Source organism: Argiope bruennichi, chromosome 3 (assembly GCF_947563725.1).
Source record: "Argiope bruennichi chromosome 3, qqArgBrue1.1, whole genome shotgun sequence".
NCBI classification, from domain to species: Eukaryota; Metazoa; Arthropoda; class Arachnida; order Araneae; family Araneidae; genus Argiope; species Argiope bruennichi.
The window spans coordinates 11664072-11771814 of NC_079153.1; the positions used below are offsets into that span (position 1 = coordinate 11664072).

The 107743-nt window shown below is 26.3% G+C and overlaps 5 protein-coding genes across 6 annotated transcripts in view; 2 read left to right on the top strand and 3 right to left on the bottom strand.

Moving 5' to 3' along the window:
• Nucleotides 1–5772, top strand: part of LOC129964072 (mitogen-activated protein kinase 15-like) — an 11114-nt gene extending 5342 nt beyond the window's left edge. The window contains exons 9-13 of the mRNA XM_056078747.1: nucleotides 1576–1678; nucleotides 1800–1869; nucleotides 1998–2062; nucleotides 2309–2470; nucleotides 2667–5772. Of these exons, the coding sequence (XP_055934722.1) occupies nucleotides 1576–1678; nucleotides 1800–1869; nucleotides 1998–2062; nucleotides 2309–2470; nucleotides 2667–2858 (592 nt within the window). The 3' untranslated portion in view covers nucleotides 2859–5772. The remainder of the gene's footprint in view (nucleotides 1–1575; nucleotides 1679–1799; nucleotides 1870–1997; nucleotides 2063–2308; nucleotides 2471–2666) is intronic.
• Nucleotides 5773–6372: 600 nt separating this feature from the next.
• On the bottom strand, nucleotides 6373–8738 carry LOC129963809 (uncharacterized). Its single transcript, XM_056078376.1, has 2 exons — nucleotides 6968–8738; nucleotides 6373–6787 (listed from the first exon to the last, which is right to left on the bottom strand). The coding sequence occupies exons 1-2, from the start codon at nucleotides 7045–7047 to the stop codon at nucleotides 6427–6429; spliced, it is 441 nt and encodes a 146-aa protein (XP_055934351.1). The 5' UTR covers nucleotides 7048–8738; the 3' UTR covers nucleotides 6373–6426.
• Nucleotides 8739–21144: 12406 nt separating this feature from the next.
• Nucleotides 21145–70983, bottom strand: LOC129964232 (synaptonemal complex protein 2-like). Its single transcript, XM_056078956.1, has 35 exons — nucleotides 70909–70983; nucleotides 68214–68238; nucleotides 67267–67349; nucleotides 66596–66681; nucleotides 65710–65744; nucleotides 63590–63738; nucleotides 63345–63394; nucleotides 62842–62887; nucleotides 62667–62750; nucleotides 62256–62334; nucleotides 61010–61209; nucleotides 59804–59875; nucleotides 58799–58852; nucleotides 58134–58223; nucleotides 53512–54213; nucleotides 52035–52562; nucleotides 51430–51484; nucleotides 49572–49644; nucleotides 49455–49494; nucleotides 48598–48653; nucleotides 48465–48516; nucleotides 46216–46334; nucleotides 41321–41491; nucleotides 40537–40579; nucleotides 37843–38707; nucleotides 37682–37743; nucleotides 35834–35879; nucleotides 35016–35182; nucleotides 33952–34052; nucleotides 27851–27935; nucleotides 22771–22862; nucleotides 21845–21982; nucleotides 21539–21617; nucleotides 21379–21444; nucleotides 21145–21291 (listed from the first exon to the last, which is right to left on the bottom strand). The coding sequence occupies exons 3-35, from the start codon at nucleotides 67315–67317 to the stop codon at nucleotides 21223–21225; spliced, it is 4605 nt and encodes a 1534-aa protein (XP_055934931.1). The 5' UTR covers nucleotides 67318–67349; nucleotides 68214–68238; nucleotides 70909–70983; the 3' UTR covers nucleotides 21145–21222.
• Nucleotides 70984–77214: 6231 nt separating this feature from the next.
• LOC129963275 (DNA-directed RNA polymerases I, II, and III subunit RPABC2-like) lies at nucleotides 77215–87720 on the top strand. 2 transcript variants are annotated; one of them, XM_056077529.1, is made up of 6 exons: nucleotides 77215–77368; nucleotides 81800–81833; nucleotides 84791–84857; nucleotides 86246–86373; nucleotides 87074–87145; nucleotides 87499–87720. In XM_056077529.1, exons 2-6 carry the CDS (start codon nucleotides 81808–81810, stop codon nucleotides 87587–87589), a joined length of 384 nt encoding a protein of 127 aa, XP_055933504.1. In that variant the 5' UTR covers nucleotides 77215–77368; nucleotides 81800–81807; the 3' UTR covers nucleotides 87590–87720. The 2 variants fall into 2 exon arrangements, with proteins under 2 accessions (XP_055933504.1, XP_055933503.1); XM_056077528.1 differs by lacking the exon at nucleotides 77215–77368 and adding an exon at nucleotides 81310–81346.
• A 257-nt stretch (nucleotides 87721–87977) lies between these two features.
• Nucleotides 87978–100876, bottom strand: LOC129964067 (elongator complex protein 3). The gene is made up of 16 exons (XM_056078739.1): nucleotides 100721–100876; nucleotides 100492–100594; nucleotides 99910–100000; nucleotides 99773–99820; nucleotides 99611–99681; nucleotides 99096–99159; nucleotides 98620–98688; nucleotides 97246–97481; nucleotides 95925–96005; nucleotides 94789–94915; nucleotides 94510–94703; nucleotides 92674–92830; nucleotides 91639–91811; nucleotides 90272–90326; nucleotides 90095–90176; nucleotides 87978–88133 (listed from the first exon to the last, which is right to left on the bottom strand). The coding sequence occupies exons 1-16, from the start codon at nucleotides 100740–100742 to the stop codon at nucleotides 88045–88047; spliced, it is 1662 nt and encodes a 553-aa protein (XP_055934714.1). The 5' UTR covers nucleotides 100743–100876; the 3' UTR covers nucleotides 87978–88044.
• Nucleotides 100877–107743: the final 6867 nt, after the last annotated feature.

The window sequence follows — 107743 nt, forward strand, 5'->3', positions numbered from 1 at the left end:
ATAGTTTATAGATATTGTTTATAAGTTTTATCTATTTGTGTGCTTTACTTAACATTTTAGCAATTCTTATGTTAATTTCTTTCCCATGGTATTATGTCAAAATGATCCTGTTTGATTTATTTGTATTTTTAAACTATTTTATGTGCTTTCTTGGTGACATCTCAAGAAATAATAAAAAATTCAATTATGAAAACTATTTATTATTATTACATGTATTTTCATTCAGATTTCATGTCATTCATTATAGCCATTCAAAGAATTAAAAGTGGTTTTTTTATTTTTTATTATTATTATACAAATACTGGTATAGTATATCATAGTATTGCTCGGAATGAAAATATTTTCATGTCTATATTTACAACACACAACATATTTTATATACAGCATTTATTATTAGAGCCAGTAATTAGAAATAATACTATTATGCCATTCATTTTATGTATTCATATTGCTTAGTCACAGAATTGAAATGACCTTTGACGTGTTTTTATTCATATAACTCTTTCAAGAAAATTTTAAACCCTTTCCCAGAAATAAACTCAGACAGAAAGATTGTCAAAGAGTTAGGCATGTTTTATTAAAATATGTAGCTGATCTTAATGTGTATAATTTAATGTTTGACAAAACATTCAGCAATCTTTATAAACAATACCTTTTACATATTTTTGCAAACAAAACAAATGGATTTACATATTTATTTTTGAAATGAAAGAAAAACAAATAAAACTAGAAGATTGGAGTCAAATATGCAGTGTCAACTTTTGTGGTCCATTTCTCAGTTGACTATATTAATGAGAATTTTGTAATTCCAAGGAAAAATTTTTGCAAACAAAACAAATCTAATCTGAGAAAGATTTTATCTAACTTGTTTGATGGTAGGTCAGTAAATTGTAAGTTCTTTGACTTATTAAATGATGAAATGCAGAAAAAAAATCCATCATTGTTAATAAATGTGAGTAGTTTGCATGTTATTATCCACATGAAATTAAGTTGTTTCCTCACGGGATGTTGATTTTTTTTTTTTTTTTTAAATCTAGCATACATTGTTTATTCAAAAGTTTGCTGCAGACCCTCAAAAATTTTTAGAGATTTAAATAATACTCTCCAGAAAATTATTTTTAGAACCATTAAATCATTTCCAGAAAATTATTTGTAATGGTTAGAGAATGCAATTGATACTAAATGAATAATCAAAATGTGGGACAAACTTGATATTTCCACTTAGTTACAAATGTTGTAAAGGATGTGTTAAAAATGTACGAGAGGGCAAATTTCCCATACCAAAATTTAAACCATATAAATATGTTGCAAAGTACAGCAAAGATCTGGCTGTACCTGTCCACCCGAGGTATTTTTCCCACATCATTGATTTAAATTAGCCAATCTTTTTTAATACTCTATTAGAAGCACTGTACACTTTTGAATCAGTTTTTAAAAAAGATAATCACTGACTGTTTGAACACTTTTAATGCCATGAAAAATGGTGTCTGTCATGTCACTTCTATTCACTATCTCGGAAGACCTCTTGTTAAATGCTTGCTTAAAATTTAGTTCTTTTTTTAAAATCGTGCTTAGGTATCATGGGCAAGAATCTCCAACAGAACTTGGGAAAGCAGTACCACCCTTATGTGATGACACAAAATTATCTGTAGATCAGTACAGAGATAAGCTGTATGAGGTAAAATATTAATTATTTTTAGCATTGTGTAAAACAGCAAATAATTGTTCATATAAATTAAAAATGCGTGAAATTTATTGATTCTTATTTGAAAATATTTATTTTTCATTGTTAATTTCAGATGATTGGAGAAAATGAAGAACGAAAACAAGTATCCCCAATGCCACCCATTCAAATTCCCTCACTTTCAGGTAAAAAATATGTTTTTTACTGAAAATCATGATTAAATAACAAAAAAAAAAAAAAAAAAAAAAAAAAAAATCTTTTTTAACTTTTCAATAAATTACTTTGCATAAAAACTTCAGTGTGGTGTTTTCAGAGAAGAAAAATGAAAAAAGGTTATTTGTTAAACAACGTACCTTTGATGAAATTCCTACCATAGATGTGAGTAGCCTGTTTCTAAATATTTTTCTTTTTGTCTTCTTTATAAAATGAATACCTACCTTTGTTTCTGAATATATTAAGCAAATGGCTAAAAAATATAAGATGTTATCTGTTTAAAACATTACTTCAAATTGGTACTAAGATTTTTAAATAAAATATATCTAAGAACCCATTGATACTATAGAAGTAGAAAAGTGCTTGATTTAGAAATATCATTTCTAATTAATACCTAAAATCCTTTGATAGGAACGTAAGGAAGCTCTTTTGCGAAATCAAATAGCAAAAAAGCAACCTATGGCACCCATGGCTAGGAAAACATTGACCCCACCTTTACTTGCAGAGAGGGGTAAATTTAGCTTGGGATTTCGTCATCCAGTTGTATTAAGAGGCCAGGAAACAAGTTCTGCAGTAAGTCATAGTTGAAATTAATTTTTAAATAAAACATTTTATTTTAGTGAGAAAGTAAAATTTTTATGGTGTAGTAATTGAATTATGTTCTGTATGCTGAAGAAGAGGAGTATAATGTTCAAATATCTTTTGAAAGAATATTTATGCAATCTTATTTTAAAGTTTATTTTGTATAAACATCTATCTTATTTTATAGTCTGCTTGTGCAATGGATTCATCTGCTGAGAAAAGAACTGAACGAAAATTTGGAAGACGTCAATTCGGAAATCTGGCAAATCAATCCTTGTCAAGTTCTGCTAAAGCCGAGTTACAAAGTTACAGCCAAGATTTAACTTATGGTACAATAACAGTAACTGGCCTGCAGGCTTTAAGAGAACGACGATGGTAAAATTCATAAGGCCTCCAGCATTTTAAAATTATTTCTAATGGTTCCTTTACACTATGAATTATTTTAAAATATTTATTTTTCATTTCGATTTTAACATCGTATTTTTGTTGATTCATGAAAATAGTGCAAGTCTTTGAACTGATGTTGCAAAAGATATTTTGGATTTGTTGCCAGTTTTTTTTCTGTGATAGCATTTAAGAACAGTTGAAATTTTAAGTATTTCATTTTTTAATCTGTTCATTTATGTACTGATGCTTGTTGTAATTTATACATTTCATGTTTTTGTTGGGAAAAAAATCTTTCAAATGTCCAGGTAATTTTTATAAACTATGGTAATGAAAGTTTTGCTTGAACAGGAAAGTATTAGTTGGGCAAAATTTGCTAGCTTTATAAAATCAATTTAAATGTTCAAATTATGTCATACAATTATTTATTTCAAGAAATTTTATAGGATTAATTACATTTCTAAAAATATTCTTGTTTTATGTTTAATAAAAATTAATATGCATTTCATTTTTTAAATTAAATCCTTACAACTTTATATAAAAAAAATATAATTATATCACTGTTAATGATCGTCAGTAATTATTTAAATAGTTAATAGACATAAAAAAAATCTAATGTATTACTTGAGATCAAAATATTTAAATTCTGTTAAATTAATACACATTTGAATATACCATGTAGCCTATACTTGATTTTATTTGTCAGTAATTGAAATTACTGATAAAAAAAGAAGCACCCAATGAATCAGAAAATATTTAACAAAGGTCATTATTTCATCTTGTTACATTAATTTATTTTGTTAAAAAAATTTTAAATGTTTGTTTTTGTTTTGAGCATAATGCTTTGAGTTGTTTCTATTGATCATCATGCATTATTTTAACTATCAAAATATATAATTTTTGTTATATATATTTTTTACCTCTGTTATAAATGACTAGGTATTCTGTATTAAACTCTTCTGATTAGACTAAATCAAAATATGAAATTTCTGATTAAATTGATGAATAGTTGTTGTATTTATTTGAGATATACTTTAAGAGATGATATATTCAGTTTTAAATGTAAACAACACAGAATTATTATTGTTATTATACAGCATGCATCAAGTATTCAAAGGAATTTTTGACATAATTTCTTTAGAATGTTTCTGCCAATAATGATATATCATTAAGCTACAAATTCCATTCGAAACTTGAATACATCACCCCTTTTTAGTATGCATATATCATGAATGCAACATGTTGCCACGGTAAAGCTTAGAAATCATTATCATACATATTGTATTAAAAAACTGGGTAATTACACTTTCTTTAGGAGACACTTGTTATTGCAACACTCAGAAATTTCTTATTTGCAATATTTTATTTTATGATCTAAGGAATAGTTTTTTCCCCCTTTTTTAATTTACACAAGTCAAAATTCCGGCCATTTTTAAAAAAAACTGAGTAAAAAAGGTAAAGGTACCTTTTTGCTCTGCTATGAACAAATAAAAACTAGTCATATGTGAGCACAGATAAGTTTTGTCCAATGTATTTTTGTATAGTGCCATGTATTTTTAAAGGGTTATAGTTCCAAGAAGGACAATTCTATTTAAATGTTTAATACTTCATAAGGCTATCTGAATTTTAAATGATAGCACTGGCACTGGAAATTATTGCACATGTAAGTGTCTATTTTTACTCTAGTCAATATATGTTTCTAAGATTTAAAAAAAAAATGTTATTTTCTGAAAAGTGAGAAATTCTTTCAAAATTAATCAATTCAGGATTTAAATTTTAATTCTTGGTGGTTAGCACTTATATATATATTATTATTATTATGGTAAATAAAATTTTTCTTTGAATAGCAAATAAAAAAAAAACAGATTAGTTTATTTGTATATTTAAATATTATTTTTTCTTTTTTAATCATATAACAAGCTTCTTCATGAAAACATTTTAATCAATGCAATGGTATTATTAAAAACATCCATTAAAAATTGAATTTTATCTCTATTAAGATTTAATCTATATTAATAAGGTATATAATTTAATCAAGCACAGAAATGTGTATATAAATAATAATTTCCATCCAAGTTAAAATTCTATGTGAGCAGCATTCCATCCAATTCAATTTGGCAGAATTGCAGATGAATAAAAATGTAACATAATGTATAAGATATGTAATATTTTTTTATTTATTGAAATCTAATTAATATATATATTTAAAGCGTAAATCCAGCTCAAACACTGCCTTTTGTAAAATTAGCTAAGAAATTCTGGATGCAGATGTATTTAGCTTTTGTTACTAACTAGATTTTTTCTTCAATATATTCTGTTTCATATATTATTGTTCCACTTATTTCAATATATTCATCTGTATAAACATAGGGTTTGGTTATTGGTTTTGTTACAGAATTAAAGCATCTGTATAAGTAGGAATTATTATGTTTTTCTGTTTATATCTTAAGGAATTATATCTACCATTAATTTTAATGATATGAAACTTTCATACGCTTATGCCATAAAATATGATTAAAATGTATGAATATGAAAAGTCTCAAATTGATTAATGTAGATATCTTCTAATTTATTTCAAATGACTTTTATTTCTTGATTAGTTTAAATCCATTTTCATGTTTTTCATTGCTTTTTTCTGATTTTAAATTCCATGTATTTATCTATAGGATTTGATCTAACAAAATAAATATATGTATAAGAGTTATTTTAATTCTGGAATATTAATTAACAATTTAATTAAATCTGATTGTCGTTTCCTAAGATGAAACACATATTTCTACAAATAAGGCATGCTTTGTTGTAAAGTTTTGTGCTATATTTTTTAATTATAATAAGGTGATACAGTTGTTGGGCTGTTTTATTTTTATATGATAAGTTTGATCTCAACTATATTTTAAGCATTCCTTTTATTTATATACGAATTTTTAGAATGTATTGTATTTATTTAAATAAAAATTATCCGCTGAATTAGTTTTTCTTCTTGCACACAGAGGTGGCGGCAGCTATTTCCCAAGGGGGGGGGGGCAAGTAACATTTCTAAAATTTAGCTTCCAGATATCACATAATAATCAATTTTACATTTTGAAAGTAATTAGCTTATATAATTAATAAAAAAGTAATTATAATAAGTAATTATTTGAACTGTTTATCAAATAATTGTATATATGCTTACAAATACTTTCAATATGTAAATTTAATAATAATATTTTTAACGGAAAGAAAAGAAATAATGGAAATGTAAATTAGTGCATATATATCACAACAAATAAGATATACCGCTTTGACACTGTAAATAAATTTGCACATTATTATTAAAATCTCATGACAAAATAAAATAATTGCTGGAACAATAGAAAATAATCGATTTATTATTACATGTATATACATATATATTAGTCATTAAAATATTTATCATTTTCATACTTTAATACAATTGTATCCTACTGTTAGGATATAATTCATCAAAAATTTTGATTATCTTATTCAAATCAAGATTTTTGGATCTTTTTTATAAACTCCTAATATCATTAGGCTTTTTAGAGTTTTTTCTAACATTGTAATTCTCAAGTAGTTTTTGACAAGATGCATAGTACTGAAATAAGAATAGTACAGGCAATTATTAATAAGCAATTGAGTTCAAAAAAGGCTTCGGCAACGGATGAAACGTATTTTTGGAATTCCAGCAAACTAGCAGGTTTGTTGGAATTCTTTCGCTTCATAACCTTTTCCATATTTTTCAATTCAATCAACAGATCATCAATATTTGCTCCATACAGCTGAGTGAAAGCAAAGATGTCCTCCTCCTCTAGGAAATTAGGAGATCCAGGAACGAGAGCCCTCACGCCTAATATGATAGACTTGCTGTTGTTGCTGAATCTGTGGTCTATTTCAGCCAAAATCTTATCTATGACAGTTATAATTGTCCTGTAAAAAATTATTAATATGTAATTATGCATCTATTTACAAATCAGCATTTGACCATATTTACAAAAGAAAAATACTAACTGTCGAGTTTGCAATCAATATTTCACTGTATATTTTTCAATTTAATGTTGTTGTTTTTTTATTATCTTATGCATAATATATAAGCAAAGCTAAACTTACCTGCAATATACACCATAATTGTTGACTTCTTCTTTCTCTGCAGGGGATTCTACTAGGTAGTTTTTTAGGTCCTTTTTCATCTTCTTCAAGCTCTATTTCTTGAAAAACCAGTGTTGCTTGGTCCCACATTTTTTTAATGATGATTTTTTTCTCATTTTAATTAAATCATCTTTTAAAGTGTACAAAAGAATTAAGGTTTCTGAATAATCTTGTTTAGGATCTTGAAGTAAATCAGAAGTTGTTTTTGATAATTGAAATATCGTCCTTAATGCGAAGATCAACTTAATGAAGGATGGTTTAAATTGATATATTAATCCTCGTGCATCCACTATTCTGTCCGAATTGTTAGAGCAACTATTACTTATTTTGTAAAGAAGTGCATAAATGCACTTCATTCTTTTGGAAACTATATTCAGCTTAGAGGCTTGACATGCCCATCTTGTTTCTGAAATGGACTTTAGTTCTATTATTTTCATTTTATTGATATTTTGAATTTCTATCCATTGTGGATGAATGGTGCTACAACTTATAAAAGAATATAATTTTTGTAATATCGATATGCAGTCTGTAACACATTGGATTGATTGCACTACATCTACTATTACTAAATTTAATTTGTGGTTAAAGCAATGAATATAATTTGCTAAAGGAGCAAAATCTCTTTTTATCCACTCCAGCATGTTTGCCAGAAACCACTGAAGCACCGTAATATGCTTGACCAATGCATTTTTCTAAGTTGATGTTGTTCATTTTAAAGACTTTAATTATTTTATCTGTTAAGAAATCAGCATTTAAGGAGCTTAATTCCTCCACAGAAAGAAATTCTTCATAAATGCTATCGTTATATAAATAACGCACAGCAATGGATAACTGCTCTCTTTTCCCCAAATCTTTACATTCGTCTGCAAAAATTGAAAAAAATTCTGCTTTTTTTACTTCATTTGAAATTTCCTTTTGCACCTCCTCTGCCATAATGCCCAACAGTGCTTTTTGTATAGAAAGGTGAGTATATTTGGAATTGGATGGCCCATTCCTGATTTTTCGCGCAATGATATCATCATGTTTTGCAACTAAAGCCAGCATACATAAAAAATTTCCACCATGTGGTCCATAATCAATGACATCCTTTTTTATAGTTACGTCTGACTGACGAAATTCATTAGATTCTCTAATGCCAATTTTTTGCTGTGCAATTCAAAGGAGAATTTCGCATAAAGTGTGCATATAATGCCTGTTTTCATTTACTATTGTTGCTTTCTCCTTACTTAATTGCATCAGTATATTCCCTTTATTTTGGGACTCCTTAAATAAGTTGCAGTTAACCACGGCTGTGCAATGGGAAGAACTTAATTGATGCTTGAGCAATCGGTTTTCTTTGTTATCCTTCCCGTAACATTTCTTCCAATGTCTAAAGCCATTGACTCGAATTGCATCATTGAATGGATCGTCAGCATTATCATGGAGAAAATGCTTGCAATAATAGCAAAATACTGCATCCTTGGATACAGAATATTCGAGCCATTCATATTCATAAAAGTTTTTTGTAAATGACAGGAAGAATTTTCCATCCTTGTGCAAGGGATATGATTCTAAATCTGGTCTTGTAGGCATGCCATTTCTAGTCCTTGAAATATCACTCTGTCCAGGTGGTAAGTATTTATTTTCTAGAACAGAAATTAAGTTCTATTTGGTTCCAAGAATCTCTATCTTCACATTGGGAATCATTTGCTTGGCTATTTTCTTCATCGTCACTAGCCATTGAATCAGTATCGACATCATGATCAGTAGATATATTTAAATTTCCATCAAAATCTAAAAAAAAAGTAGGAAAAACCTTAACAAAATTTTTTTTAAGTAACTCTCGTTGCATGTTCGTTAAAATAATGATATCTTTCGCTGTAAAAAAAAAAAAAAACTTATATTTAGAAACTGCAATTACTAAGCATTTGAATCCATCAGAATCTAGAGCATTCATTCGATTATGGTTCAATTTTAGAAAGTTTTTCATACATTTTTTTCCTTTATATTTTTTAGAAATTTTTTTCGAATTTGTATTTGAGTTTTGAATAAATGAATCTCGAAAGTTTTCAACAGCATTTTTCAAATCAAACTGATTTTTAAATATGGAGATTTTCTGCACTTCTTTTGGAATGTTTCATCTAGGGATTGCAATACCGGGATACCGAATACCGGTATTTTGAGCCATTTGTACAATTTTGTAATACCGGTATTCACAACTTTAAATAACGGTTTTTCGGTATTTACTAGAAATTTTTAAAATTGTCTCCACTATATATTCAGGGATCGCGAACATAGTAAAACAGTATACGTTTTTGTTTTTATGTCTCCCTAACGGGCGGAATTAATTAACTAATTAATGGCTTAATTAATTTCTTAAATCTAAATTAGCGAAACATGGATTATCCCTGAAAGAAAATATTGTATCCATAACGACTGAGGGAGCAAGAATTATGAAAAAAGTTGGAAAGTTGATTGGTGCAAATCGGCATTTGTGCTATGCACATGGAATTCAATTAAGAGTAATAGATGTATTACTCCTAAAAAAATAAAGAACAGAAGAATCCAAATACTGTGGATATAAAAACTTCGGATTCCAACTTTGAAGAGAGTAAGAGTTAGAGTGATTTTGACAATGAAGATAATGACAATGTAATTGTTGAAGAAGATATTGCTAATGAGGATGAAATATTAACCTATCAAGAATTGCTTCCTATAATTTATAAAGTTAAAAAATTGTTAAGATATTTAAACGTTTCCTTATAAAAAAGGATATATTACTAAAATATATACTAACTGAAAATAAAACAGAATATATGTTAATATTAGATTCTAAAGCACGTTGGAAGAGTTTACTCCTAATGATGGAACGATTTTTGAAACTGAGAAATCCAATCCAAAAAGCAATAATCGACTTAAACCTGTAAATTAATTTTTCAGATGGTGAATTCGACTTAATATCCAGAACTATATCAGCTCTACTTCCAATAAAACTGACTATTGAGGCATTATGTCGGACAGATTCTAATTTATTAACAGCTAATGCAACAATAAATATCATGTTGCAGTCACTGAAAGAACAGCACACATCACTATCTAAAGAATTATATATTACATTGAAAAATCGCACAGAAGAAAGGCATACCGAAATAGAAAATGTCTTATGGTATTTACATAATTATAACGATTTTAAAAATGAAAAAGAAGAAAAGAAAATAACCTATTCAAATCTGATTAAGTTTAGAGTAAATTTTCTTAAAATTCTTTACCCACAAACCTATCCACATTCAAAAGAATTCGGTTCAATTATCGAAGATTATGATGTCACTACTGTCAATAGTGAAAAGGAATTGTCTCTTGAACAAAAATTAGAATTAGTGATAAATAAAAAAAATTTCAACGAACCAAAATACAATACAGAAATCAGCTATATCCAAATCCATCCGACGAGAAATTGATTTATTTGAAGATGAGGGATTTAGAGGTAAATACGTGAAAAAAATATATCGCGCATTGCTAACAGTACCACCAGCTAGCGTAAATGTCGAAAGAGCGTCTTCGACAGATGGTAATTTTTACACAAAATTACTTTTCAGGTTTAATGACAGTACAATTGATGCATTATGTTTTTTAAGATCACATTTCAAAAAGTTGTAATAGTACCCCAGACTGAATAGTGATATTTACACTTTTTTGTGAATTAAATAAATAAGATGTTCTTTTACTTTTTTGTGATTTTATACTGTTATAATTTATGTTACAAATTATTTTTTGTGACATTTACACTCTCTAACAAAACTGGCAAATAAAACAAAGAAACAAATATGTTTTCTTTCTTTTTCTAAAATTTCTAATACCGGTATTAAGATTTAAAAAATACCGAATACCGGTATTGAAATTTTGGTCCGGTATTGCAATCCCTAGTTTCATCTGAATAGAAAATAGAACGGCAAATTCTTTAGATGTGAATGTGGTGTCTAATTATTGTAAAATAGCTATATGTAATCCGATGAGACCGCTTACAGCGGTACTTATCTCTAAATCTAGAAACATATCAGTTCTCCGAACTTGCTTTTTTATTGCCTCGAAAATATATGAATGTATCAAAAAGTATCTAACATACGATAATTTGTCATGTCTAAATATTTCATAAAAATAATTCAAAAAGTATAAATTTCGCAGAGTTTTCACGAAATAATAAAATGTTATGAATAATTACTTTGGTATTCAGAATCATTTTCATTTTTCTTTGTTGGGTTGTTTTCTCGGGTTTCACTGGTCGTTGAATCCGAAATCATTTCTTCTGATTCATAATTTTCGATTGTCATTTTTAAATTTTCATCCATATCTAGATGAAGAATAATATTTTAATTTAACAAAATCTAACAAGATAGAAAACGTGCAAACGAACTCTCATGAAATAAAGAAAATATATATAAAATGACTCGCCTGTTTCATATTAAATGTTCCTAAAAAGTTTCATAATTTAGTTAAAAATGATGACATCTCGATATTTGATGTATGATTCATCATTGCCTTTAATAAAGTAGTTCAACTATTAAAGTTAAGAGCATTTTTATATTTCATTTTTAAACGCTCCATGGAGTTTCATTTAAAATTTCGAGAGGTAAAAATCAAATTGATTAATATTAAAGGAAGTTTATTTCTTCCCCCTTTTACTCAATAAAATTCTTCATCAACTTAATTTTGATTTTTAATCAGATATTGATACTAATTTTTATCTCAGTGTTAAAAATTTTCTGGCCAGGATGTCTGAAATATTTTGGAAGAGTGGTTTCAATTTCTTCTATTACCCATTAGAAAATTATCAATATTTGAGACTATCCTATACGGAATGCTTAACATTTAATTACGCTGAGATCTAATTCTAGAAAAAATATTGTTATATTTCATTAGAGATTTTAATTATATCGATCGAAACACAAATTGTGAAAATAAATTTCCTTTAATTGCTTATTATGATCATGGAAATATTTGATCGGACTTTAAGGAATTCATATTTAACTTTTTTGAATTCAATACTAATTTGACAAAATTTTTAATCATCAGGGTCTCTTTTTAATCTTATAAACTACCTCATTATCAAGAAAATTAAATTAATCAAAAAGTGCTTTAATATATAAATATCTATTGTTGGATAATGATAAAATATCTAAAATAATATTTAATGAAATGAAATAATTCAATCTGAAAATATATAAAATATTTCCCGAAAAGTTACTTAGAATACATGATTTATGAATTTTCTTTTCTTTTTCAAAATATAATTATACGAAAAGAATGAATGCCCAAGAACAGTCGTAGCAAGAGGAAGCATAGAAAACGATAAATAATTTATTTACCTTTGACAGCGGCACCTTGAGCTTTTATCGCCTTCAAGCCGAGAAACTTTTGAGGATATAATTTCCCATGGACTTCTCCATTTCTTCATTCCCACTTCTAAGACGAGCTATCCGATTTTGTTGTTCTAGTTCAGGATGTTTCACACTCGTGTGTCTTTTAGCGTAATCATTGTCAAAGCGTTCTTTACACAGAACGCATTCAACTTTGTATCGATTGCGCCTGGCTAACATTTCTCGTTAAATGAATGAAATCTATACTGTTGTAATGCCGGCTAGCTATATAATATGAACATGGAAACAAAATTCAAACAGTATTGTAATAAAAAAAAAACTTTCAGAAATCCAGAATATTTAATATAAAAATATTAGATATTTTCAGTAAAAATCAATACATTCAGCCAATACCGGATTAAGTCCTTTTGTGGACCCAAAAGTAAATAAAAAATTATTTAAATAAATAATAATCTATTTAAATTATTAAATTCATTGTTACTAGGTTAAAATTATACAATAAATATAATTACTTAATTATTGACTTGCATATTGTTCAATAAAAGAGTTTTTTTTAAGCTAAAAAATATAACAAACCGAAATGTCCAAAATATTTTATTTTAAACTCAATAGGAAAATGATTTCAAAAATAATTTAATTACAAAACACATTCTTTAATTACAAAGAAAAAGCATTATTTTGAAAAATTATAAAACAATTCATATTTTGCATTTCAATTTATGATTTATTACATGCCATTTCATTATGTAACTTTCTTTAATTTTTTGGAGCAAATTCTGTTAAAATTTTTAGGAAGTTTACTGACCATAAAGCCAGAGAGTTCAGGTGATCTTGATTTCCTGATGGAAAACTTTACAGTTATCAATTCAGAAAAGATTAAAAATAAAGTAGAATAATTAAAATCAACTACCCAAATTACCAAAGAGAAACTAATAAAAAAGCGTCAACATATTTTTTTATTATATGTTTAATACTGAAAAATTTGTTAGATATATTTATAAATAAAGTAAAAGGCAGATATTTCAAGATAAGAAATTTAAAGTAAGAAATTAAAGCTATCTCATGCAAAATTTTAAATAATATAACTGAAAAACATAGCATTTCATTTAAGTTTATAATTATTATTTACATATTAACGATCTATTTTGTTTCGTTAACTAAGCTTTCTTTTTTAAAATAATCATTTTTAAAAGATTCACTGGAATTTGATATATTAGAAAAAGGAAGAACTGACGTAAATCAAATACATAATGTTAAAATTATATACAGTAGACTCCCGATTATCCGCGCTTGCCGCACAAAGTTTTTTTTTTTTTTTTTTTTTTTTTTTTTTGACTGATTTTTTCAAAAAGGTGCAGTTTTACAGTTATGCTTTTGTAATTACATAATACATTACAGTATTAAAACAGTACATATGTATTAATTTTTCTGTGTATCCTTGACGCCTCTCGTAAATACAAAGCACTTTTCTGTTTTCATTAACAAAATGCAATTTAGGTTAGTTTGGAGTGATATACTAAAATATTAAGCGTTAGTTAAACATCCTGCTATTTATTTTACGTTTTATTGTACATAAAACGATTTTTTCAAAGTTGGAATGACTGTTTTCTTTTTTGCTATACCCGTTTTTAGCTTTTTTCGGATTATCCGCGATTTTTGTTATCCGCGGCGGCAGCGCCACCCAATTCCGCGGATAATCGGGAGTGTACTGTATATATAAATTCAACCGAATTATTTTTAAATACAACAAATGTTTTATTTTAATAGGAACATTCACAAAGATTTATATTTGCAGAACTTTTTTAGATATATTTAAAAGATATCATGTTTCTATAAATTAATAATTAATACAAGATTAAAGTAAAATAATAAGTAGATTTTTCTTACCTCATACAACCCAGATTTAGTTCTTCTATACAAGTTGTAGTATTTTCAGCTCAGTCCTGTAACTGCTTCGATTGAAAGTAACTGTTTTGAAGAACGTTATCTCGAACCCTTAGTAACAGCTTGAGATATTTAGCCAATCGGAACTGAGGGGATAGAGTGATTTTACAACTGAATTTCCCTCGGCGATAAATTTATGAGGGTCAGGCTATTTTAGCCCCCTTTTTAACTGTGGGATATCATCAAGCTACAAGAGCCTTGTAAATGTTTCCAGTGTACAAAAAAGAAATTGTTCTATTTGCCTTATAGTAGTGTACACAAGAAGAAGCAGAAGCAATGCACTGTCAATTCTTCAGAACAAAGTTCTTAAAAATTTATTCTAGAAAGGCGCACATTTTACTGAGGAGGAAGAAAACTCAGTAAACTATATTTTTTTATGTTTATATTTTTCTATCGTTAAATATATACATTAAAGAGTATGGGCATATCTGAATTACAGAAGTATATATGTTTTTCTAACTTTGGGACACCAAAGAAGCATAAAAATTTGTCAGGTGATTGATTCTTGATTAAAAAATATACGTAGTTCTTCAAAAAGATATCTTATCTTCTTTTTTAAAGAAATAATTCTTACGAATCATGCAGAAGGCTTTTTAAAATTGTGATACTCACGAGAATCAAATTTGCATTTTTTTAAAAAGAAAAAAATCTAAACGAGCAACTAATTTTTTTCTCATAAACAAATAATTCGTATTCTTGCTATAGGAATATGACATTTATTAAATTTCATGAAAGAACACGTGATCTGAATAATGTTATTATTGAAATGTTTATATAACTTGTATCGATATAAAACGCGTATCTATATTTAAAAGAGCCAATACTATAAGAATGAAAATAATTCTTTGTTTAAATGTAATTCACCGAACTTAATTGCTCCATGAAGTTACATATCTCTTACAGGAAAAAGAAATGTAATAATTGAGATGGAAAGAATGAAAGAGTCTAATTCTTTTTTTTTTTTTTTTTAAGCAAGCAGAACAAAAGGTTACAATGTGCAAGTGTTAGGCTCCAATAATTTGTTTTTATATCTGTTCGTAGTTGTTTTTAAACTCATTTTTCAATTATTATTTACTTTTTAATTCTTTTGTTAGAATTATGTTACATTTTAAAAATAAGTTCTTGCAATATATAGAGAAAATGAATGAATTAATTCCCTTTAAGTCATTCAAAAATGAAAATTTTAAAAAAGTACATTCTTAATTTTAAAATTTTTATTTGTGTCGTCTATTCTACTCGACAAACGAAACTTGAAAACTGGCTATCTTCAAAAACTCGGTAAAATAAATTGCCAGTATCTTGAGAGAATTAAAAATATAATCTTAATGTAAATTCAGGTCACTGCAACTGTTTATATATGTTATAGATCTAAAGAACTGGCCCGAAATCAATCAAATCTTGTATATGTATTATTTGAGAAAAGGAGAGAATACCTGTTAACTTTTATAAGCATGGGAGTTAATTAAAGTTAATTAAATATTTAGTTAATTAAAATACACCAAAATATTATCGTTAGTCTACAGAAACTTCGGAGCAAATTATTCTACAAGAAATGCATTTATACCATCTTAAAATAATTATACCATATTATACTTATTAATTTATACCATCTTACTTCTTCCTTTTCAATGATGCAGTTTCATTTCCCTGCAACTTTTCTCTACTTTTCGCCAATTTTTTTCAAATTTCAGAAACAATTAAGTTAATACGGACGATTGTAAAATAAAGAATTTTATCGGCATTTTTTAAAAATAATCTGGTTTAATTGACATTAAGATTTTAATTTAAAAAATGAAAAGCTAAAAGTATTATGTATATTGTAATATTTTATAAAGAAAGATTTTTTTTTAACTATTAGTAACGAAGTATTTTGATTGCGAGCAACGTCGAATGTATAAACTAGTAGTTTAATAAATGAGGACAGACAAAAAAACGAAAATAAACAGAACATTGTCAACCCCTCTACATAAGGTCAAGGATATATATGTCTCTCCCTTTTGTCCTAGAAAGGAGTGTCGGAAACGAACATCCGCTTCAATGAGAGAAGTGGAACTATTCTTCAAATTACTGTTGCAATTTCCCCTCCCCCTTCTTTTATGATCGCAGGGTACTTTCTTTATAGAAGGAAATTGTTGAGTGTCAGCTAACTAAACACGAACAAGATCTCACTGCCCTGCAAGCACTCAAATCTGGGAACATAAAATAGGTTTTAATATTCTAAACGAATGTTGATTTTATTTAGAATATGTTCAAGTAGAAAGTCTCAACTGCACTACGAAAAAGCAAAATAAAAAAAATTCTTGGGTACCCCTGAAATTTTAAGGGGCCTTAGGCAGTAGCCTACTCTACCTATTCAATAATCTGCCCATGTAATCACCAAACTAAAAGAATTTTTAAATAAGGATTGTAATCAAACTATAGGCATTAAAATATCTTCCGAGCAAGTGCGCAGCAATTGAGTGTACGATATTTTTTGTCAGTCCGTCTTTAGCCAAGACAAATAAACGCGATGGTTTGCCCACGCGAGAACATGCCACGTATAATTGTCCGTGTGAAAAACATGGTGTGCCCAAATCTAAGCCGCAAACAGACATCTTTTGGCCTTGCAACTTATTGATTGTCATTGCGAATACCAATCTAATAGGAAATTGAATGCGTTTGAATTCAATTGGCACGTCTGTGAGAATCATTGGAATTCGTGGCAGCAAAACATTTTCGACTCGGAATTTGCCATTCAAAAAGGTGGCTTCGATAACATTTTTCATCAATTTTTTAATGACCAATCGCGTGCCATTGCACAGTCGTTGTGGGTTCAAATTCCGAAGTAAAATAACCGGAGATACAACTTTCAGTCGTAGAAGATGTGGTGACATCCTGGCAAATCCAATGAATTCAAAAACTCTGTTGGATAATTTACAGCTTCGTTAGCATCGCTAATTTATAATACCAAGTCACCTGGCAACGACTGCTGTATCTTGAAGTTTAAATCGTTGACGTCGACACTTTTTGCTGCCAAAATGGCTCTTTCCGCCAGCCAAGCATGATTCATGTATTGTGTGCGTACATCGGAAAATATGTGGTCAATGAGAGCATTTTACAAATCAATGATAGTGCAGAAATTAGTGGGAAATTTTATGCATCCAGTATTTTCATAGACAGCAACTTTACCATCGCTGATATCTAACAATTGGTCCGAGAATTGGTTGATCTAACAATTGCCAGCAGATGGATCTTGTAGCATTTGGACGCGCACGTTCATTTTTAGCTTGACTTTTTCCAACATTACGCCACAGTGGCGATGATTTCAAGCAAGCGTTGATCTCATCAGCGTGCGTTGAACGTTTAATGACGGGATAGGGACACCCTAATTACCTAGCGTTACGAATTATACTTTACAACCTATTCTCATACCTAATAAATATACATAAAAAACTTCATAAAAATTGGTCGAGCCGTTTCGACAACACAAATACCGTAACACGATATATATATATATATATATATATATATATATATATATATATATATATATGAGTGTGTGTGTGTGAGAGAGAGAGAGAAAGGGCATTTTCCTCCACATATATAAGTTCTTTTGTGAATTTTGTTGAAGATTCTCTATTCCGCCACATTTTTTTTTTTAAATTCAACTGAAGCCAAATAATTGCAACATATGTTTCCTCTTTTAAGTTTTTCTACCTCAATCTACAATTTTTTACATGATTTTTGACCTTTTCAACATTTTGATGAAAACTTGTCTATTCAATTTTTGGATACATCTAACTTCTCAAATTCTTCTGAATTTCAAGTATTATTCAATTTAATTAAAAGGGAATCCCATTCTTTCTCTTGTAATTACTTGCAATTACAAAAACAAAAAGAATTGCTTTCATCTTGTAACAGCAGGGTTTTGTTTGGCTATTAACCTAGGATCTAAACACTAACACTTCTGAAGAGATCTTACACAAAATTTTACGAAAGAATGTACCTACTAACTCCTGATATTCATGTTTCAAATTTGTTGGCTGTTTTTCTGAGCGGGGGGGGGGGTGATTAGTAAACCTTTTTAGAATTTTGTCTTTAAATAATCCAATATTAACTTTTCTGATATCGACATATCTTTACTTGAAAAATCAAAGAAATGCTATTTACAGTTTTAAGGCCTTCAAGACATTGAAAGTTTTTAAACAGCCAATGACTGTCATTTTCGTATCCTATGCTAAAATTGGCAAAAGTAAATAGTTTGTATAGAGAAAATGCAAAAAAAATCATAGGTTGATTTTTGTCAGTGATGGGAGAAACTTCTAACTAATAGATAGGATCTTTGTTGCATTTATTACCAATTTTATATGATTTAGATATTCGTGTTATAAATATGCCCTCTTCGACGTATAATACCAAATTGTTCCACATTGGCTCATTCAGTAGTAGCTGCATTCTCTAGACACTTGGTCCTTTAAAAATTCGCAGGAAATTTCCCATTCTGTAACAATTTCATAGATAACTTTTTCTCCTTGCTGACATATTTTTAAATAAAAATACACGTTAGATTTTAAAAAGATTCAGCGTATCTATTCTGTTCAAACTGAGGAAGATCTCTCAGAACCACGACGTTCACCTCCAATGGATCCCATCACACGTAAGCATTAGTGGTAATGAAGTCGCTAATAGATTGGCCAAAGAGGGTAGTGAGAATGAAACGACCACTGGCTCTTCGCTTACTTATCAAGAACTATACTCAAATGAAAGATCTAAACTCAATTTAATATGGTGTATTCCACCTGTGCACCATTGGTACATGGGAATATCTGCTGGAAATCAAATGCGGCCGTGGTCTTCAGGCTGCTCTGGCTAGACTAAAAAGTGACCACCTTAAGTTTCTTTCTTTTGAAAGTGGTAGAAGTCCATTCCACTTGTAAGAAATGCTGTGGTCATCCAGCTTCACCAGATTGCATTCTGGGTTACATCGGACTTTCTAAGGGAGGCTTAGCATCCGATCCCCTTATTATTATAGATTTTTTTTGGAAGTCAATAACCTACTGGAGCTGATCTGACACATGTCAGATCTTTTGAGGATAAGCAGCAACAAAAACATGACCCATTAGAGTTGAAGTCACATATCTAACTAAGTCACATGTCTATTGATCAATCTCTTTGATTTTCTCCCGCATTCCAAATCAGAAAGTGTGAATTCATTTACCTTGTTTCAAAAATTGCTTGAAGGTTCATCAAGTATTAGTCTTTATATATTATCAACCAGACTCTTAAATAAAACAACCTGAATGTATGGAACAATATTAAATATAAATGCATCCTTACAGTCATATGAATAATAATTCTCATCACAGTTTAAAGACCATTTCAGTTCTGTATTTGAGCATTAGTGAAGACACAATGAATGGCGCAATAATATTATCTCCAGCTGCTGGGCATATTAAAGAGTCCTTTCCTTCTGTGGCAAATCCTGCTTTCTGCACCCCTTTCCCCTTTTATCAAACTACACAGAGAGAAAAGATCAAAAATTAACAATTCTCCCATATCAAGACCCTTTTTCTGTTGGTGGAATTCTGAATGCAAAACCATTAATCCAATCTGATTGATAGGAAAAGTGTGAAAAACAAACATAATAGCCATTTTACTAGTTTAAATTGTTGAGTTTGCACTTGAAGACGAGCCTCGGTTTTCACCAGATGGGGTGGAAGGCGGAATATCAGTTATCGTGTTTAAATAAATAAATAAACATTAATTTCAGAGAGAAAAAATATAAATAAAAAAGTCATAGATATTAAAAAGACTTACACCACGAACTGTCGAAAGTTAAGATAGTTTAATTATATCTGGAATAAATTTTTAATAAGCTTAAATTTGAAAAAATATTTTTCGTACTTTGAGTGAAATTTTTGTAATTCCATTTTAAAATGTATTAAAAAGAAGGAAATGCATAGTAAAAATTTTAGATTAATACTACATTAATTTCTGAAAAATTCAATTTTGTCGAAAAGAATAGAGTTGTTAAAAAATGGCTTTAAAAACTTTTCTATCTGTCCGAATTCGTTGACCAAAACTCAATTTTAAAAAAACTGTTCTACAAATTTAGGTGATATAATAATAGCTGAGTGTCAGAAAAACATGTTGAAAACAAAAATTAAAGAAGAAAAAAATTCTTACTTAGAGGCGATTGATTTCCGAAAAACGTTAAATAGTAGGGTTCACGATTGTAACGGTTATAGAAAAATATGTTTTGACTTACTAATTGAAACAAAATGTGTAGAGCAGCATATTTAGAATAGAGCGTGTTTTTTTCTGTCCCGCGAAACGAAACGATCCTAGATATCGAAAAATCAAGAACTTTCCTGAGGTCCACGATATAGCAAAATAATTTTCAAGGACCATTGGAACCTTCATATCTGTTAATATAAAAGAAATTTTATTAAATTAAAAAACATCGTTAGAATTTTTTGAAAAACAAACTCTGTTCTTCAATTTTTGCCAAAATTGCTTTTATCCATGTTCAGAAATACATTTTTATGTAATTAACTAAATATAATTAAAGCAAACCTAAAGAAAAGACTGCTATAAAAAAATTTAAAGAAACTTAATTTTTATGTCTTTTTTTCTTTTTTGCAAATAATTTTAAGTTTGATCAATAAACTTATGTATGTTCGAAATTTAAAACATTTTTAAATGTTAAGGAGCATTAAAAAATATTGTTTTTACTTTGATTTTCTATGTGACATAATTGAAAGAATACATAAAAGAAAGCATGAGGAAAAGGTAGAAATAAAAATAATGTTCATTTTATTCACCAAAAGCTATTTAAATAACTTAAGGCAATTAAATATCTTAAATCTTTAATTCAAGTAAAACAAAAATAACAAATCAATATAAATGCATAAAATTACACATTTGTGCATTGTGCACTTAGAGGTTTTCTATTTTTTTCAAAATACTTTTAAGCAACACTTCTGTTTTTGCAGTAGCTCGGTCCTCCTAAAAAAAAAATTAAACAATTGCAAAAAAAATTATAATAATTTTATTGGTAAGCAAATTTAAAAAAAAATGTCTTTAAAAATTTACCAGTGCTTCCACAGCATATGTTCCAGCAAGTTTTATCCTTGCAACATATTTTTTAAGAGCTTTTTTCTACAAAAATTAAAAAGAAAAAATATAGAAAATACCTGCATTTAACAGCACATTATCATTAAAAAAAATTCCTCAGTAAAAAGTTGGTATTTACATGCAGCCGTTTCATTTTATGATCCAGCATCTTTTCAGCTTCAAAATATTCTTGTCCCACCAACAGAATTTTCTTTAGTCTAAAAGCAGAGAAAATAAATTATATCATGGTAAAGTATGCAAAAAAGATTTTTTTTTTAATTCATTGAATTTTTTAAAATTTAAAATAATATTAAGTTTAACATGTTAAAACGATTTTGAAAAACTGAATTGCTTTTAACAGTTCTATTTAATATTTCTCAAATTCTTAATTTAACATAGCTTAAAATGTATTTCTAAAACATTAATATATTTTGAAGATAATTACCTTTTTTCAGCTTGCATTCGGCTCACTTTGTATGTTTTTGCTATATTTTTTAGATCTTTGTGACTCCAGTCATTTTCTTTAGAAATCAAGGCATTTGCAGTTGAAAGAATCTTTTCACGAGAAGCAATAACTTTAGCACTTGAAATATAAAAGTGTTGTTTTATCAGAGAAACAAATCATTCACTTTAAATTATACATCATTACATCTGTGTGTAATTATATATGCATTGATGAATTATTTTTGTAATTCATGAAAATGAAATTACTGATTATTAGTTGAAAAACTGAAATAATTTTTAATACAATCCATGGTTATTAAGACATACATATCACAAGTAAATCACCCCCCCCCTTTTTTTTTCTTTGAAGAACATTTTTGCTCTTGGAAAAAAATATTATACATCAAATAATAAACAACCATTTATTGTACATTAAACAGTGTAAACAAAGTTATTTAAGTAATGGCTTTTTAAATATAGAAAAACAAGTAATCATCATATAAAACTTCGGTATGAACTATGTCTACAGCTTTAATGAATTTTCAAATTATTGTGTATGTAAGCTTTTAAGTTGCATATGATTTTTAATATTTTATCTTCAATGTCAAAAACAAATTATCTAATATTCCTTTTATATATAAAGCTATATTAATTATTTAGCCTAAAAATGATTTTTTTCCATTTTGTTTATATTTTGACATAAATACTACGCAAAAGGTAATTCCAACTTCACAAGTCATAATTAAATTACTCAAAATTTTAGAAAATTCCAAAAAAATTTCATAATGACTTACAATAATTTAAAATAGGAAAACTAAATATAGAAAACACATATAAACAGTTAAAAAAGTAGCAAAATTCCAGATGATACTTTTAAAAAAAGGGGGGGGACTAAAAATTATCAGAATCTAAAAATAAAATACTTACTTAAAATCGAGAAAGTGTTTTTGCAAAGTTTTTAAAAGTTTGTGGGTCATATTGTCCATTTCAGTGCCAAGAACATGAAGAATAGAAAGTTGCTAAAAATCATGAAACGAAAGAGAAAGATTGATATTAATTATAGCCAACAAATCCAAATTATGTAATCTTGGGCTTTATACTTTGATCATCACTTTAATTCTTAATAAACGAATTGCAATTAAAACATGGTGAATGAAGTGTATTTATAAATGAAAAAGTTCAACAGTAATTATTTGATGAAAAATCTGATGCCTCCTCTCGTCCTTGAAAACAGCCAGTTGTAGATATTTAAATTTTCTATATGCAACAAACAGGCACATCCCTTACAATAATGATTTTCATAGGCATGGTTTTCCTAAAAAAAACTCAGGGACAAATGTCATATTAAATTGAAGTGATGGGTTATTTTCTTAAAGTAAATGATTCGACAATGAAAAGGGGGACTACAAAGAATTGATTTTATTATGGACTGGTAATCACTGTTGCATTTAATAGGCAACAAACTCCATATATTGCAGCCATTATTATCTCACTTCCTTTATCTCCTAAATTACAAAAGAGACAAAACAACGAAAGAGTCCACACCTAAACGCGTAGGTAAACAGATGGTTTTTTTCCCTCACATTCTGAATGATGGGGTATCACAACCCAAGAAAAAAAAAATCTGATTATATGTGCATTATGTGAAAAAAGTAAAAAGGCGGTCATATTTTGTAAATGATACTTTGTATTTTGATTCCATCGATCTAAATTTCTTTTTTACATCGTTTAACTATTTTTCTTTTATTTTAAAAGAATAAATTTTACAAATCACTAAAAAAACTATAATGATTTTGAATGACTATAACACTATAAATGATTTTTGGTCTGTGAAAAAAGTAAAAGGATATGTACTAAAATAATTGTTTTGGAATATTTGTAAACCTTATAAGTGGTTGCTTCATTCTTTTTTACATTTTAAATCTTTAAATGAGTTTCAAAAAGGCCTAATTGTCATTTACAAAAATGACAGCAAAGATATGTAAGAGTTGCACCTTAGCTACATATCAATCCAAATACTATATATGGACGGAATTTCGAACATCATAAGAAATCCTATTAGTAAGGGAACCAAAATGAAGGCTGGTAGATCTGAAAAAATTGATGCAATGCAATGAAAGAAAAATTATTTGAAAACTAAAAAAGAGAAGTGTTGCCAAAGATCAAATTAATGCAGGCATTACACACATTTCAAGAATGTTAACAACAATATAAAAAGTTCCTATTCAAAAAAGGGGCGCATCACCTTAAGTGGACTGAAAGGCATATTGAACACCGACTGTAATGAGCTAACAAATTACATGTTCAATTCAGATCGGACATCTGTTATACACTATATACCAATAAGTAATTGGACACCTGCGATAAAAGAGATAAGCACAATTTATTCACAGTCCATATTTGGTAGAGCCTCCACCTGAGGCAATTACAGCCTTAACCATCCGGGGCATGCTTTCCACAAGTGTTTGGATGATACAGTGGAATTTTCTTCTACACGGTTTGGAGAACACGTGCAAGTTCTTTCACCGATTTTAAGTGGTTACTTCACCCCTTAATTCAGCGATCCAACTCGCCCCAGACTTTTTTTATAATTATTCAAACCTGGACTCTGGACAGGCCAGTCCAGTCGGTTCAACCCCATTGTCATCATATTAATCTATGATAGGCCTTGTAACTTGACAAAAAGGCCCTGTCATACTGGAAATAACAATGATTCAACGCGTAAAACTGCCACAGTGTAGGGAGCCCTTTGTTGTCTAGAATTGTGGAGTAGGAGTCGCCGTCGAGCTTACCATAAATTGGGATCAAGGGTCTCAGTCCATATCATGAGAAATATCCCCAGACCATAATTCTACCTCCGCCAGACTTTACTGTAGGCACAATGCATTCTGGTAAAGGGTGTTCTCCATGTACATGCCAAACCCAGACTCTGTCATCCGACTAGTAAAATTGAATCTCGATTCATCACTCCAGAGAAAGTGTTTCCACTCATCTACGGTCCAATTTCGACATGCTTTGCAGAACCTCAACCGAGCAACACGGTCGTAATTTGTAATCAAATACTTACGGGCGGCAGCACGATCATGGAAACCAAGCAAATGTGCTTTCTTGCAGATAGTATTAATCGAAGAAGCAGTCCAGGATGCTTGTAATATGTGAGTATCGGAATATCCTGGAGCATGTGGGCTATCGGTTTGATGCATTTTCTTCGAATTTCTTTCGGCAGCACTTCTCGGTCTCTATCTCTTAGTTTCGTGGGTCTGCAAGATCGAAAGCATTACAACAATCAACACTCATCTTCCACTTCTTAATCACAAAAGCTACAGTCGATTTTGAAATGTTCACCTCACTAGATACATCCCTTGAGGATCGGCCATTTCTATGATATTCAACAATTACACCATTATCGAAGTCAGAGAACTTTGAATTTCGTGCATGAAACAATGCCAATGCTGTTTCTTACACGATATTAAAGTACAAAAAGTGTAATGTAAATCAGGATCACAGATATCCTCATTTGCATGGGTTTCCAAATGCTTATTGGTTTATAGTGTATTTTCTGATGAGAAAAAAAGAATTAATTTAGACGGCCCATACCAGTACTATTGGAATTATCTTGGTAAGAAGAAAAAAACTTATTCTAAACGACAGACAGGAGGAGGGAGTTTAATGGTTTAATTCATAATCGGGTATGAAGGAAAAGAGGAATAGTGTTCCTGAGTGACAGACAAAAATGCAAACTATAACTATATTCATATCTCTTTCCTTATGGCATAAAACTGAAAAAAAAATGAAAAAATGAATAGAATTTTTAGCATAATTTAGAATTCATCCACACCGCTGATGAGGTTAAAAAATTGGTTTGCAGCAAATAATGTTTGGGTTTTGTCATGATCTGCTAAAATCGAAAGCCTCAACATTGTATAAAGCCTATAGGTAAGGATTGTTTGTTGTGTTACAGGGAAGAGAATCTTAGCTGAGCTTTGAACAGCTTTGGTTAATGTATGGGAAAATGTTTGCCAAATACAAATTTAAACTTTATATGATTCGATGCCAAACCAAATTTTTGAAATAATCAAAGACAATAGTAGAAGAATTCCTTGTTAATAAGCATTTTATTTGCACTTTTAGAAGTGTCTTACTTTTTTTTCACAGAGTATGATACAGTCAAAACTAATTTTTTACTGTCATTGAGTTGTATTTTCTTATCTGTTTATTTCAAGTTGTGCATATTATCTGCTTGTACTGTAAATATGTTTTTAAAGTATTTATCATAAAAAGGTTTTGAAAAAAATTCAATATTCTTCCTTTACCTAAAAAAAATTCTTGTATCTTTCTACTTTTTTCATGTACTGAACTATCAGCTTTTTAAAAAGAAAAGAAAAATGTCATTGTAAACATATACTGAACAGTAATTATTGCTGTTCACAGAAGGAGGAAATGCATGGAGTAAATAAAAATTTCATGGAGACCAAATAATTTCACTGTAATATAAATTTAGAGGAATAATAAGAAACATTTGAGCTAATCCCACAGAACACATGAATTCTAAATAGGAGAAAAATAAAATTCCAAAACCAAGGAGGAGTTGTAATAGGTAAGAAAATAATTGAAAGATTATTTTTATTCAAACTTTGCACTAGACGAATAAAAATGGTGTTAATATAGCCACTATGAACATGAAAATGATACTTGCTTTAAAATAAGAGATGTGAAATTCTTGAGCTTTATTTATTTCCCAGATTGACCAATGTGAACTAAATTTAAAAATATCCTTAAGGAATCGAAGAAAGTAATATCAGCAGCTTGCTGAAATAGGCCATCTAACAAGGTTACAAGATTAATTTCCTTTTCATTACATTGCAGAAAGACATGACAATCATATATCTACTATGCTTGATTGTTTGTGGCATCACTGGAAAGTACTAGGGCAACTACTGAAGTAAGGCTGCTGTATTAACAATATGGCTGTAGGGCAACTTACTGCATATGTAGACTTCTAGTGATACCAGAGTAATATAAGGTACAATAGCAAATTAATTATCAGGTGCCTGTTGCATTCATACCACTAATTCTAAATTAATGTAATTATTAAATCTTCAGTGAAGGAAGCTAGAACTCAATGAAGAGAAGAATGGAGATCAGTTGGGCTCTTAGATGAGAGCTATTTCTGTCTTAGTGCCAATGTTAGCTATATGTTAGATAAAGCACTTGAAAACAAGCTATTTATAGTACAGGCACACATTAGGAGTTATGGTTCTGAGGTGCAATTTCTTATAAAACCAGACAGACTCTCAATGTTATACCATATACCTAAATGATAGATATGTCAGGTTGGTTAATGAGCTGTTTGTACAGTCATTTTGATAACAATTCCATGAAGTGTTTAGTAACATGATGCTTGTCCTAATATTCTTGCTATCACTCAGCATGCTATACTGCATATCAATTTATTATTTTGGACTACAAGACCATCAGAATCTTTTGCCATGGAATAAATGTGAGGTATTATAAGACAACAAATTTAGCATCATCTATAAACAGCAAGAATTATTACTGATTTGACGAATTAAGTGCAATGGACTTGGTACTTTTTTGCCCCAAATGACTGTGGCATGTATATGCATTTGCATCAAAATCATGGTGACAATAGCAATTAATATGCATAATTTCACATTTAAAATAATTCTTATTGTGTGCACTTTTATCTGTGACTTTGATATTTTAATCAAATATCAAAGATAAATAAAGGCAAATATAAACTAATAAAGATAAATAAAAAACAAGGTAAATTAATAAATAAATACTTTACCGAAATTACAATACTTCTTGATATTGGAAATTTCATATTCCACCTGTGTGTGCATGTGCATATATTTACACATTATAATTTTACTTCCAAAATTTACAAAATAGTACTTTTTCAAAATAGTTATACTATACAATATTTCATTAAAAATGTAAAACTTGAAATTATTTGGATTTTTCTATAAAACCATATATTTACCATTGATGGTTTTCTTCCATTGATTTTAGTAATCGTTCCATTATTATTTTCTTCCATATTTTTATCAAAATATTCTTCTTGCAAACTATTATCCAATGAATTATAAAAAAAAATTATATAAAAAATTTTTACATATCTAAATAAATATCAACAAGTTAATTAATTGGATATTGATGGATAAATACATTGCAATGAATAATATTTTAGAATGAATAAATTTTAAATATATGCACATATTTCTGATGAAAGTTTATTCATTAGAGGAACATATAAAAGAAATGTTCTATAAATATAAGAAATCTATAAAAAAAAATTTCAAATGTTCTTTCCCTCTCTCTCTCTCTATCTATATATATATAGATAAAGATTTCAAAGAAATTTTTGTCTTTCAATGCTTCAAATTTTAGATACAAATATATCATGCTTGAATGCAGTCTAAAATGTATTATAAAAAATATAGCAACGATTAATTGTTTAATAGATGTAGTGCTTCTAGAAAAGAAAAAATATGGACAATTTGTGGAAAAGAATATATAAATTTTATTTAATATACAAACTTTTGAATGAACTTTTAAGCCTTTTAAGATAAAAATGGCATTTTGTATAGCCAAAGAAGTAACGTTTACTATAATAAAGTGATTATGCTGAATTTGTTGAGGTAAGTCATAGTGATCCAAGTGGCAAAATAAGGAAGTTGCAAAAAATAAAGGAGATTGGCCAAAAAGTCCAGTTAGAAAAATGTATTCTATATGATAATAAAAACAGAGGAAAAATTGAATTCTCTGTAAAATCAGCAGGGATATTTGCAATTTAAATTGTGAACTTTCAATGACTTGAAAAAGGGTTTATTTTGAAGTTGAGAAACATTTCTCAAGTATCCTTCCCCCTCAAGTGTGTTTTCCAGACTTTTTTTTAATTACAATTTTTGTTGACTTGTCCTTTTTGCATGTGTGTGTGTATTATATATGTTAAAAGCAATGCATGACATGATAGTATTCTACAGAATACCAAGGCATTTTATAAAATGGGTGGCTTTTTTAAGCAAAGTATGAAATAGAATTATTATGTACTTTCCCTAAACATTACATATATATATAATTTATGAAATGCTAGTATTTTATAAAATATCTAACATTTCATTGAATACCTGGCGTTTTTAGACAAAGCATGAAATATGAGAATTATGATGCATTTTCTCTGGGCATTGTATAGAATGACAAATGCAATTTAGGCATAATATGAAAAAAAGATCAAAATAAAGCTATTATTTAAAAGATGTTCGTTCCTCAGAAACAAAAACGTTGGTTTGAAAAATTAATGAAAGATTGCTATTTAAAAACTTATTCAAAATGTGTAAAAAAAAAAAAAAAAAATTAAATTGTGCAAAACAAAAATTTATGCCTTTTTTTTAAGGCAAACAAATTGGTTGGCACCTATTGGCTGCAATAAAGGAAAAAAAAAAAAAAAAACTGAAATATTTTTTTTAATTGCCTTAATTTTATTTCTTACTAGTTGCCTTTGTTGACCTATTAATTTGCTAAGATTAATAGTTACAAAATTTTTTAATTAAATATTAATCTTAATGACTTCCTTGGCAAATTGTTTTTAAGCTTCAAATTTAGATTGCTGTTATATTGTTGCAAATTTTGAATGCTGCCCTAGAATTCGAACATTAATCTGAAATGGAAGACTAAATTGCAATTAATATAAAAAATATTTTGTTGAAATCAAACATGTTTTATTTTAATATTCTTGGAGAAGTGAATATTTCAACAAAGACTAGAGAATAGTTCATCAAACGAAAAAGAACAGTTCATCAAACAAAAGTGAATAGTTCTTCACTGTAGTCTTACTATACTATAAAATAGTTTTCTATAATTTATATAATACTTCAAAATATTATTCTAAAAAAATTTCATTGATTTATCATTGATTCAGTTTTAGTTTTCAAAGGATTCAAATGGCATAAATATGATATTTTGTTTCAGTCAATAAAAGCACTGCTAAAAAATTTATGATGTCAACATTTTATATAGTTCTTTGATTCTATGAATCATATTTAATAAAATTTACACCCTTTCTCTTATTAGATTATATGTTTATAGTTTAAAAATTAACTGTCAGGCTCCAGTTAAGAGTTAATATTCTACATATATTAAAAATATATGTAGGTGTATCCAATATACAAGGTTAGCAAGAAATAAGTTGCCCACATCCGAGGGACTCTAAAATATGTTCTATTGATTCAAATAAGATCAAATTTGAACTACAGACTATAGAAACGATGCGCTTTACATTTAATAAATAAATAAAAAAATAGTACAAAAATTCACCGTTGTAAAACACAAATACCGATTAATATGGTTTATAATTATTAAATAAAGTAAAATTAAAATTGCTTAATATGCTCTAATCGGAGAGCCATATTTTCTATAGATGACCGGAGTGAGCCTGCAGGAATATTAAGAATATGACGTCGAATGTTGTCCTTCAGATCTGATAGAGATGATCAAATATCAAATTTTATTTAAAAATAGAAAAAAATAGTATAGTCATATATGCTAATAAAAAGATAATGTTTTAAATTTTAAGACGATGAAAATCCTTTTTATTTCTTATAATATTTAATGTTTAATCTTATAATATTTAATGTTTTTGAAAGTTATTGCCGAAAAAATGCCAAAATTTACTTAATTTTTAATTAAGATTTTAAAACTCTAACGAAGTAAACATTCTCAATCTCCAAAGTATATATGTGCCAAGTTTGATAGGTCTAAGTTAAATTATATACCTATAAAGTACCAAAGTACACACATACACACACTCTTTCTCTCTCACATACATACACACACTTATTTTTGTAATAAACAGAGATATAAACTATAAAAAAGGGTTACTGAAGATGTATTACATATTTGTCAGTTTGTCATTCCATAGAATGCTTATATATATATATTAACTCTAATTTCAATTTAATTCATTTCCAAAGTTTTATTTTTATTTAACACATAGCAAGTTCATTCTCTTATTTCTTGATTCAATTCCACTTTCTCTACTTAATTAATTCAAGAGAAGCTTTATAAAATTGCTGAATCGGCTAAATGCTGACACATTCTCACGTTCCGCTTGAAGGGATAGGAAAATGTCCAATTAGCACATTCTTTTTAAAAGATCCCTGTGTTTCCCATACTTGTGATTGGCATGCGTTCAGAAATCCCTGATTCAGAAAGACTCTTATAAATATATTAGCACTGTGAAGAAATATTTTCCCTATCAAAATCTCAGGTTATATAAGATGAGGGATAATTTATTTCGCGCTTCTTCCCCACTTCTGCTTTTGTGTCGTGCTGTGGCGGACGTGACTTGCCTACGTCTCTGCTTGTAAATAATTATGCTTTCCTGGAATGGATATTAAAATTAATTTAAAAATGTAAAATATCTCATCTATGTCTTCAAACCTGCCTTCTGCTTCAAAAAAAATGCTTATTTATAAATATATATTACAGTCAATTGTTTTTAGGTTAGCTGTGTGTTTTTGTAACTAAATTGTATTTATGTTAGTTATATATTTTTCGTATATGCTTATAGCTTAAAGTACATCGATTTTTAGGTTAGTTTTAGTTTTTTTGATTTGTTATTATTTGATAGTTTTTAGAAATGCTCAGAAAACGCAAATCTAGTTTTTCGAAGAGGAGTAATAAAGCTCGGGCTATGAAAGTAGCTAGAAGACCTATTTGCAATTTTAGTGAGCACTTGTGGACTTCAAACCCCCTCCAACTGTGGGATAAATACAAGGACACTTTATCAAAAGTTATCATGCATAGGCTGGATGGCACTCACAATAACCTAATCATTAACGGAGCTTTGGTATAGAATGAGGATAAAATGATTTCCACATCTGGAAAATGTCTCACTGATTTCGGCCCACCCCCACCGCAGCGAAAAGGGGGATTATCAAGCGAAGTTGTGAAGGAGCTAAACTACGACACCGCGGTTTCAGAAGCGCAGGTCAATGAAATGATATCACAATTACTTTCCGAGCAGCGTCAAGTCTACGAAACGATTCTGAACCGAGTAAATAGTGCGGAGGGTGGATTATTCTTTCTTGACACACCAGGGGGTATGAGTAAGACGTTTGTGCTGAATTTCCTGCTAGCCCAACTCCGCAAGGACCACAATATAGCTCTGGCTGTATCTTCCTCGGGCATTGTTGCAACTTCGCTTAACAGTGGCCAGATTCCGTTTCCAAATTGCAGCTTAATCTTGCAAGCGAACATACCCCAACATGCAACATCACCAAAAACAACGAACAGGGAGTCCTTTTGCAGAAGTACAAGTTAATAGTACGGGACGAGTGCACAATGTCGCACAAGCATGCATTAGAGGCGTTAAACCGCAGCCTGCAGGACATCCACGCCAATCAGGCGATGATGGGCGGCTTTGCCATTTTGCTCGCAGGCGATTTTATACGGACACTGCCGAATGTTGATCAGACAGTCAGTTCTCATACGTACACATCAAAATTTCCAAGCGAACGAAGTCGTGGGTAAAGGCTAGAATTTATTATAGGCTGCATGATATGCTTTTTGAGTAACATTTGCTGTTGAATCCATAAGTTTAAATTTGCAATCCATATCTCAGCATGTCAAACCCAAGATATATTTTGCAAGATTCTGCATCTTTGAACTGCTGAAAATACTGATTTCAGTTACAGAGTTTGAAATGACAAATTATGCTGGAGAGAATGTTTTGGACAGCAGTGGAGTGTCAGAAAATACACCGAAATATGCAGAGTTGACTGAAATACTTAAATTGTGACTATATGTATAGACATTATCACAGAAAATTTTCTTCATGTAAGAAATGCATAGTGACTTTATAATAATTTTTTTATATATACACAAGGTATTTGAGAGCTCAATGCAATTACATCAAATGTTGACAGAACACAGTTAGCACAAATCACCACCCAATATATGATCGAAATTAGAGCCACAAGGTATTTTTCAGCTATTATTATATCTTGTAGTATTTTATGAACATAATAATTAGTTCTCAAATTACCAAGATAATATGGGACAGATTGTTGAAAAGTACCTTTTAGTGCTTCATAAGATGAGTTCTGAGCATACATTATAAAATAATTTGCATTTATCGAGTTTTATTTTATTGCCTAATTCAACTATCCACGTATTTTGGAACTTTTTCTAAGCAAAAAAAAAAAAAAAAAAAATGTTAATGTAACAGATTGAGTTTATTTTAGATAAATAATGTTCAAAGACATTTCATATGCATATGAAATCAATTTAATTGTACAATTCATCGAACTTTTCAAGTATTATATTAACAAAACATACAGAAAATACAAAGCGCAGTCAAAAAGTACAAGGACTTTTGCAATTTCTCTTTCCAGGGTTTGGTGACACTGCTAGTATCCAGCCTCTGAATTAGTGAAATGAGCAACACTTCTCAGAAACGTATCAGTCATTCCAACATTAGTTGTTGGAGTGTAGTTGACTGTTAAATATGGTAGCTCCATTGTCAATCTACACCAAGAAGAAAATCAGAGCAGTGATTTGCTTCATATTGCGAACTAAATAAAAACCTGCAATCAGATCCAAGCGCAATGAAAAACTGTGAAAATGTGTTATCCTCCAGCAAGATAACGCTTGGCCCAACAGTTGGACGAAACAATAAAGGAGTTTGGATTTGAAATGTTGGAACACCCGCCATATAGTCCAGACCTGACTACAAGCGATTTGCATATGTTTGAATCCTTAAAGAAAGCTAGGAAAGAAGATGTGCAACTGATGAAAGAGTTATTGATGCTCTGCAAAATTGGTTACCAATACAACCAAAAAATTTTTTGGACAGGATCAAAAAACTTGTGAAATGCTAGGAAAAGATCATTGAAGTCCAGGGTAGTTATGTAGAAAAATAATGTATGTTTCAGTTTTCTATCATTAGTACAAATGCACTTTTTCTCAAATGTTCCTTTACATTTCGAACATCTTTCATTTTTGAATACATAATACAAAGAAATTTGTTTGTTTCTCTCTCTCTATTTATTTAAATAAATAATGACTAATATATATATATACCCAGAATTTGAATGATTTTCCAGTGATGAAAATTTCTGTAGATCCTTTTCAGAACTGGCTTTAAATTTATCACTGCAATCTTCAAAAGTTTTCAAACATGCCTTAATAAAATAGTAAGAATTAAATACAAGTTATGTATAAGAGTCAAATTACTTACATAATCAAATCCTATTACAATTACATTTTAAAAGATATTGTTACTAAACTAACACCATTATGTCATAAAATTTTTATACATTATATTTTTTAATAAATAGAAACTTTCTTGAAAATTTGTACATTTATTATGAGTCACAAATTTTATAATTTATCTAGGATGTATTTTAAAGAAGAGTAATTTTATTTAAAATAACTCTTATTTTAATGGCATACAAATTGCCATTCTGTCCCATAGAAAATGTACTGTAAAATAGTGTGCTTTGAAATTTCTCTAAAAAATGGAGGGAAAGCATTGTTGTTTATGTATCTAGAAATTTGGCATTTGTTTGAAATAAAAAAATAAATAAATAAATTCAATTATTTTTATATACTCTAAATTATAGAATTTTATTAATTTCATAATTTAGAGTATATAAGAGTATTTCTAAATTATACAAATTACTCTAAATATATAAAATTTTCCATAGAAAATGAAGAAAATGATAATGCATTTTGATATCTAGATTGTCCTTAACCTTAACTATTTTTAATACTGACTAAAGACTGCAAAAATAAATAAATATAATTTTAAACAAATTATCAAATGAAAATTATGAAAGTTATATTCTTAACATTAATTTGATTTTACTTTGAAATTATAATAATCTTTTTATTACCTTATTGATTTCCATGTAAAAATTAAACCTAATGATTGCATAGTATGTGTTTAATTAATAAATGATCTCATTACATATCTATCATTTAAACATTGCACTTCATCAAAGTTAAAAAGTATTACATTTCTGGCAATAATTTAGCCCTAAAAAAGTATCATTTAAAACATTTTATTATGGCACTTGAAAATTCACAGTTTCAAACCAATTTTAGTAACTAAAATCTGGAAAAAGGAAAAAAAATTGGCTTACTTTTTTCTTGCTCTCTATATACTTTTGGGTAGAAGCCAGTTCACAATTTTTAATTTCATTTGACAAATAATTTTTTGTAGCTATATACTTCAATAAATTATCAATTGTAGATGATTCATTAGACTTGCTTGTTTTCCTATTCACTGGAAAAGCTATATCAAAATTATCTGAAAAAGAAACATCAGAAAAGTAATTGGGGGAACATAACTTTTTAATTTGAAATATTTTCACAGATCTATTCTTGATAGTAAAACAAACAAAAAGTTAAAACTAAATTTGAAACCCTTTCATAAACCAATAAGCAGCTTTAAAAATCCAGCAATTTAACTCTTTAAAGGGTCATTTTTTTCTAGTCATATTATGTTAAAATATTTTTAGGCTTGAAATTAGAATAAGAAAAGGGATTCATTTAGCTTATTAGACAAATTTAATTTGATTAATTAATTAATTTGGTTAATTAATAATTAAGTGACAAACCAAGATGCATCATTTTGTGTGAGATAAAGAACTGAAGCATCTAAGTTTCTGTCTTTCTAAAAAAAATTTGTCAGAACTTATGCCAACCTACATAATTTCATACAAAGATTGATAAATTTGGTAGGAAGTATACTTCCCACGGCCTTAGAAAGGGTTTAAAAATTATATCTAATTAATTTTAAATATTATATAAAACTAAAATTACAAATAAAAGAACTTAATAAAAATATTATTAAAAGATTTATTCAATGTCTTTTTTAATTTTAAATAAATGATACAATTTTATATGTTCCTTCACAAGAATAATAAGCTAAAATTATTATTTGAAATAAAAATATTACCAGCACACTTATAACAATTTGGGCAGTAAGATTCACCAGATAAATCCTACATAGAAATAAAAAATAATAACTTAAAAACTAATAATTACAACAGATAAAAATTAAACTTTAAAAAAAATACTGAAAAGGAAAATTTTGAATTTTACAATACTTTATCTATTCCATACTTATATATAAAGCTCAATGTGTGCATGTGTGTGTTGGCGCTCTACAGAAAAGACCATTTGACCTACAGCTACCAGATTTGGTACGTGTATACCTTGGTGGTCGGGAATGTGCACCTGGGGTCCCTTTTTTGAAATTTTAATTAGAAATTTAATTATTAATTAAAAGCTAACTTTCCCACCAAAAAAATCCTTTCATTTTCCCCACCGCCAAATGAGTAAGGCTTCAGTTTTTTTTTTTACCAACAGCAATGAGGCTAGGGCTAACATTTTTCGGCATATTATTTCAAACGATTCTGTTTATTTTCTTAATGTTTGATACATTTAAACTTAAACATTGTTAATTAATCGATCTTTCAGATTCATTCTGAAGTACTTTTGAATTAAAATAAAACAGATTAAAGGAAATTAAAAATTTCTAATCTACATAGCGTTACTCCAACTGGCGTAGAAAAATTCGCGCATTTGCGTTACCGTAACTGGCGTTGAAAATTCACGCATGCGCATTGTATTCTGATTGCTTACATTTCAACGGAAGCGGATTCCATTTAAATTATTTTTAGGTTAGTTGTATGCTTTTGCAATTAAATTGTATTTATGTTAGTTTAAGTTCATCGTTTTTTAAGTAATTTTTTTAACCTGTTTTCGACTGATTATTTTAAACGATTCTGTTTATTTTCTTAGTGTTTGATGCATTTAAAATTAAACATTGTTAATAAATATACCTGCTCAAGATGAATCTGAAAAAATTTTGTTGACAAATTCTTGAGATATTATAAATTAAGAAAGATATTCTTTAGTGTCCATAAGGTTTAAATGCTCAGTGACTCTGTTATCAGTAATCATATTACAAAAAAAAAAAAAAAATGCTTTGTTTCAGTAAAAAATATTATTATATTAATTGCAGATTAATCATTTCCACTTTAATTTAAAGCATAAATTCTACGGGAGCTAACAGAAAATTGGAGAGATACAGATTACGTTATGACTGAAGGCCTTTATAATATTCTGAGTGAATTGAAATTTGAAGTTTTAAAATATTTTAATGAAGAAGCTATTAAAGTAGGAATTACATAAAATAGTTAATTATTAAAATTTTAACGAGCATTAAGATTGGCAAACCGGCTGGTTGCCAAAGGCGGCTAGTACTTAATAAAGAAGCTGTTCAAATTTTATTTTCAAATTTTACAGCATATAATATTTAAATATTGTTTTTCAAATTAATGCATTAATAAACAATTATTTTTAAGTAAACTGGCATGCATTCATTTATTTAAAAGTAATAATAGACAAAATCACTATCTACCTAAGAAATTCATACTTGAAAAAAAATTCTTGACTTCATTGCCTTTAAATATTGCAAGAAAAATCTTATTCTATATGAAAAAGGTTGCTGTCTTGTTTTATGAAAATCTGTTATCAAACCTATATACTACTGGATATAAAATTTGAACTGTTAAAAATGTTATCAGTATAAATTCATTTTCCAACTAAATTTCATTAAGATTATTATCTTAATACAATAACTGATTCCATGCCCATAGTTTCTCAAAATAAAACTAAAACAGTTTGAAACACATTTCAAATATAGAGATAAATAATTATGTAGAGTCGTTTCTAAGTGCTGGTATTGAGCAGATAATTGCAAAAATTATTTTTATCAAAATTCGATTTTGAAACTTACTTCAAAAAACCTTTGGATATGGAGATCTTTGCCTATAGCTTCATTATTCTCCACGGAGCTCACTATAACAAAATTAATATCAATTGTTTGGCTCATCATTTAAATAACAAATGGCTTTTATTCAAACTTACATCATATGAAAATTGAATAGATCTACTCACAGCTTTGTTCAGCAACATTTGGAGAAAGACAAGTAGAATGATGCTTTTCAGATGTTTTTTCTGTCATAGATGAAAAACTATTTTTTTCTTTTTCTGATGTATCAGGAGACTCTAGGATTCGTGTAACAAAAGCAGATGGAATGTTTTGTAAATTTTCATCATGCATAGTTAAATCTTGAGCATGAAAATCATTTGTATGAGTAACTATGTCCAAGTTGATACACTGTGCATTATTAATATCATTACTCTTTCTTTTAATTTGTTCTTTTGGTTTAGAAAGATTAGCTTGCTTTCTTTTCTTCACAGAGCTGGAGAGTGGTCGGTCATTAAATACAATTTTTTGTTGTAGATCAGAATTACTTGCATCATCTTTTTCTTTAAATACAGATTTTTCACTTCCTGAATGTCTCTCTTCTGATGATGATTGTTTTATTTTAAATGTGCTTGATTCATTGGCAATATGTGATTTCAAATCATTTCCACTAATGTTTGTTGGCTTTCTGTTTGAGATATTGAGGTTTTTATTTAAAACTGATTCATCTGTAGGAAGATCTCCATTATAATGAAATTCTGGGATATTATCACACATGTTTGATTTAATGTTAGATGTATTTGATACATTATCAAAATCTTGTTTATTTAAAATTTCTTCCATAGCAGCATTTATAGCTTTAGAGACAGTTTCAAAAGTAAAAGGCTTATGATTCAAATGTGAAGATTTGCAATTATCTTTTTTCTTTTCCACAACCAGTTCATAATTTTCCAAATCAGATAGTCCACTTTTAGATTTTATTTCAAAGCCATTCACAGGAAAATTTGAGTCCTGTTTCCTTTTACAATTAACTGAAGTAGATTTGTATGTCCTCTGAAAATAAAAATACAAGTAAAAAATTACATTTTACATTTATTATCCAAGCAAACATAATTTAAGAATATAATGGAAATTTTTACAAAATAAATTATTTTAGAATATTATATTTAACATTTTAACAAATAAACCTATATTCTAAATTTTTTTTTATATATAATCAATCAAAAAGAAAAATAATGTTTCATGAGTTAAATAAAGTTATAATAATAAAAAATAATAATGTTCATTCCCCCCTTAAGTTGATGAAAATAACCCAAGCATGAAGTATGCAATTTTCAGACTATAAATTAATATAAGCAACTACAAAAGATCTAACATTGTTTTAAAATGCAAATCAAATAAATACTCTTAAAAACTTGTTCTTTCAGTAAATTTAGAACTTGGACAAACTGAACATTGTTGCTGAATAGCAGAAATAAAGGTTATACTTTCCTACAGTAAAATTATAATCTTAATCTTTATATACAAGATATTATTTTCTAATTTTAGAAATTACTTTCTATTTACAAAAAGGAAGAAATATTTAAAATATAAAATATATATTAGAATATTAAATTAAATGCTTCACTTGAATTCACTGAAGTTGAATTATAATTATAGCTACTTGTTGCATAATGAAAGCATTCCTTTCTAAATAATTACAGTTCTGAATATTGTTATGTTAAAACATCAGAATTTTCATGAATAAGAATACTTTCCAACAATTCTCAAACACACTTACATGAAAATAATAAGTTTTTGCATACTGTGACTTTGAGTTGTTGGAAACTTATAATAAGCTGTCAAAAATTTATAGTATTAAAACCCAATCATTTGTAAGCTCTGATATAATGATATGTGAATCAATATATTTGTTTTCTTTTAGAAAGAATGTTATAAACTGTGACATCTGTCAAAACAAGTGGATTCAATTTTACTTTTTATTACTTTCAGAATTTTAAATTATTTTCTGTTAAAATTCCTCTTAATTTTCTTATTTATTTAAAGTCAAGGTTTTGACAAAGAAAAAAACAATTGCACATATAGGCTGAACATTCTAATAGCAAAACTAGTTTATTGATATATCAAATTATCAGTCTTATTTTTGTTCCAGTATCAAATAAATTATGGGGGGGGGATTTACAGAAACAGATTAGAATTCTTTTTTTAATGAAATCTTTATAAACTATATCATATACTGCATCAGTAACTATTATCTAATCATACCATATGATACCCTGATTCATCAATGGCTGTGAATGCATGAAAAAAATTACTGGAATATATTTCATTGGTTTGGAAGAAATAAATTCAATAACAAAAATTTTGAACATAAATTTAAAATTAGCCTAGTTACATTAAGTAGAAAAATCAAACATAATTTATGGGGTTATAAATTTTCAAACTAATGCATTGATAAGCAATGATTAACGTTCACACAAGCTTATTTTGAACTGTTTAATAAAGTATTATAGATCTGAATTACACTTTTAATTTAAATTCGTTTAAAAAAAGAGTCTGGTAGAATGAAGGAAATTTAGCAAAAACATCCCCTCTCTTCAACTTCGTGCTATGTATTTTTTTTTTACATATGTACACAAATTTCTTACAAGAAATTCTATATTTAGTTAATCTATGGTTAAAAAGTCAGTAATAACTGGCATTACAAGTGTATATTATTTGATAAATTCATTCCTAGCATTATGTCTATAATAACAAGTATGATTATACAAAAAATGATTGAATAAGTTACAAAAAATAAAATTTAAACAAAGAAAAATGCCAATTTCATAATGAAAAACAGAATAAAATTAAGATAACTTATGCAACAAAGAAAAAGTTACCTTTTTCGGACTCGCTCTTTTGGATGCCTGCTTATTTTTAATTCTATAATGAAAAATGTACATAAATAAATTTTGTTCAATAACAAGCATGTTGAATTAAATTTGTAAAAAATTGTCTAAGAAATAAAACTTATGACAATCAAATTCTTTAATAGAGTAGTGCAAACTACAATTTCTTCAAAAATGTTAAGTAAAGATAGCTTTATTTTATTTTTTATAATTCTTCATTTAATATATTCAGAGTATTTAAAACAAATTTACAATTAAAGCAAGCTTACATAATCATTAATTTTTTTTATATAATACAAAATAAATTACAAAAAGTTCTCACCTGAAGAATGTTTAATTATAAAATTTAAATATTCATCCACGTACCAAGCTATAAAAACTTTGTGTTAAATGAAAATAATACAATTCTTGCCACTGAAAATTCTGTAATTAATTATATGGAAAATTTAACCATGCCTATTTTATCTTCTCAATACAAAAACAATAAAATAAATATGCATGCATACTTATGAATATAAAGTTTAAAATGCATCCATTACCATATTGAGATTTTTTACTATTAAATTGTCCAATTTTATTAAGAAAAATAACAATACAATCAAAAGATCTTTAATTGTATCTAAAAATTTTCATTGTTTATCACTTTTACTTTTTCTTGATAAAAATCGCAAATTACTCCTTTACATCATATACAATTTAAGATACTCTTTTGATAATTGAGGTTTTCATTTTAATTATCAACAAAGTCAGAAATATTTCAAATAGATTGGTTTACCGTCTCGAAAACCGTTTTGGGGGTGTTTCAAACAAACAAGATTTTTTTCCTCCAATCCAACTCACATTACTACTGCCTGTTTCTGTATCAGTTAAGAAAACAGACTTTAATCTTCGTTTCTTTACTGGTTTTGTAGGAGGAGTACTGAAAGCTTCGTTATTTTCATTATCACTAAATAAAATGTGAAAAAAAAATGTTTTACTATAAAATTGATTAAGTTATTACAATACATAATGAACATTACTAGGATATTCATACAAATTTAACAAGCATTAACAAATTACTAACATTATTTTCATAGTAAAAATGATAAAATAAAATATAATTAACTTTAAAATCTTAAATACTTAAATCAGAGGAAGCATTTATATTCATGTACATTTACTATTCATTTGTGAAGACTCATTTTTCATCTGTTTCATTACTTTCATTCATTTATGCCCAGTTTTTACTTAAATAATAATAAGTGCAAAATTATGATTTATAATAAATGAATAAACAAAAATAAATTTTCACAAAATTATTAAAATAAAAAAGAATATTCTACCTAAAACGAAACATTTATATATTGATTAAATTAAAGAGTTTAGAAAAGTGTGACTAAATACATCCAGAGGTAATTGTGACTCCATATGAAAAATCCTGAAAATTAGCATGAAGGAAAAATCTGACATCATATTGAATAACTTAGAATATTAATGCATTGCACATACATACATAAAAAGTTTTTTTTTTTTTTTTTTTTAAGCAAGGAGAACAGTTTTGAAAAAGAATTATAAAAAGTAGCAAGCCTTTTACTAATGAGCATATTTTTTAATAATTTTGTGATGTCATATTTTCAAACAATTTCAAAATATAGCAAGTGCAATTATAAAAATAATTGATTCACAACATTACTTCACAATATTATTCAGCATTTTATTTTCTCAATGTTTTTTAAAAAGATAATTGCTCAATATAGATGACTTTTTTGGGAGGGACAGCAGTTCTCAGAATTAAAGTATTTACATTTTTATCAGCAAATAAATAAAAGTTCATTGCTCCATTAGCAACAAAAATATCTGTTAAAATACTAGTACTAACAGACATTGGAAAGGAACTGAAGCCAGGAACAAAAACGTTCATGAGAAATAAGGAAGAAAATAGGAATAAATAAGGAAATTTTGGATAAGAAATCATGGATGGAAGGTTTAATAAATTTTCCCCAAAATCTTGAAAAACAAGTATTATAGAATTTCCAACCCCCAAAATTAATATACATTTTTAAAATAATATTTTATAGTTTGTACTGCATATAGACTATCCATTCTCAAGAGTCCTTCATTTATCATAATATTCTCTAAATAATTAAATTAGCTTTTAAAAATAGAAGCTTGAAAACAAGGTAAAATGGATTTAACAATTTTGGCCAAGACTGGTGTTTCAACTTCACATCTTTCTAGCAGTCTGAATACTTTAACCAAAAGTTAACAAAATAAGTATTTTCAGTTCCTGTTTAAGATAAATAAACATTTCTTTGGTAGCTTTTAATTTCTTGATCAAACAAATTTCAGAAATTGAAATTATAGTCAATAAATTATCAACCAATTTCATCATTCATTTTATCAACCAATTCATCATATGGTAAGGTGACCATTTTTTTTTTAACCTGAAACCAGGACAACATGAATTTTGACCAGCCACGCCCAAATTTTATTAATTTTTATCAAAAATTCACCCAACGGCCAACCTGTATACCTAAGCAAATAAAAAACTATTAGATATCAAAAAATGTTGCATTTATTTAAACACAAGAAATGTGAAAACTAAAATATGATTTTACAGTATAAAAATAAAACATAATATAACATGATAAGCCATACCTAATGTAATAACATAATAAAACATAAGGAGTTATTTAATTTAGTTTGTTTTTTTATATTTTTCTGAGGAGTGAATTGCTTTTAACAAATTTTTGTTTTTCTGTATATTTTCATAGAATTCCATACAGGTTGCATTTAAATTATTTTTGACAATCAACAAGGATTTCAAACCTTCCACTTTCAATTGGGTTTTCTCGCTTGTCCAGATGTTGTTTAATAAAGAATAAACCCGTTCAGTTGGTGCATTAGTTCCTGGCATACGGAGGCAATACTCTATCAATTTACCAATATTATTGGACATGTCATTTTCTTTAAAGGCTTTAAAAATTTCAATCCACCTATCTGATACTGAAACACAATTTTGTTTCCAATGCCCAAGTTTCTCATCTGTGGTGTAGCGCTGAATGAAACAGATTTCATCAAAGAGCTCATCTTCAATTACATTTATTTCCGGACAATGTTGAATTAAATAGTCACTGCATACTTGAACCATTTGATGCATAGGTTTCATGTTTAATGTAATCCAATTAAACTTCTCGATTCCCCCAAAATGGCCTTCCCATTCTTCCAGATACTAAAAACATGTGCTGTAAAATTCCACCACTTTTTCTTTGAAAATATTCGATTTAACTAAGCCGTCTTCTTCTAGCCTTTTTAAATTTTGTCGAACTTGCAGGGGCAGAAACACACTTGCTATCCTGTCAGCAATTTTGGTTTATCCTGTCAGGTCCTTATAAATAATATTTGTTTCCAACATAGAAATATCCTGTCTTTCTATCTTTAATACCGTGTTATGAAACATTGACGACACATTATGGAGAAAGAAAAGCCAAGGTTCGGTTTCAGAATTCTCATAATAATTTTTAATAATTGTCGGAGTTTTTTCATTAGACGCAAAATACGATTTTGATGCAGGAAATATTTCCAACACGCGCTCAATAGCTGGTCGTAACGCTAACCACCGCATAGCACTGTAACCTAAAAGTTTTTAATATTCTATGTCTACAAAATTACAAAATTCTTTTAATTCACTGACGCGCACAGTATAAATAAGTAAGAGTAGATCTTGGTAATTAAAGTTTGTATATCAATTGGATGGCAGTCCGCCGCGGTTTGTATAGAATTGTTTAAAATATGCGCTGAGCAGCCAATTCCCACAAGCTCCCGTCCGCCCAAAGTAGCTTTTAGCTTGGTAAAAATAATATTTTTCCCGGCTCTTCGCATGCCTCCAAAGTTAGTGTTGTCGGCACAAAACCCTGATATCTTGCTTTCTAAATTATGTTTTTTTAAGACTTCTACAATATATTCGGTAACTATGTCAGACATTTCTCCTGGCAAATCCTTTACTTCAATAATTTTTACCTGTATTCCATTCTTGTATGAAAAATATCTGACAAGTAAAGGAATAAGTTTAATTTCTTTGTGATTTGAGGCGTCTGAATACACTGATATAAAAATTACGTTTCTCAAATCTTCATCCAATATTTGATTTGCATAAGGGACAAGTACATCGGTGATTATAGCTTTGCATTTGGTCCTAGAGCATGTGAATTTAGCATCGAAATATGCCTTAATAAGTTTACAGGTACAATCCATTGATCGAAAAGATTGATTATGCATAACTGTATGATATGCCCACAAATCTTCAGCTGCAGCTATTTTCTTCTCGGCAGTTTCAAATTCTTTTTTCTTAAAATATGATGTCATACTCGAACTTGCAATTGCTGCTGACACTGCTCGTTTGTGTTTAACTGTTTTTATGTGGTTTTCAATGTCACTTTTTCCACTATTTGCAATAGAAAACGTACTTCTACATTTTTCACAATATACTTCACTAGGATCAATATTATTACTTTCTTTAATAAATGTATATTTTAATTTTAAATCATCATTAAATATGCACTTTTGTCGTTTTGCCGCCATGATAATAATAAGGTAGGTACATCACAGTAGTTAGTACATCAGACCACCACTGGCTTGTATGACGTCGTGGCGGTCCTGCTCATGAGACACCTGACGATATCACATGGAATTATCAGGGTTGCCAGTTCTAATTTTATTACTTTTTTTGTTTTAATGTTTTCTAATCAAAAACCAGTACTTTTCGTGTACTGGTTTTGTTTAATGACTAACCAGGACTTATGCCCTGAAAACCAGTACTGTACTGGTAAAATCAGTACGAATGGTCACCTTATCATATGGAGGATGATTCAAGATACAAAAATTCAAACAGATATTTCTTTAGAGTAATCTTTTTCAACATGTAATCAGTTTTATTTAACACATGCCTTTTGAGGAATGTATTTAAATTATTTTTTGCTAGTAAATTGGATTGTCAACTTCCCAAATAAATATAAATTAAATAAAAATAAAATTTAATTTAATATATTTACCTTAAAAAATTTAAGAAAAACAATATTAGGAAAATAATTTTTGAAATATTGTACACTGATATATAGTATTAAACTTAAACCGAATTGATGAAATTGTCACTAAATAAACGCCATCTTGGATAGTGACAAAAAATTGAAGTTTTATGATAGAAGCAACCAATTTCCATTTTTATATGGTCTCAATTGAAATTATATGAATAGTGCATTTAATGAGTTATCGCTTAAAAATTCTAATTTGATGATTATAACAAAATCTTAATTGAACAAAATTAGAAAAACAGCACCATAAATAATTTTTAAAAAATTCAAATTTCAGAAAAGTAAGAAATCCAGAATTCCATATAAAAATGAAACAAGATCATCAGCACTGTTGACCATTTTACTAAATATAATGCCTCAAAGTGCATTAAATAGGACCTAAATGCTTAACTTCACCACTGAATGGAAAAATGTTTTTAAAAATGATGATCAAACATATCAATATTTTTGTGATATAGATCATTACATGCAATGAAATAACTTTCAAAACTTCCTATTAAAAAAATGAAATACAAAATATTGGTAGAATCAAAAACTATGATTCATAGCATAGCAAATGTTGCTTGCAATTTAAAAAAGTGAAACATAATCTTGCATTTACATAAGATTAGCATTGCTTGCTTTTTCATTATTAAGTCCTTCAGTAGAGCCACTTGATTCTTTTTGTTCCAACATAGTTTTGTTCAGTTCCCTTGCTTTTATAGCAGATTTGCGTTGTTTCTGAAAAAAATGCCAATTAAAAATTAAGAAAATCTAATAGATGAGATGTCAATTGAATATTAAGTACAATTAAAGATAGTGAGGCAAATGTAATAAAAATAAATATAAATTAATGAACTAATTCTTTTAATTCTTGTCTAAGAAGGCCATATAATAAAAAAGAGAAATGCTACTATTCTTAAAAATGCAATAATTAGCTGAAAAATATTGATTTAGTTTCTCCAAAAGCTCAAAAATAATCCACTATATAATTAAAGCAATTTTGAATTTCTAGAATGATTGGTAGTAATATTTTGAATATTATGATTGCAGTTGTTAATATTATTGTCCCTTATATTGAATAATTATTGGCAAAAAATTTTAAAAATTTCTCATTTTGAGATTTCCCCCCCCCCCCACTTTTTTAGGTAGTCTCTTAGCCTTATCAAAGCTATCTTCATTGTAATGTATAAAATAGAATGTACAGATCCAGAGAATAACTTAATATCTGTTTTGAAAATGATTAAGAGATTTCAACGCTCTAAATGATAATAGGATATTATATAGAACTTATACTTAAGTTAAAAATAGCACCTGTCATATCTAAACTGGACAGAGATTGAAAACAGTGCAAAAGTTAATTCTCAAGCATTGTAAATCAAATTTTAGTGTAAGAATACAAAAGAGTAGAAGGGAATTCTGTTGTTTATAAATTATCACACTCATCTGCACCACTACCGTTTAAATAAAATAACACATTGACATGATATGCACATTTCCATGTAGTGCATGTAAAATCTATTTCCGTGTATAATATCAATCTTGAATATTTTACCTGAAACTTACTCATTGAATTGGAGGGGTTTTTTTATACAAAAAAAAAAAAAAAAAAAAAAACCAATTTAAGAAAAAAAAGTCTGTATAGTCTGTATTGACTATAGCCCAAAACATAAACTGGACTCCAATTGCTTATTTATTATATTAAAAATAAATTGAAAAAATCTTAAATTTTAAAAGATGTTATTACCATTAATAAAATTTCAACTGATTTATTCTTTAAAAAAGAATGTTGTATAATTTTTTTTTAATGTCTCACAAAGTAACACTTATTAGTTTTGAAAAAAAAAATTATTATTTGATAATTTAATGAAAATAAAATAAATATCGTGTTTTAGCATGGGAATATAAGACAAATAAACTTTGATTCACCAATGAAACTGAAAATTTAAACCAAAGTTTAAATAAATTTTCCATTAAAAATCAGTCTTTAATTAGAAATTAATATAAATGTAAATAAAATATAAATGTAAATAAATTTTAATATAAATGTAAATAAATTTAGATAAATTGAACACAAAAAGGATGAATCAAATTTAAGATCGATAAAAAGTGTTTAAAATGTAACATACAAAAGATGTTTAACAATTTATATATTATTTATTAGTAATATTTTGTTATATTAGAATGCTTGATAAAAATTTTAAAAAAATTATTGTACTCATCAATATTTGGTGAGTTTGTCATAGGCATATAAATAAATAAATTTTAAAAAAAACCATTACACATCAGAGTATTTTAAAATAAATTTAAAATTTTATTGATTACAAACTTTAACATTATTTATTATAAACTTTTTACATTACTTTTCAGTTTTGTCTTATGCAAAAGTGTAAATTTTCTTTAAATACAATAAAAATATTAATTTTCTTTTTAATTTGAGACAAAAAAAATTACTAATTCTTTTCCTCCTAATGATATTTACAATATAAAATTCCTATGGCATATTTTACATAAAAGAATATTGGTAACACTCATTAAAAAGTGGCTATAATGAATGGTAATAATGACAGAAAATAGTTTTAAGTTTTCCTATAATTTAATAGAATAAATCTTTTAATTTTAAAACTTGCAACATCCTTATATTCTAGAATGTTTTATGTCTTGAAATTTTAAAAAGAACTAGTTACATTTTAGTGGTAACATTTTCATAATCAATTTAAAAAAATGATAACAGTCTATAATTATTTAACAAGAATGTAGAGTAATATTATAATGGACATTCAAAAATGTAAAGCAATTTTTGGTTTAAGCATTATCACTGTAAGTTAACAGAATTATAAATACAAAAAGGAAGAAATTTTAAATGAATACTTTAGCAGGAACTTCATCAAAAATGCCTCTTTCCTCCACATCATTGGGTTTCCTAAAAAATGAGACAGATAATTTATGAAGAAATTACTGCATATTTTCAACAAAACAAAACTTCTTTTACTAGAATTTTTACCTTTTCAATATGTTATTAGTCAATGATTTTCTTCTACCACTTACATCATTACCCTTCTGAAAAGCAAAATATTCTAAGATAATTTTAAAATATGAAATAATGTTTTTAAGTTACTTCAATAACTAAATAAATCAGATTAAAACTTTTTTTAAAAATCATTCTTATTCTGACACATGATAAATACAACTAATTAATTTCCTTTTGCAAAAACTAATTAGTTGAAATCTGAAATGTATAAGTATAATTTTGTTCTGTAATATGAATAAAGTATATAGTAAATAATCATAATAATATAATATATATAATAATCTGGGCATCAAAATGCACGATATGCTATACATTTAGAGACTTTCTTTATAATTAAAAGAGAGTATGAACGACAAGTTAAATACACAAAACTGTTGAAACAAAACTAAAAACAATTTGTGTGTGTGTGTATATATATATATATTTGCAGAAAGAGAAAATTGTAGCCAATGATGGTTCTTGCATAAAAAAATCCTCAAGTAAGTAAATGCAATATAACTTTAAAATAAACTATTAATTAAAATGTCATATATGGGTAAAGAGAGGAAAAAGTTCTTAGTTGCAAAGGAAAACGGGATAAGATGTCTCACTGAAATCTATTTCATAAATTCGTATCTTTAAAAATAATTACAATAACTGACTTAAAAACTTCAAGACCTTTGATGATAACCATATAAAAATGATTATTAGAAATTTCAGAAAAAATTATTAATCATCTTAAAATAATATTTCTTTTAATTTTAACTTTATGTTAAATCTAATAGCATACCCATAATTTAATTTTTAAAAATAAAATTAATTTAATAAAATTCATATATTTCCATACTTACCTTTAACTTCTTCCTTACTGGTTTCCTACATGCAGTATCCCTAAAAATCAAATTTTGTTGAAGATGAAACTATTTATTTAAGCAATAAATTTACACAATAGTTAAATTCAATCATACTTATCAGAAAGATGCAGCTCATTTCCACTTGTACTTTCCTGAAATGCTTTAACTTCTAGATCTTTTGTTTGATCTATCAAAATAAAAATACAAGGCTTTAATTTCAACTTCATAATGTGCCATAAAAATGTTTATCATAATATTAATATGGCAGAATATTTTCAAATTACATTATTTAAAAATTACATTATTATTACAAATTACATTATTTTCCTTCTTAAAATTATTTTTGAAGTATTTATTCAGCATACCTTTTTAAGAATTAAAATCTTAACAAGTCTTTTAAAAAAACAATTTAATTTTGCTATTTTCTTTCTTTTTTCAGTACAAGAGTTTCCACTTGTGCTGAAAAAAATAATTCAAACACAATTTAAAAATCTTTTTAACAAATTTCAAAGACTATGGCATTCCCATTTTAGATATAAAAGTGCAAAATATTTCTACCATTGATATTTAAATATGTCATTTCTTTTTGACTTACTACTTCTAAATGCACGAGATGCTTATCTTGTAGTTCAAAGTGGATTTCAAGAAGACAAAGCAAATGTTCTCAACATTAGCCACCACTTCGTTATTATTAAAATTTAGTAGCAACTGAAATTAGCATCTAGTAATTAGATGCTAATATCACAAAAACTACACTTGATTACTTCAAAAGAAAATTTACTCTTTCAGTGAAACAAAATTCATTAACAACAGAATCCCAAACCTTATTTTGACCAATGTGAGACAGAACGAAAGAATAATGCCAGAAACAGATAAAAATCAATAAACTTTATCTGCATTTAAACAAGTGAACTGCAAACAGTATAAAATTATTTCATATTTATAAGTTGCTTTGTTAGAACTTTAATGCTAAAATATTGATTCTACTACATATTAGAAATATCTATTCTCCCAATTCATGTCAATCAGTTTGTTCATAAACTGTAGTGCAGAAACCATCTCATCAATTTTAGTTTTTTTGAATTTTAAATCATTTAGTCAATAATATGTTTCATGTTCTTACTTTTTTCATTCATTTCAAGATTAAAATTTTGTCCATACATATTTTCAATGTATTTAAAGCATATATTTACTTTTGTGCTATAGAAACTCTTTACACTATTTTTATGATTTTTTTTTAACCATGAGCGAAAAAATTGCAAAATTAAAATGTCTTTGCTGTAGAACGTGTAAATAATAATAGTAATATAATTTTAGACAACAACAAGGACATTTGGTCATGATCTCAATTTAGCAGATACAATCCACTTTATAATAAATAAAGATGATTTACATGTTAGTGTAGGGAACACCTGTTTCTAAATTCTTAATATATAACAGAAAATTATCCTACTAATTCAGAAGTAGCTGTATTCTCTATAGTTACCTAATTTGCAAAAAGTTTAAGAAAGGTTCTCATAATCTGAAATTTATTAGTCCTCCCTCCCTGAAAAATCTTCAAATAAATAATAAACATAAGATAAAAAGAGGTTCAATATCCCATGTAGGTACTGTTTTGCTATGTTTAAAGAAATTGTTAACAATATCCTTGTTATAACTACAGGAAGTTTTTCACTTCCTCATTCACTTCAAATATCACTTTAAAGAAAATTTTCAATTCACTTATGCTGTTTTTATTGAAATATATAAACCCTTTCTCAAATCAAATTTTCTATATAATTGCAGATGATTCATAAAATATGTTTGGTTGTGTAATGGTCCATCTTTTTTTTTTATCAACTCTTTTATTCACTTTTTCTGTATGGCAAGATAATCTACTACATTTGATTACTACATGAGAGATAAATAATAATCAAACAAATTATTTAAAAACAACTAAAAATTATTCAAAGAAAAAAAAATGCTTATATACCATTTTCAAGAAAATTGTTTTCTGATAACTTGTCTTCATTTTTATCAAAATTTTCCTACAAAATTAATAAAAATATAAAACATTTATAAATATAATGGCTGCAATAAAACTAAATAAAAACTAAGAATATACATTTGCAGAATAAATGTGCCATATATATTTTTATTTCAGATAATTAATTTAACTGTGTCCTAAGATTTAACAAACACATATTTCTTTTCTAAGAGAGTTCAGCATTGTAGTGTTATCAGTTTCATGCAGAAATTTCACTTTTAAATCCTTCATATTTATTTCTAAAGCATTTTTTTAATTTTTGGCACTAAAGATTCCTATTAATATTCCTTTCCGCAATATAAATATTCAGAAATATGCTCTCAATTTGAAATTTTGCATGATACAAACTTTTTTTTATTAATAAAGAAAAAACAACATAAAATCTTAACTTTTTTAAAAACATCCTTAATATTTTAAATAAGTTACATTCAGATTAAGGAATATTTTAGTAATATTCTCACTCAAAAATTTATATTATCATTAAAAACATTATGCATGGAAAAGAGTGAAATATTTTCCAGAAAATAAATGAATGCAGAGCATAAACTTACACATAGGCTGTTGTTATTGATATTGTGTTTCTGTTTAGTTTCTAAAGAATCAGTTGATATCTTACAAAGTTTTGATTCACAAAAATCTTCGTCACTTAAATGCAGAGGACTTTGCATCAAACTCTTATTTTGTGTTTTGTGGGAAAAATCATTAAAAGGAAGGGGATTTTTCTGTATAGGGGTAGCATTTATTTTCTTCTGCTCAGAAGGAGGAACATCATAAACTGGATCACGATTTATATTATACAAACGTATTTTCTTTTGCCGATTATATGATGTATCATCCTTTTTATTTTTACTTTGTGGGGAATTTAAATTTTTAAAATTATCTTCTGCTTCTTCATCAAATCCAGTTTTATACGAGATATTTCTTTCATTTTCTCTAGCAACAGCATGATTTTCAAAATAATTCTGAGCTTCTGAGGAAGTGTTATCTTTTAGATCGCTCGGTGTTAGCATAGTAATTTTTCTGCCTTTCTGTTTATTAGCTGGTGTTGGAGAAATAACATATGCTTCATCTGAAAAAGACTGGAAAATAATGACTTAATTTCAAAAATTCTTTATTAAATCTATTATTATAGATCATTCTTTTCATTTTCATCATAAATCTAGAGATTCATAATATGATATATTTGTATTATTAAAGATATGCAGTATTATTGCTGCATCAAATTGCAAACTAAATTTTTTCATTCGATTAACATAAATACAAAACGAAAGAATAAAATAATTGTGAAAAATAATAGTGACAAACATTATTAATTTATATTTTTAAAAAACATTGTATTTTAAATGTAAAAATCAATATTCTTATTGAAATTTTCTTTACAAAAAATTATTTTCATAAGGTATTCATTATTAATTTCGTTAATAAGACTATTCTTAATCTAATTGTCAAAAGAAATGGAATTTCACTTTAAATTTCTTGACTATATTCCAAATTATAATTTATCCAGTGAAAGGTTAACTCATCAACGTAACAAAAAATTTAAATCATAATTAGTCTTGAGATACATAAATGAAATTGCTCTATTAAATCTAATACCTTTACAGAATGCTAACAACTTTTAATAAAAAATTGAAAAGAGTTTGAATCACTAAACTGAACCAACAAACAAAAAATATTACAAAATTGTACAACATTGTTAAATTACTAAATACTGTATAAATTATGAAAGTAACTTCCTTTCTTCATTCAGTCACATTGTCCATGTAGACTAATCTATAGGATTGCACAGATTTATATTAAATAAAAGTACTGTACTTATAACAGCTATTAATTAGCTTATATTTAATAAAAATTTATTAAACTTTTTTTTTTTTTTTTTTTTACTTTTACTAAATGCATTTAAATCTCCAGTTTTCATATATATTTCTATTAACTATCTATGTTGAATGCAATTTTATTTATATTATCAGCTTTTTATATGTATATATAAGTTTGAAAATTTACATTTAGAAATAAATCTATATTTACCTCAGATAATTTTGTTGAACTATTTTTTCTTACTTTCTTTTGAGAATTTTCTCTACCTTCTGAAAAGGTAGACTTCTTATCTTTTTGTGATAACTTTGCAAATTCATTAGAATTTTTTATTACATGAGAATCCTTAAATGATAAATTTGTTCCAGCTTTGTCAGGTTGCTGAGATAAACCACTAGGAATTGATTCTCCGAACTTTATATCTTGAACAAGTATCGGAGATTTCAACCTGCTAACTTTTTCAGTTAAATTTACATTTTTACTTTTGATAAAAGCCTCCGATACCGTTTGTAGATCATTTGAGTGCTTTTCATCTAAGAAACTTTCAGATATTTCTCCAAATCTTCCATCGCTATCACCAGTATCAATGATTAGAATATCTGATTCATCACTTCTAATGCCACATAAAGCATCTGAAGATTTTCTTTCTGATATAAAAATGCATGAATTGTCCTCTGTATTACAATTTTTATTTACATCTTTTAAACCTTTTTCATCTGTCAATTTTTCACTATTTCCAAAAAGCTTTTCTGATGAAGTAGTCCTCACAAACTTAAACCTTTTATGTTTATAATTGTCATTCCTTTGAAAGCTTCTTTCACTGTCAGATTCCTTTAAAAGTAAACTACTACAAGAGGCTTTCCTTTTTGGAGTGGAATCACGAGTTTTATGAACAGAATTTTCTATGTCAAGATCCTAAAAAAGATTAAAAATGGATTCAGAATAAAAATTACAAATACATTTTCACAATTGAGAAACCCTCTGCCTTTTGAATGTATAATCCATAAATATTTCTTTAAATACATAAAATTATATTTAAAGTTGAATTTTATTTAATTATATGAAACTTCATTTGCAACATCTATATAAAAGGGTGTCCATTTTATTTGAAACCCAATACATAATTTCTAAACCATTATTTCTAGAGATAAGCATAAACTTTCATATGAAAAGATTCTTTAAATGTAGCAACAAAATTTATGTTTTTCTATTCAATAAATGTAATATCAAAAGAAAAATCCAAATCTTCATATACTCCATTGATGATAAAATTTAGTAAAAAAAATTATTGATTCCTTAACATTATACAATAAAAAAAAAGTTCGAGTTTTATGATTAAACGAAGTAATAGCTTATAATGTTCCCGCTGAATTAAAAATGTCATTGCAATTTTTAATAGGTTTAACTATTCAACAAAAAAAATCTGAAACAGACAATCAACTTTATATAAAAGATAATAGAAAATAATAGAACTTATACATTAAAAATGCATAGTGAAAAAAAATTTAATCATCTCGCTACAAAATGAAATATTATTTAAAATATGATTATAATAAAGAATTTTATAAAATTTGAAGTAGAAGTAAATAAGCTTTATTTCAAAACTTTCTTGAAATGACTTTCTTCAACTGAAATACAGAAACACACCATGAAACAAATTCTACTTGCCCATTATGCATTTTACACTAATAGACTTAATAGACAGTTTAGTTTTTAAGTAACCTCAGAGGAAATAATCTTATGGACTTAAATATGGTCATTATGGAGGCAACTCATAAGCGTAAGGATTCTCATAAGGATAAGCAAATTTTTCTCAAAATATATCGATCCAGAAAATATGAAATTAACAAAAATTTGAAAGTTGAAACAATATTCTTGACAAATCCTATAATGAATTAGATTCCTTCAACTAATCAAGTATTGGCTCAAATAAAATAGTCACATATTCAATGACAGACATTAAAGCATTGTAGAAAAACAATGACTAATTATTACACTTTTCTATATTCTGCTTCAAATATTCCCACATCAGTGCATTTGGTGACTATTTCGTCAAATGCTAAAAAAAATTTCATGTGATTATTAATGAATATTGTTTGCCTTTAAAATTACAACTCAAAGATTTTTAAGTAAGAAAAAAAGTTGGCTTCTTTTTATTTGAAAATTAATAATCTTCAATGTTTTGAAATTTTAAATTCAATTTTAATTTCTGGAACTCAACAAATACTGTTCATGCAGTAGGCTTTTCTTCAATCTCAAGATCTTCCTACAAATGATTTTAAGCATTAATGAAAATCATTTTAAATATATCAAACATTTAAAAATCTCACTTTTCAATTTTTTTTTTAATTCTATATGAAATTGATGTGAATTGATACTACCTAAAATATTCATATTTAGAACTTCATAACTTGATCAGTTTTAACTATCGGAGATCATTTTGTTTCAATGAAGAATATTTTTCTAGAAATTGTGCCTTACTTTATTTTAAAAATTTAGTAATTTTTTTCCAGTATTACATTTAATCAATCAAACAATATAAAATATAATTCTTCAGAGCATTTAGAACATTTTACCAACCGAAAATATATACCTATTTAAGTTGATTTAAAATTTAGCTATTTGACTGTGATTAGAATGGGAATATTCTATATAAAGCAAGATGCTTATATTTGTGTTCTTAATACAAATCAACAGTTTCTGTCAAGTCTCGATTAAGTACATACTTGTTAAAACAAGATAATGGTCACAGTCAACTTTTTGAGGTTATATCTTTATAAACCTCAAACCTTTTATATCTTTATAAAAATTTCTGCTAATTAAAAATTAAACCAGAATTTGACATTTAGCAATATCTTCAGAGAAAAATTATTTAAAAAAATTATTTCTACATCATCTTCAATTTAAAAATTTTACTTTATTAAAGTATCTATTTCAATAGCATGCAGTCCTTTCCCCTAAATTTTAGCAATAGTTTAAAGATTGTTTTATGATTTGTAATATTACTTTTCATTGCTATTATAAAAATCAAGTATTTTCATTATTTCATTAAATATTTCAACTACATTATTATTTTCCCTTTTAACCTTATGAGCCCAGAATGCCCGATATTGCCCCGTTCAACAGGGGCATAACTCGGGCACTTCGGGGCGGTTAAATGAGGTTAAGGGTTGAAACGTATTTCTCCATGAGAGAAATCTCTCTCTTCTTTAAACTCATTTATCTGTCCCAAAGTGCCTGAGTCAGGCCCCTATCGAACGGGGCGATATTGGGTGGTCAGAGCTCATAGGGTTAAAGCTATGATTAGCATAGTTTGCTTTTTCCATAGATTAAATACAAAGCAAATTTTTACAAACTGCAGTTTGATGCTATATACATTTTAAATATATTTCTCAACTGAAGATAATTAAATGAAATGATTTTCATATCTTTTTATAAAATGTATTTAAAAAAAAATATTTTCTCATGCCAGCTTCTAATTGCTAGTTTTTATAAAGTAATGACAGATTTTTGCTTGGCTTTCCAGCCATTAGTTTCATTATAATTTCATAAATATTATAATTCAGAGTTCTTTTCTTCCCTAGATTTTGTGACAGAAAAAAAAAGAAAAACAATCCTTTCACAAAAGTTTATAATTTAGAAATTTTTTTTAAGCTGGATCCTTTTAAATACTTTTTCTTGATATTGTTTATGAAAATTTAATTTTTTTGTTTCAGACTATTTCATTTACCTAGTAAAGTAAAGTACTTTTTTTCCCAACAAATATGTATAATGAAAATGTATATGTTAATTTGCAACTTTTCCCACCTGTAAAATTTTACTATAAAAATTGGTCAATCATAGACATTTAACTCCAAAAACTTAAAATTAAAATTCTTCATTTCAAAAGCAAAAATAGAAAAAGGCAATAACTTTTTAAATAATTTTCAATTTCCATTGATATTTTTCCATCTTACCAAATAATAGTGGAATTTTAAATAATTATGCAGTCTGTGTTAACAGCCAGAAAATGATTGATGTGCAACAGCATTAATAAAAATTGATGCTGTGTTTAATAACATATTTACATTTCCAATTTTCCACAAATTTTTCATTAAAAAAAAAGGCAAGTAATGTTAGATTATTTGCTAGTTAGTTGTGAAACTAATGAAAAATATTTACAAGGATATTAAATTTAGCCAATGTGATTGAAAGCAAAAGTTAGAAAGAGGTAAAATCACTTATTATACCGAATCATGTTTGTATGTAGTATGCATGAATTATGTTTGTATGTAGTATGCATGAATTATGTTTGTATCTAGTATGTATGAATTATGTTTGTATCTAGTATGTATGAATTATGTTTGTATCTAGTATGTATGAATTATGTTTGTATGTAGAAATTTAAGTTTTTGATTTCAACAACTTCTAAATGAGCAGCATTTCTAATATGTAATTTACATAACAAAAGTTTTTGAAAGATAAAAATGTCTAAAAAAAATTTTTTTTTCTTCTTCTTCTTTTTCTTTCTAAAATCTAATAGGAGAAAAAAATTATCCATGAATAGAATTTTCAAGAAAAATAAATGTTGATTTGCAATTAAAAATTTTAACTTAAAAAAGTTTAACTTTAAAGATACAATCTCTAAATTTTCATTTTCATTTTATGAAAGATATAATCATCAAGGAGTCTTTGAAAAGATCATCTGTCTGAAATATTTCTTATTGTTCTTCATTTAAAATTAATTGCTACTTTATTTTTGGCAAACTTTCAAGATGAAATGAACATGGTGAAATCTATTATCATGACAATTTAAATAATCATTTTCTTTAATATATACCACTTTTGCAACTTACATTTTTATCATTATCATCAAACAAACTTATGAGTTCTAATGAATCAGAAATTCGCTTCACACTTTTTTCACAATTATCTTGTGCATGAATCTAAAAAAGTATATATACATAAAATTATAAAAACAAAGGTAAAAACTTGTACAGAAACGATGTTAAAACACAAATTTATTACTGCAAAAATCTCATATAAAAATTTATATCTATGTTTCTAGATAAACTGAAATACTTCATGGTTGCAATTAAAAAAAATAGATACCTTAAAATTAAACTATTTACAAATATTTTTCCAAAAAATTAAATCTGAAGTTTTCTTTGCTCATTTATTTTTCAAATAATTTAAACTATGTTAAACAATATCAGTATAATTTATACATATTCTTGTTTTTTTAATTGGATTATGTATGCTTACTTTTTACCTACAAAATGGAATCAGCATTTTTAAAAATAAATTTTCATATGCATACATCATTGAAGATCATATAATTTACATTAAAACATCCAGTACAAGTAAGTTTTCAAAACTATTTTAATCCAGAAATTCTGTTAAAAAATAAAAAATAAATTTGCAGAAACTAAAACAAGCAGTAAAATATAAAACAACATTAAATACTCAAAAAAGGGTTTAAAAAGTACTATTAAATTTAAAAAATAATTTTCAAACCAACCTCCACAACATCAGAAGCAGAAATTTTACGAGCCATTCCTGCAGAAACAATGTCCTACAGAGAAATTACAAAATTTACATCTTTCCAACTGCCATTCGTAAAGACATAAAAATACAAACAAATATGCAATTCCAACATTTCAACAATGCAAAGAAAAGAAAGTGAATAAAAGTTAGGAGAAACTAATAGAACTATTTAAATATAATCTTTAAAAAAATTGATAACATCCTAAAATTTCATGCCCAGCATTAAAAAAAAAATTAAAGAAAGGAAGAAATATAAGAATATATAATGAAAAAAAATTAAAGAATTTAAGTTCAAAAATAATTAGAACCATTGCAACATTTTTTATAAAATGATTTTTATTTATGATAGTTCAGACAAAAAGTTTAAAGCAATTAAAATAGTTTATTTAAAAATATATTGAAAAAATTTCAACTATAGTCCAAAATTACATTTAAAACATTCATATATGTTCATTTTGTGATTCATTTGTAAAGCTTCATAGTAAAATGAACTTACATAAGCAAAAAACAATTCTAGGAAATGAGTAAAAGTCTAAAATTTGAAATGTTGTATGTTGACTAGTAATCCCAAATTTTATGAATTTATATTCATATATATAAAATACTGACATTTATGCATCATGTCAAAATAATTAATATCTCAATAATATTACAATCATTCAAATAACATTACAAGAATTTATTACACGTAGATTCTTTAATAAACATGCATATATTTCTTTTTCATGATGATTTGATATAATTTTTGAAACATCTCACATTTAATATATCAGACAAAATAAAATTCTGAATGTGTACAATAATTTCAACTGTTTTCTTCGATTTAAGCTTAAGAACTTTAATTGTTTTTGCAGAAATAGTATACAAGATTTTAAAAAGCAATAATAATTGAAATTCTATTAACTCTATTTTATCTGTATGCCAATATGCAAATAAAGCATCACAGAAAAAGATTTATAACAAATTATTTTTTTCTTACATCTCGGTCCCGAACTCCAAATGCATCAACAGAAAGGGAAACTTTTCGAGGCTTTAGGGATCCTTGGCTTTTCTGTTAACAATAAAAATACAATACAAATCATTATCAGTTTGATTTTTTTAAACATCTGAGGAAAAAAGTTATTATAATTTGAAAACGTTTTATTGACACATTATCAGTCAAATATGTTACTAAAGAATGGTAAAAAAAATGAAAATATTTATAGCATGTTTGAAAAAAAAATAAGAACCAAAATTTGAAGCAGAAAAAAAAGAAATCAATGCCAATACTGTTTGATTGATATTTGATTTGAATATATATTTTAATATTAATGTTTATATTTGATATAAGGTGATAATTGGATTGTTTGAAACAAATATGTAGGGAATAGACATTTGATAAAATGCAGTAATTAAAATCTGACATAAACAAGAAGCAAATAATATTGTAGTATATTGCAATATGCCTTTGTTTTGCTATAAGACAAACTACTGAAATAGTTTAAATCATACTGCTGCAAAGAGTCAGAATTAAGTGATATGATTTCTTAATTATTTCTTCTGATATAATTTTTCTTAAAGCAGCTACCTTAGATTAAACAAGTAATCTGTGAGTAAATATTTACTATATAGGCTCAGATAACATTTGCATCATAAATAATAAACATTGCAATAAAAGATTGCATCAGATAAATTTGATAAAATTGATCAGATGATTGCATCAGAAAATGTGCAATAAAATCATTAAACATTTCAAAGTGTTTTGTGTGCCTCGCACTAAAACATATAATAAAGTCTAAGCTATTTTTGATACACTAAAAAGTTTAATTTACAAGATATTTGATTTTTAATTTCTGTAGAGACCAAGACAAAAAGTAATAAAATCCACAACAAATATAATATATGCACAGCAAATCTCATTAATGACATTATATTAAACAACTGGTTTTCTTGATATTTATATTCAACTATAGTTTAAATATAGCCTTCTCATTAATCAACTCCAATATTATATATTTATCATAAAAGAGGCTTAAATACTCAATTTTTAATATTTTCTGATTAAATTATTATAACTGAATATCTTCATAAAAAAATCATCTATGTATTGCTACATCAATTTTATATCAGAACAAAATACAAAAAGATGTAGAAATGTAATCAAAATAAAGTTGTTAAATTAGAAAAAAAGATTTTATAAAATTACTTGATTGCAGATAACATGGTCATTAGCCAAGGTTTCAGGTTCTCCAAATATCACTTTGAGATGAGAACTTATATCAACATAAATCCAAAAAATCATGCGAACTAAATTGGTTTCAAATAAAGGAACTTGTGATACCAAAAGATCTCTGCAAGGACAATTAAGCATGATTTCCAATTCAATGGATTTAATGTCTTCTTTTTCTAGAAAAATGCATTAAATGTAAATAAGCACAGTAAGCATAAAGTAATATAGAATGGATAATAAAGTTTATTTATATTTGAAAGAAGTGGCAAAAAAATAATATTATAAAGGTATTTTTTTTACATATTATTCTTTAAACAATAGTATAAAGGATTTTTATTCTACAATGGGAAGAAAGAAAAATAATTCTTTTGCAAATTTTTTATTTCTTGAGATTTTGATATTTTCAGAAATATTCAATTTAAATTTCATATTTTAAATCTAATTATGAGTTCCTTTCTTATTTCTCAGAAATGAAATATAAATATTTAATAATTTTCAAGGGAGATGCTAATCAATGAAAAATTAATGTATGGGAAATGTCATTTATAGAGGGAATAAAAGATACTTCTTGTTCTGAACATTGATTTATAAGTAACAAAAATAAGATATTGATAAAGTATTGATTTATTTTATTAACATCCAAAATGAAGAAGTATAAAAATATTATACTCAAAAACAAATATGAGTAACAAATTATAAAAACCGAAACTAAATTTCTTGAAAATAAAAAAAAGATAAGAAATTTTTCATAAGTAATTTTTAAGCCACTTTCTATGTTTTCAGTAACATATAAACATGGAAAGTGGCTTAAATTTTATTATTTAGATATATCATGTAAATGTGTATTGCTTATTATACAGTAAATTATAACCAGCTTTTATACTATATTGTATATAAAAAAAAACCTTTTCCATACATTTGCAAGCAGAAAAAGAAAAAAAAAAGAAGTTTATAATTTTTCCTCTATCATATAATGCACTACACTGCATAATTATGAAAATAATCACTAATTTAATGTTACAACTCCCTAAAAGATATGTATTTTCCATATTCTTTGAAGATGCTCACCATCTGTTAACATTTTTTTTATATAAATTTCAATTAATTTAATTCAGTTTCATAATTAAAATCTCATTTCTTAGTTCACTTTTACATCTGCAAAAACATTACTCATTCAATTCAAAGTCCAGAAGCTCCTATTTGTTACATATATAAAACTTACTTTGCACAGAATAGCTTTCAATGTTATCAGATGAAATAACAACAGTCTCCCAAGATTCAGAAATATCTTGATCTTCAATCTTCAAAAAGAAAGATTATTTCAAGTAATTACTCTAGTATTTAATGAAATGGGTATATTTAATTGCTTAAATATAAAGTTAAAACATTCCTAAAATAATGATTAAAATTTTTCATTAAAAAGACTAAAGGGATAAAAGTTTGAACTAGAATCATATAAATCATTTATTATTATTTCTAAAATACTTTAAAACAACTTAAAAGGGTTTAGAGCAAATTACTTACAAAAAGTATTGTTTTTATAAATGAAATATGGAAAAAATAATTTAACTGAAATTTGCTCATTTCAAAGTTAGAGTGTTACAGAAAAAGTATTATATAAGACAGTACTTACTTCAAAATCTTTACAAAAGAATGAAATGCTTTTAGAATCATAATTGAAGTCTATCCAAAATTCAAGGCCATTCAATTTTTTCAACTACAAATAAAATCAATAATATTATCTCATTTGTCTGCAACAAATGTTAATTTATATCTCGCATTTTAAAATAAATAAAAAAATAAATTACTTGCACATTTCCAAAGTAGACAGCAGTAGCAGCATAAGCATAAGTTCTGTAATAGAGAAGTTTAAATTGATTTTGCATGTAAGTTTTTTTTTAATAATGAATGAAAGATTAAAATATATCTTACAAAAATTTCCAAAATTATGAAGGAAACATACTTGAAGCAAATAAATGTATATGGACATAATGCAACTAAGAACTAACTATAATTTTTTTTAGATTTTGATTTATTCTCAACTGTATCAAAAAGAATACAGTTTTTTATTTAAAAAAAAAATAAAAAAATAAAAGTTTCAAATATTGTATAACGAACTAACTACAATACAGTAGTTCATTTTAGGACAATGCAATATTTGAATTTTGTTTGGTAATATTTCATAAATATAACAGAAGCATAATAGTACACCAAAACATTTACTTTGAAGTTAGTTCATAAAATCATATAAAAATAGGGAAAACTGAAATTAGAAACTTTTAAAAATAAATTAATAAAGTAAAAAACATACCTTGGATTCAGCTCACGTCTATTGATTTGATTTAAGATTTTTCTACTCTCCTAAAAAAGCATTTAAATATTATAAGTAATTTTTTTTAAAAAATGCATGCAACATAAAATTTTAAAACAGGTAAAAAATTAAATCCTATTAAAAAATAGAATAAACAAAAAAAACTTATTAAAAATCAAAGTAATATTAAATAAAAAAATTAAAACTAAAACTCAATAAAATTTTCAAACTCTTTCAGCTGTTACCACTTCAAAGTGCTGTAGATTCCAGTTTAAAAACATTGATCTTGTTTTCTCATCATCAGTAAACCAGGAATGAATCCATTTATGTTTGTCTTCATTATCATAAATAATATGACACAATGTTTCAAAAATGTAGGACTGACATTCAAAATCTATATCAGACAGGAAAAAAGGATTAATATAGAAATTTTCAAAAAAAAAAATGCAGATTATACTTATTTCAAAAATGCAAATTATGAAAATAAAGTTAAGTTAACATAATATATCAAATACAGTTAAAAAAAATTAAACATAAAGTATTATAAAACATTTAATATAACAAAATAATAGAGGCATCATTTTAAAGTTGTTAGGAAAAAAAATTTTTATCAAATAATTTTTTTTAATATTATGTAATTAAGCATTTAGGATATACAAAAGGGAGAATAAAAAGGAAAAATTAAACAACTTTCTTAAATGTTTCCTCAAGTAGATAAAATTTGCAGAAAAGAATAATATAAAGCATGTTATGAATACAGAATCAAGCAACTGGCAGTAACAATTTGCTGATTGTAAAATAAGAAATTGAATGACAAGTATAAAACTTTTTATGCCTAAAAGCAAAACTGTATTTTTCGTTATTTCTTTTGAAAACTCCCTTCAAAAAATTCTTTAAAATCTGATTATCATCTATATTTAACTACTTATATTTACTTTTTGTTAGACATTGCATATATTAAAGTTCTGTGGGCCTGTTTATTTAATTTCGATATACTTCTATGCCTCTTAGAATCAAACAATGTGTAACATTTATTTTCTTTGGAATAAGAAACAATAAATGAAATAAAACTCTTCGTCAAGAAATGAAGGAGGTAAATGAAATTTTCAACCATTTTAAAAGCAATAGAAATGAATACAATGGAATATAATTTGACTAATTTTTTTTTTAATTTTCTGAAACAGTTTGATTGAAAAATGAAGCAAAAATAACAATAATTTCTAATTTAAAAGGAACATTCTAATTAGCATTTAAGAATGAATATTGCACATTAATAAATAGAAGCAAAATCAGTTATCCTTTTTTTTTTTTTTTGCCATAAGAATAAAATCTGCTTAATAATACAATATTGCACCATTGACATATAAACATAACATTGATTGTTGTAATAACAGTGTATTGTTCTATGTTGCATAACACCAGTCCAAGTACAGAAACAGCATTTGTATGTGATACAAGATATGTCAAGATATCTACATCTTCTTCAAAATTATCTTGATTTTAATTTTTGCCCATGGAAACAATTATGCTACACTTCAATTAAAACTAACTCATTCATTTAAAATGAACTTTAATGTCATAAATAGTTCAACACATCTTAATAATGACAGGATTTAATGGAGTTTACATATGCAAGAAAAATGAAGTGAACACTTGACTTGGATGCATTTAATACAGTAAGCTATTTTTCCACATATCATCATAGTAATCACAAATCACTCCAACTGTTACTGCTAACAAATTGTTTGCCAATAGTTGCTTAATATACCATATGAATTGCTGCTAGGTCTTTTCGTAATCTTTCACAGAGTACTAAATTCAATAATCTAACGAATTTGGTATAGCAAGAGTATTTTGTCTAGTTTTCCAGAATCTAAACAAACGTCAACACTGAATTTTCCTAAATGCATTAAGAAGAAGCATATGTACAGTTTCAGAAGTATAATAGAATTATATTATTTAGAATATCTTCACATGACATATTTGAAATATTTTCACATATAAAATTAAAAATATTCAGATTTTATTTAATTGCATATGTTACAAGAAACTCTCAACTATTATTCATTAATTTTGGACAAAAAATGGTATAAGGATACAACATTTTACTAATTTTTTTTTCTTAAATAAATTTACATATAATGTGCAAAAGTTAAACTTTGTTCAGTATTATAAAAAGTACATTTTTACAATTCTCTTTGCACACATAAACAAAGTGAATTCAGCCCTTCATTTATTTTATGCTTGTCACTTCTGACACACTTTCTGATATTTGGGTATTACACATTGCGTAGTTACTTGAAACATGTAAACAGGGAATTGTTCAAATAAAAACCATTAAACAACAAAAAATTTTAGTTTTTACCTCCAACAAATGGTAATCTTCTTCCAAGAATCAGACTGTAGGAAAAAAAGAAAAATTAAATGAAGAAATGATACAGAAAATAAATATAATTGCATTATGCACTTAGAAGATAGTATCAAAATCAACAAATTTAAAAATATCACCAAACAAGCAATTTTATTCAAAATAACTTAAAACAAATATAAAATAAAAGCATAAAATTTTTAATTTATGGTGAATTTGAACTTGTGTGCACAATTGTAATTAGTATGTCCAGTTACTCAAAAATGGGCTTCTAGTAGAGGTTTGATATTTTCTTGGCATGTGTTGAACCAATAAAATCGATTTACTCAATTATTTGTTCATGTTATTTGCCATAAACTAAATATTATTATGCAAGATTAAAATGAGTTCAAAAAACAAACTGCTTTTCAAAAAAAAAAAAAAAAAAAGCACACATGCTTTGGTTATTGAATAATCTATAAATACCTACTTATTTATCACAGCTCAAATAGCATCAACAAAGGTGAAAAGTAATGATTTATTTATAAGATAGATTTAAAATCATTCTTGCTTGTAAGTATGAAGCTAGAACATGTAGCAGAAATAGCTGTTATTCTCTATTTTCAGATACAGACACAAAGTAAATTTATCAATAGACACACAATAATAATAATTTAAAAAATCACAACAAAAAAAGAAGTTTCAGTCCATTTACAGTTACTGTTGTTAACATTATTATTTTCAAAGTGGCAAAATAATTTGCCCCCATTTTCTATATTTCATTCATACAAATACTACGACAGAAAATTTTCATTACATAAAAGATTCCATACAATTTTGAAAAAAAAGAAAAAGAAAAATACATAAAATCCAGGAAACGTTACTATATAATGTATTTACTAACAGATAGCCTTCTAGAGATTCTTCATTTTTCAACCAATTCAAAACAGGTTCATTTTCATCAAGCAACAAGTTCAAATTATAAACAGCCTAAAGAAAATAGGAAAATTTCAAAATAATAAAGCCATAACAAAAAGTAAATAAGTATTCATATTAATTGCACTGATGTATTAGATCATAACTTTTTGTAACTAATTAAATTCAAACTACACAGGAAATTAAAATAATGAATCACAATCATTTTTATTGATATAAGAAGTCACAATTCAATTCTGACAAAATACATTTCTGCAAACGTATGTATCAGGAGAAAATAAAAAGTTTGAGGCTTATATAAGTATCTAATTACAGGTTTTATTTACATGTTGATGTTTATGATATTGATAACAATTATGCTAAAATTTAATTTTAATTGTTTAGATTTCAAATGATTTCAGAAGTCCATGTTTTTAATGTGATTTAGATCTGCTGTGATTGGGTTTCAATAAAAGAATATTTTCCAAATAACTATAAATTTAAATATTAAATATTTATCAGTTTTATATCAAATGGTATGTGCTTTCTTATAACACATATTTTAATCCTAATATCAGCATATATAATTATTCAGGCTTAGACTAAATTTCAAAATATATTTATTATTTATGTCAAATATAAAATCCAAAAATGCATTACACATTTCAAAATGTTTACAGGAACTACTTCTTCAGCACTAATCCTCAGCATGCATTCAGCTATAACCAAACTTTGCTCCCGATCTAAAAACAATAATAAATAATAAAACACAGAATGATTAAAAAAAGAAGAAGAAAGAACTCAACAGATAAAATTTATGATTTAATTTATTCAAATTTACTTTTAACCTATTTTAAATGTCTCTGTTGTCTCTGAAATAAGAAAAGAAAAACTAAGTAAAAAAAGAATGTTAACATTTAAACATTGCAGTATTATTTATACAAAATTTATAAACGTTACAAAGAATTCATAGATAAATAAATTAATAGCAAATCAATAGGAACTCTATGATAAATTTCAGCATGGAGCTGGTGGTTAATTGAGAAAGAAAAAAAAATATCTTCGCTATATCAAAGAGACATTTAAAAAAAGGAGATACTTAATTTCAAAAGTAATTACACTCCTTTTTTCAATTCCTACTATCAATCACATTCTCCCTATATATATATATATATATCTTGTTCAAATTTTCACTCATTAATAAAATATTTTTTATTCATCCACTCAAGTTCAAATACATTTTTTTAAACTTGTAGTGGATGACATTTGAAGTTAACACAGTTTTTTTCTTCAAATATTAATTAATTAATTAAATTTGTCCAGTAATTTCTATTTGATCGCCAAAATCACCAAATCTGTCGCCAAAACTGATGCAACACCCGATCATAAATAATGTAAGATAAATATAAATAATATACTAAAATAAGTAGGAATTGACTTTAAAAAATTATTTATATATTACTTGTTTATAATATTTTTGCTTTCTAACTCACAAAGAGAAAGTATAATTGTTCTGAAATAAAAGCATGAAACATCACAATGAAAACCAACTAAATAACTGGATCTATTTGTTTATATGTATTAATAAATTCAAAATGAATACTTACCATTTTTTAATATTGGAATAAAATCCTGAAAGAAAAATTCATATTTATTTATAGCTCAATAAAATATAATTTTATAAAAAAATAATCAACACAAAACAACTGCAAAACAATTGGACAAATGTTTAAGCACTAAAGTAATTAAGAATAAAAATTCACAAAATTATTTTATTTAATTACAAATTTCCTTTTATTTAAAAAAACATTAAAATAAAATTTATCTAAAAGTTACTGTATTCAAAGATTATTATGCAAAACCATAGGCAAATAAGAGAATTACAACTGTACTTTGATTTCAGTAGTATTTTTATTCATAGGTGCAATATTTCTTTTAATTTTATTTTAATAGAGAGAGAAGAGTCCCGGAAATTGCATCATCCCATAACTCAAAACATTCAGAATCAACAGAAAATTGTTGCTCAGTAATTGATTACTACTCTTAAATTAATATTTGAAAAAGAGATTGTGTTCATTTCTGTAATAATCCAAAACTGCATTTTTTGTACTTGCCGGTTGTAACTGCGACCAGAAAGTGCAGAGAAAAACTTTTGCCAATTTGGTGATTTCAATTGGCAGCATGTGATTGGTACATGATTTGATCTTTATTTATGCACATATTTATTATATTTATGCACTTGAGTACATTTTTATATTTGGCAAAATGTTTTCTTGTTACTTTTTGGTTCGCCATTAAAACTGACAAGTACGACATTTTTTATAACAGTTGCATTCATAATATAAATTCATAAAAATTGCAACATATAAATTCATAAATGTTAAAAAGTAAGAAAGGTAATTTTAAAATTTGCTTTAAGCCTCAACATAATATATCCAACAAAACATACCCTATTTCATTTCAAAAACTATAAATAGTAAAAAAACATGAATTAATTCCAAAAATTTAATTTTAAAAAAAACATTATCTAGACCCTAAATAAATATTATTTAATCCAACCAAACATTATCTAAGGAAAGGCAACATAATTTTACCCTTAATAGTACTTGAATAGTAACATCCCACTGATGCACAAAAAATATTTTCATAATATCCAATTTTGTCTCATTCGGCAGGACATACTTATTGTTCATGTACATGAGAAAAGTAATATCAATAATATTTTACATATTGTAATGAAAAATGCATGCCCTTAAAATAAAATCCTAAATCAATAATTATATAACTATCATTGCATTAGTATGTTTAACACTGAATTGGCGATATGTGCTAGTATTGCATATAATTTTTTAAGACAAATTCAAAAAATAATTTACTAACTTAAAAACATTTGAATTCTCAAAATATTGAAAATATCTGATATTCCTATCATGCATATACAAAGAACAATGCAAATCAAATAAACAAACTGAATAATTATTTGTATGTCTAACAACTGCACAAAAAGGAAAAAACAAAATTTAAAAAATCTAAAGTTGAATCATGCATGACAAAAAAATGATTCGTCTTTTCATTTTTTTTAAATTTATGTAACTAAATTAATATCAAACTTTCCAAAGCAAATACAAGGTAATCTGTCTAATTTTACATAAAAACAATAGTGCAATTAATCATAATTATTTCATAATTTTTATATAAGGTTGTTTATATAAAGGTTGCATATAAAGTAAAATGTTCATTGTTAAATATGCTTCAAACTTTTTGAAATTTATATTTATTTTTCTGGAATATATACTATTTTCTAAAACATAAAATTAACAATTACCATACTGTCAAATTTTAGACTTTTTCAAAATCTAACCTTGATCTGTAACTTATTTTCAATATGCACAAGCTTTCTGCAACATAATTAATTTTTAAATTTTATATGTAAAAGTATTCTGAATTTGAAAATAATTCAAGTGTTCATTCAGATGCATACCAGAGTTTCCGGACTTAAAGGAAAACCCAAATAAATAAACCTAACATCGCTTTACATTATTTGCCTAAAAAAGCTGTAAAACTTTGTTTTAAGATAGTATTAAAGATAACCATTTATTAATTTTCCTTGGCTTAAAAAAAAAATCTAATTATTTCAAAGAAAACTTTTAAGTAGATGATAGGTGGTGATATGGTGAAAAAAGGTGATAAATGAGCTTTTATTTTCAATGTATATCAGTAGTCATGAGAAGCGTAGCAATAAAGGATCCATAAATTCCTGCATTCATTTTATCATTTGGGTTGAAAATTCTTCATGCTCAATGTTGCTTCAAATTGACTCCAAGAAAAGAAATAACCCCAAACATCTGTCCGATTCCTCCTATTTGAAATGAATCTTCCCTACAGAAACCTGTTTCTATAATGCCCACCATTAAACGTAGACATTTGTCTGGAAGCGTTCTCTTGGTGGACACACAATAATTTATTTCCAGTCATCACTGTTTGGGCACATAATTTAATTCTCTTAGTTTTCAGAGAAAAGATTAATATAAAAATTTGTGTTTTTTTATCAAAAAATATCTTTTTTATAAATAAAATTTCTTACTAAAGACACCCACTTATAAGTTTTGGAGAGTGTAACTTTTCACTTCATTTGCTCCAGAAAATTCATGAAAAATCATACTCATAATTTTAGTTCAAGAATTTAAAATACACATACAGTAAAAAAATTCTTTAACACTTTCAAAGAAACATTGCTAGAATTTTACTTAAACCACAGTTCTCTGAAACAAATAAAAAAAATATTTCTTTACAAATACATACTGTAAGGATTTTTAAAATATTTTTTACTAATGCTTCATTTTCATCCAGAGAAACTAAGCATAAATTGAGAGTATCTGAAATTTATATAAAAAAATAGAATTATAAATATATAAATATACAAATTATGATTAATAAAAATATTTTTAAAGCTTATAACATTAAATGAAAGATAATTACAAGAAGAAAAAAATCTGATACACTGGAAGTCATTGAAAATCATAGTGCCTGAAATTACAAAGAAAACCAATTGTTTGGTTCAACTGTGAGGAAATCAGGAACTGTGAGGAACTTTTTTTTTCAGTATTTGCAAGCTATTTTAATTGCATGCTTTTATTTCATTATGAAGTTCTGAATTCAAAATTATTCAATCCCGTATTGCTCAAATTTTAACATTTTTCTTAGGATATTTTGTTTAATAATATATTTAAGATTAAATTAAATACCATTATTTTTGCAACAATTAGACAGAATTATTATTTTAATGTCTTCTGTCTATGAAAATTATTAAAAAAAAATACATGAAGGTAAGAATGAATTAATAGATAATATTTGTGACAAATAGCAAAAGAAATTTTCAGCAACTTATTATAAATTGCAATTATAAATTTAGCATTTTTAATTTTCAATTGCTTAATTTCTTACCTGGCCATAAAATAATTTGGTTATAATGATTTAGAATGTTCATATTATACTATTAGTAAAATTTATTCTAATTAAAGCAATTTTTGAAATTTAAAAAAAAAAAGCTCCTATGTTTGAAGAAAAAAGAGAGAGAGAGAGAATCTTTTTTAATAAAAAGCTAATAAAATAAAAATAATAGAAATATATTTTTAAATATTATAATCTATATTTTTAGTGCTGGGAAATTGTTTAATCTGATTATGTTTTAATTTTAATAATTTTTTAATTTTAATAAATAAAATGTTGTACTAAATTAAAAAATAAAAGGTGGTATTGATAACAATTAAAATAAATGAAAAAATATATATGAATAGTTACATTTATTTTTGTAAAAAATTTTAAATAAAAAATTTTTAATTACATGCAGGATTTTTTTTTTAAGTTTTAAAAATTTCCAAAATTTTTTTTACAGACATGTTTTCAGGTTCAGGAAATCTCTTAGAATTTGTTCACAAAATTATTTGAGTCGGCATTAATTATTTCATAAATGCTTCCGTCTAATACAATAAAATGAAAAAGTGCATCACCAGCAACAAACGTGTTGAATATTTAATAAATGCACTAATGAGATCAAATCACTCTATTTCCTCAAATCTTTATCTTTTGCTAATACAGCTGAGAATTTTAAGTAATCCTAGAAAATGTTTAAAAGTTTTCAAAAAAGTTGATAATGTGTTATAACTGTATCAGGGTTGCCACTCATGTCTGGAAAAAGAATTGATTTTTTTTTACCCTCTCTGTGCGTACATTCAAGAACATTGAAATGCGAAAATGGCGCTCATGTGCTAGTTATAATGTAATATTATTTCAAGATGTGAAAAAAGCAATGAAAGGAAGCAACAATTTAACATTATATGAAATAATAGCATATTAAAAGAATCGTGACATTTACCAAAAAAATAATTTCTCTTTATTTGTTATCTAGAATTTAACAAAACAAAATTTATGTATTAAGAGGGGGAGGGATATATTACATCTCATGTTCTTTATTTGTAAGTCACACAAAATTAAGGATTTGGTGAGATAAAACACAAAACATTTTTGTTATGATACAACTTATTTATCAATTACTAAAAAAAACCATTACAAAGCAAAATTATTTTTTTCATTTTTGCCAATTCATGTATTTGGGTATCAACTTCTGGAGATTTTTCAGCTATCAGTTTCATAAAACAACATTAACAAATAAGGTACAACATTTTTGTATGGCATAACATACATTTTTCAGCTATTTCACTTTCAGCGAACATATGTAAAAATATTTTCGATATATCAGAGTATGAATTAAAGAACGAATGTGATGAACAAGTTTTAATGCCCATAAAAATTCAACTTTGTTGTTGTTGTTCTTGAACTAAAATGTAAGAAGGTTTATTTTTGGACATTAAATTCGGCGTTTTCTGACTGGGCGTATCATCTTCTTCTCAATTCCTTTATATACAAAGTCTAGTATTACTTATGACTTTTTTGAACTGACATGTAATTTTATTTACCTTTTTGGTATGACTAATAAGTGTCTGTTTTCCAATATTACTTAGGCTTATTATTTTCTCACAAAGCGAGCAATACACAATAAAGGGATTTTGTGGGACTTCTCGAACCTTTTCAGCAAAATAAGGATTATTTTTTATCCATCCATTTTGTATTAAATACAGATTTTGAGGAGCTCGTTCGTTTAAAAAAAATTCTCTAATCAACTCTGAATAAGCTAACAATTTTCCAAATTAACAAAAATTTCAATAAATTTACATGTGACTGACTAAATACCACAGTGATGCGTCTACAGATTGAATGTTGCTATTCTGGCTAAAGAAATGTATTTTAATCTTTCACAGTTACAGAAGTCTTATGCATGCTCATTAGCTGCAATTTGGGAATCTTATAAGAAAAAAACAGTTGTCTCACAAATCGAAACGGGATTGAAAATTGGATCTAAAAAGAAAATAGGTGAAAAGAGTAGAAAGGATGCGAGTTTCAGCATTACAATTGCAAATATTATTGTTTCATTTTTGGAAGCAATGACTATGATCTTTTATTCTTGAAATCTTTAGAGATTGACATTTTTCAGATGGGAAAAAAATAGCTAAGAAACTAAAAATTCCCGGTATTTTCTCGGTTTTTATGAAAATTTTCAAATTTCCCTGCATTTGCCTTTTTTTTCAATCAATTTTAAAATTCCTTATGTTTTCCAGGTTTTCCCAGTGGTGTGGCAACCTTGTATATGTTGTATTAAAAAAGTAGTTATTTATTAATGTAGTTATTTCATCTGTAACTACAGAGTGCTTAAAAAGTTAATTTTTTAAAATCTAAAAATCTGATATTTTCTTTACATATAAAATCTTAAATTAATATTATCTAATAATCATTTTTAAGAAACAGAAGTCTGGAAATTTATGGGAGGAATTAAATTTTGAAAGTAGAAAAAATCTTAATATATTAATGAATTAGAAAATATTAAACAATAATAAAATTATTCTTTTTAGATATGGTCTTTCTAGTTCAAATAGAAATAAGAATTTTACTTATCTTTTGAGCAACTATTTCAAGAAGTGAATACTCAGATGCTCCATAAGGTAAATTTGTAATGGTCATGGAGTTGCCTTCCAAAAAGGCATTTTCTAATAAAGCATCAATCTGATCAAGCATTTTAATTTAGGGTTTCACTAAAGATAAATACATAAAAAAAATATAAATATTATAAAATACTTAGAAAAATAACTTTAAACAATAAAAGATGAAAGCTTTAAATAATGTAACTGATGTAAAAGAAATAAATAATATAAATACAGCATATGCAATATTTCTACCTAATATATGTTTTGATCATAATAACATAATTAATAACTATTATATACATTTCCATGTATTAGCCATGAATTTTTAGAACTTTGTCTAAAATAGGGGAGTTAATTTACATATGGATTCAGTAATCTCAAAAAAACACATATAGTATCCAAGTATAAGGGATAAATCATTAAATACTGGCAATATAGCACTTTTCTTTTCTGTATTATATTTTTCTGCAGCAAAAAATTAATTTTGAATGAAATTCATTATTCATTTTGAGAAAATGAGTTCCTTTATTTTTAAAACTTGGATAATTTTATAACCTCCATACTTTTGACTTACGAAATAACAGCATGGTCTTTAGAATGTTCAGCAAAGGCGATCATCTGTAGTTTGAAATTTATTGTGCAAGATTTTTTTTCCTCCATTTATCTTTCAGACAAAAAATAAAATGGCAGAAAAAATAAGACTAGTATGGGTACAATAGATTCATGTATACAAGATCACAAATAGATAGAGAAAATGTGTTAGTTTCAGACAGTGTATAATATAGGAGATATTGAAGTACAATATCCAGATGACACAAATTCAGTGTTGACAGAGGTTTCAAGCTGATGAAATCATTGAGATACTGAGCATTATTATTAAACTTTATAATTATTTCATTTACTATGCTCCATATTTTAACATATCAAGTTTAACAAAAGCTAAAACTATTGTTATTGATGTCACATTTTGATTTATAATAATTTGATCAAAACATATATTGCACCCATTTGGCTATGTTTTCACCTTTATGGCAACATGCTTGAATATCACAGGATTTTTGTTTGTTTGTTTGTATTTCAGCTAACATACAGTTTTTGAATTCTAGGAAATTTTTTAAGAAAAAATACATTTTTAGCTTAACTTACATTTCAGAAATATATGATAAAAATAATATACAGAAAGTGATAGTAAATAGATTAATGTTACCCATGACTTAATATAAATTATTTATAAATTTTCATTCATAAATTCAAATATTATGAATGAGCTTGGAAAAAGAATTCTTAAAAAATGGAAAACTGTTAAAAGGTTTAAGAAGAAAAAAAAGCATAAAATTAAAACTGATTAGTACAAATTTTAGGCTACAATTCATTCAAGATTCCATTTTAACTGACACTGTAATATTCAGAAATCCTAAATCAGAAAAAAAAATTCTTTGATTTTCACTATCATTAGGTAAATGTTTTGTATTTGTAAGGCAAAGAGTTCATATGGGCATACTACATCCAGAAGACATATATTCAAAGTTAATGGAGGCTGTAAACTGATCATTAAGTTACTCCACACGATTATTAATCTTTATCGTTGTAAATATTATTTTCTCCATAACAAGACAAGTTTAAATTTCCAACATTCTTTCACTCAGCAATGGTTTTCTTTTGATCTTTAAATATTAAATACGATCTCAAATTTTTTCTTAAGAAATTAATCTTTAATATGAATTCTAGAATAGAATCCAATTTTATTAGAATCCAATTTTATTTTTAAAAAATTAAGATTAATGAAGGTTGGCCAAAAAAAACTATTTTAAAACATTTAAAAGAAACATGTTTTTGAAATTTGAAAATATAATTTTAATGAAGCAGCAACTATGGAAATAAGTATGCAAGATTAATTTGATTCATTTTTTCAGTTTTCTTTAATTATGCAAATAACAAACAAAAAATATTTCAATATAATTTTAATGAAGCAGAAACTATGGAAATAAGTATGCAAGATTAATTTGATTCATTTTTTCAGTTTTCTTTAATTATGCAAATAACAAACAAAAAAATATTTCAGTGCATTGTGATAAATTATAATTTTTATTTCACTGAGAACTAAATCATTTTTGATAAAAACAAAATTTAATCTCCTCCTGGACATTTCTACTTTTAAAGAAATAAATTATTAAAGACAAATACAAAAATATATTTATGTAATAAAATAAACATTTTGCAAATTAATACTAGTATTCCCAAACTAACATTAGTCAACAGATAAAGTATGACATTGTCAGCTGACATTCATTTTAAAAAAAGCCTTGAATACCAAATATCATTGGTATGCATCCTATATTTTTCATTATTTGAAAATACGATTCTGAAAGGAAAACATAGTACTTGAAAACGTAATGGAATATTAAAAACTAGATCACTGATAAGTATTGATACATAATAGCTCAGTCTTATTTTAATTCCTAGAATTTCAGTAATTTTAGATTAAATATAACAGTCAAAATGAAGTATTAAGAATATTTTAATATTTCTCATGTAATAGATATAATGTACAAACATAGGAGAAAATTGTTATATTAACTTCAAACAAACGATAATTTTTTTTAATGGCAAACACCTACGCTTAGCTACGCAAAATCTTTTTGTAGACAAAATATTTATAGAAATTTAATCTTTCTAATTAAGAAAATTAACTTACCTCATTAAGTCATCTTCTTAATTCATTAATAATTCTTATTCGAAATGAAAACATACTATGAAAAAATAATTTCCGACCCAGAACAAAAACCGAAACAAATTAACTAATTCGAACAATAACACCACTTCAAAATAAAATCGAAATACGCGCTTCCTATTGTGGTATTGCAAAAATGAAAAGTAAATGTCATACTAGAACTATAGAGGGAAAACCGTATTATGTATTATGGTACATTTGTTAAAAATAGTGCTATTTTATCATTGATAGAAGAAATTTTACGTTTAGAAAAAGCACTTTTATTTTTAATAAGATAAAAGCATTAGTTTTTTTAAAGGAATGAAAGAAGAAAATATCAGATGCAAGAATAATATGAGGATCATTAGAAATAGAAACGACTTTGACGAATAATGGAAATGTATAGTGAATGTGGCAATATTCTTATTCTTAACATCACGCCGAAAAAATATTTGTAGAAATATACTTATTTTAATTATTTATTAATATTGAAAACTTACTACAGAATTTAAAAGTATGTTTATTTACATTTATTAGTTACTTATTTTATTTCTTTGGTGATGTTTTATTTTCATAGATGCCATATTTATTAAAGTTGTATCAAGGATATGTGTTTAGTCTTGTTAAATATATTTTAAATACGTTGCTTCTAATTTTATTAATTATTTTTGAATGTTTTTCATTTAAAATTCAAAGTTTGTATCATGATTTTCACATTTTGATCACATTCTATGATACTATGATTGTTTGAAATGTATTCGTGCTCTTCGGTTGCCTTATCTCAAACTATCCTTAATTGGGGAGGTGAAAATTTAAGACTTAACTGGGGAGTTGCGGTCGTGGAGACCGCATTTTCTTTACACTCAAATTAAATGTTCTAATGAAAGTTTTAGATGAAAATCTGCCTATATATTCTATAGATATTTTGATATATAAATATTTTTAGAATTTTTTCAAAATATATTATCTTTGAAAAAGGTAATTGCATTTGAACAAACATTTTACTTTTTTAATCACATTTATTTTTTCAGTATTTAAAGGTAGGTATATAGAAAACAATATAATGGAAAATTCAACAATTATATGAAGAAAAAAAAATGATATTGGGTAAAATTGAACCTTTTTTTTATTACTGGCATCATTTCTATGCAAAAACTTGTGAAATTTGTTGCATGGTTTTTGAAGGTATTTTAAACATACAAGTTAAGTACTAGTATAAAAATCAACTTGTAAATTCTATAGGCATTATTCTTAGTATATTAATATATTTTAGAAAATTTTCAAAATACATTTATCACTAGAAAAATTAGTTATATTTGAACATACATATCAGAATCTGTTGAATGAGAACTTTCATTAAAAAAATCTTCTGTGTAATTATCCTCATCACTAAAATCACTTTCTGCTTCATTTAAATGTCTCTGGAGCTCTGCTTCATAAGGGGATCAGTAGGTTGGATGATATTTCGAAGACCGAGTTTTAGAGCCATCTGCTAAACTTTGTATAATACTGGAACACTAAAAAAAGAGGCGCAGTCTTAACAAATGTTGCTGTAAAAAATTGCTGAAATATTTTTTTAAAGTATCCGCTGAAACTGATTGAAAAAGTGTGCAAGTATTGAAGGTCACAAAACAAGAAGCTATAGAGTCAATCCATTTGATTGAGCTAAAAATAGAAAAGGAGAGACTGAAAGTCCATCCTTGGAGATCTGAGATACTGCATCTCCCCAGTTAAGGGTTAATTTAAATATGAAATCAGGAATTGGAAAATAAAAATAGCTGTTAAATAAGGTTTTAAAATTAATAATTATCATAGATGAAACATAAAAACTTTTGAGTGGCAAATATTTTTGTTTTCAAAACTCTGAAAGGGCAGGAAGATAGATGTTCTAACTTTTATTGTGCATCATATCAGTGCAAGACCTGTCATTTTTAACCCAAGAAGGCAATACTTCAAAATTATTGAGTAAAGTAGGACCCCAAAAAAGTCATATCAATATTCATTAGTAAAATTAATTTACAAAATAGTTGGAAAAAATAATTTAAAGTAGAATGTAATCCTTGATATTCAGTTCACGAATAATTTTCTCATATTACAATTTTCATTTATATTCCTTTCAATAATGGATATAAAAACTATTTTAATGAATAAAATTGTTCTTAGTGGATTTGTCTGGCAATAAAGTATGTCAATAATTGTACAGAAGGTTTCAAATTTAAATTAATGGGTGTCATCGGTGATACACAGGCATATAAAGGTTTGTGCACATCTACCCACTTAGGTATCCAGCTGACTGATCTAATATTAATTAAAATTCCCAATAATTTTATTAACCCTTTAAAGGGCCAACTTTTTCTAGTCATGTTAAAATATTTTTAGGCTTGAAATTAGAATAAGAAAAGGGATTCGTTTAGCTTATTAGATAAATTTAATTTGGTTAATTAATAATTAAGTAACAAATCAAGGCACATCATTTTGTGTGAGATAAAGAACTGAAGCATCTCAGTTTCTGTCTTCTTGTCAGAACTTATGCCAACCTACATAATTTCATACAAATTTTGATAAATTTGGTGGGAAGCATACTTCCCACAGCCTTAGAAAGGGTTAAAGCTATATAACTCCAAAATAATTTCTGCCAAAAATTTCTAAACATAATAAACTGTTACTTCTGAAAAATGATAGAAAGTGAATTATTTTTTAATTTAAATTTTAAATAAGGATGCAACAACTTTGGATTATAAATTAAGTAAAATATTTGGGGAAAAAATTCAGATGATTTTTTTTAGCTGTATTTCAATTTGTATATCAGTTTTAACTGAAAAGTAGGGAAGTCATAATTAATGTTCACAGAATCATAAATGAATGCAGTTATTAACTGCTGCTTTTCAAATAATGATTTCAGCAACTTCCAATATTTTTAAATGAGTTATGATTCTATATAAGTGTCATAAAAATAAAAATAAAGGAATATTTTCAAGTAAAAATTTTAATGGTCTTAACAACACAAAGTATTTAAAAGACACTTTAAAGGCAGCAGACTTATTTATAAAAAAAATATTTATAGGAGTAAAAAAACTATTTTAATGCATACATTATTTGTTGCATTATATTTCTAATATTCTACTTTCATTTGTTGAAAGATTGGTTTTTCTATATAATATGAAACGTTTAAAAATTTGATAAAGTCCTTTAAAAAATAGAATATTATTAAGTTTAATAACAATGGAAGAATTACTTTCCACATTTAAAAATAAGCTAGAAGCTTTTTTTATGCATATGGTTCATTTAAAATGTTTTAAAATTATTTATAAAAATCGATAGTTATTTAAATTTAATTCATTACAAATTTAAAACCTAAAAAAAAATTCTTAACCTGATTTTTTTTTTTTTTTTTTCATTATTAATATTGTAACTCATGTGTCAGAAATAGAAGAAGAGGAAAGCTTCCTCTTCTCATCACTTCAATGACAAAACAAAATTTTGTAACCTTGTAATGAGAATGAAGTCCATTTTTTGAATTTTGCAAAGTTATGAACAATACTTTGTTTTGGAAAAAATTTTATAATTCAACAAAATATTCTACAGAAATTAATATCTTCAAAAAGATAAAATTTCATGCTTTAAAATTATATAAAAATCATTTTTATTTGAATATTTTGAAATAATAAACATATAAAAAGCTTCTGAAAGGTTTTGATGAGAAAGTAATTATAAAAGACATCATAATTTAATTTTTAAATAATTCAGATTTTTAAAAAAAATGGCTTCCAGGTACACACCTTGACCTTCTGAAATATAGCTGTGCAGTATAATTGCTCTATGTAAAAAATCTGTTTTGGAGATTACCTATTGATAAGCCTTCATCATTATTAATATAAGAGACATTTTAATTCTGTTAAAACATAATTTTATTCTTGTATTTTTCATAATATCACAAATTTGGATGTGCATGACTAATTACAAAAGCAAAATGAAATAAAATAACTAATTTTAATATATTTTTCAAATTAAAATATGATAAATTTGACCCTTTTTCTTTTTATTTATATATTTTTTCCTGTTTTGTACAGTAGAACCTTTTTTAATGAGCATAATGCAAAATACTCGTATAAAAAAAAATTTCTGTAGGAATGGCATTACATTGCAAAAAAAAAAAAACTTAAACAGATATATAATAATGTTACTTATTATGTAATTTTTTTTTTTTTATTTTTGACAAGAAAATTATCTAAAGACATTAGTCTTTTCTATGCTTCAAAATATGGCAAAAAGGTGACACACAATTACCTTTAAATGAACTTATAGTATGTATAACTACTGCCTTATCAGAACAATGCATTTCAACCAAAGATGCAATAATTTCCCATACTTTCAACATCTCCCTTATTTCATGGAAGGTTGTTACTCCGCTGTATTTATTATTTCTTCCTCTCCTTGCCAAATCTCTGCAGTTTTTTGCTGGAACACTAAATGCAACTCTGTAAGATCTTCGGTAATTCTAGCTATATTCTTCTTCCATATGCTCATCAGTGTTATTGCTATCTAGCTGTATAATCTTGCTTGGAGATGCAGTCTCATTAATTAAGGCTCCAAAGGCATTTGCTCAAACCCTTACAGTTGCATTTGACAGTGCAAATGTAATATAAGGATTCTCTTCAAACAAGCACTCAGTGTAGACTGATGTAGGCCAAATCAGCATATAATGTGACACCACTTGTTCTTTTAAACATTGTTCAAAAGCAAATCACTTTTTTTACATTTTGACTTGCTTGTTCAACAAGGCTTGACTATATTTTCATTTAAATTGATTTTTTTTTCTTCATATTTTAAAAATAACGGTTCTGTATATTTTTAAAATTACATTTATTCAATTTTTTAGATTTATTTAACATGTATGTTAGAAACTTATTTATTACATGATTTTGTTTCTTCTCTTTTTATTTAGATTTAGTCATGGCTGATATTGAAGAACCTACAGAGTAAGATTTTTAATTCTTTTATGTAGTTAACTATTATATTGTTTTATGGCATTATTGAACAGTACAATTCAAAATAAATGCAAAATTTATTATTATAAAATAAAACATTTTACAGTAATAAATAGAAGAATAGCACTCTAGCCGTGATAAAGAGAAAAATTTAGTCAACTACTAGCCGCCTGAAATATAGTATCATTAAGGTTTGTCTAAATTGTACTATATCTAATTGCTTGTGACTGTAGAGCATTAGATCCTAAATATATATTTTATTTGAAATAAACGGAATCTATCATTCTTAAATCCCTCAATCACATTATTACATGCAAAATATATACAAGCATGATTTCACATGTGACTCAATCAACTAATTAAAAACTGTTACCAACTTTTCCCAACTTAACATAGTTACAATTGCAGTGATATTTTACTTTGATATATCACAACTATTGTACATTCTCAAGTTTTTTTAAACTTTTCTTTTCCCTTATTCTTACTTGCTTAAAAATTATTTTTATTACTTGTGTACCATAATAAATTATTAAATTGGAATGTATTATAATAATTTTTCCCCTTCTTTTAAAATAAACTCAAATTCTGTCAGATAATCTTTTTTTTTTATTATTACATAAACTTGAAACATATTTTTTCAGTCTGTTTTTATTTAGTTTTTTATTTTTATAATGATCCTGCTGCTGTTAGTTAATACTTAATTTTTTGCTTAGGGTAGTACAACTTCTGCACTCAAAATTTTTTTTACCTTTGCTTACAGGCCATTGTAATTGTACCAGTGATGGATTGAGATTTTATTCTTCCATGAAAACTTTCCAGCGACTTCCTAATTTTCCTATAAAATCCCTTCCCTTTTGTGTACCTCACAGGATGAAGATATTTCAGTCAGCAGATGTTATAGACAGTGTTGACACTAATAAAATTTCGAGCATTTTTTTTTAGACTTTTTTTACCCCCTCCCCCTAAAAAAGCAGTCTTAGAATGCATGGAATGAATAAGATTAATTTCATTCACAAATTATGCACGAATGAATCAGGTAGCTTTTTTACTCTTTATTTTGTAATACTAATTTTCCTACATCAAGAATTGTATGCAGAAAAAAATTGTATGATGATATTTTTAGAGAAAAGATGGAAACCTTTCAGAAATAGTGTATATTACTTTTCAGTGAATATTATCACTGTTATAATATGATGCTGAAAAATCGTATTTATAAACAATAGTAATTAAAGTCTTATAAGCAATTGTTAATATCTGTATATCAAATTCCAAGTAAATCATAACTAATTTTACATCTACAATTCTAAATTGCATCTTGTTTAAATCCAAGGTCATTGAAAACAGTGCAGTATTAAAATGAATGGTTGAATTATTTCTTTATTCCCAAGCACAAATTTCCACTGCGTTTCAGAACGTACAAAAATTCAATTTGAAATTGTCCTATAAAAAAGTGAATTCAATCGAATTGTTCTAAAAAGTGAATTCTAAGAACAGCTTGATTCATTTAATGAAGAAATTCATTAAATAATTTGTATTTGATTGAATATTTTGTGTTCCAAAGAATTTTCTAATTTGGAGAATTCATATGGCAGTGTGACTGTGGAAAATAGGTTAGTATCAACAAAATATGCTTGTTGAAACTCTAAAAGAAAATTTTTTAATTTGTCTATGAACTGTGTTTGATGCCATAAACTTTTTAGGGAGGTCTTAAATATTCTGACTTCAAGAAATTTGCTGAAGTATACAAAACTAGTGCATCTGAATATTATGAAGCTTTAAAAGAACAAAAAAGTTTATTGGGGGAGGGGGGAATCTAACACATAAAACAACTTTACAAATTAAATTGTTGTAAAAAAAATGAAGCTAATGACTGAAGAATTTGTTGAAGTTGCAAAAATTAATGTTCAAACTGGGGATTAATGTTACTGGGGAAAAAAAACTTTGTAATACTTTTTGTTAAATAATCATTAAATATTTTGTATGGTGATACCAAGAATGATATTTTGTATTTTATTTTATCTGATTTCTTAATGTTGCATGACTTAAAATTAGAGGGCATGATGTAAGTGGTCAATATCTCCCATCTTAACATGTGAATTTGTTTTTCAAATTTCTTCGTAACAATAATTTTGTTTTTCTTTTCTTATATAAATATAAACATTCATTTAATAAAATATTGTTTTAGATAATGTTACTTACTTCTCTTTGTTTTTTCCATTCAGTAAAAACAAAGGGATGTATTGTTATTTGATTGTAATTAATACACAAGTGCTATTTCCGTATTTCTTCTCATACTGCATATACATATAGGGAAAACATGGATAATTTTTTCCTCTTGATTTCAGCAGCAGCGCTTTGCATATAAATATGCATTTCTAAAGTTAATATAATTTAATAACAAAATTAATAAAAAATTATTTATGAACTTTATTTTAGAATTTGTGCTTTCCTAAATGTGTAACAGTATATAAGTAGAACCAAGGAAGAATGGCACAAAAATCAGCAAAAATAAAAGCCACGCTTGTTTACTAATATATGAAGAATGCTTCAAATTTGTAACCATCAAAGTATATACTTTAAAATTTTGATGAATTTCAGAAATTTATAAATATGCCTATTAAAAATTTAATATCTGAAAAAACAAGTTATTTTCTTTAAGTTAAAAATCATTAAATCAATGTATTTAACTTGCTTTGACTGTTAATTTTTTTCCCAATTTTATATAATGTTTTTCATTGAAAAAATAATGTTTAATTATTGTTCTTATTTATATTAAAATCAAAACATACTATATTATATTTATGCCTTTTCCCTGTTTTTCAGATGTAGACTTTTCTTTGAATTTTATGACATAAATTTGAATAAATTAATCAAATGTTATTAACAATATTTCTTATATTTTTGCTGTTGTATAACAATTGAAATTAATCAATGTTCTTATTCTGCAGTATGGTTGAAGATTATGAAGAAGGAGAACCCGGAGATGAAGCTTTAGATGAAATAGAGCAAACTGAAGTAATTTATAACAAATTTTATACTTTAGAATATTCTTGTTATAACATTTATTTTATGAAGCAGGGAAAAAGATATAGAGGGAAAAAATGTATAGATTGTAGAAAAAGTTTTGTAAAGACGAGATATTAATGCATCTATTTCGCCTTTAAAAACAAATGTAATTACAGGGTGAAGCTAATACAATGGTATAAATTTTGTTTACCTTCAATACATCAATGAAAATATACCACCCTTCGTAGTATCCAATTTGTATGAGATATAATGAATTTGATTCTTATACATTCTGATATTCATTAATGTTTTAAAAACTGGATATTAAGTATTTTAAAAGAGAATTTTGTAAATTCCATTTTTAAAAATTTATTCATGTAGTATTTGAGTTTATGATAATAGTACAATCTTCACAGTAAATCATCAACAAAATAATAAAAAGGAAACTACATTCATTTTCATCCTTTGATTTATAATGTAATTTTCTCATCTCACTGAAAATGAAACAGTTGATTAATTTGTTTCTGACTGAAAATACAGATAGTAGAATTTGAATTATAATTTCTAATAATATTTAAGATAAAATTAAATCCCCACAGAATTTGATAAGATGCAATATAAATGCTGGTTCATGTTTTATTTCAAATTTTTTATGAGAAAAGAATAAAAATCATTTAATTAGACGTACATACATACCCTCCAACAGATTCAGAATTTCCATTGTTGCTAAAATGAATACTAGAGAATTATGGAAAACTGCAAAAAAATAGACATATATTGAAAAATATAAAATAAGCTGAATATACCCTGCTCACATAACAAGAATGAATATGAGAATTTCTCATGATGTTACACATAGCATTGATGACTTAAAGAAAGCAAAAATGCTTTTTATTGTTTAGCAAATTGTGTAAATTTATTTCTTGTTGCTTGATTTGAAAAAAGTATTTTACATCATAAATAGAAGGATAATCATAGTTACTAGTGATTGAGAATAATATATTGTGTAAAATCAAGTCTCCAAATGTATTATTTTAACTTTTCTGCAGAATTCATTTCATTTCTTAAAATGCATATAAAACTGAAGGATTTCTATGTTTAGACTTGATATTGTAATGATTACTTAAGTGGTTTTAAAAACCTGGCAGTAATTTCTTATCCAGTGACTTATGTTAAATTAAAATTTTTGGATACTATACATTATTCATTTTTATTTTACATTCAGACATGATTAGATCTGAAATATTTTGTTATATAAATAAATATTTTTTTTTCTTTGTGCATATAAAACATTTAAACTTCATAAAAGCAGATAGATTGAAACAGAATCTTGCAGTTGCAGGAACATTGTTTTTGTTTTGTTTAAATGAAAGTATTTAAAGAATATATTTGTGTAGGAAGGGAGTTTTGCATTATTGCCTGCATCTGAGTTGCAACCACAGAAGAATCAGAAACGTTCAACTACACCATTTATGACTAAATATGAAATGGCTCGAGTTCTTGGCACTAGAGCACTCCAGATAGCGTAAGAATATTGATATGTTTTCATAATTTTAGAATTTTTTGACATTTTTTAAAAGCAATTTTGTTTGAAAATATGTAAATTGTATTGATATTTTATCAAGAAATTATATTTTAATATATAAATCATACTGAAACTTCTACATGTTTCAGAAGCATTTGTGGAAGAAGTTTCTTCATATCTTGAAGAATTCAGTTGCATCTTAAGGCATATTCTTTTCCGTTGCTGTTTTTAAGGAAGATTATATATAACAAAAAATTAAAAATTCATGATAATTTTTTAAAGGTGAAATTGAATATAAAAGAAAAATTTTATTTATTTTTGAAAATCATATTCTATAATTTTTAGTCAAATTAAATTGAATCTTTTAATATGACTTGAATTATATGGAATATATTAGTGAAATATAATACTACTTTAAAATAGAATCCCTGTTCATCCCCTTAAATTCATATAGTTTTATGTAAGTAATTTGACCTGATATAAAATCATTCATTTATAATGGTAATTTTAATCATAAATTTATTAACTATCATTTTATAGTTTAAATAAACATTAATCATACTAAACATTTGAAGATTCTATCATATGTTATAATGACAATAACATTTTAAAGAGGTTTATATTGTCCTATTCAGATTGAACTTAAATGTTTCAATTGATATTAATTTTAAATATTATTCTATTTGCAATTTCTTTACAGAATGAATGCCCCAGTTAATGTTGAACTTGAAGGTGAAACTGATTCATTACAAATAGCCATGAAAGAATTAAGGTAAATGCATTTTCTTTAATAAAATTTTTATTTTAAAGATTTAAGACTTCAGATCATTAAATAATAACTAACAAAAAATAATTTGCATATCAATTAAGCATTCTATCTCATTTTTAAAAAAAAATCAATTAAAATTTCAGAAATTCAGCATGAAAAAAATTTCTGGAACAAATATAGCATGTAGATTCTTTATCTATATCCATACCTTATTTGTAACCATAGTAGCCAGTATTTCATATGAGCTACTATGCAAAAATGACCATATTATTACTGTTTAACTATGAAACAACCTTTAAGAAGCATTTTCATTTGCATGTTACTTATAATATTTAAGTAATAAACTGCCTTTTCAGAGCACATAAAATTCCAATCATCATTAGAAGATATTTGCCTGATGGTAGTTATGAGGATTGGGGAGTTGAAGAATTGATAATCAATGAGTAATTTGTCTGCATTACATCATCATAATTCATATTCATCATTGCAAATTTTGTAAATATGCATTAAAATTATCACCATGAATAAATTTGTACATTATTTGATTATTTTAATAAACACACATAAAAAATCCTGCAGCCTGACTTTTTTCAATATATTGTACTTTCTTATTAAAATGAAAACACATCATTAATGTAATCATCATATATCTATCTTAATTGTTTTGTGTATTTCATTAAAATTGTACAACTCTTTAATGGAGACTTTTTTTTTTTTTTTTTTTTTTTTTTTTTGCTGCAAACAAAATCAGCAATACAAGATATTTTTAATAAATTCTTTTGGAAATATTTCTAGCAAGTTCTATGACTTTTTAAAAATAATTACAGTATATAAGTTAGAACAAATTCTCATTCCCTTTTATTAAAAATTTTTTCTATACAATTTTTACACATAAATTGAAATCACTCTATTCTTGGCTTTAGACTTTTACACATATAAGGTCCTTCTAACTCATAGCCTAATTTTCTGTAATAATTCCTTGTTCCAACACCTACAAAAAAAAATTGAAATTTACAACTTATTTAATAATACACAATTTGTTTGACAAATATATAAGATTTCAGGATTAAAATGATGGAACATAAAAATCTCATTTAATAGTGTCTGTCAACTTTAAATCATTAAACATTATTTAATTACCTTGCATTTCTTACATATGGATTATGCTTTCAGTTCAATGGATATAATAAATATTTTTTTCAATAATGATAATTAAAATAAACGGATTTCAAAATATTTAATTTATGATTGCACTGTAATAATTATTATTATTGCTAGTATGTAGTATGTAATCATTTGTATAAAAAAGGCATATAAATTATACTTTCAGCATTGACTTTGGTCAAATTTCTGTTTAGCCCATATTTTAATGAATATTTTTTATTCTATTGATTCTTTTTACTAATATTTTTAGAATATTTAACTAGCAATTGTTTATTTATGCATTAACACAGTCTATTTTAAACTTATTATTGTTCTCTTCTAAATTAATCTTGTATATATATAAAGCAATGATACCTCTTAGTCTATTCTTAAATTAGCCCATATTACTTTATTCTAAAACTTTTCCTGATCCCACTTTTTTTATTTATTTATTTCTAACACAAGCTCTAAAAAAATGCTGATTCTCAAGCTGCAAGCAAGGGGATTTAAGAATCTTTCAGTAAAAGGAACTGAGAGCAAAATTTCCCACACTTGCACTCTTATGTTCTGATGAGAACAGATCTGTTCCACCTTTGTCTCTATGCATGAATCATGCTTTCTCATTGAAAAATAAATCGAATTCAATTCCCAAGTTGTCTTCTTAGTCACTCATCTGAAAACTTATGTTACATATATATATATATAAAACATGCTTTTGAAGAAAAAGTTAAGTTCTTTTATGATTTTTATTCTCTATAAATTCAAGAAAATAGTTCAATGCTAATTGTTAGTTCTCCTAACCATGGAAAGTAGGAAAGAAACAATGCGAGAACTTATATAGCTTTAGAAAAAAATTTGCGGATGCAACATTTTCATTCTGTAGGAAAAATAGCCCTACACAACTTATAAGTGAAAATTACTGTGAAGATGGACAAGCAAAATTGCAATTAATTAGAAATTACATATGTATGTGTAATGGTATCTTTTAATTTAATTTCATAATTTTTATTTTAAATTAGTCCATGTTACTTCACTAAAGGGGAAAATTTCTGTCACTCTTTGTTCTTGTCTTCTGGTGCAAAGGAATGTGTTTCGTCTTTCATCCCCATGTACAATTTACAGCTCCCATCATAAAATAAATATCAAGTCTTTTCTATTGGCCACACATCAACCATAATTATGCAATATATATATATTTAAATAACAAAGAGGCACAATAATAAAACAACTTGGCATATTAAATACATAAAAAAGACAAATTTATTGGAATGGAGAAACATATTCACTAATACAAGTATTAAAAAGATTAAAACAATCTAGTTCTGATATGCATACAAAAATTTCGCCTCTCAATAGCAGAATATTGGAAATAATAGATAAAACAATATATTTAACTAATTCTTCTTAAAATTTCATTTGAATCATAAATTTAAAACAGTTTAAGTGCTAATTATGTTCAAAAGTCATGCTCAACATAAGTTGTTAATGATGTCAAAATACATCATTTCAGCTGAGCGGAAGATAAAAGGCCGTAGAGTCTAGGCGCTTCCAAAGAACCACCCACATCATTGGCATTGACATAAAACAATGTAGGTAGATTGTTGTGGTTAATCCTCGCCAATAGTGGGCATTTATATTAAAAAGATTAGTATGGAATCTAGCATTTACATGTGCCCTAACAGTTTCATAGTGAATCATGCATATGGAAAAGCCTGGATATGAAACTTCTGGTGCCTTATAATGGATTCTTTGGTACAGCCATATTAATTCCCACTTAAGTAACATTCTCTCTATATATATTCAACTTACCAGATATGACTGCAATTTTATTCGCTCCATGTTCTTCAACTGCAATCCTTTCTGCTTCCTCCATTAAAAGAGTTCCAAATCCCTTAAAGAATAAACATTTGTTACCATGCAATCTCAAATAAATTCTTATGAGCCAGGATATAATAAATGTTTCATTTAAATTTTTAAAAAACATACTTGATGTTGAAATTTAGTTGGATCCCGTGCATTCACTGGTACAACACTTCCATAACTATACACAACATTTAGGAAAATTACAGTTTCTACAAGTAACATAACAATTTTCTAATACAGTATTCAAGCAATTATAAAGTTTATAAATTATACAAGAGACTCAAAAATGTAAGTAAATGTTTGGTAACATTCCCTAAGTGAATTTTACACATTCAATGTGTAAAACTTAGAAATGATACTTAGTTCCATGAGATAAAGGATTTCATTACAAATCCTTCCACATTCCATTAGCAATTTTATTTCACTTCTGCTGTGTTGTATTAATTACTGAAAGAATTGATAATAAATTTATTATATGAGATTATTAATCAAATCCAACAACATCCAGACATGATTGTAATGGGGTTTTGATTTCTAGATCTATTCCATTGGCTAATTTGCTAAATGAATTTTTGTACTGTGATTAAGTAATTTATTCTGATTGAAAAATAAATAAAAGCAAAAAAAGAATAAGCAATCTTCTTATATTATACCTACATTAGTAGAGAATTAATACCTATCTAAAAATATTTTAATGTCTTTTTTTAAAAAAGACATTAAATTTTTCAGTTTATTTTCAGCTCTATTGTTCAAGTAATGTTTTTAAAAACCAAATATATAAATCCTAAAGATTAAGAAAAGAATTTATAAACAAGTCTTGATGACATGTGGGCATTGAACAAACAAAACTTTATATCCAATCTTTCAAATCCTTGTGTTATTAGGTGTTAGATAAAAACAGTAATAATGTTTGGAATAATTAAGTTACCACAATACCTCTATTTAAAATATTTAGAGCTATTATCTGCCATTTATATATATATATATTAACATAATTTTTGATGCATAGTCATGGCCCAAGAAATAGAAGACTTCTTTGAATTTTTAAACTTCACTTTATTTCCTCCCGGGAGGTATAATTTATGTACAAAAAGAACGAACAAAACAAGTTTCTTCACAGCGCGGCACAAGAGCGAAAAAGGACAGAAATATTTATTCTAATGATTATATACTGTAAGATTCTGATAAAGATTTCTGTACATGTGGAGATTTAGGCAGGGGGAAATTAGATGTCTTTTAAAAGAATTCGCTTGAAGTTTTTTTATCCCTTCACTCAGAGTGCGAGATCTTGTTGACTTCAGCAATTTTAGAGCTCTCATGTTGAATTGATTAAATAAAAAAGGTGCAATTGGATCAGGAAATAAGAGAATATTTTAGAATAAATTTAATATGGGCTAAATTAAGATAAAACTTTGAAAATGAATTACAATTAAAATTAGATATTAGAATATCATTATATATATATAATCATTTCCACGTTCAAAGGATACACATGAAGTTCTCTGACAATAGAGACACCTCCTTTAAGTTCAGGGCGGAAGGTTTCATCAGAACATTTCCTGAGTCTCAATAAACCAACAAGTATGTCTTGTTCAGGATCTTCATAAGATAAGAAAGTTTCCCATCCACCATTTGCAACATAATCTCTTCGAATAAGTTGTATCTGAAATTTAATATGCAAATTCGTACATAAAAATTAAATTACTTCAACTTATTTTATACAAAAAAAAAGTTTAAATTATGTAAAATTTAATCAAAGAAAATATATAGTTTTTATCATAAATAATATTAATTACAATGAATATTCAAAATAAAATTATATTTTAACATTATATATATAGGGGGGGAGCTGCTAACAGTTCTCATATCCTGTATGGTGTCATTGATCACATAATGCTTTCCAGCCATAATTGGCAGACAAGAGCTTGACGGTAAGACGTACTGCTCACGCTCATGTATCTTTTTGTGTTTTATGTTAGTTTAGTAATGTTTTGTCCTTGTAATCTTAATAAATATATTTTATGTATTAATTCTGGTCATTATCTTTGCACACACACATTATATATATATATAATTTTTAATAATTGCTAAAATATTAATGTTAGAAGTTCATACAATCTAAATAATTTTACTTTTAGTAATGAATGTACTTAAATTACACTTTTATTATTATTAGCAGAAATGCATAAATAAATGGCAAGCCATCTGGTATCACATTGTGATCCCAAAAGAATCAACAAACTAATTCTTGAGTTTTGGTAAGTAGAGCAAATAAAGGGTATACCCCCTTCCCTGTAATATTAATTACCTGTAAATATATTTGGATCATGATCAGAATTGTTTTACTAGACATATTTATATACAAAGTTTCTATAGTTGTAAACTTGAGTTGCAATATGTTATAATTATTGAAAGAGTATTACAAAAAAAAGTATTACTTAACATTTTTTTTTAATTTAATGTATTTAAGATTATTCCATTTACAAATGAAACTGAAAATATTATACATATAAAAATTTACTCACTTCATATGGTCTGACTTTGTTATGAATTTCTTGTATTCCAACTTCTCTTGTTCTGACATCTCTGCACTGAAGTCCCAGGTCTTTCATTCTAGCTAAAGCTAGTTCTCTTAAATTACCATGTTCGACTCCAGAACTCACCAGAGGCATTGGGATGTCTCTAAATAATTTATAATCAATCAAAAATTAATATCCTTATTAATTATCTAGTTTTTTAAACCAATTAAAGGAATTACAGTGTAAAAATTAAAGTGATAATTTAATATAATTAAATAAATAAAGTTTTAAAAAAAATTTAATAAATAAATATAAAAATAAAAAAAGCTTTAAAAAGCCAGCATTAAAATCTGTTACCTATATAAATTCTGCTATTATAATAAATAGTGTACTGTAATATTATTGTTATATTTTAAAAGTGAGAAATACTCTGATTAAAGATTTACAATATATTTATTCCTTTCCTACTAAAAAAAATGTTAACACAGGCAGAGTATGATTTACAGAAAGGGACCAATTTGTTGAAAAAAGTAATATTCAACTTTCAACAATTGTCTCATGACATCTTAAATTATTATTGGTGGTCTAATAGAAATAATAAATATAATAAATAAATAAAAATATAAAATAAATATTAAAACAACTGAAGTAGCCTTTAAATATCTAAGTAATTTATTAAAAAAATATTCCATCACTTGCTGTTCTCATTTTAACTTATGCATTCTTTTTAAAAAGGATTTTGAACTTATAATTCACAAAGATTTCAGAATTATCAATGTTTAATTTAATATGTATTTGTAATATTCTATGTTTCTTCTAAATTTGATTTAAAGCAAAAAAAGCTTGGTTTTTAAAAAAACATTGATAAAAATGGGAATGTAAGCTCTAGGAAAAAGGCAGCGTTTTTTTAAAAGTAAATTTCCCATCTACTGATGAAAAATCATGCAGTATGAAGAGATTATGTATGTCTGAAAGATTTGAAAATGCTTGTCATGTGCAATAATTGGCATTTCAATATCAGTGATCCCAATTTGTTCTGTCTTGCTGATTACTGGAGTTGTAGTAGAAGAAAATGTTCTTTTTTATTTTTATTTTCCAAGTTATATTTGGTGAAATTCATAAATGACATTCATAAATTTTAATGAAGCATCATGAGTAAGTAACAGGTGTAATTTTTCAAAGGCATTAAAATGAATGAATGAAGGTGAAGGATACTGATAATTCCATAATAATGATGACCATATAACAATGATGAAGCAATTCATTAATTGGAGCATTGTTTGAATATTACAGAATTCTCAGAGTATTTTCTGCAAATATCCTTATTCTTATCACTCAAAATTGTATCAAAATCCTTAATATTCTAGAAATTCAGATTAACTAAAGAATCTGATAGTCAAACACTATTCCCTATCCCAGACAACATGATTTCAACCACACAGGAACATAAAATTGATCTAATGGTAAATACATTGAAAGGTAGTTCAAGGATTGTTATATCTGTTCCTATAAATACTTTTAAGTAATAATATTTTCTATCTGTTACACTCATTAGGAAATAACTTTTTAAATGTCTCTCATATGAATATAAAATTCCAGATCACAGGCTCAGATATTTTGGTTACTTTCCGAGAAATTCCTTAATAATAACCTTGAATTAGCTCAAACACTTGAAATGTTTTCAAAAGTCTTAAAGTTCTTATTTTATCTTTACCTTTAAGTATTGAATACTAGTTTTTTTTTATTATTTACTGATTAGTGCAAGATGAAATCATTACAGAAATTTTGAATAATAGGTAAATTTTTTCCTGCAAATACAATAAAAATCATAAAATGTATTACCTCTGTACTCTATACACACGTGTCCATGGAGGGACAAGGGAAAGAATTTTTGCTATCAAATCAATCAAAACACTAGGTGGATAGCTCTTGTATCGACCAGTCTTCCAAAGTTCATAAAGACCAGTTCCTCTGATTACTAAAGTAGGATATATTTTCAGTCCATCAGCTCGAAAAGCAGGATCTTCAAAAAATTGCTTGTAGAAAAACAAAAATAATTTATTTGACATGAAAATTTTAGTTAAATTGTTGAGTTAAGCAATCTAGAATCCAATAACTTACAACAAATTGATCGACATCACGTTCAAAATCCACATTTGGAAGATCTGGCATCATGTGAACAACAACTTTAAAACCACAATCTTTGGCTAGTTGAAATGTTTCACAAACAGCTTTAACAGTATGACCTCTGAAAGAATATATACTTAAAGTTATTTGATTGCAGAAGTTTAGAATTATCAAGGATTATGTGGGTTTACTGACAAAATTATGAAATTCAGTATTATCAATATATATTAATCATTCAATAATATTAATCATAAATAAAATGCATTACATCATTCTGATGTATGAAATTATGTTATTTATTTTCTTATTCAATGGGAATATTATGCATTATATAGTATGCATTTTAAGAAAGTATTTCAAAATAAATTTTTTAGCAATAATTGCATAATGTTTTGCACAAAAATTTAGAATGACATCCAATCTGTAGTTAATTTTTTTTTAATATAAAACAAACTTATTTAAATACAACCACAGGAAACTAAACCAAAATATAAAATATACATTAGAGCTGGATTAAAATTTTGCTAAAGAGAACAGAAACCTGCAGTTATACATGCATAAAGGAAAATTAACTTCCTAAGTCAAATATTTTATGTAACATACCAACTATAGAAAAATTTATCATTAAACTTAAATGCTAAATATTTTTAAGAAATTACATTAAAATTACATAACTCTTCTTGAAAAATTCTCATTTGATGTAAATTCACAATAATTTTAGAAAACTGAAATAAAAATAAATCATGTGATTTCAATAATCTTGAGTTTCCTTCTTTACTGAAAGAAATTTAATAATAAGATGTTAATGCAACATAATTATTAAAATGAATAACTTAAATTTATGAATAACTTAGTTATGTATGTTCAGTTAATGTATGTTCAGATATATAACATCATACATGTTAACAAAAACAGAAAGAAATTGCTTAAATAAAATATTCTCATCGATAATATAAAGGGAAATAAACAATTTAAAGCTGAACAAAGGTTATCTTTAGGATGAAATAAGTGATAATAAGTGAAGGAATAACTAAGTTTAAAAAATTTGACCAGTTCATAATCCATGTAAAAATTTCTAAAAATATAACATCTCCCATTTTAAATAAACTATCAAAATTGTACAAAATTACCGATTAGTATCTCTTGCAACATCTTCATAAACACTTTGAACACCTATTTCCAACCTTGTACATCCATATTTAAGCATGTCACTGAAAATTTAAAAAAGAGATTTTTCATCATCTAACCATAATTTATAGTATATAACAGGCTTACTCTTACAGGCTGAAGAAAATTTCAGTTCATAAAATTTGCAGTAAATAAATTATGCAGGCAAATTCAGTTTAATTTTAATCATAAAGGGAAGCTATACAAAACCATAATAAATAATAAAAACCACACAAAACCATAATAAATAATTAAAATGAAATACATAATAAAATGGTCAAACAAAAAATAGATAATTTTTAAATTTCCTAGGGAGAAGGGCAGGCCAAATAAGAAAAAAAAACCAGATACGTCGAAATTCAGTGAACTCATTTCTTTGCCCACCAATATCAGAAGACAAAGTTTTTATACCAAAGCTCACTGTTATAATACATATTTTTTAACTTCTTATTGAGTACTAAACCTTCAATTTATCTCAAACTACTTATAATACAAACGCAGCCATGGCCTGATAAATTATACAAGCAGTTGCCAATAACGCGTCAAGTTAAAATAGAAGGCTCTGTACTGGTCATTTATATATGTTTACATACTGCACTGTATATTTCAAGGATTTATTGAAGAAAACGTAAATAAAAGGTTATAACTGTTAAATTGTTCATATGTTAACATAAATTCTTTTATGCCTAACTTCAATGCAGGAAACATAAACAAAACATTAATGTAAATCATAGACCTAATTTTTAAAGAAATTGCATCAAACAATTTATTTTTCATAGTTAAATGATTATATAGATATGAAAAGGTAACCTAAGGTAAGAGTCAAAATTTACAATACCGTTAATTTGAATACTGTATGTACTGTGCAGGAACAGAAGAAACAACAGAAGTTTACTATACACTGACGAAAAAATGAACAAAGAGCAGAGCGCTACTCTTTTCCTATCACAATTTGTATTTTGCTCATGACACATAAGAGAATCATAATCCAATAGCTTGGCAATGCTACCAATGCAATGCCTTGACTTCCTCATTTAATTATGATAAAAGAAAACTAGGCTGGATAATAATGAACAAGATAGTCAGGTGTGTGCTGTATATACTATTTTGCCAATAATATATGTACCAAAAATTTAAATATTTACATATTTAAATATATTAAAAAATACAGCAGAATATATTATGAAACATTTTCTGTAATTGTTTTTCATTAAAATAAACACAATTTAAAATATTACAGGTGCTTAATGCAGTAACAATTTAAATACAAATTTAATAGCTTACCTAAGATGACGTTTCAGACAGTAGTCAGGTCTTGTTTCAATAGTTATTCCTATGCATTTTGTTTTAGATCGTTCACTATATTTTACAGCTTCTTCTACACTAGTACTTGTATGGCCAGACAATGCATCATGCAAATTTCGGATAAAATAATCACGATAATCATCAGGTAAGGACATGAAAGTTCCACCCATGACAATAAACTCAACCTTATCAACATCATGCCCTAATTGTTTTAACTGAAATAAAAATATAAGATGTATCATATTCTAGTTTTACAATGGGCAATGAACTTTAAAATTTACAATGAAAATGTGCCAAGAAGCTACTATAGAAATTTACTGTAGCTTTGCATGGGATTTGTAACATTTAAAATTAAATATTTTCTGATTTTTTTTATATCCCAAATGCATGTTTGACATTATATTATATAAAAGTTATATTTTCTTAAATAATAAATTTTTATATGGATTTTTTTTTCCCCTTTCACATTTTCAATTTCATAACTTCAAAGATACTATGGAATAATGCTTTGATAGCGATTCTTAATAACATTATAAATTTACAAAATAATATTATATAATTGTTACAATAATCATAACATAACTTGACTTGCATTATATAAATGCATAAAATAATAAATTTAGTAGTGCCTAATATATAATATTAAAAAAAATTTTCTCAGATAAATCAAGAATTTGTACTACCGTTTATATCTCTACTAATAATAAAAATGAATATGTGTGAGTGTGAGTGTGTATGCATGTGTTGGCACTCTACAGGCCAGATCATTTGGCCTATAGCCACCAAAGTTGGCACATGTATACTTTGAAAGATAAAAATGTGCACATTGGAACAATTTTTTAAAAACTTTAATTAGAATCTTGATTAATTAAAAATTAAGTGAAATTTTGGAAATTTTCTTTTACAATTTCCAAAAATGTGATGCAGACATAAAATGCAAATTTCAATTTCCAAAAATGTGATGTAGGCTTCTCATTTCCCATGACAGCCAAAATGATTTTTAAAAAATGTGCAATATGCAAAAATGTGACTTGAGTTGTCTCAGATCCTGCTCTCTCAATCAGGTACTCCCTTTCTCTATAATCATTTAATTCAGTTTTCTTGCGCATTAATTTCAAAGTGGTTTATTATTATTTCTGTCAATATTTATTTAATAATTAATGTTTCTTTTTCTCAACAAAAATTCCTTTCTATTTTCTTAACCATAAAAAAAAACATGTCTTTAAAAAAAATAACTGTACAAGAGACGAAATGAGTCACTACAGATTTAGTTTTTTAAAAACTGAATCTCATTTTTTAAAAAGTAAAAGATACAGTAACTGCATAATGTACATAAAAATATATATCCTATACCTGTTCGAGTCTATGCCTTGTTTGAAGGAAGGGATCATATCTTGCACGAATAGCTCGCATAGATGTTGGCTGAAAGTGAAAAAAAGATTCATAAAAAGTAAATAATGCTTTAATTTTTTTTAATTCTTAAATAAAAAATTAAAATTAAACATATTTGAGTTTTGCACTAGTATTATTAAAATATTTAATAAGTTTCATAATAGTAATAAAACACTTTTAAAATTAATTAAGGATAGCATTAAAATTAAACTTATTTTATAAAATAAAAAAAATAAAAGAAAACCAAATAAAAACTGAATAAAATAATTTATAAAAATATTATAATAAAATATTTTCCTTAACTATGTAATCTTATAGTTGCATTGACTTTAAAATTTTTTTTTTCTTTTAAGTATTTTTATTTACATAAAAAAAGAATATTTAATTAAATAACATTTTGATATGAAATTCACAAAGTAAACATATATCTAAATTACTTCATAACCAGTATATGATTGTGTTGAATATTCAAAATCAGAATCTGGACCTCCAGGACAGTAACTGAAATAAAATATTTAAAAAAAACACAATTAATGTAAAAAATGATATAATAAAAATTGTAAACAGATGAATTTTAAATATGTATAGGCACAGAAATCATGATCATCCAAATACACTTTTCTTGCTTTATTTGAAGAATGAAAATAGGGCAAAACAATAATTATTACAAATTCAATATATAATATTTTTTAAAAAGTTGTAGGCTTCAAAACAAACTTCGAAAAATAAAAGTTTTTTTTTTTTTTTTTTTTTTTTAACTATACATAAACTTTTTTTGATTGACAAAATATTTAATGCAATAATAAGGAATAAATTATTTAATAATTTCACTCGTTCATTAAATAAAAATGCATCAATTTAACTAATGTTATAAGCAGGGAAAAAAATTCAAATCATCTTTCATGTAAATATTTAAAGTTCTAATGAAAATAATCACTTCAATATAACTTACACACAAACATTTCCTGTCATATTAATGTGTGGGCATCTATGAGGCTTGCACATCACCGCAACAACAGCAATCTAAATATGAATTAAATTAAATAAAACAATAATTTGCTGCAAGTAAATGTAAATAAAATTTTGAATTTAAAATAAAAAATGCATCAATTACCCCACTTGCTGTTCGAACAGGCTTGGCTTTCAACTTTGGTAAAAGGATCTAAGGTAAAATTTGATAGTTTTTATACGTTAAAAAAGAATCATAAAGTTTACCAAAATCAATTAAGTTTACTTTTGTAAAATTCTTACTTTCTTATAATCAGCAGGAACAGCAGCAATAATATCGACCAGTTTTGGCTGAGAATGTAGTCCATATTTTGATGATACTTCACATTTTATTCTACAAAAAAATTATAAACACAAAATGCATTAAGAATCTTCTTAATGTTCTTTAGGATAGTATTCAAAACTGAATATTAACACTTTTTTTCCATTTTTTTTACATTAAAAATAAGATAGTTCATCATTTGCTGAAACATGGTAAATCAATTTCTTGTAAATAATAAAGAATTACAATTCACATTAATTTCTTTTTCACAAACATGTTCAAAATAAACTTGCAATCCATTCCTTATCCACTTAGCAATAAGCTCTTTTTAATGCAATAAAAGTTGTCCTAAAATCTTTAACCCACTATTATAAACTTAAGTCTATTTCAATTAAAATAAATTCTTTGAAAATTCAACAACATCATGTTCTGCATTTTATAATGCACAGTTAAAAAGAATGAACTACATTTAATTATCTAGTATAAAAATTAAACTTAACTAAGAATAAAATAAATTTATATTTTTTATAATTAAAAGAGAGAGAGAGAGAGAGATTCCATACCTATTTAGATTGACACTAACATTATTTTTATGAGCTTTGATCAATTCTTGAACTATTTCGGCTACTGTCATCACCATCAATTCATCCTTAGAGAATTGATTATCTGCAAATATATACATTAATAAATTTTTTTCAATGAAATTATCAATAACAAAAAAAGAAGGGGAAGAAAATTGAAATTTCGATAAACTGCGTCTATTTGCACTTTTTTTAATAAAACAATACTAACCTCTCAATTTATTTTTTACCATGGTTACAAAATTTAAACGTCTAATTTCTAAAGAAGTATTTTTATTAATAAATTTAAACCTATTTTATCTCAGGTTTTGTTTTTTAATTGCTACGTTTATACAATAGCACTCAATATTTACATTCTCGACCATGACACATGGACATAATATGGTTAACAGTTACATCTCTGAGATGTTGAAATAATATAATGGTTATGCGTTTAAGAGGGTTTTTTAAAATTGTTATTAATTTAATTCATTGAAATTCAGTATTAATAACATTATTTTATATTATTGTCTTTTTAAAAACAATAATATACAGATTTGATAAATCATATAGAGAAATTTAGGTTAGCATTCAGGAAGTGAATTGATTTTGGTTAATAATTTGACATCATTAGATGGCCTTTGGGAGTGTACGTATATGTGATTGTTAATTGGTTTGTTTATTTTAGATATTGAAATATTTTGAGTTTCATCGATTTGGAATTGTTTGTTACTTGAATTCTTTAAATTCCTAGCTTCCTGTTAAACGCATTCGCGAGCGTTGTTGTGATTGTGCTATTCTTTCCGTTTTGTTTTGTTGTCGTTGTATATGGATATTGAAATTGTGTCGCAATAATAACTGAAACAACTATTATTCCTAAGTATCCTCTTGAAAATAACTGAAAATGTATTGTTTGCAATGGCTTATTCCCGTACTCTTGATACCAAAACCTGTGAATCCAGCTTTGTTACAAAATCATATGATGTTCATGGTGTTGTACCTGACTGGATTTTTCTTGGAACGCAAACCATGCACTATCTGTAGTCTAGTCTTCCTTATTGCAGTATTCCTGATTTGCTACAGTGGAATGGGAAGCTGTATGTTCTCTACTTTTTCAAATTGCAATTCTGTAGCCTGTGATGTGCCAACATAGTTCCTGAATCTTTCCAATAATCAAGAGTTCAACCGCAAAACATCCGCCAAGATGCCAAAAGCCATTCAGTAAAGTGACTGCTGTTTTTAATATCGTTACCAGTTGAACATTTTTTAAAAACACATGTTATGTGAGTGTTAAGCTAAAAATTCCAAATATTTTTCTCCTCATTTCCAGCTCAAAACTTGTTCATTGTTTGAAGATGATAATCAAGTGTACTGTGTTTCAATTTAGGAACATTTATTATTTCTTTTCAAAGTATGTGTGGAATACCTGTATGTACTACAGTTTATCCGATATAAATATTTTCTTTCTATAAAAATTTCTAAAAATTGCTATAGAATAAAATCTTTTGCCTATTGATTGTTATTTTGAAATTATTTTATTTAATATTTGGAGTAAAATGACATATTCTGTATTGGTATACATTTACTGTTGATTCTTTAAAAATATTTTTTCTATCCTTTTTCATTTTCAATAAGGATTTGTGGATATTTAATGCATATCTATGTTCCTGTTAAATTGATTTCACTTTTATAATTCTATTTATATATTCTTTTCTTTTATTATCATAAATATGGAAAACAAATCAGCTAAAAGTAATCATTCAAAAGTGAATTTGCATATCAAATTGATGTAGGATATTTTATACTTTAATATTATTGTTGGCAGGTATGTCTTGAATAGAATACTTTAAATATTTATGAAATAAATTGCATATTTCAATATTATACATGTCATGAATTATTGAATTAGTTTTTTGATAATCCAAAATATTTAAAAATATCTATTGGTGTCTAAGACTCTGATTTATTTTTGAAAGATATAAAAATGAAGTAAAATATGATTTTTTATATTTACAAATTGCATTTCAAGTCTTAATTATCTAGAAACTTTATAGTTAAATGATATCATTTGTACTATTTTAGTGATGATTAGCAAATATATTAAAGGTACAGCAAAGTCAACCAGATTTCTCATATATGTCATTTACATACATTTCATACATGATTGATTAAAAAAATCTCTGTATATTTTTTTGTAATGCAATGTTAGTATGCATCAAATTACTCGGTGAAATATTAACAATAGTTTTCATTAATTCAGTGATATGTTTTGTAACGTTAAAGTGATTTTTTTTCATTATGTAAAGTTATTTTTAATATTTATTAAAGTTTGTGTTAAAAAAAATTGGTAATGTTATCTATGTTATAAAGGTCATTAAATTCATTTAAGTTAAAATATTTTTGTATCTGCAATAAAGTTTTCTTATTCCTTTATATTGTAAACATTTTTATTTTGTATTCATAAGTTTATGGTGTATAATTTCAATTATATTTGCCTGAGAGAACGTACTCATAGTAATAATTGGAAGTAGAATGCTTCAGTTGCCTTTTGCTCAACTGTATATGATAGTTATTATTATTACTTTTAGTTTTGAAGAATTTTAGGAGATTATTATAAAGTGTCTTTTATCTTTAAATAAATACTTAATACAATGATCATTTTTATTTTTAACTACAGCTAATATTATATATACAGCAGAAATTTTTAACTACAGCTAATATTTTTATAAAATATTCTTGAATGTCAATAAAAGAAGTTATCAATAAATGCAATTATTTTGCTTGTAATTTTATTTAATTTAGTCCCCCCCCCTTTAGAAGCCAATCACAGTTCAAATAAATTTTCAAGTTTTTCTAAAGTTGTGTTTTATAAACATGCTTTCATTAGCATTCTGGGGAATGTATCAAATTACTAATTCAAGCATATTATGCAATTCATAAAGTACTTGTACTTTATTATTATTATTATTATTTTGTAATTTTTTTATCATATATTTTCTAAAATGATTAGTTGAGTTTTTCATCTTTCTACTTTTTGAAAACTATTTGAGATAAAATAAGGTCACAGATTAGTTATATTTTGTTGATAAAATTAGTTATAAAAATATAATTTGTAAAAAACTATATATTTTATTAAATTCAATAAAAATAAAAAGGAATCCTGATTTGTATTTGCATATTAAAGAAACATAAAATATATCAATTACTTCATCACATATCTAAACAAATATTGAAAGTTTCTTTTTGAGTGTGACTAAAATATTGCTTGGAAGCAAAAAAAAAAAAAAAAAAAATTCATTTAAATAGTCATAATAACTTAGTAATTTTTAAAATGTTCATAACCATAATATAAAACTATTTATTTGAAGTCAGTTAATATGTTTAATTGATGAAGAAAACAATGTATGTTTTGAAATTTATTCTTACAATAATTAAGCATATAATATGCTATAAAGTTATTCTTCTCTATTATTAACAGCATACTTGGAACTTTAATGTGTGAATTTTTTTATAGTTATACAAATAATTATACAAATACAAAATAATTTATTTTTGATTTTTCTTAGTTTTCAAAAACTTATATAAGTTGTGTACAGTTTTTATTTATTGAAATGTCTGGGTATGCAATCTGACTTATATGCTATAAGTACATAAAAAGATCAACTAAAATGTATTTCATTTCTTTGTGTTTAGACAAAGATTTATTGCAAATACTAGAGTATGTTTATGTCTATCTTTGGATTGTGGACCAAAAAGTATTTTGGGTTCTTTATCTTGTATGATAACAGTTAAAACATTCTCTTCATGTGAAAAGATGAGAACGGAGCGATTCTATTATTCCTTTATATCTTACTTTCAGTGTCGGATATTACATTTTCTGCATTTTTACATTAAAAAATGAGTGGCATATAATGTCCATAAAGGCTGCTCTTTTCTTGGTGAAACTAATTTGTTGAACTTGGAATGTACTCCAAAATAAATTTATTTTCATCTCTGAAAATAAAGTTATTTTGCAGTGTGTGGATTGACTTGATAGGCTACAAAATGTGATGCAGATCTGCAATGTTTTTGTCAAGTCATGCTTTAATATTTTCTCTTAACTTTATGTCTGGATTGACAGGGTTCATATCAATTTAATTTTTAAAAAAAAGAATATTTTAAGAAATTAGGTTAAAAAAGAAATCTTTGGATATATGATGAACCTTTGAGAAATATACTTGATAATAGTCCTTCAAAACATTTTTTTTTTTTTTTTTAAATTTTGGGTGTATTTTGGAAAAATATTGTATAAAGTGAAAGAATAGGGAATTTTCTTGGATTTGAATTGAACCTAAAAACGAAAATAAGACCTGTGAGAAAACTCAAATCTAACAATTTGGATGATTTGAGTTGATGAATATTCTAAAAATTTCAGACTTGGCTAGATTAGTTTATTTTTTAGATTATTCTTGATTTATTTAATGAGATTATTTAAAAACGAAAGAAACATTTTGAGTGCTCTCAAGATAAAAAAAAAAAATATTAGCACATCTATTTCATAGTAACTTTTGTATTTTCCTTGTTTGAGGTAAAAAAATATTTTCATCCTTAATTTTATTAAATATCTATATGTTTAAAATAAACAGCAAAATAAGGACCGGTGTTCCAACAGCAGGTCCAATTTCGCCGATCTTTGTTTTTACATCGAAGCTCATTTCGTCAGTCGTCAACGGCCCTCTATTTTCATGCTTCAGTACGTAAATAAATATTCACTGCGCATTCTATGAAGGGAGAAAAGCTTCGACAAAAGTTCTACAACCACTGTATTGATTTCGACAATTTTCATTAAGTACGAGAACTCACGATCCCTGGATACGTCATTAGTAGGGACCTGCTTTTTCCATGTTGAGGAAAATTTTCAAAATAAATCGTTATAGAGTTCATAACTTTTATGATTTCTTTTTTTAGCAAGCACAGTTAACGATCCTGAGTGATGAAGTGTTTTCATATCGTATTAATATGGTCGTGTCCAACATTAATATTTTAAACATGTGTTGCCCATTAATGATAGAGCTTTTGATTAATTAACTATGTTTGCAAAGTGATGAAAATATTTGGAATAATCAATCCATTGTTTGATGGCTATATGCAAAATTTATTCTGCAATAACACTCGAAAAAGAAGGGGAATACAATTATTGATGACGTCTAGAAATCATGAGCTTAATAATAAAGATGTGTGTGTGCTGGCGCTTTACAGGCTAGACTGTTTGACCTACAGCTACCAAATTTGACACATGTATACTTTGGAGAATGGAAACGTGGACCTCTGAGTGATTTTGTTTTTTTTTGTGAAAATTTTAGTTAATTAAAAATGTAACTGAATGTTGACGTTTTTCCGCAATAACTGCCGAGAGTATTTTTCTACAAAAATTAATTCTATACCATTTGAAAATTTTTTTGTCTTTTTAATTATATTAATTTAATAGCCGTGCAGATTTTCCTGAAGTTTGGAAAATTTTTAATTTTTTTGTACCTAATTTCCAAGAATGCTCTAAAATTTTAACCATTTTCATTGTTTCATCAAATATTTAATTGCATGATTTTCTTCCCTTGTTTAAATAACGTCTAATAAACAGATTCCAATACAATCCTATTTCTGAAAATGCAACTGCGTGCTGCCGTTCCGAGATTTCCCGGGAACAATGCAAAGTAACATTTCCATTTAAGAAAAAATGTTGATAACTTCAGGAGATAACATTTTATCTCCTGAATATTTAAAGAACGGATAATAAACAGAGTCCAACTTCTTTAAATTATGTATCTTGATAGAAAAAATTGATGAAGAGTGTACTTATGTTTCGATTCTAAAAATTCCGTAATAAAAATTTAAAATGTAAATGTTATTTTAAAAGAGTATTTTTGATTGTATTAAATAATGGAATTGCATATAAATAAAATTCAAGACGTTCTGACGATTTATTTTCGGTGAATTACGCCAGATGATTTATGATTGATCATTTTTTAAACTGTGCGAAAGCTTAAAAATTTCAGTCATTTTTTGTTAAAGACAAAACTTACAATTATCCCTCATTGCTTCAATCTTCTATAATTATCTTGTCTTTTTTGTCACTGGTGCTAATGTTTCTTTTATTCAAAGAAATTTTTCAATTTTTTTTTTATTATTATTATTATTCAAGTACATTTCGAAAACTAAGTAACATGAATTGAATGCCACAGAGCACGAGATTCACGTATATAACAACAAAAAAAAAAAAGGGTTATGATTTATGAAGGTTAGAGTTCTCTTGATTAAATCACTTTTAAGATTTGCTTACAAATTATCAATTGGAGTTTAGAGACCCTCTAAACTGATAACATCACAAACTTTTTATGCCGAATTATACCTATCTTTTGTCGATACGTTATTTTTTTGGCAAAGGAAGGAAAACGTGACTTACACCAATGAAACTTTAAGCGCCTATTTGGTCTTCCTATCCCTTCATATGCTAAACATAGAAAGGCAAAGTATTAAAATCTATTGCAAAAGGGAGCTAGATGAATCAACTTCAGTATATGGTCCTTACACCAATATTGTAGTAACATTTTAGACGATTTTTGTGAAAAGAAAATCGGACTATTCATTCTAGTGTTTGTGAATTTGATAATTCAAAAAACTATCTAGATAAATGAGACATAGAATATAGATTTATGACTAAAATTATAGATACACATTAAAATTGGATCCAAATCTGTTTACGGATTGACTGCATGTCCTGATATAAGAATATAATAACTTAAAAACGCTGCAAGCAACATGAATAGATAAATGAAATTCAGTACATGATCTTAATAGAAATAGGTTCTAAATGCATATTTGATTCTCTTCTCCATCCAACGATTCCAAACACATAATACGCCATATTGTAGGAGAATAGAAGAAAAGCAATGAGAAAAAGTTTGCTTCATTTTTTGTAAATCAGTAGGTGGTAGGAGGCAATATGTCCGGAGGTGGCCGTTTGTCCTGACCCTTGACTGTCGGGGAAAAGTTAAATGTTTTGTCAATTAAAAACTTTGTCGTTTCAGAAAATGTAGAGAGCTGCGTGTCAAAGAATCCGATGATTTCACCTTTAGGTTTCCGGAACAAGATTCCGAAAAATTTCTGAGAAAAACCTTAAGATACTTTCCCCTTCTTTTAACTACGTTTCTTGAAATTAACCGCTTCCATTTCGACCACCCGTAACGTCAATGGGTTGTCTCTCCCCTTAGTAGGGCCG

Excerpts from the sequence above, each read along its gene's own strand:
- LOC129963275 (XM_056077528.1), top strand. The coding sequence starts at position 81,325 with ATGCAACTCTGTAAGATCTTCG. Across the intron at positions 81,834-84,790 it reads GATATTGAAGAACCTACAGA|TATGGTTGAAGATTATGAAG; the intron begins GTAAGATTTTTA and ends CTTATTCTGCAG. Across the intron at positions 84,858-86,245 it reads ATGAAATAGAGCAAACTGAA|GAAGGGAGTTTTGCATTATT; the intron begins GTAATTTATAAC and ends ATATTTGTGTAG.
- LOC129964232 (XM_056078956.1), bottom strand. The coding sequence starts at position 67,317 with ATGCTGAGGATTAGTGCTGAAGAAGTAGTTCCTGTAAACATTTTGAAA. Across the intron at positions 58,853-59,803 it reads TTGGAGTTCGGGACCGAGAT|GACATTGTTTCTGCAGGAAT; the intron begins GTAAGAAAAAAA and ends ATTTCTCTGTAG. Across the intron at positions 46,335-48,464 it reads TTGATGAAGTTCCTGCTAAA|AAACAACGCAAATCTGCTAT; the intron begins GTATTCATTTAA and ends CATTTTTTTCAG.
- LOC129963809 (XM_056078376.1), bottom strand. The coding sequence starts at position 7,047 with ATGAAAAAGGACCTAAAAAACTACCTAGTAGAATCCCCTGCAGAGAAA. Across the intron at positions 6,788-6,967 it reads AATTATGGTGTATATTGCAG|GACAATTATAACTGTCATAG; the intron begins GTAAGTTTAGCT and ends AATTTTTTACAG.
- LOC129964067 (XM_056078739.1), bottom strand. The coding sequence starts at position 100,742 with ATGGTAAAAAATAAATTGAGAG. Across the intron at positions 96,006-97,245 it reads TGTCTGAAACGTCATCTTAG|TGACATGCTTAAATATGGAT; the intron begins GTAAGCTATTAA and ends TTAAATTTTCAG. Across the intron at positions 90,177-90,271 it reads CAACTAAATTTCAACATCAA|GGATTTGGAACTCTTTTAAT; the intron begins GTATGTTTTTTA and ends TTATTCTTTAAG.